The following is a 144,179-nucleotide window of genomic DNA, read 5'->3' as shown; positions in this document are numbered from 1 at the left end:
TTCTCGGGTTCTAACCAGATTGTAGGCTCCCCTTAAATCCAACTTGTAGAATACCTTAGCTCCCACAATCTGGCTGAACAAATCTGGAATCAGAAGAAGAGGGTATGGATCTCGGATGGTAATTTGATTAAATTCCGGGAAATCTAAACAGGGATGTAGACTGCCATCTTTCTTCTTCACGAAGAAGAACTCTGTCGCCACAGGCAAAGATGAGGGTCTGATATGTCCCTTTTCCAGACTTTCCACAATGAAATTCTTCATGGCTTTTCTCTCAGTGCCAGAAAGGTTATACAGTCTGGACTTAGGTAGTTTAGCTCCAGGGGTCAGGTTAATAGGACATTCATATGCATGATGAGGAGGCAAATCCTGACACCCCCACTCAAAAAAAGTCTCTGTAGAGACTGTAGAAGTAACATGTTTAAACAGTTCTCATGGCAGTAATCTCCCCACTCAATGATCTCTCTGAATTGCTAATCCACCAATGGATTATGTTTCACCAACCAGGGTAGACCCAATACAATTGGAATGGGAAGAATCAGTCTTACATTATGTACAATCTGAGTCAGAGATTTCTGTGCAAGTGGCACTGAGTCGATGGCAAAGATAGGAATGGGCTTAGCTAAAGTACAGCAAGCAAGACCATGAGTTCTCAAAAACTCAGCATCAACTATGCTGACTCCAGCTCCACTGTCAACAAACACAGAAATTTTCTCAATCTTGCTCTCTAGCACCACCTCTGCTGTCAGGACAAACCGAGAACTGCAGGTTGACTATAAACACACCCCTTGATTATCCAACTCCAGACTACCAAGGGTTAATCAAGTTTCATTTTGCTTAGGAATCGAGGGACAGACCCCAATAAAATGTCCTTTTTTCCACAAAAAAACACACGCCCTTTTTATTGCGTATCTCAGGGGAAACGTACGATGCAGAGGCACCCCCTAACTGCATGGGTTCTTTCACCTCCCCAGTACTGGTTCACCCCCAGACCACTTCCCCAGCAAAGGAGAATTACCCCGAAATGAGGGCTCCGGAGAAGGTGGTCTCACCCAACTATCCCAGAGGCATCTATCAACACTTATAGCCAAAGACATGGCAGCCTCCAAAGACTCTGGGGTTTCAAACACTGCCAAAGTATCTTTCAACCTTTCAGTAAGGCCCTGACGAAATTGGCTTCTAAGAACCGGGTCATTCCATTTTGTATCAGTTGCCCATCTGCGGAATTCGGAGGTCGCCACTGGATTCTAAAGGAAGAAAGATTAAGAAGACATCTGCAATGTCAAGCACAGTGACCTTCTACAGCCAGATCCAGAACAACTGTCTGTTACACCTGACACACCCATGACAGAATCCAACCATTCCAACCAGAGATATGAGTGTTCATTCGATATGACATTTTTCATTGATTTCAGCCATTGGGAGCCAGTTCACACATATCAGAAATGTTTTGAGCTATCTCGTAAAGTAAAGGAGATTTCAACTCACCAGTTCAAATCTTGTCCAGCATGGTAAAAAGAGCAGAAAAACGAAAAAAAATTCAGAATCCGATTATTGCAACCAGAGATATTTTTGGTTCAATATGATTTTCCCATTCATTTTTGGGATTGGGATCCAGTTTCACACATATCAGAAATGTTTCGAGCTATCTCTGCTGAACTAAAAGCTTTCAAGTCATCCAGTTCAAATATTGTCCAGCATTGTGAAAGAAGCAAAAAACCGCAAAAAATTCAGAATCCGACCATTCGAACCAGAGATATGAGTGTTCGTTCATTATGAATTTCCCATTCATTTTTGTCATTGGGAGCCAGTTTCACACATCAGAAATGTTTTCAGCTCTCTCCTGAACTAAAAGAGATCTCAACTCATCCAGTTCAAATCTTGCCCAGCAGGGTGAAAGGAGAAGAACAACGCAAAAAAAAAAATCAGAATCCGACCATTCCAACCAGAGATATGAGTGTTCTTTTGATAAGACATTTTTCATTGATTTCAGCCATTGGGAGCCAGTTTCACGTATATCAGAAATGTTTTGAGCTATGTGCTGAACTAAAAGAGATTTATATTCATTTTCTTGAAATCTTGTCCAGCATGGTGAAAGGAGCAGAAAAACGCAAAAAAAAATAAATCAGAATCTGACCATTCCATCCAGAGATATCAGAGTTCATTGAATATGAATTTCCCATTCGTTTTTGCCATTGGGAGCCATTTTTACACGTATCAGCAATGTTGTGAGCTATCTGCTGAACTAAAAAGAGCTTTCAACTCCTCCAGTTCAATTATTGTCCGACATGGTGAAAGGAGCAGAAAAAAGCAAAAAAAAACAGAATCCGACCATTCATACCAGAGATGATTGTTCATTCAATACGAATTTCCCATTAATTTTTGCAATTGTGAGCCAGATTCACACATATCAGAAATGGTTTGAGCTAACTCCTGAACTAAAAGAGACTTCAACTCATCCACTTCAAATCTTGTCCGGCATGGTGAAAGGAGCAGAAAAACGCAAAAAAATTCAGAATCCGACTATTCCAACCAGAGATATGAGTGTTCCTTCAATATGAATTTCCCATTCATTTTTGCCTTTGGGAGCCAGTTTCACACATCAGAAATGTTTTGAGCTCTCTCCTGAACTAAAATAGATCTCAACTCATCCACTTCAAATCTTGTCCGGCATGGTGAAAGGAGCAGAAAAAGGCCAAAAAAAATCAGAATCTGACTATTTTAACCAGAGATATCAGTGTTTGTTCGATATGACATTTTTCATTGATTTCAGCCATTGGGAGCCAGTTTCACACATATCAGAAATGTTTTCTCATGTCAAATCGGCATGAGAAAATAATCGCTGATCTGTACTGAAAAAAAATCTTCTTTTAAGCAGAATATAATTTACAGTTATATCTGGGACATGATTACATTTAGAAATATGGTGCATATCCAGCCTTAAGGCTCGCTCTCACTGGAGTGTAACACGGCTCCGATGTTTTATCGTATAGCATTCAGCCCCATGTTATACTATGGGGCAGTACAGATCAGCAATTATTTTCTCATGCCAATTTGACATGAGAAAAAATGGCAGCATGTTGCAAGTTCCACATAGAAATCTATGGGTGCGTGTAAAACATCGGTCTGCAGTCGGATGTCAGCCTTTTTCGTGATTTTTGTTTTTACACATGTACTCATTTGTCTGATTGCTGCGACTGTAACGTGAACAACCCCTAGGCCGGGGTCCAATGGCCCAATGTTCTCTCAAGTGAGAGAATCAAGTTGATTATGCTAATGACACTCCGCTCAAACTCTGTTAGAGTCTGATCAGAGTACCAAAACTGTTTTCAATGTTCTATTGAGAAAGGTGTTAGAGACTCTAGTTGGATGTGAACGCAACTATGCAAATTGTATATTTGCATTCACTACATTGGGAATAGAGGGGAATCACGACAGTGTGTGTATACACAAGAGGAACGGAACAACGCTGGATACTGGAGAAGACGGTGGAAGGTGAGTATATCAAAGAAGATGTTCACTACTTTTTATTACCTCACCACCCAATGTATCCCCCCCCCCCCCCCCATGGGGCCCCTAAGGGTTTTTGTAATTACTTTGTGTTGCAGTTACTGCCTGTGAGTGACGCTATCCTTGACCGCTCACAGGCATCATGTGACCCGCCGCTGATGTCACTCAAGTGAGGTGTGACATCAGTGATGCGGTCCCCGCGGTGTATGCTGGGTTGTGAACGGGGTTGTCCCCTGCGTCACACCCAGCATCCACCGCGCACTTTCTCAATGAATGAAGAAAGGGAGAGCGTGCGGTGTGACGTGTGGGGTAACCTGCCCACAGCCCAGCATCCACCTGTGGAAAGCAGAAGAGAGAGACCCCCGGCTGCATCCGGAACCATGACGTGACATCAGCGGATGTCAGAGCCGGCTGCTGCCGGGGGTCACGTGATGCCTGTGAGCGGCCAAGGATAGCGCCACTCACAGGAAGTAACAGGAACACAAGGTATGTACAAAAACCCTTAGGGGTCCCAGGAGAATACATTGGGAGGGTAATAAAAAGTAGTGGACAACCCCTTTAACACACTGACACTAAAGTATATACACATTTAGGGAAAAAAAAAGTTATTTTTAAAGCAGAATATAATTGACATACAGTTATATCCTTTATGTATAGTGGACCTGATTACATTTATAAATATGGTGCATGGGGTGTGTGGCCTGGCTGGACACCTAGAGGGAAGCATGCAATAACAGTTCCTGCAAGATCCTTGTTAAAATCCTGTTTTCCTGAGAAGTGAAGGCCCTTTGAAGAGCTGGAGGGAGAGTCTGTGCTGACCGAATCCTCAGGTACTGACAGATACTCCTCTTGTCATGACAAAGCAGGAAAAAAGACTTACACTACTCCACAGGCAGAGAGCACTGGCAAGATGGCAGCAACTGATAAGGACCAGGGGAAGTGCGCAAAAATTGCAGCTCGCCTGGAACAATATGCTAGGACCCCCAGGAGCAGGGGGGTTTCACAGTAGCCAAGTCCTTCAGCTAGCTCTGATTGTGTGTCACAGAGGGGGGGTGATGGAGCAGGGAGATAAGCCAGCAATAAACACTCCTCTGACTACTGCCACCCCCATCATTCACCTCACTATTAAGAATGTAGTGCCTGACAATAATGAAAGTGAGGAAGCAGAGCCAACAATGAAAGATATACAGTACAGACCAAAAGTTTGGACACACCTTCTCATTTAAAGATTTTTCTGTATTTTCATGACTATGAAAATTGTACATTCACACTGAAGGCATCAAAACTATGAATTAACACATGTGGAATTATATACTTAACAAAAAAGTGTGAAACAACTGAAAATATGTCTTATATTCTAGGTTCTTCAAAGTAGCCACCTTTTGCTTTGATGGCTGCTCTGCACACTCTTGGCATTCTCTTGATGAGCTTCAAGAGGTAGTCACCGGAAATGGTCTTCCAACAATCTTGAAGGAGTTCCCAGAGATGCTTAGCACTTGTTCGCCCTTTTGCCTTCACTCTGCGGTCCAGCTCACCCCAAACCATCTCGATATGGTTCAGGTCTGGTGACTGTGGAGGCCAGGTCATCTGGCGTAGCACCCCATCACTCTCCCTCTTGGTCAAATAGCCTTTACACAGCCTGGAGGTGTGTTTGAGGTCATTGTCCTGTTGAAAAATAAATGATGGTCCAACTAAACGCAAACCGGATGGAATAGCATGCCGCTGCAAGATGCTGTGGTAGCCATGCTGGTTCAGTATGCCTTCAATTTTGAATAAATCCCCAACAGTGTCACCAGCAAAGCACCCCCACACCATCACACCTCCTCCTCCATGCCTCATGGGGGGAACCAGGCATGTAGAGTCCATCCGTTCACCTTTTCTGCGTCGCACAAAGACACGGTGGTTGGAACCAAAGATCTCAAATTTGGATTCATCAGACCAAAGTACAGATTTCCACTGGTCTAATTTCCATTCCTTGTGTTCTTTAGCCCAAACAAGTCTCTTCTGCTTGTTGCCTGTCCTTAGCAGTGGTTTCCTAGCAGCTATTTTACCATGAAGGCCTGATGCACAAAGTCTCCTCTTAACAGTTGTTGTAGAGATGTGTCTGCTACTAGAACTCTGTGTGGCATTGACCTGGTCTCTAATCTAAGCTGCTGTTAACCTGCGATTTCTGAGGCTGGTGACTCAGATAAACTTATCCTCAGAAGCAAAGTTGACTCTTGGTCTTCCTTTCCTCATGTGAGTCAGTTTCTTTGTAGCACTTGATAGTGTTTGTAACTGCACTTGGGGACACTTTCCAAGTTTGCCCAATTTTTCGGACTGACTGACCTTCATTTCTTAAAGTAATGATGGACACTCGTTTTTCTTTACTTAGCTGCTTTTTTCTTGCCATAATACAAATTCTAACAGTCTATTCAGTAGGACTATCAGCTGTGTATCCACCTGACTTCTGCACAACACAGCTGATGGTCCCAACCCCTTTTATAAGGCAAGAAATCCCACTTATTAAACCTGACAGGGCACACCTGTGAAGTGAAAACCATTTCCGGTGACTACCTCTTGAAGCTCATCAAGAGAATGCCAAGAGTGTGCAAAGCAGTCATCAAAGCAAAAGGTGGCTACTTTGAAGAACCTGGAATATAAGACATATTTTCAGTTGTATCACACTTTTTTGTTAAGTATATAATTCCACATGTGTTAATTCATAGTTTTGATGCCTTCAATGTCAATGTACAATTTTCATAGTCATGAAAATACAGAAAAATCTTTAAATGGGAAGGTGTGTCCAAACTTTTGGTCTGTACTGTATATGGAGTACTAACATCTTTAAATGGACATATGGGCTCTCTACAGATGGATGCCTCCATAATCAGACGGGACATGCGGGACATGCTGAAAATGAGAGAACGCATTACTGCTTGTAGCGCCGGCGTCCCTGCCCTCTGCTAGGCAGGGACGCTGTTCCCCTCACCCCTCTGCTCCGAGCCCGGCGTCCTCCTCCCGCTCTGCTGGCAGCGCGCGCTCCTTCCCGGCCACTGTGCTTAGGGCGCGCGCGCTCCCTCCCTCTTAAAGGGGCCGTGCGCGCCGTCCTAAGGAGTCCCCGGCCAATGGCCGGAGGACTTCACCATATATAAGGCACCTCCTCCAAAATGGAGGTGCCCGAGCAATGTTGTTGCACTGTTCACTACTCTGCTTCAGCCCTCAGGTCCCGTTGCCAGTTACCTGCCAGTTACCTGCCAGAAACCTGCCAGTTTGCTGTCTGTTTCCTGCCTGACATTCCTCCTACCTGCTTGCTAGCCTGAGGTCCGACGGTCTGCCTTCCTACTCCTGTCAGTCTGTCTATGGACCAGCTTGCCCGCTCACCTGGGAGCGCACATCTGCTACCTGCCTGCTAGCCTACCTGGAGGCTCCGCCGTCACGTGCTGTGACCACCTGCCATTCCAGAGACTCCTGCCCGCTCACCTGGGAGCGCTCATCTGCTGCCTGTCTGTTGGCCTACCTGGAGGCTCCGCCGTCACATGCTGTGACCACCCGTTTATCCAGAGACTCTAGCTTGCTCACCTGGGAGCACACATCTACCATCTGCCTGCTAGCCTACCTGGAGGCTCAGCCATCACAGGTCGTACCTACCCTTTACCCAGAGACTGCCCCGGTCACTTGCCGTGACCTCCTGCCCGTTCATCCAGAGACTGCCCCGGTCACTTGCCGTGACCTCCTGCCCATTCATCCAGAGACTACCCCGGTCACTTGCCGTGACCTCCAGCCCGTTCACCCAGAGACTGTCCCGGTCACCTGCTGTGACTGCCTGCCCGTCTTCCCTGGTCGCCACCCGCTCCCTTACAAGGACTGCCCCCTTGTATAGTAGCTCAGAGGTTCCGCCTCCCAGACCCGTTACAGTTTGCTCGGGCCATGGAACCCGGTGGCACCCAAGCTCCCTCACTCTCGGACCTGTGTCATGAACTGTCCCGTCAGAGGTCCCAACAGGAGTCCATCCTGGGTCACCTGCGGAATGTCAATTCTCGCCTGGACACTCTGACTGCTCCACCAGCAACCACCGCCAGTGCCATGACTCGCAATCCGGCAGCTCCGCTGCCCACCAATACTATGGTATCCTACCCCGGACCCCGGCTTTCTGCACCTCCTCGCTTCGGAGGCGACTCCGCTCAGGCTCGGGGCTTTATAAATCAGTGCACCCTGCACTTTGAACTCCTGTCCCACCAGTTTAACTCTGACCGGGCCAAAATTGCCTTCATCATGTCCCATCTCACCGGGGAGGCCCTGGCCTGGCTAAATCCTCTATGGGAGAGAGGAGACCCCCTGGTGTCCAACTTGCCTGCCTTTCTCACGGCTTTCCGGAAAGTCTTCGACGAACCCGGACGGAAGATCTCATCCGCATCATCTCTGCTACGCCTCCGTCAGGGAAGTCTCACCGTGGGCCAATATGCCATACGGTTCCGTACCCTTGCCTCGGAGCTGGCCTGGGATAACGACGCTCTGGTATCTGTCTTCTGGGAGGGTCTGTCCGGCCGTATTAAAGATGAACTCGCCGGTCGAGACATTCCTACCACTCTCGATGACCTAATAACTCTTGCCACCCGGATTGACCTACGGTTCCAGGAGCGTGCCAAAGAAGTCACCCATGAGAGGAGGTTCCCACGTCTAGCTCCTACTTTTCAGAAACCCGTCACTCCCTCCGTTTCTCCCCAGGTACACTCTCCTGAGCCTATGCAGGTCGACCAGACCAAGATGGTCAAAACCCGTCAGGACTTACGCCGTGCCGAGGGGAGCTGCTTCTACTGTGGCAGTAAGGAGCACCGGATCCGTACCTGCCCGGAGAGGTCGGGAAACGCCTGTGTCTAGGTTCGCTCAGAGAGGTCGACCTAGACAAGAATAAATCCTCTCCATCTCTGCTGCTGTCAGTCTCAATTATCTGCGGGGAGAATCGTTATTTCGAACTAGCCCAACTTGACTCTGGAGCGGCCGGGAATCTTATTTCACAGGCCCTGGTAGAAAAATACCGCATTCCCACCAAACCTCTGGCTATACCATTATCTGTCGCTGCTGTGGATGGGGGCCTCTTACCACGTCCCATCCAACTCATCACCGAATCCATAACTCTGCAGGTGGGAATGCTGCATTCTGAGAGCATCTCTTTTCACGTTCTGCCTGGACTCTCTCACGCCCTCTTACTAGGTCTACCTTGGCTCCAGAGACATGCACCCGTGCTTGACTGGCAGACCGGAGAAGTCCTTCGCTGGGGACAGGACTGTCATAAGACTTGTTTGGTTCCTGTTCACCCCGCCCGTCCTTCTCCTACGCCAACTAATCTACCTGGACTTCCGATTTCCTATTGGTCATTTGCTGATGTCTTTAATAAAAAGGAGGCAGAGACATTACCCCCTCATAGACCATACGACTGTCCTATCGACCTGTTACCCGGTACTACGCCTCCCCGTGGGCGTATTTACCCATTGTCTGCTGCTGAGACCCGGTCGATGTCCGAATATATTGAGGAGAATTTGGCCAGGGGATTCATCCGGAAATCTACCTCCCCGGCGGGAGCAGGCTTCTTTTTCGTAAAAAAGAAGGACGGCTCTCTCCGTCCCTGTATAGACTATAGAGGCCTTAACCAGATCACGGTGAAGAATAAGTACCTCCTTCCGCTCATTCCAGAATTATTTGATCGTCTGAGGGGGGCTAGAATCTTCACCAAACTGGACCTCCGTGGGGCGTACAATCTGGTCCGTATCCGTCAAGGGGATGAATGGAAGACTGCATTCAACACCCGGGACGGCCACTATGAATATCTGGTAATGCCCTTTGGTCTCTGTAACGCTCCTGCCGTCTTTCAAGAGTTGGTCAATGACATCTTCCGGGACCTTCTCTACTCCTGCGTAGTGGTGTACCTGGACGACATCTTGGTCTTCTCTCCGGATCTCCAGACTCACCGGAGAGACGTTTGTCAGGTCCTGCTCAGGCTCAGGCAGAATCATCTCTTCGCTAAATATGAGAAGTGCCTCTTTGAGCAGACCTCGCTTCCGTTTTTGGGCTACATTATTTCTCAGACCGGCCTACGAATGGATCCAGAGAAACTGTCTGCCATCGAGAAATGGCCCCGACCGGAGGGGTTGAAGGCCATTCAGCGGTTCCTGGGCTTCGCCAACTACTACCGCCTCTTCATACCGCACTTCTCTTCCCGGACTGCCCCAATTTCCGCGCTCACCCGTAAGGGCACTAATCCCAGAGAGTGGCCGCCCGAAGCAGAGGAGGCCTTTCTTTCCTTAAAACAGGCCTTCTCTTCCGCCCCGGTGCTGCATCGCCCAGATGGCAACAAGCAGTTCTTCCTGGAGGTTGACGCCTCCTCCTCTGGAGCCGGAGCGGTACTTACCCAAAAATCATCTTCCGGGAGAATGGTAACTTGTGGCTTCTTCTCCAAACTCTTCTCCTCTTCTGAGCGCAACTATTCCATAGGAGATCGAGAGTTATTGGCCATCAAGCTGGCATTGGAGGAGTGGCGTTACCTGCTCGAAGGGGCTCTTCACCCGGTAATAATTTACACTGACCACAAGAACTTGGCTTACCTCCAGCATGCCCAGAGACTTAACCCGCGCCAAGCTCGGTGGTCCTTGTTTTTTGCTCGCTTTGATTTTATTGTTCATTTTCGTCCGGCTGACAAAAACATCAAGGCGGACGCCTTGTCCCGATCCTTTCTGGTGTCTGATCTCGAGGAAGAACCGAAACACATCATCGATCCCGCCAGAGTAATGCAGGTGGCTCCCGTGAGTCTAAATCGTCTCCCTCCCGGTAAGACATTCGTATCAGTACCTGATCGGGAGAAGATCCTACACTGGGGTCACTCGTCTAAACTAGCTGGCCACGCCGGTCAGAAAAAGACCCTCCAGCTTATTACTCGGCACTACTGGTGGCCTACCCTGCACAAGGACGTAATAGACTTTGTTTCTGCCTGTGTGTCCTGCGCTCGCAACAAGGTTCCGAGACATCTGCCAGCCGGTCGCCTCCTTCCGCTCCCAGTACCTGCTGCCCCCTGGCAGCATATAGCAATGGACTTTATAACTGATCTCCCCATCTCTACCGGTTGTACGGTCATTTGGGTGGTCGCTGACCGCTTTTCCAAGATGGCTCATTTTGTTCCCCTGCCAGGCCTCCCGTCTGCACCTGAGCTGGCTAAAGACTTTATCCGCCACATCTTCCGTCTTCATGGACTGCCCCTCCACATAGTGTCGGATCGTGGGGTACAGTTCACCTCACGCTTCTGGAGAGCCACTTGTAAACTGCTAGACGTCACCCTGGACTTCTCCTCCGCTTACCACCCACAGTCTAATGGTCAAGTGGAGCGGATCAATCAGAACCTGACCAGTTACCTCCGGCACTTCGTTAATGCCCACCATTCAGACTGGGTGGATCTCCTGCCATGGGCCGAATTTTCTTACAACAATCACGAGAGCGAATCTTCCTCCAAATCCCCGTTTTTTGTTGTCTTCGGTCAGCATCCTCGGATCCCATTTCCCGTCTCCACCTCGGTGGACAATCCGGCTGCGGAATCTCTTGTTAACAAATTTTCCTCCATATGGGAGAGTACCCGGTCCGCACTCCTTCTGTCATCCGAGCGTATGAAAAGACATGCTGACAAAAAACGTCTGGATCCTCCTCAATTCCGTCCAGGGGATAAGGTCTGGCTCTCGTCCAAGTATGTCCGGCTCAAGATTCCTTCCTATAAGTTAGGGCCTCGGTTCATCGGTCCTCTGGAGGTCATCAGTCAGATCAACCCGGTGGCCTATAAATTGAAACTCCCGGCCAACTTGCGGATCCCTAACTCCTTCCATGTATCTCTCCTCAAACCTGTGGTACTTAACTCTTTTTCCAAGTCTACAGGTACGCCTCCTGCTCCGGTTTCTGCTGAAAACGAATTTGAGGTAGAGAACATTCTGGCCACCAAAAGGGTAAGAGGGAAGACCTTTTTTCTAGTAGATTGGAAGGGGTTTGGTCCTAAAGAGAGAACGTGGGAGCCCCGGGAGAACATCCATGCCCCTCTCATCCTAGCTAAATTTCTCTCTGGCCTAAAAAAGGGGGGGCCTAAAGGGGGGGGGGTACTGTAGCGCCGGCGTCCCTGCCCTCTGCTAGGCAGGGACGCTGTTCCCCTCACCCCTCTGCTCCGAGCCCGGCGTCCTCCTCCCGCTCTGCTGGCAGCGCGCGCTCCTTCCCGGCCAGTGTGCTTAGGGCGCGCGCGCTCCCTCCCTCTTAAAGGGGCCGTGCGCGCCGTCCAAAGGAGTCCCCGGCCAATGGCCGGAGGACTTCACCATATATAAGACACCTCCTCCAAAATGGAGGTGCCCGAGCAATGTTGTTGCACTGTTCACTACTCTGCTTCAGCCCTCAGGTCCCGTTGCCAGTTACCTGCCAGAAACCTGCCAGTTTGCTGTCTGTTTCCTGCCTGACATTCCTCCTACCTGCTTGCTAGCCTGAGGTCCGACGGTCTGCCTTCCTACTCCTGTCAGTCTGTCTATGGACCAGCTTGCCCGCTCACCTGGGAGCGCACATCTGCTACCTGCCTGCTAGCCTACCTGGAGGCTCCGCCGTCACGTGCTGTGACCACCTGCCATTCCAGAGACTCCTGCCCGCTCACCTGGGAGCGCTCATCTGCTGCCTGTCTGTTGGCCTACCTGGAGGCTCCGCCGTCACATGCTGTGACCACCCGTTTATCCAGAGACTCTCGCTTGCTCACCTGGGAGCACACATCTACCATCTGCCTGCTAGCCTACCTGGAGGCTCAGCCATCACAGGTCGTACGTACCCTTTACCCAGAGACTGCCCCGGTCACTTGCCGTGACCTCCTGCCCGTTCATCCAGAGACTGCCCCGGTCACTTGCCGTGACCTCCTGCCCGTTCATCCAGAGACTACCCTGGTCACTTGCCGTGACCTCCAGCCCGTTCACCCAGAGACTGTCCCGGTCACCTGCTGTGACTGCCTGCCCGTCTTCCCTGGTCGCCACCCGCTCCCTTACAAGGACCGCCCCCTTGTATAGTAGCTCAGAGGTTCCGCCTCCCAGACCCGTTACACTGCTGCATTGGGCAAAATCGGAGTAGTGGAAGACGTTCTGCCATTAACCAAGGAAGTTAAAAAAAGCCTCTCAAAATATTGAGGCATTGCTGAGTAAAACTGATGACTTGGAAAATAGGCTTCGGCGTAATAATATTCGCCTTGCTGGAATCCCAGAAAAAGCGGAGGGAAATTGTTATGATCTGCAACATGAACTAAGGAAAGATAGGGGAAAGCTGTCCCTACAGTAAGGCTAAGCTGAATCCCTACGATGTAGCGGGCTGCCTGTTCCTGGCGAACAGACCCGCCTTAGTCCTCGGCTAGTCTGAACAAAGACCTATAGCATAAGGGGAGGGGTCCCTAAAAGAACTAAGGACTGGGACAAAAAATGGGACACCTCCTAAACAGAGAAGTAGTTGCAGAACACAAAAAGCAAACTGACAAAAAGGTACTAGAAGTCCCAGAAGGGCCAAGCGAACTGACAGAGAAAGGCACCGAAGCACCTGGCTAGAGAAACAGTCAAACACTGAAGTCCAGCACAGCCAAAAGGGCGGAGCTGGAATATAAAGGCAGATGGTCACGTGACCGCAAAACACAAAATGGAAAAAACAAACAGGAGGGTTCTAACAGAAATAATTTGGTGGACTTCTTTGAGAACTGGTTAATTACTACATTTGGCAAAAGTGAGTTTTCCAACATGTTTGCAATAGAATGGGCTCATAGAGTCCCTCAAGACCCCTACCACCAGGAGCTCCGCCGAGGTCAGTTTTGATCAAACTGCTCCACTTTAAATACAGAGACAAAATCCTAAAGCTGGTACGGATGTCTCAAGACTTGTGCATTGCAGGCTCTAAAGTTTCCATTTTTCCAGACTTTTCTGTGGAGATTCAAAGAAGAAGACACAGTTTCAAGACATAAAGAAAAGACTCCGTCTGCTCAAGCTAAGAGTATCAGCTCTTGGGGCAACACACTTTTTTGACAACCCCAAGGAAGCCCTGCGATGGTTGAATATTCATGAACGCCAACTAAGAAACCGTTGAGATATATAAAAATGTCTTATCCTGGTCTAGAGGTTTCTGGATGTGCCTCGTGCATATGGCAAAATGTTTGAGTATATGGGGTTATATATATGCTCTCAATGCATATGGCAAGATACATGTTATAACCGTTCATAGAAATGTTATGGTTCTGCTATCTTTATCTTTATATCCTGTTACAATAGAAAGTGTTAAAAGAAAAATAAGGAGAGAAAAAAGGGAGATATTCCTGCATGGCATATAAAATATTTGTCTACAGCGCCTCCCCAGGTAAACTGAAATAATACAAAATATAGGAGAACTCCTTGTGTCCCTGTATATAGGAGTTGTTCCTTTGTGTGAGATCTACATGGGGTATAAACAAGGGCTGGTTCTTGATACTCTTTGGCCACTGTTTAGAGTCCAGTGGCTACATGTCCTAGTCTTAGGTATTTTTTTGGCTCAAGTTGTTGGGTGGGGGAGGGTAGGGAGGGAGGGGAAGGGATGTTTTGTTTTATTCAAGTTGTGTCTAGACCTTATGATAAAGGAGTACAGAATAATCTAAGTGATAAGATGCAAGGGGCAATGTATACCAAGTAGTGATGATCGAGCATGCTCGTTGCTCGAGATTTACATGCATGCTCTGGCGACTACCTATTATCTTCAGCGTGCTCGGGGGGTTAATTTTCCGTCGCTCCGTGAAAATGATTTGCGACTGTTTGACAGCTTTAATACATGTGAGGAATGCCTGTTTTTCCAGCATTCCTCACATGTATTAAAGCAGTTGCAAATCATGTTCACAGAGCGATGAAACCTTAACCCCCGAGCACGCTGAAGATAATAGGTACTCGCCCGAGCATGCTCGTAAATCTCGAGCAACGAGCATGCTCGATCATCACTAATACCAAGTCTAACAAAAATGGCAGGTCAGGCTAATTTTATTTCATTGAAAGTGCGAGGACTAGGGGAACCTAACAAAAGACATGCCATCCATAAAAACCTCAAAGGGTTCAATCACACTGTGGTGTGCTTACAAAAAACACTTTTGACACCAGAAAGTGCTCAATCCTTAACAAAATGCTGGAGGAGCCCTGCCTTCCACTCCACATTCAGCTCATATGCCAGAGGAGTTAGCATATTAATATATCAAAACTTAGCATTCACCTGTGAAAAATCTTTGATAGACCCAGAAGGAAGATTTATCGGTTTAGTATGTCTTTTGTATGGGGTACGGATATGTATAGTGGCAGTGTACATTCCGCCCCCTTTTTCAATGAAAGTTATACAAATGATACTTCCTTTCATATCTGAATATCCATCTACCCCATTGGTTGTTATTGGAGATTTTAATACTTACCTTAATGCTACTCTAGACAAATATCGTGGGGTACAGATAAGGAGCAGAGGAGACAAAACAACACTGGCCCGTGTGATACGGGAACTGCAATGGGTTGATGTTTGGAGCAACAAATTTCCGCTGGTGCGACAATACTCTTGTTTTTCGGCCTCACATTGGTCTTTGTCAAGAATAGATCTTGCCCTGGGAAATAAATTTCTGCTACCTTGGATTGCTAAAGTAAAAATATCTCACAAAGCAATTATCTGATCATTCCCCATTATTAGTAGTTCTTAATATTCTCGCGTTAATTGGCAGGGTGAGGTGTGGAAGTTTAATATTGGCTGGCTTTATTTGAGAAATGTGAGGAGATACCTAAAAAATTGCTTTTCTTGTTCCAAGATAATGTAGGTTCAGCATCATCTTTAATAATATGGGATGCAATGAAAGCCTGAGGGGTATGTTAATCAAAGAGATTTCCCATATCAAATCTAAAAGCTGTTCCCTCACTCAAACTCTGCAGCGCAGTTTGGATGAAATGGAACAATGTTATGTGGGTACACCCTCTTTGATCCATAAAGATAAATGGGTGGTGGCACAAAAACGTCTAAATACTCATCTCCTTGAGCAAGCAGAATACAAGAGATTTTTCACTAAATAAATCATCCTCTAACCACAATAGCGGGAGCACAGCAGGGTTCCTCAGCAATTTCTGCAATCAAAACTTCTAATGGATACATGGTTACCGACCCAGAAGCCATTTTAATAGAATTCTTTAGTTTTTTTCAAGCAGTTATATTCTTCAAAACTTTGTAAAACACCTGAAGAAATTGATAATTACATTATTGGTCTGCAACTGGCTCAGTTATCGGTTGAGCAGAGGGAGGCCTTGGATGCGCCCATCTTGGTGGAGGAGCTAGAAGTAGAATTGAGCACTCTCCAAAACAATAAGGCCCCGGGTACAGACGGGATACCATCTGAATTATACAAAGAAATGGGTTCAGTTATACTGTCTAAGCTACTGGAGGTGTTTCAAGAGGCATTCAGAGTGGGGACATTACCAGATTCCATGTGTGAAGCAGCAATAGTTCTAATCCCTAAAGCAGGGAAAGATCCAACACGTACTCATATAGGCCCATTTCATTGTCAGTGGATATAAAAATTCTAGCCAAGGCACTGGCTTTCAGACTTCTTAAAGTCATCACACATTTGGTACATGGAGACCAGACGGGATTCAAGCCCACGAAATCGACCTCAATAAACCGGAGACATCTATACATTAACCTCCAGATGCAGCCCCTAAATGTGGGAGAGAGGGCTGTGCTCTCACTCGATGCAGCGAAGGCTTTCGACAGCGTCGAGTGGGAGTACCTTTGGTCGGTAATGAGGGCTATGGGCTTTGGAACATCCTTCCTCTCATGGATTAAACTGTTAAACTGTTATCCTAGAGCTAAAATCAGAGCTAATGGCTCCTTGTCAAACTCCCTTAAATTGTGTAGGGGGACTAGACAGGGGTGTCCTCTCTCTCCCTTGCTATTTGCCTTGGCTATAGAGACAATTGCTGTTAAATTATGAGATAGTAGAGAGGTGAAAGGCTTTATCTACAATACAGTAGAGGAAAAAGTTGCATTAAATGCAGATGACCTTCTGATGTTCCTTGGAGATACTGATAGTTCCCTGGTAAACACTATTGCAATTGTAAATGAATTTGGAGATCATTCGGGACTTCGAATCAATTGGGGTAAGTCTATATTAATGCAGGTAGATGAATTAGCTCAAAACTGTAAAGTACACCAAACACGCTTGACAGCGGGACGGGAATTTAAATATCTAGGAATTCATATATCTGTTAATATTAGAGCCTTTGTCTATTTGAACCTGCTCCCCTTATACGCCAAGTTTCAACAAAAAATCAATACCTGGTGCAAAACGAATGAGCGAATCTGGTTAAGATGATACTGATGCCCCAACTGCTTCCAACTGATGATACTGATGCTCCAATCCACAATGATGATACTGAAGCCCCAATTCCAACTGATGATACTGATGCCCCAATCCACAACACCCCGGTATGGCTTCCTCTGAAACACTTTTACAAATTTCAGGCTGTGTTTATGGAACTGATTTGGAGGAAGGGGAGTGCTCGCATTAAATATGACACGTTGCAGAGGCAAAAAGAGGAAGGGGGTCTAGATGCACCAAATCCATGGCTGTATTTCTTAGCTATTCAACTTCAACAGTTCAAACTACTGCAGGGTAATATTGTGACCGTGCTGCAAGATCATACAGATGGTATCCCGATTATCCCCTTTTTGGACGTTGGCTACCAGGGGAGGCAGCAAAAGAAGCTTCCAACAGTGCTCCTTATGATAAAGACATGGGAAAAAGCTAAGCAGTTGTTAGATATAGATGGATATACACAGTTTACCCCTATATGACAAAACCCTAGACATCCAGAGATGTTTAGATTAGAGGGCTTTAGCCTCTGGAGAAAAGCTGGTCTGGCTACTATTGCCCAACTCCAGATAAGTGGGATATTTAAAAGTTTCCAACAGCTAAAAGAGGAATTTATTCTCCCAAATCAATATTTCTTCCAATATCTCCAAATACGACATGCTTGACTTAAACAAGACAAAATCAAAACACTTAAAATAGATAATCATTTATTATTTTCTATGGTTACAAACCAGTCATATAAAAGGAGCCATCTCTAGATTCTACAGAATACTAGTAGAACACTTTATTTCCAAACATCCATTAAGCCTTAAAGAAAAATGGGAGAAGGATATTGGTATAATTGATCCTGATTAGGGTTGAGCGAGTATGTTCTGTCCGAGTATGCCCGGGCCGAGCTCCGAGTATTTATAGCTGCTCGGTGATAAGGTTAAATCACTACCTGTGCATGATTTGCGACTGTTTGACAGCTTTATTACATGTGAGGAATGTGTAAGAAATAGACATTCCTCCCATGTAATAAAACTGTCAAACAGTCGCAACTCATGCACACGGGAGCGATTCAACCATGTCACCGAGCAGCTATAAATACTCGGAGCTCGGCCCGAGCGTACTCGCCGAAAGGGTTAATAGAACATACTCGCTCAACACTAATCCTGATCATTGGGACATAATAATGTCCTCAGTTTCACAGCTGTCCACTAGTGAATCCCAGAGATTGTCACCGTTATACCTATTACACTGGGTGTATAGAGCTCCTAAATTTCTCCATAAAATAGGTGGGGGAGCAGATGATGTATGTCCAAGGTGCGGGATGGGTCCCGCTGATATTTTACACATGTTTTGGGTTTGTAGCTCTCTTGAAATTTTTTGTAAACGCACTGTTGGTTACTTAAATGGTGTATTTGATGTAAATATCCCAATGCAACCTATAGTTTGTGTGCTGGAGTATGTAGACAGAGTAATTGAAGACGAAAATGAAAGATTGGCGATTAAAAGGGCACTTTACCAAATAAGAAAAATTATAGCAGCACCCGGGTTAAGTAATTCTCCCCCAAAATTTAGAGAATTTAGTGAAAAGATGCATTTATTTATTATAAGATATGGGGAAGATGAAAAGCCTATCATGATGCGTCAATTTTGTCATTACTAGGTTCTATATTTAGGTAAATTTCTCACTTTTAAATATGCTATATGTTAGAATGTTACATTAAATATATAACAACCTAAGTTACACAGGATGAATATGGGTCTATGGAAAATGGATGTGAGCACACCAAAAGAAGTGGATCTTCAGCTTCCATTTCAAGGTTTCCACGGTAGGCGAGAGTCTGATGTGTTGGGGTACAGAGTTACACAGTAGGGGAGATGCACAGGCTTAGAGCCTTAATGAAGGTAAGCTTCCAGGAGCTCACAACTGAGCATATTAACCCCTGCACTGCTAAAAGAAACCTGCAACGATTAATATAAAAGTGAAGGGTTTCTAATGAGTGCAGGAGTGGGAGGAATCAGACGCTGCGGTCTTCAGGCTCCTCTCTGTCACGGGTTTACCGTGACACCTTGCAAGCTTCAATACAATGTTCACAAGGTAGACAGCAGTGGTGGTCGGTCTCTTAGACAACGAGCTAACTCCTTCATGATGATAGAGGCCACCATCGCATTAGCTTGCTGCTGGTACTTTTCTGTGGGAATGAGCTTGGCTCCAACCAGCCAGGAATATTTCAAGTGAATTATGGCACGCCATGGTATTAGCAGAAACAAAGCCATCCACCATTTCCTTTTATTTTGTAGACGGAGTGGCTGCCCAAACATTAGTTTCTCACAAAGGAGCTGAAGACACAGAGTGGCAGTAGGTGCAAGTTTCTCCAGCATGTTATATATCAGAGCCAGGAGAACAGAAAGGGCAGCATGGTGGCTCAGTGGTTAGCACTGCAGCCTTGAAGCTGGGGTTCTGGGTTCAATTCCCATCAAAGACACAATCTGCAAGGAGTTTGTATGCTTTCCCTGTGTTTGGGGGGGGGGGGGGGAGGTTCTCTGGTTTCCTCCTCAGTAAAAAAGCAGCCATACAGTGTCTGGGAACCTTCACACAGACTTTTCTTAGCCAGGGCTGCTTCTTAGCAGGGTTGGACGGGCCCACCCAAGAACCGAGAATACTCCGGTGGGCCCTGGCTTCTCCTTCATGAGAGTTCATAGCGCAAACCTGGCAGCTGCTATGGGGCTCTTGAGCGGGGGAGAAAGGTGGGCCCTTAGAATCAAATCCTCTGGTGGACCCAATGTTCTTCAGTCTGAGTCTGCTTCTCAGTGACAGTTGTATTTCACCTCAGCCATATTCTTTAGGTTGGTGAAAGGACTGGCATAGAGGGAAACCATATCTACTCCGGCTGTCATTTCTCCCAGGAAGTCTTCTAATGCAGCTTGTTCCATAAGCAATGGCAGCCCGTCCAACATCAGCTCACACTTCTCGGTGGTGCTTCGACACACAGATCTTTCTTTACGCCTTGAATTTCATGAGTACAGAGTTGGGAAATGGCCTGATCTGCAATGCCTTTTGAGAAAAAAACGTGCATAAGCAAAGCCACGGTTTAGGCTGCTGAAGGTCATCATTAAGCGAAACTCATACAGCTTTCCCACAGGCTGAAAGACTACTGCCTGTGCCCTGCTCCTCCGCTGCCGCCGCAACCCGCCCCCAACAACCTTCAACAGCCAGAATGTAAGTATACACTCGAGTGTAAGCCGAGGGGGGCTTTTTCAGCATAAAAAATGTCCTGAAAAGTCAGCGTATACACGAGTATATACGGTAGTTAAAAATTATATACATTTCTCTTCATGTTTTGAATTCGAAAACAGTGTGCAATGTTCCCAATGCATGGAAATAAAAACGAATATAAAGATTTTGAACACACTGCTATTATTTTGAACACTACTATATTCAGGGGGAGTTAGGAGATGAAGGACACATGGAGTACCGGCGCTCAAAAAGGTGTTAGCATTGGTTCACACACTAAAAAACTGGTGACAGGTTCCCTTTAAGGGGAATCAGTCACCAGAAACAACCCCAGGAGGCAGAGACTTGGAAAATGGTCTTTCACACTCAGATCACTTAAAAGGGCTGTCCAATTTAAAATGACAAGTCTGCAGACACTCTTTGTGACTGTAGACTTGTGAATCCTTACAGCGCACTCAATACACACTGTCAGTGCTAGGAACGATGGTCATGTAACTGCAAGTAGGCAATATGCATACTCTCTGCCAGAATTCGATTAGGCCATTTCCAGCCTTGAACAAGTATACTTGCATTGAGCGGGTTCACATTTCCATAGGAGTTAAAACACTTAATTCATATGGAAATGAGTTGTTGCTGCATTCTCAAGAATGCAGCAACAGGTAGGTGGTATAAAGATGTTGATTAGGTTTCAAAGGCCAGGATGTCTATTTATTCCCTTTTAAAGGGGTTGCCCAAGACCAAACAATTGATGCCACTCCCAGGTTCTGCACCTTTTCGCTTATTACTTGTATAGTAATACTTGGCATCGTCTACGAAATAATGCACGGGGCCACTGTATTCCGCCAATTCAACGCTTATATCCAGCAACCAATGAAGCAGTTGTTAGCTGATTTGTTGGCGGTGTTGGACCCCACAGATCTCATATTGATGACCCATCCTACTTACAGGTCATAAATTGTTAATTTCTGGACAACCTCTTTACATGACCCCAGCTATCACTTTTCCTAAAGTCACCCTCATTATGCTTTATCTGTCCCTTATTTATATCACAGAGGCAATATGGATTTGTCTAGCTATACATAGTTACTGCGACAATTTGTAGATTTGATTACAGAGGGTTGGTATTCTGTGACTTAGAAGAAATACAGAAGGAAATACTGTGTACTGGATACTGGAAAAGGTGCCAATTGTTTATAGAGAATGCACTTGAATGGGAGGCGGATGTGCAGTTACAAGCGGCGGCCACTACAACTTGACGGCCAGCAGCTGACGTTGGAGTTAATGTGACTGGGGGCGCATGGCAGTGATGTCATGCGTTCCTGTCGCTAGCATGCAGAAGTCAGCTACTGGCTTCAGAAGAGGATACTGCGGGGTGGGGGAGCGGAGGGAAGGTGAAAATGTATTTTTAAATCAGTGAGTATACAGTGGCCATACAACTACATGGATGACTATGGGATGTGCATTATACTACATGGATGACTATGGGCTGTGCATTATACTACGTGGATGACTATGGGCTGTGCATTATACTACGTGGATGACTATGGGCTGTGCATTATACTACGTGGATGACTATGGACTGTGCATTATACTACGTGGATGACTATGTGCTGTGCATTATACTAAGTGGATGATTATGGGCTGTGCATTATACTACATGGATGACTATGGGCTGTGCATTATACTACGTGGATGACTATGGGCTGTGCATTATACTACGTGGATGACTATGGGCTGTGCATTATACTACGTGGATGACTATGGACTGTGCATTATACTACGTGGATGACTATGTGCTGTGCATTATACTAAGTGGATGATTATGGGCTGTGCATTATACTACGTGGATGACTATGAGCTGTGCATTATACTACGTGGATGACTATGTGCTGTGCATTATACTACGTGGATGACTATGGACTGTGCATTATACTACGTGGATGACTATGAGCTGTGCATTATACTACGTGGATAACTATGGGCTGTGTATTATACTATATGGAGGACTGTGGGGGGCGCATTATACTATATGAAGGATATGGGCTGTGTATTATACTAATATGGAGGTGCATTATACTATATGGAGAACTATGGATTGTGCGCATTATACTATATGGAGGACTATGGGCTGTGAAGTATATTAAATGGAGGACTATGGGATGCATTATATTATGTGGAGGACTATGGGGGGGTGCATTATACTATAGGAAGGACTATGGGTTGTGCATTATACTATATGGAGCACTATGAGGAGTGCATTATACTTCTGCTATGTGCAATGCCTATCCCGTACATAGCCCTGCGCTGTGCTTCAGCAAAATGGCCGCCGGAGCATGTGCAGATTGAGATCTCGGGAGACTTAGATTGCACACAGGTGGACTTCCTTTCACTAAGCATGTGACTTATGAAGGTAATTGCTTGCACCAGAACTTTTTAGGGGCTTTATAGCAAAAAGGGTGAATACAAATGCGCATTACAATTTGTTAGTTATTTGATCCCATAAATTTAATTTATGCCTATATTTTTCTCACTTCTCCAACTCAGATTATTTAGTGCTGATGCATCACACACAAATCGGATTACAAAAATATTTAAACACGTTGTGATGGAACAAAATACACTGCTCAAAAAAATAAAGGGAACACTCAAATAACACATCCTAGATCTGAATGAATGAAATATTCTCATTGAATACTTTGTTCTGTACAAAGTTGAATGTGCTGACAACAAAATCACACAAAAATCATCAATGGAAATCAAATTTATTAACCAACTGAGGCCTGGATTTGGAGTCACCCCCAAAATTAAAGTGGAAAAACACACTACAGGCTGATCCAACTTTGATGTAATATCCTTAAAAAAACAAGTCAAAATGAGGCTCAGTATTGTGTGTGGCCTCCACGTGCCTGTATGACCTCCCTACAACGCCTGGGCATGCTCCTGATGAGGTTGCGGATGGTCTCCTGTGGGATCTGCTCCCAGACCTGGACTAAAGCATCCGACAACTCCTGGACAGTCTGTGGTGCAATGTGACGTTGGTGGATGGAGCGAGACATGATGTCCCAGATGTGCTCAATCAGATTCAGGTCTGGGGAACGGGCGGGTCAGTCCATAGCTTCAATGCCTTCATTTAGCAGGAACTGCTGACACACTCCAGCCACAGGAGGTCTGGCATTGTCCTGCATTAGGAGGAACCCAGGGCCAACCACACCAGCATATGGTCTCACAAGGGGTCTGAGGATCTCACCTCGGTATCTAATGGCAGTCAGGCTACCTCTGGCGAGCACATGAAGGGCTGTGCGGCCCTCCAAAGAAATGCCACCCCACACCATTACTGACCCACTGCCAAAGCGGTCATGCTGAAGGATGTTGCAGGCAGCAGATTGCTCTCCACGGCGTCTCCAGACTCTGTCATGTCTGTCACATGTGCTCAGTGTGAACCTGCTTTCATCTGTGAAGAGCACAGGGAACCAGTGGTGACTTTGCCAATCCTGGTGTTCTGTGGCAAATGCAAAGCGTCCTGCACGGTGTTGGGCTGTGAGCACAACCCCCATCTGTGGACGTCGGGCCCTCATACCACCCTCATGGAGTCTGTTTCTAACCGTTTGTGCAGACACATGCATATTTGTGGCCTGCTGGAGGTCATTTTGCAGGGGTCTGGCAGTGCTCCTCCTGTTCCTCCTTGCACAAAGGAGCAGGTAGCGGTCCTGCTGCTGGGTTGTTGCCCTCCTACGGCCCCCTCCACGTCTCCTGGTGTACTGGGCTGTCTCCTGGTAGCGCCTCCAGACTCTGGACACTACTCTGACAGACACAGAAAACCCTCTTGCCACAGCTCGCATTGATGTGCCATCCTGGATGAGCTGCACTACCTGAGCAACTTCTGTGGGTTGTAGAGTCCGTCTCATGCTATCACGAGTGTGAAAGCACAACCAACATTCAAAAATGACCAAAACATCAGCCAGAAAGCATTGGTACTGAGATGTGGTCTGTGGTCCCCACCTGCAGAACCACTCCTTTATTGAGGGTGTCTTGATAATTGCCAATAATTTCCATCTATTGTCTATTCCATTAGCACAACAGCATGTGAAATTGATTGTCAATCAGTGTTGCTTCCTAAGTGGACAGTTTGATTTCACAGATGTTTGATTCACTTGGAGCTATATTCTGTTGTTTAAGTGTTCCCTTTATTTTTTGAGCAGTGTAGATAAAAAGCCAAGGGGGGGTGAACACTTTGGCAAGCCACTGTAGATCATAGAAAGCTTAATAAACTGATACCTTGATATCTGAGATCCGATGTCTTATTCCAGAGCAATCCACGTCGTTCTTCTATATGAAAATGAGCTGCTGAGATCAATGGGTGGGATACTGATCTGCATGAGAACCTACCTCCAGAGCTTATTGCAAATGAAAGGGGGCATTACCTGTTTGAGACAAGTAACTGATACAGAACAGTAGAACTAAACTTTGTCTTATTACAAACAGCTCTCACAGCTTTGCTGTGTTGCAACACTGCCTGCCTGTGGGATGGAAGCGGAAGCTGAAGCTGAGAGGAGCCAGCAGATGTGTCACTTATAATCACGCACAACTCTGCAGTGAGATCAAGAAAGCAGGCCATCAGCCATTACACAACACACTGTTAACTCCCCATTTAATTTAAAATAGGCACTAGAGGCAAATTCTCATGGAGAACTATGTCTGGCCCATAGATCTTAACAGATCCATTACATATAAGAAAAATGTGGATTTCTCAGGACGAAGACATCGGATTAGACATAGCAAATTATCATTTTATTCAGATTCCTATGACCTACACGCCCATATAGATGGATTAGGAGGTTTGATCCTACTGACAGATTCCCTTTAAGGAGTCAGCATAATAGAGAAAGTGTGTAAATTCAAGTTCATGAAGAAAACAACCATTCTTAATAGCATATGCCAAAAATATATAATTATTTTACTCGCAGATGCCCTTATAAGAATTCTACATTTCCCACATTGAAAACTAAAAAATTGCTCAACATCTCTAAATTTACTAATGTTTATTCACATCTTATTTAGGGTAAACATTTTTTCCACATTACGAGCAAGAAAATGGTTTCTCTCCTTTTTGTATTCTCTGGTTAACAAAGTCTGATTTATGAGTAAAACATTTTCCATAATCTGAACATGAAAATGGTTTCTCTCCTGCATGAGTTCGCTCATGTCTGATAAGATCTGATTTATGGGTAAAACATTTTCCACATTCTGAACATGAAAACGGTTTGTGTCCTGTGTGACTTCTTTGATGTTTAACCAGAGAAGATTTCTGTGTAAAACATTTCCCACATTCCAGACATGGATATGGCTTTTCTCCTGTATGTGTTCTCTGATGTTTAACAAGAGCGGATCTTTGGGCAAAGCATCTCCCGCATTCCATACATGAAAACGGTTTCTCCCCCGTGTGAATTCTTGCATGTTCAACAAGAACTGATTTTTGGGTAAAACATTTCCCACATTCAGAACATGAATATGGCCGCTCATCATTGTGCGTTCTCTTGTGTATAGAAAGGCTTGAGTTGTGCTTAAAAAGTTTACCACAATCAGAACATGGAAATAGTTTTCCTCTGTTGAGACCTACATTTTGATCAAAGGAGGGTTTGTTGCGATCACAATGATCAGATAATGGTTCTCTGCTTTGAAGAAGTAAAGCTATATTTGGATCAATGGTAAGTTTTCCAGATTTATCATAGTCACTATTGTCTTCTACTCCATAATTTGAAGGTAAAAGGAGATGTCTCTTCATGTCTATGGTGAAGTCATCTGCTGGGGAGAAAACAATTTTATTATTTTGTGTTTTTCTAAAACATATAGTCAATCTATAACATTCATACTGAAAAGCTTTGACAAGACATTCTAGGATGTTGTGCTAAGTACCACAATATTTATTTACTAATGAAACAAATTGAAATCACAACAATCTGTCTTCAAAGTACGTTCTGTAGAATCCTCACTTATTTATGTAGTGATCACCGAAAACCTTGTACATGCAATAATAAAAATTAATTAAAGACTTTAATAGCAATTCAGAAAACTGTATAAAGGCTTGTTCACACACTGCGTTATTTCCACAGGAATAAAACGCAGTGTTTTACAGTACCAGCAAAGTTATGGAGATTTCTGAAATCTCATGCACACACTGCTTAGTTTTTCCTTACAGATATGAACAAAAGCATTTTATTAAATCTGCAGCATGTCAACAAGACTATTTTGCGCAGTGCTTTCCTGCCAACACACTGGTTTTTGCTCAATGTGTGCACATACCCTAGGGATGAATATTGCGCTAGCCTGCGCTTTAACGGGTGCAGGTAATCTGAAGCGCAGGCTAGCGGGAAACGGCCGTCATCCTCCAGATATGCTCTCCCCCTCTCTGCAGCCCATTTTATTGTGTCGTTAAATAAAGACTTTGGATTTTAAAAGATCCGGTAAGTGCCGCTATTTTCTCTATTTTATTCTATTCATCTATCTATTTTGGTGAGCACCTGTTACCACCAGGTTGAATTGCTCAAGTCCAGGATTGGAATGATTCAATACACATTGGCATTTGTTGGCAGCTAGTTTCTCTATTCCAGAAGCATACCCTAGGGATGATTTCACAGTCTTTGGCATTAGTTCAGGTCAGTAGACCCATGACCAGTTCAGAGATTGCAGTCTGAAAACCAAAGTCCGTACTCAGACTGTGAAAGGCGGACATGTGCAGCTGTTCATATACAGTGAAGCAATGGCTGGATTACACCAGAACATGCTGGTGGCACCACCACCTTACTCAGGACATGTTGGTTGGGAGCACATCAAAGATGATGTACTGTTGGCATCCCATGTTTACCACTGGACTGTGCATCCAGCCAATGCCAAGCAGAGACAACTTTAAAAACATCAGCTCTACTACAACACAAGAAAGATTAATGCTTTCAGCACCATGGTGCAGCTAGATACCAGGCCAAAAACTGTAGAATACAGTGAAAGTGAAAATGCAAGTGCAGTGCTGAAGAGGTGCACATATATTCTCATTTTCTAAATTCTCCTGGGCATTTGTGAAAAAATAAGTTATGCCTAATGTAACAAAGCATCTTCAAATGCTCGCCTTGCTAACTTGCGAGTGGTGTAGCCATTCCAGAGGGTTGGCTATGGTCTCTAGTTAATATTAGTTATTGCATTTCTATAACACAATTTCTAAAAAAAATGCAATGTCTACGGTCAGTCTTGCAGGTCGGCCCAATAGACTCCCACATGGTAATTTTACCAACCGCTCCCATTTTTTCCATTTCAAAGTGATGAGATAATTATATAAACTAGTTAATTAGCACCCGTCCAATCAGAAAAACCCTTCTGTTGGCATGTACAAAAAGCCAGTAAATTAAGTTGCTACAATTCATATGGAATACAATGTTATAAAAATATAAACTCTCACAAATATAAAAATATCTTTATTTTAGAATATTAAATTGATTTCTACAAAAGATACAACAACCATACTTGAAGCACTCCAGCATTATTGGCATATATAATGCTCACCATTAATATTGTAATTTATTTAATCCCACCTCAGTTACCTCTATCCATCTCCTCTCCCTTCGTTATGGGAAGTTGGGTCATGTGACCCCAGCACGCTAATCAGTCCAGTACATGCGCTAGAGTGTAGACAGGAAGTCAGTCTCTGATTGAGAACTACAAGATGTCAATCACTCATCAGTTCCTTCCTGACAGCTCAGATTCTCCCCCTCCCTGTCCGTCTGTATGTCCTCCCATGCAGCTAAAAGTATAGGTGAAGGCTTATGAAACGGTCTAAAAAAACCCAACCAGTCTTTGCTGCCCATAGTAACCAATCATAGAGCAGCTTTCAAGAAAAAAAAAAGCTGTGCTGTGACTAGTCAAGGGCAGAAAAGAACCATAGACTATAAAGTGAAAGCCGCTCTATCGTAAAATGAAAGCTACGCTGTGATTGGTTGCTAAGAGCAACAACGTTTTTGTATTAGTTTAATAAACCTGGTGTATTATTTCTGCTTTATATCATACTCCAAGACTGCTGTATACATCAAATAGGATACACTGAAATGCTGCTATATACAGCACATAGGATAGATACACTGAGGCTCTGTAGCATATATCATATAGGATACACAGACTGCTGTATACATCTCATAAAATACACTGAGGCTCTGCTGTATATATTAAATATGGTACACATATACTTTGCTGTATACATCACATAGGATACACAGAGTGCTGTATACATCTCATAAAATACACAGATTCTGCTGTATACACATCGGAGACACAGATGTATACATGAGCAGCTTTATTAATGGCTGCCAGTAGACAGGAACAAGAGCAATGTGAGGATACTTTGGCATCATGGGAAATGCAGTCCATATTAGGGGAACCATATCCGAGGTGAAGAAGGGTTCAAGATGTCAGACACCCCTGATATGAGAGATCAAGTAACATGAGGCATACACAAAAAACATTCTGCATTATTAAGTATTCTTTAAGAATAGCCTAAGTAGCACATTTTACATGCATTTTTTGCTGGAATATTTCTTTAATAAATAAATGCTCTAAAAAGGAATATGTATGACAACTGGTTTAATGCATAAACATTTCAGACACTATAAATAGATGAACGAATTCTCCACTTTGTGGATACGTTGGTGTTTATTAAAAGAGGATTTATGGGTAAAACCGGACCCACATTGCAAACATGAATATGGCTTCTCCCCAGTGTGGATTCTCTGATGCTCAATTAAAACAGATTTCCGTGAAAAAAGTCTCCCACATTCTGAGCATGAAAATGGCTTCTCTTTTGTGTGAATTCTCTGATGGGTAACAAGAATTGATTTGTGGGCAAACTTTTTCCCACATTCCAAACATGAAAATGGTTTCCCCAGTATATGTATTCTATGATGTTCAACAAGAGTTGCTTTCCGAGTAAACCGTTTCCCACATTCCACGCATGAAAATGGTTTCTCTCCTGTGTGAGTTCTCTGATGTTCAACAAGGACGGACTTCTGAGCAAATTTTTTTCCACATTCTGAACATGAAAATGGTTTCTCTCCTGTGTGAATTTTCTCATGTTCATTAAGAACTGACTTCTGTGCAAAACTTCTACCACACTCTAAACATGAATATGGCTTTTCCCCTGTATGAATTCTCTGATGTGTTTCAAGATGATGTTTGCGTGTAAAACATTTTCCACAATGTTCACATGAAAATGGTTTCTCCCCTGTGTGAATTAACTGATGTCTCTCTAGGTGATGCTTACGTGAAAAATATTTCCCACACTCTAAACATAAAAATAGCTTCTCGTCTGTGTGATTGTCAACATCAGTAGATTTTTGGATTAAACAGTTCCCACATTGTGAACATGAATACGATGGCTCATCACTAGAAGTTCTCTTGTCCAGAGAAAGATTCAAGTTCTTTGTAAAATTTCTCCGGCACTCAGAACAGGGGACTATTTCCCACGACTCTCTGCTGCGAAGAGCAGGGGGTAATTTGGGGGCAGTATGGCGTTCTCTAGATTTATCTTGATTGATATAAGGATCTTCTGTTTTATTACCTGGAAATAAAATAAAATGTCCTTCTGGGTTCCTGGCGCAGTCATCTGCTGGAAAAAAAAATACTTTTAAAATGTTATTGTGAATCTTTTTATTAACATTCTTATTGAAAGTTTTTCACACAAGATATTTGTTCTTGTGTAACAAGATAAAGTAGCTATTACCTCAATAAAAGAGGAAATGTTTTCCTGTCATAACCAAAAGAAAATAACAGATCATTATATAACTAAAAACCTTAAAAGAAATTTTTAACACTATGGATACTATCATTAGAATAGGTCATGAATATCAGATCAGTGAGGGTATAACATCCATCACCCCCATGGATCATCTGCTACGAGCTCCAGCAGCAGCAGGATGTAAACTGTATGTAGCGGCACAACAGCGCTCTGTCACACTATTTTGTAACGGCTACAGGCAGCAACAGAGTGCCAGAGTGGTGGTGTTCTTCACGGAGCATCTTTTCTCATAATTGCACCATTCCTCTGTTACGGCTTATGGATATTTATGGATTGAAAATTAAGTGTTACTTTCCCCTTATCAATGAAAAATGCAACCTGAGAAATAAAATAGCAGAATATAATGTGACGGCAGTTCCACGTCCAACTGTGAGTTCAATCATCTTAAAAGGGGTTGGCCACTACTTTTTTATTGATGGCCTACCCTTAGCATAGGCCATCAGGATCTAAATCGGTGGGGTGTGACACAGAGCACTCTCACTGGTCAGCTGTTACCGGCGGCCGCAGGAAGTTCTCGGATGCTGCCGGAACACAGCAGCTCTGACAACCCCTTTATCCAAAAGTTGTATAGATGTCTTTGAAGCCCTAGGATCTGAGGTCTTCATACCTATGCAAAAAATGTGACTGCATTATGCTCGTATTACCATTTACACACATTTATCAAAAAATGCATGAATGCATTAGACCTCATTGGGGCATTTTACATCAGTTATCCTGATATACCAGGGTTATTTGGCTTTCAGGTGAGATTTATGGAAAACGAAAGAAGTTCACGCTACAGTGATATTTTATCATGAAAGTAGGGCATTTTATTGAAACAAAAACCAACAAGCGTGGTGGATATACCCATCTAAAAATGTCAATGTCTGAATAACTTGTCATGTGGCGTTGAGCATCAATTACAGCTTGAAAACAATGTCTCATGCTGTTCACAAGTTGAGTTTATTGTCTGCTGAGGCATGGCATCCCACTCTTCTTGAAGGGCAGCCCTAAAGTCATTGCGGTTCTGGGGTACAGCGTTACGAGTCTCTACACGGTGACTCAGCTGATCCCATTGGTTTTCTATGGGATTCAGTTCTGGAGAAAGTGCAGGCCACTCTATTTGAGGTACCCCAGTCTCCAGCAGCCGTTCCTGGTGGTGTAGTGCCTGGTGGTGTAGTCAGGTACCGTTGCAGGTCATCTAGCTCACAGGCCACGTTGATATAAACAGAATTGAATGGTCTGACATGACACTTGGGTGCTTCTCACCTCACTTTACCCCCGAAAGGTGGTTTGCAAGTTAATGACCAGGCCAATTTTTACAATTCTGACCACTGTCACTTTATGAGGTAATAACTGTGGAACGCTTTAACGGATCCACCTAATTCTGAGACTGTTTTTTTGTGACATATTGTACTTCATGATGGTGATAAAATTTCTTCGATATGACTTGCGTTACTTAGTGAAAAGGTCGGAGATTTGGCGAAAATGTCGAAATTTTCAAACTTTGAATTTTCATGCCCTTAAATCAGAGATACAGGTGCATCTCACAAAATTAGAATATCATCAAAAAGTTAATTTATTTCAGTTCTTCAATTCAAAAAGTGAAAGTCATAAATTATATATTCATTACAAACAGTGTGATCTATTTCAAGTGTTTATTTCTGTGAATGTTGATGATTATGGCTTACAGCCAATGAAAACACAAAAGTCATTATCTCAGTAAATTAAAATAATTAACAAAAAACACCTGCAAAGGCTTCTTACACATTTAAAAAGATCCCTTAGTCTGTTTCAGCATGCTCCACAATCATGGGCAAGACTGCTAACTTGACAGATGTCCAGAAGGCGGTCATTGACACACATCACAAGGTCCCAGAGTTCCAATTTTCATTTGGAAATCAAGGTCCCAGAGTCTGGAGGAAGAGTGGAGAGGCCACAATCCAAGCTGCTTGAGGTCTAGTGTGAAGTTACCACAATCAGTGATGGTTTGGGGAGCCATGTCATCTGCTGGTGTAGGTCCACTGTGTTTTATCAAGGCCAAAGTCAGCGCAGCCGTCTACCAGGAAATTTTAGAGCACTTCATGCTTCCCTCTGCCGACAAGCTTTTTGGAAATGGAAATTTCATTGTCCAGCAGGACTTGGCACCTGTTCACACTGCCAAAAGTACCAATACCTGGTTTAAAAACAATACTGTGCTTGATTGGCCAGCAAACTCGCCTGACCTTAACCCCATAGAGAATCAATGCGGTATTGTCCAGAGGAAGATGAGACACCAGACCCAACAATGCAGACGAGCTGAAGGCTGCTATCAAAACAACCTGGGCTTCCATAACGCCTCAGTAATGCTACAGGCTGATCGCCTCCATGCCATGCCGTATTGATGCAGTAATTGATGCAAATGGAGCCCCGACCAAGTATTGAGTGCATTTACTGAACATACATTTCAGAAGGCCAACATTTTGGATTTTAAAATAATTTTTCAAGCTGGTGTTCTAAAGTTCTAAAATATTCTAATTTACTGAGATAATGACTTTTGTGTTTTCATTGGCTGTAAGCCATAATCATTAACATTAACAGAAATAAACACTTGAAATAGATCACTCTGTTTGTAATGACTCTATATAATATAGGAGTTTCACTTTTTGAACTGAAGAACTGAAATAAACTAGCTTTTTGATGATATTCTAATTTGTGATATGCACCTGTATGTCACACAAGATAGTTAAGAAATAACATTTTCCACATGTCTACTTTACATCAGCCCTATTTTGTAACCAAAATATTTTTTTGTTAGGAAGTTATAAGGATTAAAAGTTGATCAGCGATTTCAAATTTTTCCAACAAAATTTACAAAACTATTTTTTTTTTTTTTTAGGGACCACATCACATTTGAAGTCACTTTGAGGGGTCTACATGATAGAATATACCCAAAAGTGACACCATTCTAAAAACTGCACCCCTCAAGGGGCTCAAAACCACATTAAAGAAGTTTATTAACCCTTCACGTGCTTCACAGGAATTTTTGAAATGTGGAAGAAAACAATGAACATTTAACTTTTTTTCACAAAAAAGTTACTTTAGACCCATTTTTTTTTATTTTCGCAAGGGTAAGAGGAGAAAATGGACCACAAAATTTGTTGCGCAATTTCTCCCGAGTACGCAGATACCCCATATGTGGGGAAAATACACTGTTTGGGTGCACAGCAGGGTTCAGAAGGGAAGGAGCAAAATTGTCTGGAATCGAGAGCGGACGCCATGTTGCGTTTGGAGAGCCCCTGATGAGCATAAACAGTGGAAACTCCCCACAAGTGACCCCATTTTGGAAACTAGACCCCTCAAGGATTTTATCAAGAGGTATAGTGAACAGTTTGAACCCAGAGGTACGACACACAATTTGATATCAGGCCATCATATTGAATATGTTGTCATTAGCCTTGAGTGCAAGTGCTCGCTACTTGAGTTTGCATCGGGTACGAACCATGTATCGTGGGTGCTCGCGTGACATGCTCGAGTCCCCGCCCCGCATGTTTCACGGTTGTTAGACACCCAAAGAAAAAAACATGCGGGGATCGCTTGTGCATGGCAGGCAATCCCCGCGTGTTTTTTTGGGCTGTGTAACAGCCGCAAAACATATGGGGCGGAGACTCGAGCATGTCACTTGAGCACCCGCGATATTCGGTGCATACCCGAACACCCGATGTAAACTCAAGTAGCAAGCACTTACGCTCAACACTAGTTTCCATATCGTCATCATTTTTTTCTCTTTACTGTTGAAAAAATTCCAACCCCAACCCTAGCGTTTATTTTTTACGCCGTTCCTCGTGCGGTATAAGTGATTAGACGACTTTATTCTGAGGATCGGTGCGACTACAGCGATACCAGATTCATATTGGGTTTTTACGTTTGGCAGCTGTCACACACTAAAAGACACTTTTTTTTTTTGCAAAGACTAATTTTTGCAATCATTTTTCCATATTTTGGCCGACAGTCACGTAAGGGCTTGCTTTTTGCGGGACAAGTTGACATTTTTATTGGTACCATTTTCGGGCAAATGACATTTTTTGATCGCTTTCTATTCTGATTTTTGGGAGCCAGAATAAACAAAAACCAACAATTCAGGAATTGCTTTTTTTATGCCGTTCCGTATGTGGTAAAATTGATAAGGCAGCTTTATTCTTTGGGTCCGTACGTTTACAGAGATACATTTTTTTTATGTTTTGGAGCTTTTACACAAAAACTATTTTATATAAAAAAAATTTTTAGCATCACTATTTTGTGAACTATAACTTTATTTTTCGGCTGATGGAGCTGTATGGCGGCTTGTTTTTTGCGGGACAAGATGACGTTTTCATCGGTACCATTTTTATTTACATTCGGCTTTTTGATCGTGTTTTATTACATTTTTTGATTGGCGTTATGATGATAAAGCATTGTTTTTTGCTTCGTTTTTTTAAATTTTTTTTACCGTGTTTAATAAAGGGGTTAACTAGTGGGACAGTTCCGGAAGCGGCGATACCAAATGTGTGTACTTTGGTTTTGTTTTTTCAGAATAATATTTATTTATGGGTACAGTATATTTTTATTTTTTTTGGGATTATTTTTTCATTTATTTTTTTTTCTTCACTTTCTTTTAGTTTTATACTTTGTCCCACTATGGGACTTTCATTTTTTGCAGACTGATCGCTTGTATAGCATAGGGATGCAGCAGCATCGTTGTGCTATGCAGGCTGTCAGCTCTGCATTGGCACAAGTTAGATAGATCGTGCACGATCTATCTAACTTCCTGATGCCTGGTGACCCGGATGTTGTTATGACAATATCGGGTCACCATGGCAACGATCGGGACCCCGCGCACACAGTGCGGGGTCTCCGATCCAAGGTAAGAGGGGCTCTCTTACCTCTGCCTGCTCCCGCAATGCTGCGATCACTTTATATAACACCACAACAGCTGCAGCTCTCAATTCAGTCACCCCCTCACACATACCATAGCTCGCCCACTCAACAGGCAACCCTGGCACACCAACCTGACTTAAGAAGTGTGAAGGGCCTCCAGGGTTGCTGAGCGGAAAGGGAAAAGGTCCCACTCCAACGAGCACTTCATCGCATTCAAACAGTCCCTCACTACCTTCAAGTCCACACTCACCACAGCAAAACAAACCTACTTCTCATCTCTCATATCCTCCCTGTCTCACAACCCTAAACAGCTATTCAAAACATTCAATTCTCTTTTCCGTCCCCCAGCACCTCCTCCCTCTCCTCTCATGTCAGCCAAAGACTTTTCCTCATTCTTCAAGCAAAAGATTGATACCATCAGACAAAGCTTTTGCCTAAAGTCCCCACAAACCCTCCTCATAACTACTCAACCATCCTCCTCCAAAACCAGCTTCTCCACCATTATGGACGATCAACTCTCCTCTTTACTTTCCAAATCACACCTCAATATCTGCAAACTTGACCCAATCCTGTCCCACCTCATCCCTAACCTCACCACAGTCTGCATCCCAACCCTAACCCACCTTTTCAACCTGTCACTAACAACTGGTGTCTTTCCTCATGCTTCAAGCATGCCTCGATCACACCCATCCTCAAAAAGCCATTCCTTGACCCATCCTCTCTGTCTAGTTATCGCCCCATATCACTCCGCCCTTAAGCCTCCAAACTACTGGAACAACATGTCCATTCTGAACTGTCCTCCCACCTCTCCTTCTGCTCCCTCTTTGACCGCCTCCAATGTGGCTTCCGACCGCATCACTCCACTGAAACTGCCCTGACTAAAGTCAGCAATGACCTATTAACTGCCAAATCCAAGCGACACTACTCTGTCCTTCTCCTCCTGGACCTGTTACCTGCCTCTGACACAGTAGACCATTCCCTCTTACTACAGACTCTGTCTTCTCTTGGCATCAAAGACTTGGCCCTATCTTGGATCTCCTCATATTTAACAGACAGACGTTCAGTGTCTCCCACTCACACACCACCTCCTATCTGTCGGTGTCCCCCAAGGTTCAGTCCTAGGACCCCTGCTCTTCTCCATCTATACCTTCGGCCTGGGACAGCTCATAGAGTCCCATGGCTTTGAGTATCACCTCTATGCTGATGACACACAGATCTACCTCTCTGGACCCAATATCTCCTCCCTACTAACCAAAATCCCACAATGTCTGTCCGCTATCTCAAACTTCTTCGCTGACAGATTTCTAAAACTTAACATGGACAAAACAGAATTCATCATCTTTCCATCGTCTCACTCAACCCCCCCAACTGACCTATCCATCAAAGTCAATGGCTGCCCACTCTCCCCAGTCCTGCAAGCTCGCTGAATCGGGGTAACCATGAACTCTTAACCTCTCCTTTAAACCACATATCCAAGCCCTTTCCACTTTCTGCAGACTTCAACTCAAAAATATCTCCTGGATCCGCAAATTCCTCAACCACGAATCTGGAAAAACACTAGTGCACGCCCTCATCATCTCCCTCCTCGACTACTGCAACCTCTAGCTCTTTGGCCTCCCTTCTACCACTCTCGCACCCCTCCAATCTATCCTAAACTCTGCTGCCCGACTAATCCACCTTTCCCCCCGGAATTCCCCGGCCTCTCCTCTCAGGTCAATCCCTTCCCTGGCTCCCCATTGCCTAGAGACTCCAGTTCAAAACCCTAACCATGGCATATAAATCCATCCACAACCTGTCTCCTCCATATATCTTTGACCTAGTCTCCCAGTACTTACCTGAACGCAACCTCTGATCCTCACAAGATCTCCTTCACTACTCTCCTTATCTCCTCTTCCCACAACCGTATACAAGATTTCTCCCGTTCATCCCCCCTACTCTGGAACTCTCTACCTCAACACACCAGACTCTTGCCTACCGTGAAACCTTCAAAAGGAAGGAACCTGAAGATCCCACCTCTTCTGACAAGCCTACAACCGGCAGTAACCTTTGCTCACCATTCGCTGCACGACCAGCTCTACCCTCACCTACTTTATCCTCACCCATCCCCTGTAGATTGTGAACCCTCGCGGGCAGGGTCCTCGTTCCTCCTGTATCAGTCGCCGACTTGTATTGTTCAAAACTAATTGTAATTGTTTGTGCTATGTATATCCCTTTTACATGTAAAGCAACATGGAATAAATGGCGCTAGAATAATAAATAATAATATGTACCTATTAAGGCCCAGGTCACAGGTACATATTATTACGCCCCTCGTCAAAAAGGGGTTAAATGTGCACCGGGAGTTGTGTAGCATTCATCATCCGGTTCCAAAGGGCATTGTTCACAATGAACCAGTCATCATTGTGGGATATGTCCATAGGATATCCACTTCTCTGCCATATTTCTGTGACTCTTCCAGTCTGTCTGTATCTCTGTTGCAACCTGCTGATGACACTCTGACACTCTAAGCTCAGTGGCCACTTCCGTCTGAGAACAACCTGTTTGAAGCCTCTTAATGGCGAGGTACTGTTGATCAATTGTTAGGTATCGTCTTGGTCTCATGATGTCAAAATATGAACAGGATGATGAGGGGGGACTGTTTAAATACCAATTCTAATTAAACCCCGAAATGTATTGCCCGATTAAATCAAACACCTGTTGTGAATTTTGCCATTAAGTTCCTTGTTGTAGAATATCAAGTTGAGTAAAACGTACTGAAACACTGAAAAGTTGGATATGTGCATTCAAAAGTTTATAGACGGTCACATTAAGTTCACCTGAAAAGGTTAGAGTGCATTTTAGGATCATCCTGAAAGTTTCACCCGAAAGACAAAGATCCCTAACTTTTTGTGAGCAGTGTACATATACAGTACAGACCAAAAGTTTGGACACACCTTCTCATTTAAAGATTTTTCTGTATTTTCATGACTATGAAAATTGTACATTCACACTGAAGGCATCAAAACTATGAATTACCACATGTGGAATTATATACTTAACAAAAAAGTGTGAAACAACTGAAAATATGTCTTATATTCTAGGTTCTTCAAAGTAGCCACCTTTTGCTTTGATGACTGCTTTGCACACTCTTGGCATTCTCTTGATGAGCTTCAAGAGGGAGTCACCGGAAATGGTCTTCCAACAATCTTGAAGGAGTTCCCAGAGATGCTTAGCACTTTTTGGCCCTTTTGCCTTCACTCTGCGGTCCAGCTCACCCCAAACCATCTCGATCGGGTTCAGGTCTGGTGACTGTGGAGGCCAGGTCATCTGGCATAGCACCCCATCACTCTCCTTCTTGGTCAAATAGCCCTTACACAGCCTGGAGGTGTGTTTGGGGTCATTGTCCTGTTGAAAAATAAATGATTGTCCAACTAAACGCAAACCGGATGGAATAGCATGCCGCTGCAAGATGCCGTGGTAGCCATGCTGGTTCAGTATGCCTTCAATTTTGAATAAATTCCCAACAGTGTCACCAGCAAAGCACCCCACACCATCACACCTCTTCCTCCATGCTTCACGGATGGAACCAGGCATGTAGAGTCCATCCGTTCACCTTTTCTGCGTCGCACAAAGACACGGTGGTTGGAACCAAAGATCTCAAATTTGGACTCCTCAGACCAAAGCACAGATTTCCACTGGTCTAATGTCCATTCCTTGTGTTCTTTAGCCCAAACAAGTCTCTTCTGCTTGTTGCCTGTCCTTAGCAGTGGTTTCCTAGCAGCTATTTTACCATGAAGGCCGGCTGCACAAAGTCTCCTCTTAACTGTTGTTGAAGAGATGTGTCTGCTGCTAGAACTCTGTGTGGTGTTGACCTGGTCTCTAATCTGAGCTGCTGTTAACCTGTGATTTCTGAGGCTGGTGACTCGGATAAACTTATCCTCAGAAGCAGAGGTGACTCTTGGTCTTCCTTTCCCCTGGGGCGGTCCTCATGTGAGCCAGTTTCTTTGTAGCGCTTGATGGTTTTTGCAACTGCACTTGGGGACACATTCGATGTTTTCCCAATTTTTCGCACTGACTGACCTTCATTTCTTAAAGTAATGATGGCCACTCGTTTTTCTTTACTTAGCTTTTTTTTTCTTGCCATAATACAAATTCTAGCAGTCTGTTCAGTAGGACTATCAGCTGTGCATCCACCAGACTTCTGCACAACACAACTGATGGTCCCAACCCCATTTATAAGGCAAGAAATCCCACTTATTAAACCTGACAGGGCACACCTGTGAATTGAAAACCATTTCCGGTGACTACCTCTTGAAGCTCATCAAGAGAATGCCAAGAGTGTGCAAAGCAGTCAACAAAGCAAAAGGTGGCTACTTTGAAGAACCTAGAATATAAGACATATTTTCAGTTGTTTCACACTTTTTTGTTAAGTATATAATTCCACATGTGTTAATTCATAGTTTTGATGCCTTCAGTGTGAATGTACAATTTTCATAGTCATGAAAATATAGAAAAATCTTTAAATGAGAAGGTGTGTCCAAACTTTTGGTCTGAACTGTACACATTTGCAATTACACTAGCATTTTGATTATAATGCCGTGTCATTGTGGCACAAATAACATATGCTTTCCTCTTGCTGATTTTTGCACTTGCATTTGCACCTTGTTTATTATGCTTTGGATATGTCTGCATATAGAAATCCTATTTCACTTCTGGGATCTGTAATATATTGTCTGTACCCCCCTTTTTGGAGGCCTATTGCCCTATGTTTTTAAATATTTCTTGTTTTTATGCATGAATATTAATAAAATTATATTTTAATTTATCAAGCTGGAATCTTTTTTTATCTGACCGCACTTCAATTTGCTGTAACAGATACAGGTTGTGAATCTATGGGGAAGATGTTATCTAGAAGATAACTCCGCCTCCAGAGCCTATTTTAAATAAAAGGGGGAGTTACCAGTGTGAGACATGTAACTAATGCAGAACAGGAGAAACGAAATTTGTCTTTTTGCAAACACATTTTTTGCAGCTCTCCGAGCTCTGCTTTCTATAACAATATTGCAACCCTGTCTGCCTGTGAGAGGGAGGCTGAAGCTGCAGATATGTTAGATATAATCACACACAGCTCTGCAGTGAGATAAGGAGAGCAGAGAGGGGCCATTACACATCATACTGGTAACTCCCCCTTCATGTAAAATTAGCTCTGCAGGCGGAGTTATCTTCCAGGCAATGTCCCCCCCATAGCCTGGAAGAGGTCATTTACATAAAGTGATAAGAGATGATTTATCAAAAAGGCATCTGATATGAGGCATACAAGTATAACTTTTTTGTTCAGCAGTCTATAACCTGTATGCACATATTAATAGTTTAGGTAGGTCAACTGTAGTGAAAGATTTCCTTTGAGGCTAACTAAGGCAGCTAAGTGCTGCTTGAGTATTCAGGAAAAAACCCACTCGGCTACCACATGCTTTTCCAGAAGTCAACCCCATCTGGCTGTCTAATTATCTTCCCAGCAATTCCTGACTGCAATCCTGCTACCTGCTACTACGGCCATGCTCATTCCAGTTAATCCTGATGCTATTGCACTCTCAGCTCTGCTGTGTCAATGACATGGTAACAAACTAGTCACGGCTTTCAAGGTACCAAATTATCAACTCTTCTCAGCTACTCCTGACTGTAACCAGCAACTACTATTAAGCTCAGTCTAGTTTCTTCTGGTACTCTCAGCTCTGTTGTGCTAAGTTACAGGTTAACAAACTTGTCAATGCTATTAATGTACCTGATAATTTTTTCTGTTATTCCGGTGCTATTGCACACTACAACTCTGCTATTTCTGTGTGTAACTGCACTACTGCTAGCAATATCCCAGTTTGCCAACACATCTCTGCTGTTCTTGTACTACATACACATTTGGCTCAGCTACATATAGAGCTTTGAGCTATGTTTGCCCATCTGCTGTCCTCCATACCCTGCTGTACTAGCCCTCATTGGTCCACATGCTATTACACAAGTCCAGCTCCGCTGCATCATTGCCTCCTGTCCGTGGTGCTCAACCTGAGCTACGGCTTAGAGGATCCACCTTACCTGGTGAGCCAACTACAAGAATTCTTGGGACAGTTCACCCATCTCTACCAGAGTTCTACACAGGGCCTTATCCAGGTTTTTTTTTTTAAATAGCAGGCAGCTAATCCAGTTGCCAAATTATTTTAGCCATCCATGAACTCCACTTGTTTTAAATTTGAGGAGCAAAAACCTCCAACGTGTGAAAGTAGGTTCCCCTGTTAGTAACTGGTTATGTTTTATGCTGCAGAAACTAAGATGTTTATACAGACAAGATTCTGGGCCCTAAAGTTTGCTAGAATTTGGCTTAGGGCAAACTGGAATGCAGGGTCAAAAAAAGTTGTTTCCCTTTAAAGGGTTTTTCCACGAATAACAGTTATCACCCATCCACAGATCACCTATCCATCAAATTCCTGGCGGTCCCACTGCTGAGACCCACAATATCATTAAATGGAGGGTCCCAGCCTCATTTCATCGACATGAGTGATGTTGCTCATCAATGACTACAGAACTGACGGACAGAGTTGTACTCACCTGTCTATTTGCATCAGTCTCAATAACATCGAATAAGTCAACACTGCATAAACTCATCACTGACATATTCGGCTGCTGGAACCCATAAAAAAAAACCCTACCATGCAAAAATACCATGCAGTTTGCAACAACTGTGATTTTCACCTCTTTTGTTTTCCTGGACTTTGAAATAGGTCAAGATAATATCAACAGACTGTCTACCCAATACACTTCCCAGCTGACACCCAGCAGCAGAGCCAAATCCAATACTGGTCATTTAAACCCTTAAACTTTTATGGTCATGGTCCATGGAGACAAAAACATTTTGTGTGTGTGTGTGTGTGTGTGTGTGTGTGTGTGTGTGTGTGTGTGTGTGTGTGTGTGTGTGGGGGGGGGGGGGGGTTAAAATCTAAAATGCTACATATTTAATATCACAGTAATTGTGACAAACTGCTGAATAAAGTTAACATAGTTACACTGCAATGAATGCTGAAGAAATGGTAGATTTGGTGTAGATAGCACCACTTCAAACCATGGGCAGTATGCATCACAGCCATGTATGTCTGACTCTGAACCACTGCAGGATTTAAGAGAAAAACATTTAACTTTTACTAACCGGCGAGGATCAGCTATTAAACGTGCGTGTATAGGCACAGACCTACCAATCGCGATCAGCAGGCGGGGAGAAGCCGCCAAGGACCAACCTGTTCCGACTAGTTTGCAGTGCAGCTCGGTCCCCGCTGGCTATGAAACTATGTTTTTCTCTGAAGATCTGCAACTTTTCAGAACCAAAACATATCTGACTGAGATTGTTGCCCATTGATTGGGCAGCATGCATCGGATGTCAGGTTCACTTTAAAGGCTATGGACACCTTTGACATGAAAAAAAAAAAAAAATTTAGATTGCCCTAAGTTTCAGTTTGCAATCTTCATTCCTCGACTCATTTTCCAAGCACCGATATGCAAGTTGCAGCAGCTCCTAGTCTCAGACCATTACATTACATACTGCATGTTGTCTTCACGAGGTGTCGTGTATCAGTAGTGATTCCCATACAATTCCTTCATGCTCTTTACTCCTTAGAGCACATTTTCTCTGCTGTCCGAGAACAGACATTTTTTATCCTCTTCATACTCTAACCTGCGGTGTTCAACCCCCCCATGGGCAGCAGGTTGGCCATCACCGCTCTGAAGTGTATCAATTCTTCTATTGGTTTTCTTATAATTATTGAAATAATTAATTTGTAAAAAACGACAATATGCAAGCTGATATATTTTTCCTTTAACTGACAAGGACATTAGTTATTACATTACTGAAAAAGTTATTCTAATTTTTATTTATGCAAAGTCAAACAATTTTCTAATACAAAACAAAGAACCTCCTAAAAAAATAAAATTAAATAAAATCACATTTAACTAATACTTAAAGGGGTTTTCTGGTTTCATAAAAAAATTGAAAAAAAAACTGAGCCAAGGGTGCTCATTAGTGATGAGCGAACATGCTCCGATACGGTGTTATTTGAGCATGCTCGGGTGTTATCCAAGTATCTTGGGCGTGCTCTGATAATATGTATGTTTGCTAGGCAATCCCCGCATGTGATGTGGCTGTCTACCGCCACAAAACATGCAGCCGCAGGGACTCGAACATATTATTTGGGCACTACAAGATACTTGGATAACATCAGAGCATGCTCAGATAACACAATGTCCGAGCACGTTCACTCATCACTAGTGCTTATGCTTTAAAAGGGGTTATCCAGGATTTTATTTTTTTTTGCTATGGGGCTAACTATCTGCTTCTTCTGCTACCTTTGACCTCATATCAACAGAACAGCTCTTTTTCTTCCTTTCTACTCTGTTGATGGGGTGTCACTGCAGACTTCATGCTGATTGACAACAGGCTCCCCCACTGTCTTAGGCCCCGTGCACATGTTGAGTATTTGGTTAGGTTTTTACTTTAGTATGTGTAAGCCAAAATCAGGAGTGGGTAACGTGTTTCTATTATACTTTTTCTCTGATTGTTCCACTCTTGGTTTTGGCTTACAAATATGGAGGTAAAATACTAACCAAATACTGAACATCCTGGTTTCCTTAAATGTTTCCTATGCTTCCCTCGTTTAGGGATTGTTACTGATTGTGCTTTCAGAATCTCATTTCTCAAAATTTCCCATTATTCCTGGACATTTCTGTCCAATGGATCCCTCATATCCTCTTTCTGAGTCCCTTAAAATCTCTGTCTTTCTGAATCCAACCTTGAAGTCTAGTTTTATAAAATTCTATGATAGCATGATTGCGGCCTCCTAGGGTCCCAGCCACCCTTACCCCCCTCAACCATTTTTCCCTGGAACATTTTTTCAGGCTGCGTGCCCACTATGCGTTTTTCAAGCGTTTTTGCTGCGGACTTTCCGCAGCGAAAACGCTTAAAAAAAGCTTGGTAATACATGCCCCATGGTCCCCAATGATGATCCGCATGTGCTGTGCACATCCTGCAGAAATTTCCGCTGCGGATTATCATTGCAGAAAAATCCACAGCATGTCCATTAATTTTGCGGACACGCAGCGTAATTGCCGCCATTAACTTGTATTGAAATGCTTGATATCCGCATGACTACATGTGCACAAGCGGATATCGCACTGTTCAATGTGCAGATGGTACCCGGGTCTGGAGAAGAGGAGACACATGCTAAAAAGGAAGAAAGAAATGTTTATCAAATGGAAAGAGGAAGGCATATCTAAAGAAGAATTTAATGCTGTCTGCAGGGCATGCAGGGCACGCATCAGATTAGCTAAAGCGGATAATGAATTAAGGCTTGCAAGAGATGTCAAAAGCAATAAGAAAGGATTTTGGGGGGTATGTTTAAAGTAAAAGAAAAGTCAAAAGATGCTATAGGATTTTTATAGGATAAAAATGGTAAAGTGGTAAAAAATGATGCTGAAAAGACCACACTTAAATTCCTATTTTGCATCTGTTTTCTCTTAGGAAGTAAAAGATAGTGAGGGAACACTTAGCTAACATAAATTAATTCAAGTCTCCAGGTCCTGATGAATTACATCCTAGGGTACTGAAGGAGATAGCAGAGGAAATTATTGAACAACTCTCCATAATCTTTGAAAATTCTTGGAGAACAGGAGAAGTCCCAGAAGACTGGATAATAGAGAATGTTGTCCATATCTTCAAAAAGGGAAAGAAGGTGGACCCAAGGAACTATAGGCCAGTGAGCCTTACTTCTATACCAGGAAAGATCTTTGAACAAATTATTAAACAACATGTATGCAAGTAACTTTATGAGAACTGAGTGATTAACCAGAGCCAGCATGGGTTTGTAACTAATAAGTCATGTCAGACTAACAATTTCCTTCTATGACAGAATCATTGACTGGGTGGATCAAGAAAAAGCAGTAGATATAGTATATCTTGACTTCACCAAAGCATTTGACAAAGTATCTCAAACCATCCTTATTGAAAAAATTATCAACTATGGAATGGACAAGGCAACTGTTAGGTGAATTCATAACTGGCTTAGAGACCAAACCCAAAGAGTCGTCATAAATGGCTGCACATCCAGTTGGAGAAATGTCTCAAGTGGGGTACCACAAGGCACTGTCCTGGGCCCTGTGTTGTTAAAAATCTTTATCAATGGTTTAGATTTAGGAATTGAGTGTAAACTGATTACATTTGCTGATAACACAAAGCTAAGAGGGATAGCTAATACTAGAGAAGAGAGAGAGGATTCAAAAAGATCTAAACAAACTTGAACTGTGGGCAGCAACTAACAGTATGGTTTTTTAACCGGTTCAGGACCGCCCACTGTACATAAACGTTGGCGCTGCCTGGGCTCTGTGCAGCGCCGACGTTTAAAAACGGTGGGTGGTCCCGCAGCGCTCAGGACCCCCAGGGTCCTGCTAGCGCTGCGGTACCGGTTCAGAGCGATAGCTCTGACATGTGGCATCATGGGGACCTGATTGGATCAGGTCCCCATGATGTTAACCTGTTCCTATCTTCTAGATGCCGCGATCCATAGCGATCGCGGCATTTAAAAGATAGGGACAGCCGGTGGTCGGCGATCGGGACCCCCCACATACCTGTCAGCGGCGGGGATCCCGGTGCTGTGACCTCTGACATCATCGAGACCTGATTGGCTCAGGTCTCGATGATGTCAGCGTCACACCAGCCAATCAGAGAGATCACCAGGGAAGTTTGTTTTAGCAACAAACTTTCCCGGGCGATCTGCCTGATAAATGCAGTTTCTCCTCCGATCTCAGTGAGAGAGCAGAGGAGAAACAGTGTGACAAGAGCTGTCAGCCTTGCCACTGTGAAAGTAAAAAAAAAAATAAATAAAAAAGAAAGTAAGAGTTAGGGTTAGTGAGTCTGTCAGATCAGTCCAGTCAGATCTGTCAGTCAGATCAGTCCAGTCAGATCTGTCAGTCAGTCAGTCCGTCCTGTCAGATCTGTCAGTCAGTCAGTCCTGTCAGATCTGTCAGTCAGTCAGTCCTGTCAGATCTGTCAGTCAGTCAGTCCTGTCAAATCTGTCAGTCCTGTCAGTCAGTCAGTCCTGTCAGTCAGTCAGTCCTGTCAGTCAGTCAGTCAGTCCTGTCAGTCAGTCAGTCCTGTCAGTCAGTCAGTCAGTCCTGTCAGTCAGTCAGTCCTGTCAGTCAGTCAGTCAGTCCTGTCAGTCAGTCAGTCCTGTCAGTCAGTCAGTCAGTCCTGTCAGTCAGTCAGTCCTGTCAGTCAGTCAGTCCTGTCAGTCAGTCAGTCCTGTCAGTCAGTCAGTCCTGTCAGTCAGTCAGTCCTGTCAGTCCTGTCAGTCAGTCAGTCCTGTCAGATCTGTCAGTAAGTCAGTCCTGTCACATCAGTCGGTCAGTCCGGTCACATCAGTCGGTCAGTCCTGTCACATCAGTCCGGTCAGTCCTGTCACATCAGTCCGGTCAGTCCTGTCACATCAGTCCGGTCAGTCCTGTCACATCAGTCCGGTCAGTCCTGTCACATCAGTCCGGTCAGTCCTGTCACATCAGTCCGGTCAGTCCTGTCACATCAGTCCGGTCAGTCCTGTCACATCAGTCCGGTCAGTCCTGTCACATCAGTCCGGTCAGTCCTGTCACATCAGTCCGGTCAGTCCTGTCACATCAGTCCGGTCAGTCCTGTCACATCAGTCCGGTCAGTCCTGTCACATCAGTCCGGTCAGTCCAGTCCGGTCCCGTCCTTTCAGTCCGGTCCGTTCAGTCCAGTCAAAAAATATAAAAATAAAATGGCCCGTCAGACTTATACCGCAGAGGAGGTGTATGCCCTGCTGTGTTCTGACACTGATGACAGCGCAATCTCAGATGGAGATATGGATTTTGAGGGCTTTAGTAGCGGCGACACTGAGAGCCCAGAAATGAGCAGTGATTCTGTTCCATCCTCAAGCCCAAGGACCAGTACAGCAATAGGGGCAAATAGCGCTACTGGAGAAACGTCTCCAAATTAGGGAACACTGCCCAGTACAAGCGCTGTCCCTGCTACTAGTGAATTGGCGCACCCCAGTGTACAAGGGGCGTTGCCACATGATCTAGCATTTCCCAGATGGGAGGCTTCAGATTCGGCTGCTCCATTCAGCCCTGATTTCAACGCCATTCCTGGTATAAATGTGGAGGTGGAAGATTTTGGACCAATTCATTTTTTTAATTTGTTTTTTACAGACAGCTTGCTAGAGCATATTGTCGTGCAAACAAATTTATACGCGTCCCAATTCATAAGCCAGAATCCCCGATCTTACTATGCTAGGGCAAATTTATGGACACCAACTAATGTCCCGGAAATAAAAAAATTTTTAGGACTTACATTTGCCATGGGGCTTGTTAAAAAACCGAGCATTCGATCCTACTGGTCCAACCACCCTGTTCAAGCCATCCCTATGTTTTCAGTCATTCTGCCTAGGACCCGTTATGAAATGCTCATGCGGTTTTGGCATTTTAACGACAATAGTCAATGCCTGCCCAGAAATGCCCCAGAACATGACAGGTTATATAAAATTAGACCCATCATTGAAAATTTGTCAGAAAAATTCTTAAGCCTCTACACCCCAACACAAAATATTTCTATAGACGAGTCCCTTGTAAAATTCAAAGGAAGACTGCACCTCAAGCAATTTATCCCATCTAAAAGGGCAAGGTTTGGAATAAAGCTCTATAAAATGTGCGAAAGTTCAACCGGATACACATCCGCTTTTCGCATATATGAGGGGAAAGAGCCAACTAAACCCACCAGGATGCCCTACTTATCTGGGGACATCTGGAAAAATTGTTTGGGAGCTGATAAGTCCATTTTTTCAAAAAGGCTACAATCTATATGTGGACAATTATTACACCAGCATACCCCTATTTAAAAGTCTGGTTGAACACAACATCGGGGCTTGTGGGACCATCCGTAAAAACCGTCAGGGGTTTCCACAACCATTGGTCAACCAAAAGTTTCAAAAGGGGCAGTCAGGGGCTGTACGCAACGGAGAGCTGCTTGCCCTGAAATATAGGGATAAGAGGGATATTTTTGTCCTCAGCTCGATCCACACAGATGCCACAAGGGCCACTGTAGAACTAGGATCCACCACTCCGAAGCAAAAACCTGTGTCAGTCATTGACTACAACAAACACATGGGGGGTGTGGACCTTGCAGACCAGGTTCTACAGCCATACCAGGTATCAAGAAAGTCCTATACCTGGTATAAAAAGTTGGTTATTTATTTGTTTCAGGTGGCCACATACAATTCTTTTGTGTTGTACAAAAAAGCAGGAAATTCAGATCCTTTTCTTGATTATCAAGAAAAGGTAATTGAAAATCTTGTCTTTCAAAGTGTTAGCCCCGCTCATCCATTAGAATCTGAGGATGTGAAAAGACTCACTGAGCGACATTTTATTGCACTTATTCCAGCAACGGAAGCAAGAAGGAACCCCCAGAAAAGATGTCGTGTATGTACTAAGAGAGGAATGAGGCGTGATAACCGCTACTATTGCCCACAATGCCCATCATTGCCAGCCTTATGCGTCACTGACTGCTTTAAAATCTTCCACACAGAACCACGTTTTTAAACTGTAAAAATGTATCCCAATTTGTCATTCAAACATTTGGTTCATTTAGTGAATGACACATTCGAGTAGAGCTCACTTAATTTCCAGGGGGGGTTCTCCAGAATCTAAACCTTCCATTGCGTGCTTGTTTCTGGAAATCATCCATTGAGTTAAAATGGTCACTAAACCCATAGATGAATTCCCAGAGGGGTTTCATTTCCAAAATGGGGTCACTTCAGGGGGGATTCTTTAGCTCTGGTACTCTGAAAAGTGCCAGAACAGCATAATCCCCCCTGAAGTGACCCCATTATAGGAATGACACCTCTGTGGGAATTCATCTATGGGTTTAGTGACCATTTACCTATCTACTTATTTTCCCACCACTAGATTAATTTATACAGAGGAGTAGATTGTAAAATTCGGTCACTTGTTGTGGGTTTCCTCTGTTTAGGCACCTCAGGGGCTCTCCAAATGCAACATGGCGTCCGCTATCCATTCCAGTCAAATTTCCATTCCAAAAGTCAAATGGCGCTCCTTACCTTCCAAGCCATGCCGTGCGCCCAAACAGTGGCTTTGCACCACATATGGGGTATCAGCGTGCTCAGGAGAAATTGCACAACACATTTTGGGGTCCATTTTTTCTGGCTGCCCTTGTGAAAATTAAAAATTTGAGGCTAAAGTAGCAGTTTTGTGTTAAAAATGTGTTTTTTTATTTTCACACTTCAACATTATAAAATTCTGTGAAGCCCCTGGGGGTTCAAGGTGCTCACCACACATCTAGATAAGTTCCTTGAGGGGTCTAGTTTCCAAAATGGGGTCACTTGTTGGGGGTTTCCTCTGTTTAGGCACCTCAGGGGCTCTCCAAATGCAACATGGCGTCCGCTATCCATTCCAGTCAAATTTCCATTCCAAAAGTCAAATGGCGCTCCTTACCTTCCAAGCCATGCCGTGCGCCCAAACAGTGGCTTTGCACCACATATGGGGTATCAGCGTGCTCAGGAGAAATTGCACAACACATTTTGGGGTCCATTTTTTCTGGCTGCCCTTGTGAAAATTTAAAATTTGAGGCTAAAGTAGCAGTTTTGTGTTAAAAATGTGTTTTTTTATTTTCACACTTCAACATTATAAAATTCTGTGAAGCCCCTGGGGGTTCAAGGTGCTCACCACACATCTAGATAAGTTCCTTGAGGGGTCTAGTTTCCAAAATGGGGTCACTTGTTGGGGGTTTCCTTTGTTTAGACACCTCTGGGGCTCTCCAAATGCAACATGGCGTCCGCTATCCATTCCAGTCAAATTTCCATTCCAAAAGTCAAATGGCGCTCCTTACCTTCCAAGCCATGCCGTGCACCCAAACAGTGGCTTTGCACCACATATGGGGTATCAGCGTGCTCAGGAGAAATTACACAACACATTTTGGGGTCCATTTTTTCTGGCTGCCCTTGTGAAAATTTAAAATTTGAGGTTAAAGTAGCAGTTTTGTGAAAAAAAGTTAAATGTTCATTGTTTTCTTCCACATTCCAAAAATTCCTGTGAAGCACCTGAAGGGTTAATAAACTTCTTGAATGTGGTTTTGAGCACCTTGAGGGGTGCAGTTTTTAGAATGGCATCACTTTTGGGTATTTTCTGTCATAAAGGCTCCTCAAAGTCACTTCAAATAAGATGTGGTCCCTAAAAAAAATGTTTTTGTAAATTTTGTTGTAAAAATGAGAAATCGCTGGTCAACTTTTAACCCTTACAGCTTCCTAACAAAAAAACATTTTGGTTCCAAAATTGTGCTGATGTGAAGTAGACATGTGGGCAATGTTATTTATTAACTATTTTGTGTGACATATCTCTCTGATTAAAGGGCATGAAAATTCAAAGTTTGAAAATTGCAAAATTTTCGCCAAATTTCTGATTTTTTCACAATCAAACGCAAGTGATATCAAAGAAATTTTACCACTATCATGAAGTACAATATGTCACAAAAAAACAATCTCAGAATCAGGGGGATCCGTTGAAGCGTTCCAGAGTAATTACCTCATAAAGTGACAGTGGTCAGAATTGAAAAAATTGGCCCGGTCACGAAGGCAAAAACAGGCTCTGGCGCGAAGTGATTAACAGGGAGAAATGCAAAGTCCTAGATCTGGGCAAGAAAAATGAAAAATGTATATACAGAATGGGTGGAATAGGGCTAAGCAACAGCACATGTGAAAATGACTTGGGTAAACTAATAGATCACAGACTGAATATGAGTCAACAGTGTGATGCAGCAGCAAAAAAGGCAACACAGTTCTGGGATGTATTAACAGAAGCATACAGTCTAGATCACGTGAAGTCATTACCGGTCTTTACTCCTCTTTGGTCAGACCTCATCTAGAAAACTGTGTCCAGTTCTGGGCACCACATTTTAAAAAAGACATGAAGAAACTGGAGCAAGTTCAGAGAAAAGCGACCAGAATGGTGACTGGTTTGCAAACAATGTCCTATGAGGAACGGTTAGAGGATTTAGGAATGTTTAGCTTGCAAAAGAGAAGATTGAGAGGAGACTTAATAGCAGTCTACAAATATCTCAAGGGTTATCACGCTGTAGCGGGATCAGCTTTATTCTCATTTGCACAAGGAAAGACTAGAAGCAATGGGATTAAACTGAAAGGGAGAAGATACAGATTAGTTATTAAAAAAAAGTTTTAAAAGTGAGCGTGATCAATGAGTGGACAGACTGCCACGAGACGTGGTGAGTTCTCCTTCAATGGAAGTCTTCAAACACTGGCTGGACAGACATCGGTCTGAGATGGTTTAGTGAATCCTGCATTGAGAAGGGGGCTGGACACCATGACCCTGAAGGTCCCTGCCAACTCTACCATTCTATGTTTCCTGTGCTGAGATAATCTTATAAATGTGCCCCTGCTGTGTACTGTATAATGGCCGTGTCTGACCGTGCAGGAACATGGTCTGATCATACCAAAGCTCCTGGGCAGGGAAGGAAGCAAAAGAGTATACAGACATTACAGCATGGATCACAGCTGATTCTTTCTTTGAGGTAAAATATTGTCTAAAAACAGGCAGGGAAACGTTTTTTACTTAAAACAAGAATCAGCTGTGATCCCCTGCTGTAATACTTCTATACTCTTGCTTCCTCCCCTGGCCAGGAGATGTGGTATGATGAGACACTGTCAGACACAGCCATTACACAGTACACAGCAGGGGAACATGTATAAGAATCTCAGCACAGGAACATTTTATTTAACACATCCAATTGTGGAATTTATTTGTATTCCAAGATCTGTTGATTAAAATGTACTTTTGTTTGTGGCACAACCCCTTTAAGCCTGATAAGTGGTTGTGTGCACACAAACCATCCAGGTGAGCGCAATCGTGCATATCCTTCTATATTGTTACCCAGATAAGACCCTATTTGCACTTTGTCTTCTCTCCAGTTTCTCACTCTTGGATCTTTACTACAGGCAAACACATTTCAGAAGATGTCAAACAAGGTTGTGGAGCAGCCTGAACATGGAAAATAGGCAGCAGTTACCACTCACCTGCAATGACATCTACGCGAACATCCTCCTCTTTACACGGACAATCACCCATCACATACGTCTCTTCATCACTCGCTGAAGACTCTACTTTAATGTCAAACAGCTCTTCAGCCTAATGTCATGTGAACAAATAGTGCAAAATTCAGAAAATGAAGTCGTATACTGGCAATATAGTGTCACCTACTAAGACTGCAACAAGAACATTTGGAAACCGGTAACAAACATAACAGCACAAAGTTGAGTAAATTATGAATGACAATTCCCTGCAATAACTCTAATGTAGATAAAGGGAATGCAGAACTTACAATTATTTTTTTTTTTCACTAATTAGAACCATATACTGACATTTTTTTTATAACCCATATACAGTACAGACCAAAAGTTTGGACACACCTTCTCATTTAAAGACTTTTCTGTATTTTAATGACTATGAAAATTGTACATTCACACTGAAGGCATCAAAACTATGAATTACCACATGTGGAATTATATACTTAACAAAAAAGTGTGAAACAACTGAAAATATGTCTTATATTCTAGGTTCTTTAAAGTAGCCACCTTTTGCTTTGATGACTGCTTTGCACACTCTTGGCATTCTCTTGATGAGCTTCAAGAGGTAGTCACCGGAAATGGTTTTCACTTCACAGGTGTGCCCTGTCACGTTTAATAAGTGGGATTTATTGCCTTATAAATGGGGTTGGGACCATCAGTTGTGTTGTGCAGAAGTCTGGTGGATACACAGCTGATAGTCCTACTGAATAGACTGTTAGAATTTGTATTATGGCAAGAAAAAAGCAGCTAAGTAAAGAAAAACGAGTGGCCATCATTACTTTAAGAAATGAAGGTCAGTCAGTGCGAAAAATTGGGAAAACTTTGAAAGTGTCCCCAAGTGCAGTTGCAAAAACCATCAAGCGCTACAAAGAAACTGGCTCACATGAGGACCGCCCCAGGAAAGGAAGACCAAGAGTCACCTCTGCTTCTGAGGATAAGTTTATCTGAGTCACCACCCTCAGAAATCGCAGGTTACCAGCAGCTCAGATTAGAGACCAGGTCAATGCCACACAGAGTTCTAGCAGCAGACACATCTCTTCAACAACTGTTAAGAGGAGACTTTGTGCAGCAGGCCTTCATGGTAAAATAGCTGCTAGGAAACCACTGCTAAGGACAGGCAACAAGCAGAAGAGACTTGTTTGGGCTAAAGAACACAAGGAATGGACATTAGACCAGTGGAAATCTGTGCTTTGGTCTGAGGAGTCCAAATTTGAGATCTTTGGTTCCAACCACCGTGTCTTTGTGCGACGCAGAAAAGGTGAACGGATGGACTCTACATGCCTGGTTCCCACCGTGAAGCATGGAGGAGGAGGTGTGATGGTGTGGGGGTGCTTTGCTGGTGACACTGTTGGGGATTTATTCAAAATTTAAGGCATACTGAACCAGCATGGCTACCACAGCATCTTGCAGCGGTATGCTATTCCATCCGGTTTGCGTTTAGTTGGACCATCATTTATTTTTCAACAGGACAATGACCCCAAACACACCTCCAGGCTGTGTAAGGGCTATTTGACCAAGAAGGAGAGTAATGGGGTGCTACGCCAGATGACCTGGCCTCCACAGTCACCAGACCTGAACCCAATTGAGATGGTTTGGGGTGAGATGGACCGCAGAGTGAAGGCAAAAGGGCCAACAAGTGGTAAGCATCTCTGGGAACTCCTTCAAGAATGTTGGAAGACCATTTCCGGTGACTACCTCTTGAAGCTCATCAAGAGAATGCCAAGAGTGTGCAAAGCAGTCATCAAAGCAAAAGGTGGTTACTTTGAAGAACCTAGAATATAAGACATATTTTCAGTTGTTTCACACTTTTTTGTTAAGTATATAATTCCACATGTGTTAATTCATAGTTTTGATGCCTTCAGTGTGAATGTACAATTTTCAGTCATGAAAATACAGAAAAATCTTTAAATGAGAAGGTGTGTCCAAACTTTTGGTCTGTACTGCATATTTTTTAATCGTTTCCCTGATGAAGGACCAGTTCCGAAGCATGCGTCGGAGTGGGCGCCGCACTTGACTAGCTTGACACAGAAAGAGGCTCGGATATACTTACAGATAAGCCACGTTCACATTTTCAGTATTTGGTCAGCATTTTACATCAGTATTTGTGAGTCAAAATCAAGAGTGGAACAATCAGAGGAAAAGTATAATAGAAACACATGCACCACTTCTGCATTTTTTTGGGGGTTTACAAGTGCTGATGTGAAATACTGACCATGTGAATGTGGTCTAAGAGAGATAGTAACAGTTTTTAGCAGTGACTTCAGGTTACAAGATGGCGGAGAGGAACTGGTGCTGGAAACAGTAGAAGGCGGCCACAGGTAAGTATTTTACTACACACAGGGAACATACATTACTGATACCTATTTGGTGGTGAAATAAAAAAAAAACATCCCAAGCGATACGCTAAGTTTATTAAGGCAAACACTGAAGGTGTTTCAAGAATCTTTGAAACATGAGAAAGTTTATACTTCCTTTAAAATTCCAGGATTTTTCACCTACTACCACCACTGTAAAGCACTATATAGAACAATTTTGTAATATGCAAAGACAATCTTTTATTGCATGCCCTGGAATTGCCCAAAGCTTTGTATGATTATAGAGTCTCATCAGAGAGATCTACCAATTCTTAAACCGGCCACACAAATTAGATGGCTGTCAGCTGAACAATGCTTCGGCCGATCGTTCGGCCAACAGCCATCTTAGCTGACTGTTCCATACGCAGGAGCATTTGTTCAGCTGAACACGCTTGTATTCTCAATAAGAAAGCCGCCAAATGGCAAGTCGGCTGGTGGATTACCTCCAAGAGATCAATGCGATTGGCACTCTGATATCAAACATGAGCAATTGACAATTCACCTGACCTCAGTCAGCTGGCGCCCCCATACGCAGTAGACAGTCAGCCAAACCAGTCGATATCAGTCTAATGCGTATGGGGGCATTTAGTCCTTGCTATCTACAGATAAAAATTCACCTCTCAATACAAAGACCATATCACATGTTATTGCTGCACACTGCCCTAGTTTTCCACATCCTCATAAAATGGTTGAATTCATGTGAGTCGTACTATATGCAAATAGAGAAAAGAAGAATTTCATCACAAACTGCTGGACTGTAACTAAAACATAAATATATACAGTACAGACCAAAAGTTTGGACACACCTTCTCGTTTAAAGATTTTTCTGTATTTTCATGACTATGAAAATTGTACATTCACACTGAAGGCATCAAAACTATGATTTAACACATGTGGAATTATATACTTAACAAAAAAGTGTGAAACAACTGAAAATATGTCTTATATTCTAGGTTCTTTAAAGTAGCCACCTTTTGCTTTGATGACTGCTTTGCGCACTCTTGGCATTCTCTTGATGAGCTTCAAGAGGTAGTCACCGGAAATGGTTTTCACTTCACTGCTGTGCCCTGTCAGGTTTAATAAGTGGGATTTATTGCCTTATAAATGGGGTTGGGACCATCAGTTGTGTTGTGCAGAAGTCTGGTGGATATGCAGCTGACAGTCCTACTGAATAGACTGTTAGAATTTGCATTATGGCAAGAAAAAAGCAGCTAAGTAAAGAAAAACGAGCGGCCATCATTACTTTAAGAAATGAAGGTCAGTCAGTCCGAAAAATTGGGAAAACTTTGAAAGTGTCCCCAAGTGCAGTTGCAAAAACCATCAAGCGCTACAAAGAAACTGGCTCACATGAGAACCGCCCCAGGAAAGGAAGACCAAGAGTCACCTCTGCTTCTGAGGATAAGTTTATCCAAGTCACCAGCCTCAGAAATTGCAGGTTAACAGCAGCTCAGATTAGCGACCAGGTCAATGCCACACAGAGTTCCAGCAGCAGACACATCTCTTTAACAACTGTTAAGAGGAGACTTTGTGCAGCAGGCCTTCATGGTAAAATAGCTGCTATGAAACCACTGCTAAGGACAGGCAACAAGCAGAAGAGACTTGTTTGGGCTAAAGAACACAAGCAATAGACATTAGACCAGTGGAAATCTTTGCTTTGGTCTGATGAGTCCAAATTTGAGATCTTTGGTTCCAACCACCGTGTCTTTGTGCGATGCAGAAAAGGTGAACGGATGGACTCTACATGCCTGGTTCCCACCCTGAAGCATGGAGGAGGAGGTGTGATGGTGTGGGGGTGCTTTGCTGGTGACACTGTTGGGGATTTATTCAAAATTGAAGGCATACTGAACCAGCATGGCTATCCCAGCATCTTGCAGCGGCATGCTATTCCATCCAGTTTGCGTTTAGTTTGACTATCATTTATTTTTCAACATGAGAATGACCCCAAACACACCTCCAAGCTGCGTAAGGGCTATTTGACCAAGAAGGAGAGTGATGGGGTGCTACGCCAGATGACCTGGCCTCCACAGTCACCAGACCTGAACACAATCGAGATGGTTTGGGATGAACTGGACCGCAGAGTGAAGGCAAAAGGGCCAACAAATGCTAAGCATCTCTGGGAACTCCTTCAAGATTGTTGGAAGACCATTTCCGGTGACTACCTCTTGAAGCTCATCAAGAGTGTGCAAAGCAGTCATCAAAGCAAAAGGTGGGTACTTTGAAGAACCTAGAATATAAGACATATTTTCAGTTGTTTCACACTTTTTTGTTAAGTATATAATTCCACATGTGTTAATTCATAGTTTTGATGCCTTCAGTGTGAATGTACAATTTTCATAGTCATGAAAATATAGAAAAATCTTTAAACGAGAAGGTGTGTCTAAACTTTTGGTCTGTACTGTATATACACATCTATATAGGGGGTGGGACCATAAAAATGCTGCACGTCTTGCCATACATGTACAGTTGAGAAACACACCCCAAGTGTAATATTCTTCATTTTTCATGTATATGGACACAATATATGACTTTCATGCAAACCACAGATAAAGTGATTAAAGAGGACCACATTTTTCACGTTGAACTGGACACAAGATGGAATAGTAACTGCATATAAGTGGAATAAAACTTTTTTTTTCTTCAATTTCGCCTTTCCATTGCAGAGATATTAGCAATCAAAGTATTTGGCACATAATGAATTTACTTTATGCAAAGGGGTTTGTCTCACGAACAAGTACACTTTAATGAATAGATCTTGAAGTAAAAATATATTCTACAAATGTGTTAATAAAATGTTCCTGTGCTGAGATAATCTTATAAAATGTGCCTCTGCTGTGTACTGTGTAATGGCTGTATCTGACTGTGCAGGAACATGGTCTGATCATACCACATCTCCTGGACAGGGGAGGAAACAAAAGAGTATACAGACAGAACAGCATAGGATCACAGTTGTTGGTTTCTGTGAGGTAAAACATTTCACTGCCTGTTTAAAAAGTTGTTTTACCTCACAGAAAGAATCAGCTGTGACCCCCTGCTGTAATGTCTGTATACTCTTTTTTTCCTCCCCTGCCGAGGAGCTGTAGTATGATCAGACACAGCCATTACACAGTACACAGCAGGAGCACATGTATACGATTATCTCAGCACAGGAACATTTCTCTAACACATCCAATTGTGGAACTTGTTATTATTCTAAGATATAATAATGAAATGTACTTTGTTCATGGGAAAACCCCTTTAAGTCCAAGTGAGTGTTATTAGATACTAATCACTGGGGGCATGCAGTACTCCCTATACGAGTTGCTGTCTGATAACACCAACTTAAACTTCACAAAAGTTACCTCATTAGGCAGCAAATACTTTGATTGATAATATCTCCATCAGCCAGAAGTAAATGTTTATAAAGAGGCCCATCAATTTCTAAACCAAAACAGAAAAAAACCCTATAAAAATATCAATTTTATTATACACTCCCTGACAGAAGTTATGTCGCTTCTCCATGTTATGTAAATAAAAGCTTATAACCTGACGTTAAATTCATCCATTGGTTTTATAAATTACCCTTTTGAAAGCTGAAACCCTCCCAAATTTGGTTTAGGTTAAGAAAATAAATTGGCATCAGTGCTGAAATATTGATCATTTAATGAACACAGAATGGTCAGATTTTGGCAAGACAAAAGTTTTGTCGCCTGGTCATATAATGCACCCAATCCTAGTTTACATCCTCACCAGTGCTCAGTAAATGATCGATTAATGAGTGGGTGTGTATAAAAAGAAACCCAGCACCCCAGACCTTCACTTGAACTGCAACTTGAGCTCTGACAACAAGCCAAACATCCACCCTGCGACCAAAGCCTTCATTATCAAGAGGCTGAAGACCAGATCCACTGCAGAGGTGGCTGGCACCTTTAATGTGTCTCAGCGTCAAGTACAAAGAATTAAAAAGATATTTCAAGAGATTGGGGATGTGTTTGACAAGCCCAGGTCCGGCAGACCCCGCAAGACAACTGCTCAGGAGGAACGTTTGTTGGTTAGAAAATCCAAAGCAAGCCCCTCTTCCACTGCAGCAGAGCTCCAACAGGCCTGGTCACCTCAAGTCCCTGTGTCAACTACAACAGTTTGTAGGATTCTGTCTCGAAATGGCCTCCATGGTCGAATCAGTGCCCAGAAGCCAGCACTAAACAAAAGGCAAATAAAAAACTGTGTGGCATTTGCAAAGTCCCACAGCCTGCTAAACAGATGGACGCTGGAAAAGTGGCAGAAGGTGGATTTCTCTGATGAATCTTCAGTAGAATTACACCACAGCCGCCGCAAATACTGCAGGAGACCTACTGGAGCCCGTATGGATCCAAAATACACCCAGAAAACAGTTAAATTTGGTGGTGGAAAGATCATGGTCTGGGGTTACATTCAGTATGGGGGTGTGTGAAACATTTGCAAGGTGGAAGCCAATATCGATAGCCTAAAATATCAAGAAGTATTAGCTACCCATTACATTCCAAATCATAAAAGGGGTCAGATTCTGCAGCAGGATGGTGCTCCATCTCATACATCCATCTCTACAACAAAGTTCCTCCAGGCAAAAAAGATCAAGGTGCTCAAGGACTGGCCAGCCCAGTCACCAGACATGAACATCATTGAGCATGTTTGAGGTAGTATGAAAGAGGAAGCTTGGAAGACAAAACCAAAGAATCTAGATGAACTCTGGGAGGCATGTAAGACTGCATTCTCTGCTATTCCTGATGACTTCATTAATAAATTGTATGAATCATTGTTGAACCGCATGGATGCAGTCCTTCAAGCTCATGGAAGTCACACAAAATATTAAATATGACTCTAATAGCACCACAACTCCATTCACCAATGTTATGCAACATATATTTGTATTTTAAGATAATTATTTGTTTGAATATCACATTACTTTCTGTGGGCGACAAAACTTTTGTCTTGCCAAAATCTGACCATTCTGTGTTCAGTAAATGAACAATATTTCAGCATTGATGCCAATTTATTTTCTTAACCTAAAACAAATGTGGGAGGGTTTCAGCTTTCAAAAGAGTAATGTATAAAACCAATGGATGAATTTAATGTCAGGTTATAAGCTTTTATTTACATAACTTCTGTCAGGGAGTGTATATCTTTTTACCCTGTCGTTCCATTTGGTGACCTGCACGCTATCCGAGTGCATGGTGGTACACTCCATATCCTCCTACTTTGATCCCCTGATGAACCCCATATCCTAGAGGAGGGAAACGCGTCGGGTCTTGAAACTGTGGAGAAAGAGCAAGATGAGTATAGTCTATTTTGCTGTCTTATATTAATGTTGGAGATGTTTTATGACAATCTATTTGATATTGCAAGTCTGATTTAGGAGATGCAATAGGATATTGTTTGTCCTATTAAGGAGAGCTGTTTTGTGCATACTGGACTAATGGTATGTGTCAACTAGTGTCTCTGATGTATATACCCCCACTATAGTATACGTGTGTGTGTGGGGAGACGTGGTGTCACTTAGAGAAAAGGATTCATCTTCCTCTCTGGTAGTCCCTAGTCCCATGAGCACGGCAGGGTCCAACAGGGACTTATAGGGGAAGTCGACGATGAGCGGGGCTTCCTCTTTACATTAGGGTTCACATCCACTGTCAGGTAAGGATTTTGGTGGGGCCAGATCTAGGTCCCCAGGTTTCTCTAAAACTACATGCTTGTCTAGGATATTTGAGAATACTGAATCAGTTAAGTGACACCACAATTTGTACTATATTGTATGGGCAGACACTATTTATAGGGCATACCAGGGACCAATAGGGTAAGCCTACGCTGAGCGGGGGCGCCTATCTCGTACATCAACTAGGGCACCAACCCCCGCTGTCAGGTAGGGACAAATAGGACCCTGATTGGGACCTGACAGCTCACTTGTCCCTACTGACCCTTGGTAACCTATTTGTGGGATATTTCTATTTATAATCTATTTATGTGGTGGTACACCTATATCTTTTTTAAAAAAAGATAAATAATAAAATTAATATTTTTATAGGGTTTTTTTCTGTTTTGGTGGCTAATGTCTCCACAATGGAGAGGCGAAATAAAAAAAAACAAACAAAACTGTTTTATTCCTCTCTGCAGCCACATTACATTATGTCTCCAGTTCGACATGAAAAATTTGGTGAAAGGTCACATAGCCAAAACCTTGTGATTCAAGGTAAAATTGAGTGGTGCTTTGCTACACGACACACTACAAGTATGGGAATGACATTATGCTAAACTGAATAACTAGGTGACTGCTGCCCAGGTGTGGCCTGGTGGGGAGCTTTTTTTTCCAAGATGTATTCTCAGGGTCAGCCTCCAGGTGGCATCATATTAACCCATGGTTCCCGTGTCTCCCAAAGAAGCGATCGAGAAAAGCAGATTTCTCTCAAAAGATATATTAAAAAGTTTATTTTATTTGCTTGTAGAATTGATTTATGCAAAGTTTGTTGAAAGTATAATTCCCATTTAAATAAGGAAATCTCCATATATTTCCTACAAATTACTTGAAGGGCATTGGTAAGACATTGGCTCCATCTACCTCATGATCTTGTCCTGTCCAATCCTGAGAATACATAGAGCATCTCTCTTGGGGATTCGTGACTTTTGGATCATCTGGTGGAGATAAACACAAATAGAATACTGAGTACATTGTTAATGTCAGATCTTGTGATTTGGCACACAAGACCCTGAAAAACTGCTGCTTTCTCTCTACACCCCACATATGAGGTGATCTTCTACAGCTCTTGGGTATCACTCCAGTCAAACTTATTATTATGCAGTCTTCATATGTTTCTGCTCCCAGTGATAGCTGGAAAGTTCTTTTGTCCTACTGGTATTGCTTTTCAAAGAAAATGTGACTGGACATAGCTTGGCTAATTATGGTACTTCCAAAATGAGCTGCCTAATCCAGTAACAATCTCACTTTGTAATACTTGGGCTCTGTTCAGACATGTGAATTCAAGTTTTCATCAGAGGTTTTGATATTTTGGCAGAAAGAATAGCCCAACATTCTCTGTTATTTTCTAAACCAAATAGGATTTTTTTTCTATATTACTACTTTCACCCTATAACATTAACATACTTACACACAATCATTTTGGGGTACATATAAATCATTGATTAACTTTTATTATTTATTTATTTTTGGAAGAGGTGGGGAGAAGTAAAGGAAATGGAGAAAAAAGCAATTCCACCTTTTCAGCCTCTCTCTGACATTGTCTAGGCCTCTGACGTAGGCGTTGGATGCACCAAAAAGTTAGATGCTTTACTTGCTAAAAATCTCACAACCGGTATCATTTCACAATGTTAAATTAAAAAAAATAAAGATTTTTCTTTTCTGTTGAATTGTAAATGCTTTAATCACCCCGCCATCGCAATGTGGGGATGTGAAAGGGGAAAGGAGAGAGCCCTCTTACATCAGCCACTATTGACCATGGCATATTGCAGGCTAAGCACCTGGATCAGTTCGCTCTGATCCTAGCAGTTGCAGTGAGATGTCAGCTGTATATTACAGCCAGTATCTGCTGCTGATGCTGTACTCTATAGAATAACTCTGTGGTGCAGGATGCAGCACAACATCTTTCCCTTCTGCATGCTTTCACAATGCAACATGCTATGATGAATATGGTGAATGTGTGATATTTCTGTATCTAGTAGGCATTACTTACCTGGGCTAATAGTCACAGGAACTTGCTCCTCTTTACACTGGTGATCAGTCTTCACATATGTGTCCTCTGGTATAATCTCAACTTTTACATTTGTCACATCTTCATTCTAAATCGATATGTGAACAAAGCATAATATTGGAGAAGCAAAGCCTTTAGGCTGTGTGCCCACGTAGCGTTTTACAAGCGTTTTTGATGCGGAATTTCCGCAGCGGAAACGCTTGTAAAATGCTTGGTAACCCGCACCCCATGATCCCCAATGGGTTTCCGCAACTTCTATGCACATGCTGCGGATTTTTCCGCAGCGTTTATGCCGCGTTCAAAAATCCGCAGCATGTCATTTAATTTTGCGTTTCCGCAAGCGGAATTGCCTGTGTCCAATGCATAAAAAACGCAAGGCAATTCCGCATGTGGAAAACGCGTGATAAACGCGCGAAAAAAGCGCGATAAACGCGTGCGGAATTCCGCATGCGTTTTTCCGGGAGAGGACTTGCATTTATGCAGCAGAAATTTTCTGCTTCATAAATGCAACGTGGGCACATAGCCTTAAAAAGTGAAATACATCCAAAAATGATGGTGAAATAAGACAGAAGAGGAGATCTGTAAAATCTGTGAGTCTGACCCACCATCATTTCCCAAAGACAAACCAAATAACTATTCAAATCAATGGGAAACACTTTTGGTCGGAGCCGATTCAATTTCACGTTACTTTACAGTTAACCACTGAACAGAAGGTGGGTATCTGTCTAATCTAGTGCCTGGTCTATGAAGCTGTATGAGGGCTTGTTTTTTTTTTTGTGGGAAGTGTTGTAACTTAATTTCACCAGATGTTGGGCTGTAAATAAGGAAAAAAAATGCAAAGTGAGGCAAAATGGTAAAAAAACAGATGTAAAAAAAAAAAAAAATCAGAACTTTCTAAAAAAAAACAAAAAAAAACACCACTTTGAATTGCCATTTTCTGAGACCCATAACTTTATTTATCTGCTGATGGAGTTGTGTGGGGGCTTAATGCTGTTGCATTGCTGTATACTGCACAATCGATCAGGCAATCGCAGGTTAAAGTCTCGTAAGGGGACTAAGGGTATGTGCACACGATCCGGACAGGCAGCGCTTTGGATGCAGTATACTTTATGCTGCGTCCAAAGCGCTGCGCTATATGAACGCAGGTGAATCCACATGTGTCACTGAACCATGCGGATTCACCGCATTCAATACATTGTACTGATCTAATTTCTCTTGCGGTGACTAGCGACTCCACAAGAGAAATTGACATGCTGCGGTCTGGAAAGACGCTCCGCATGTCAGTTTCCACAGGTGATCCGCAGGTGCAGATGCACGGAGACGCATAGTGGGCATGGGATTGCCACAAATCCCATCCACTATGCTGTACCATCTGGCCACTGCATGTTTGACGAGGCATAAGCACGCAGCATCAAACCCACAGCAGCTCCGGATCGTGTACACATGCCCTAACAAGTACAAATGTACAGTAAAAAAAAAAAAAAAAGTTCAAATCACCTCACCTTTCCACCATTAAAAATAAGAATAAAAAAAAATGTAAAAAATGTGTGGTATTGCTGCGTTCATAAAAGTTCAATCAAAATATAAAAATAATTAACCCGATCGGTAAACACTGTTAGGGTATGTACACACAGTGTGTTTTTGATGCTGTAAATAAGCGCGGAATTGGCCCCAAAAACGCATTGCAGACCTTATCCCAGCATTTTCTCAGAGAATTTGGAAGATCTGTGCACATGATCAGGAATTTTCCTGACAGGATTTCATGTGCATTTAAATAAGCAGCGTGTCCATTCTTTGTGCGGATTTGCCAGCGTTTTTCCGATACAATGCATTGGAAAAAAAAAAGCCAAATCCACAGACAAAAGACGCATGAAAACACGTGGAATTTCCACAGCGTTTTTGTTGCCAAGAGATGCAGAAATTTCTGCAAGCAAATACTGATTGTGTGCACATACCCTATACCAAAAAAATGTAAGAATGCCAAAATTATGTTTTTTTTTTCTTCACTGAAATACCACAAAAAATGCTGTAAGAAGCGATCAAAAAGTCACATCTATTCCAAAATGATATTTTCAATAAAATCGTTGTCTTACCTTGCAAAAAAATAAGCCATCACACAGTTTCATCAACCGAAAAATGAAAACGTTAAGGGTCTTGGTAAATGGCGACACAACCCTCAATTTTTTTTTTTTTTTTTTTTTAACTTCTGATTTTTTTTTTCCACCAATAAATACAAAAAAACTTGACATGTTTGGTACTACCGTAATCGTACTGATGAGCAGAATCATACTGCATGGTAATTTTCACCACAAAATGTACACTGTAAAAACAATTCTATAAAAAACAATGTCAGAATTGCATAATTTTCACAATTTCATTGCACTTGGATTTTTTTGCAGTATACTGTGTGGTAAAATGAGTGGTGTCATTTAAAAGTACAACTTGTTCCGCAAAAAGCAAGTATATATAATACTCATATAATGTCTATGTGGACAGAAAAATAAAAAGCTATGGTTCTGGGAAGAGGGGGAGGAAAAAACAAAAAAAGAAAATTGGCCCAATCAGGAAGGGATTAGGGCCCATTCAGGCCTGATCACTGATAGGTTAAGAAAATGACTGACACTGCAGGAGTCAGGGCAACCATCTGGGCATTACTGCCCTTACTGCTGTCTGGGGCCAGGTGAACAGCAGTTAAGAGCAGGGGCAAGGTCAGGTGCTTCTGCTCACCAGGCCGCGGGTATCGTGTGCCGCCGCCGTCTTTGCCGTGGAGGGAGACTTGGAGCTGCACGGCTGCCAAAACTGAACGGCCGCACAGCTCCAGGGGAGTCCCTCCTCCCCTTCAGTGACGCGTTGGAGACAGCTGTACGCGTAGTTGCCGGCATCCAGCACAAGGATTATGCCAGGTCAGAAGTGGAGCTTCAGGGATCGTGTAAGAGGGAGTGGGGGTGGGGGGGGGGGGGGAGAGCTAATGGTGAACTGGGAGTAGGGTGGGAGAGCTAATGATGAACTGGGAGTAGGAGGGAGCTAATGATGAATTGGGAGTAGGGGGGAGAGCTAATGATTAACTGGGAGTAGGGGGAGAGAGCTAATCATGAACTGGGAGTAGGGGGAGAGAGCTAATCATGAACTGGGAGTAGGGGGAGAGAGCCAATAATGAACTGGGAGTGGGGGGTGGGGAGTGCACATGATGAACTGGGAGTGGGGGGTGGGGAGTGCACATTATGAACTGGGAGTGGGGAGAACACATGATGAACTGGGAGTGGGGAGAGCAAATGATGAACTGGGAGTGGGGAGAGCACATGATGAACTGGGAGTGGGGGTAGGGAGAGCTAATGATGAACTAGGAGTGGGGGGTGGGGAGAGCACATGATGAACTGGGAGTGGAGGGTGGGGAGAGCACATGATGAACTGGGAGTGGGGAGAGCACATGATGAACTGGGAGTGGGGGGTGGGGAGAGAACATGATGAACTGGGAGTGGGGGAGGGGAGAGCAAATGATGAATTGAAGGTGGGGGTGAGAAGAGCAAATGATGACTTGACGGTGGAGGGGGAGAGAAAATGATAATGAATTGAGGGTGGGTGACAACAAATGATAATGAATTGGGGGTGGGACAAAGAGGACATGACAAAATGAATTGGGGCGGAGGGGGGCATGTAAATATAATGAATCGGGAGAATGTGGGTCGTTGAGGATGACGGAGTGTGACTGGTCATGAATTGAGGGAAAGAATACAGGTTCTAATTAATTCATATATTTATTAGGTGGGGAAAGTGGCTTTTTACAGTTAGTGGGGCACTGCGGTGGATTACAATTTATATTTGGAATGGTGTGTTGTATAATAACTAATTATATATTAATGGTGGGTGCACGTCTGTATTCAGCTGCATAATGTAGAAGTTGGGAAATGTGCTCTAGATAACTTATTTTATGCAGAGACGAGTCCTGGCTGGAAGAAGTGATGGCGGTCTGTGCTGTATGAAGGAGAAAAGCGAAGATGAAGGACTTCACCTAGAGACATCACCGGTGAGTCAGTGTATTACATGTACACTGACACTATACACTGTATACTATGTACAGGGCTCCTGTGTATAATGTCACTGGTGATCCCTGTACACTGACACCATATACAGGGCTCCTGTGTATATCACTGGTGATCCCTGTATTACCTGTACACTGACACTATATACAGAGCTCCTGTGTATAATGTCACTGGTGATCACTGTATTACCTGTACACTGACACCATATACAGGGCTCCTGTGTATAATATCACTGGTGATCCCTGTATTACCTGTACACTGACACTATATACAGAGCTCCTGTGTATAATGTCACTGATGATCACTGTATTACCTGCACACTGACACTATATACAGAGCTCCTGTGTATAATGTCACTGGTGATCACTGTATTACCTGTACACTGACACGATATACAGAGCTCCTGTGTATAATGTCACTGGTGATCACAGGAGGGTGCCGGCGGTCCTGACTGGGGTGGTCACGCGGAGGCTCTGAGGATCGCTTGGGGTTCGGCTCCCTCCTGCCGCAAAGGACAAGAGACGGTGACCGGAGAGAAGCGCTGCGACTGCTGAGTCGCTGTCTGGTAAGATCCGGAGCCGCATCTGCCAACTGAGGGGGTTTCTCCCCACAGAAGCTCTCGCCATCTTGGGGAGAGTGAGACCCAAGGAGAAGCTGATTATTAGCAGCACAGACTCTGACAGAGACCACAATAAATCCAATAGAACCAGGTCCTATATGTGGCATCACCCTTCCACTATAAAACCTCTATAGACACATAGCTACTGCTCTATTGGTGGAATAAAAAAAAGCCTGTGCACATGAAAATCCTGCAGTGGGCTCCTTTTCTCCATTTCCTAATATACAGAAGCTCTCTAATATCACCATCGCAGAGTCTCTGGCGGCATCTTGTGGATATATGCAAAATAACACCATAACCAGTCTTAACCAGTTACTACATCTAAGATTTATTACTGCTACCTTCTAATACCCAGCCACGGTGTGGCACAAAATCTATAAATGGACAATAGGCAGTTTGCTCTGATGACCATGAAATAAGAACAACCTGTAAAATATGAATCTCTAAGTCTTCCGGTTCAGGCGCCGACCATGTGAATTCTAATTAACTGCTTATGTTCTCCCCTATGGTTTCCCCATTTAACCATCTGATCCCCACATTCAGAACCCTCAAGATCTTTGTTATCGTCACATAGCTGAAGGATATCTTTAAATACCAACTTTTGTGCTTATGGACCGCTACCTCCTTCGTAGTGGGCAAAAGCAGCCCCCCTCTTCTCGCCATATTGACATTTCGAATCATACCAAGATGGCCTCAATTCTTGATCAAGAGAATCAACTCTCCCAAATACATGGTGGCGAGGAGGCATGCCACTCCCTTAGACCACCCCGTACCTCTTCGGTAAGGAAAGGGGACACACAAATGGACCCATCAGACCTGGCAGCTGAGGTCACGGCTAAATTGCTACCGGAAATTAAATCTATCATTCAATCTACACTTAATTCTGCCCTGATGGTCTTACAGGTTAGGCAAGATGAACAAGCCGAACAGCTGACTGATTTAGAATAGCGGGTACTGACCATTGAGGATGACTCAAAGGAGGACCAAGCAAAAGTGAAAGCATGATCCTGAGAGACCGTATTGATGACCTGGAGAATCGCTCTTGGCGGAGCAACTTGCGTCTGGTGGGACTACCGTAATCATATCCCCAAAGTGTACTGAAACCACTATGTGAAAACGATATCCCAAATGCTCTAAAATTACCTGAGGGCAGAAAGGTGGAAAGAGTACACAGGATTGGCCCCCCACCCTCAACATCCACGAACCGGGACACATCCAGACCTAGACAGGTCATCATGAAATTCCTGGATTTTAACGATAAAGCAGACATTATAAGAGCTTATAAACAACTCAATCACCCATTGGTCATTCAGGGTCATGCAATTTTGCTCTTTGAGGAGAACTCCATTGAGGTGACCAGAAAACGCAAAGCATTTAGCTCCATCTGCACTAGACTCCATAAAGAAAAGGTCCGCTTTCAACTCCGCTACCCAGCTATTCTACGATTGAAAGACTCAAATGACTCTTTTCGTGAATTCATATCTCCGGACAAAGCCGAAACTTTTGTCAATAACCTGCTGTGCCCAGGGGTCAGCCCGGATCGGACCCCTCAAGATGACAATGAGGCTTCATGTCCAAGAACCTCAGAGAGATTCGGAAGCCGAACAGGTAAAGGAGAAAGGAGACCTAACAAAAACGTGACAAAAAAAAAAGTTAATTATTCAGGAAATTATCCTCTCTACACATGGGACGCCTCGATCTGAGTGGCCAATTGAAAATTGCTGCTCCCGTCCTTCCCTCTCTTTCTTTGGACTCCTAATACAGTAAATGACAAGTTTTACTATTTGGGGGAGGAGGGATAGAGCTGGGAGCAAATGAGGGGAAAAAGCAAAAAAAATGAAAATAACAAAACAGGGGAGATTTTATTTGAAAATCTTATACACATGGTCGGGCAGAAGTGAAGCCCAGGGGAAAGGTTCTCCTAGCGAGCTGGGACGAAATGCCTCAGCTCATGCTAGGACTAATATGTTCTACTGTTTTGAATGTTTGTTGTTAAATTTTGGCATATAATGTTGAGAATGATTTCCGTTTCTTTATTCCAGTTGAATGCCATCACTGCCATCATTATTTTACAAATACCCTACCAATTCGATTTAACCATATTACTTCTATTTATGTATATTGTGTCATGGAACGTTAAGGGTTTGAGATCTCCCCAAAAAAGTATGAAAATCCTCATACATCTAAAACGCCTAAAACCCGACATAGCCCTCCTTCAGGAAAGACATCTTCCAGAGACAGATTTCCCTCGGATGAAGTAGTTATGGGTGGGCGCCGTTTATGGTTCCTCTTCAGTGAATAGGAAGGCTGGGGTCCTAATTCTTATCAACACTTCTCACACCAGATTATCAGCCAACAAATAGATAGTGAGGGTAGATTGGTTCACTTAATATCTATGCCCTGCGGGGTTTTATCCATTTATAATGTATATGCACCTAATGTAGGAAATAAATCCTTTTTCAAACAGTTGGAAACTAGACTTTTGCTAGACCCCAACTCCAATAAAATAGTAGAGGGTGACTTCAATTCAGTAGTGTCAGTACATGAAGACAGGAAAAATACTGCAGGCATCATACAGTCAACAACTACACATGACAAGATGCTGTCACCTCTCATGTCCACATGTCACTTAGTCTACTCATGGAGGTTCCTTAATCCTAGCAATAGAGAATTTACGCATTTCTCACACGCCAATGATTCATGGTCTCGAATCGATTATATGTTTATCTCCTCTTCCCTGTTGGCCAAATTGATCTCTGTACACAGACAATATCGCTATTTCGGACCATGCTCCAGTAATTCTGGAACTATCACAGACTTTTCCCCGAGGCACAGATTTTCTATGGAGATTTCCCAATTACTTCTGTAAAGATGACTCTTACCTTCTCCCTCAAATTATGGTGGAAAGAATTTATTTCAGACAATGCGGAACACCAAAACGACCCAATATTACTGTGGGAGTCGGCCAAGGCGGTGTTCTGGGGGAAAATTTTGGCGTATACATTTTTCCCACAAAAAAAAAGTTCTAAAGAGATATGGGGAACTCTCTACTGACTTAAAACAAGCCTACACCAAATTCTTGCTTGACCCATCCATCATAAACAAAAACCACTGGTCGCTAAAAGAAATGGAATTCAATCAATACGCAGACTTGAGGGAAAAATTGCACTTATTCAAATCTGAAGCTTATTTTTATAGATTCGGAAATAAATCCACACCAACCCTAAAACAATAAATGAGATATTAGGTTCTTTTTATAAAGACCTCTACAAAAATTCAAATCAAACCCCTTCCTCCTTAATTACACTTTTAGATAAAGTTAAGCTACTTATCTTCTCAGAGGAACAAAAAGATATTTTAAACAAACTAACTATCTCTTTGAGAGAGGTCACGAATACAATTAAGAACCTAAAACCGAACAAAGCACCAGGCCCAGATGGTTACACAAATGAATTTTTCAAATCTCTGAGACAGGAAATTTCCCCATTATTGGAATCAATTTTTAATAAACTATCTCAAGGCAACCCCATTTTTCCTTCTGTAAACACAGTGTATATTAAATTACTACTTAAACCAGATAAAGACCCACTATTCCCTAGCTCATACAGACCAATCTCTCTCATTAATACTGATATTAAGATCATATCTAAAATAATGGCTGACAAACTGGCCTCCATCTTACCCCATCTCATTTCTCCTGCCCAGGCAGGCTTTGTAAAAGGTCGCTCGGCCACACTAAATATCAGAAAAGTACTACTGGTACTAGATAAAATTCACTCCTCACCAGATTTAAAGGGCTCCCCAGCGATTTTTTCCTTGGATGCGGAAAAAACTTTTGATAATATAAATTGGGAGTGGCTATATATGGTCTTAACAAAAATGTCACTAGCAGGCCCCTTCTTTAACTACATTAGTAATCTATATTCATCTCCAAAGGCTCAGGTTTACACTACGGGTTTCTTGTCCACTCCATTCCCCCTTGACAAAGGAACGAGGCAGGGTTGTCCGTTGTCCCCCCTCCTCTTCAACTTAGCTCTGGAGCCCTTAGTCCGCATTTTGTCTGATCCAAGCACTTTCACAGGCATTCAGTTTACTAAGAAATCAATTCAGGCGGCTTTCTTTGCCGACGATGTTATTTTATTTTTGTCTGACCCTACCCAACATCTACCTATAGTATTAGACTTACTTAAAAATTTTGGCTCTTACTCAGGGTTTATCAATGTTAAAAAATGTGAAATAATCCCATTAACCGAAAAGGGAACAAAACTCAGCCCAGATGGTATATCCCTAGCACCCTCACATATCACCTACCTGGGAATTAAAATAGACCATTTGCCTTCATCTATAAACACCTTAAACTACCCCCGTCTTATAAAAAAAAATCGTCAATCAATTAAAGTCATGGCAAGATTTGCCTCTATCTTTTATGGGTAGGGCACATTTGGTAAAAATGATCAGTACAGCCAGGATTATGTATCAACTACAAACCTTACCATTACCCCTGAAACACAAGGACAAAACTATACTCAATAGGGCCTTCAGTCACTTTATTTGGAAAGGAAAAAGTCCCAGGATTAGTATGAGCAAACTTATGGCTTCCAAAGACGACGGAGGCATTAATTTCCCAAGCATCAGAAATGACAATCTTGCTTGCCTTTTTCCGGTATATAATAGACTGGTTCCATAAGAGACGTACATATTCTGACTACACGCTGGAAGCAGATTATGCATACCCCCTTGACCTGGTTTCCCTCCTTCATTCTCGATTTACCTCCCTTCCCTTGGCAGTTAAAAAGTCAATAATCCTTAGGGACACTATTTCAGCATAGAAGGCAGTCAGGAAAAAATACAGTCTTTCTTTCAGGATTTCAAAGCAACTCCCGATATGGCAAAACCCAGAATTCCCCCAGGGTAATGAAAATAAACTATTTCTGAAATGGCAACAAGCAGGTGTAGACAAAGCATCCCATCTTCTCCATCCAACTGAGCAAAGATGGATGACATGTACCGAGTGTTTAGACAGACACAATCTACCTCCCCAACATTATTTCCAATATGAACAAATCAAACTATCCACTATGGCCAATTTAAAAGATGTGACCTTTGAGGTCTCCCAAAAAGTCTTGGATGTCATTCTGTTGTCTCCAATGGGTACCCCTTCAATTTCTGTCCTTTATTCTGTAATAAGATCCAATCAACTAGGAGTTCACCCAGATACTTTCTTCAAATATTGGAGACAACAGTTGGAGGTTGTGGAAATCTCTGACAAGATCAGGTCAGGCTGGAATTTAATAAGAAAACACATTATAAATGAAGCATGGAGAGAAACGCAATATAAAATCATGCATTGCGCCATCTATGCATTTAACATACCTAAAAAAAGACCCGCTTTCAAACAGGCTAACAACGTGCCCTAATATCCGACCTCATGCATAGACTATGGTCATGCCCGGCTTCAGTTTTATATTGGGGACAAGCATCAGCTATGATCAACACCATATGGGGTCCGGATTATACTCTCTACCCTTATCTAGCCTTGTTACATTTTTGGAACAACACAGAAAACCCTGAGAGGAAGAGGGGAAACCCTCCGAAATTGCTCCACACCCTACTTATCCTGGCAAAAAAACAATTACCGTATATTCCGGCGTATAAGACGACCTGGTGTATAAGACGACCCCCCTACTTTCCTGTTAAAATATAGAGTTTAGGATATATTCACCGTATAAGACTACCCCTTTTCCAACGCATACCAAACACCGGTAAAAAAAAAAACAAAACAGATTTGAATTTAACATGGTCCTTTTTTTAATTTAAATTCTTATGACATGCAGGTATATAGCAGGAAAACTGTCACTCATAAACATATTAAAATAGGGGGGACCCCACGTCATTTTTTGGGGGGGTCCCCCATTCTAATAGCTAGTAAAGGCTAGGTATTCAGCTGGGGGCTGATATTAGTAGCCTGGGAAGCTCCGTGGGTATTACCCTCTTCCCAGACTTCAAACATCTGCCCCAGCCGTCTGCTTAACCTCCGCTAGAGACTATAATGATGGTGGATCCCACGCCAATTTTCTTTTTAAAAAATCCTTTATTTTAACACTAAATGACAATTGAGGGGTTAATAAAGATGCAGTCCCTAAATTATTATTAATTTTGTAATTAATTTTTCCCAAAAATGTTGACTTGGGCTTCGCCATATTTTTGTGTCCAGCCAGGTACAGCAGGCAGGAACGGGCTGCCCCCAACCACCAGCTGCCTATTTGTACCTGGCCGGACACAACAATATAGGGAAGCCCTTTTTTTTTTTAAATTATTTCATGAAATAATTAAAAAAAAAAAGACGTGGGGCTTCGCCCTATTTTTGTGTCCAGCCAGGTACAACTAGGCAGCTGGGGGCTGGAATCTGCAGCGCAGGGAGACCCAAGCTTTCTGGGCCACCCCCCCCCCCCCCGCTGCAAATTGCAGTCCGCAGCCACCCCGGAAAATGGCGCGTTCATAGAAGCGCCATCTTCTGGCGCTGTACCCAACTCATCCAGGGCCCTGGTGCGGTGGCTCACTGGGTAATAAAGGGGTTAAGGCCAGCTTGGTATTATCAGCTGGCCCTAAGCCCGAAATTCATGGGGTCACGCCAATATTAGACATGACTGCCATGAATTTCTAGTAAAGTAATTAAAAAAAACACAACACCCAGAATAAAGTCCTTTAATTGAAATAAAGACACAATCCTTTATTGTTCTAAATTAAACCATACTTACCATCACGCCCATTCCAGCTGAAGCCAACGATCTCCTGCAATAAAAGTAAAATAATAAAGCAACCTCATCCTTACCTTTCCATGGTTCCCAGGACCGGTCCAGCTCTGCTACATTCACATGACAGGCTGCACCGCAGCAGAACGCTGCCGTTCAGCTTGCCATGCGGCAGACACTGAGAAGCGCAGGCATGCTTGTGCTCCTCAGTGTCTGACTGTGACGGCATCCAGATGAGCCGAGATCATGTCCAATGAACTCGGCTCACCTCATGCACGTCACTGACAGCGTGGGAAAATTCTCCTGCTCCCCGCATGCGCAGTAGAAGTTTCCCACGCTGTCAGTGACGGACGTCCAGGAGGTGAGCTGAGTTCATTATCGGCTCATCTGGATGCCGTCACAGCGAGACAGTGAGGAGCGCAAGCATGCCTGCGCTTCTCAGTGTCTGCGGGATGACAGGCTGGATGGCGGCGTTCTGCTGCGGTCCAGCCTGTCATCTCGATGTAGCAGAGCTGAAGCTGTCCTGGGAACCATGGAAAGGTAAGGATGAGGTTGCTTTATTATTTTTCTTTTATTGCAGGAGATCGTTGGCTTCAGCTGGAATGGGCGTGATGGTAAGTATGGTTTAATTTAGAACAATAAAGAATTGTGTGTTTATTTCAATTAAAGGACTTTATTCTGGGTGTTTGTGTTTTTTTTGTAACTTTGACTATGGGGTTAGTAATGGGGGTGTCTTATAGACGCCTCTCCATTACTAACCTGGGCTTGATGTCAGCTGGCATTATAAGCTGACATCAACCCCAGCCCTATTACCCCACTGCCACCGCTACAGGGCAGTGGGAAGAGCGAGGCTAAGTGCCAGAATTGGCGCATCCTATGAATGCGCCATTTCTGGGGCGGCTGACGGCTGGTGTTTCTAGCCTGGGAGGGGGCCAATATTCATGGCTCCCTTCCTGGGCTATTAATATCAGCCCCCAGCTGTCTGCCTAGCCTTTGCTAGCTATTAAATTAGGGGGGACCCCACGTCATTTTTTTTGGGGGGTCCCCCATTTTAATAGCTAGTAAAGGCTATGTATTCAGCTGGGGGCTGATATTAGTAGCCTGGGAAGCTCCGTGGGTATTACCCCCTTCCCAGGCTTCAAACATCTGCCCCAGCCGTCTGCTTAACCTCCGCTAGAGACTAAAATTAAGGGGAACCCCACGCCAATTTTTTTTTAAATAAATCCGTTATTTTAACACTAGATGACAAGTACATTAACCAGCACTGTCACTGTACTTCATATATATGTGACTGACATGTTTCTATCTATTTAATCTATGTGTGATGCTCTATCTTTCTGTTATAAATTGTCGGGTACAGATGCTGAATTGCCGGCCGGCTTTTTTAAAGAGACGGTGCATGAAAACACTATTATTTGTTTTAATAAATCCTTTACACTAAATGACAAGTACAGTAACCAACACTGTCACTGTACTTCATATATATGTGACTGACATGTTTCTATCTATCTAATCTATGTGTGAAGCTCTATTCTTTCTATTCTAAATTGTCGGGTGCCGGCTTATGCCGCTGCTGAATTGCCGGCTTTTCATATATTGTCACAGAAGCGATGCGAACTTCCCTGCTCCGGACACAGCGCAGCGCTTCTGTGACAAGTGAAAGCTGTCGGCACAGAAGCCCTGCGCTGTGTCCGGAGCTGGGAATACGCAGCGATGTGTCCGTTTCAGCACAGAAGCGCTGACCGTCTGGACCTACCGCCACCGTATTTTAACTCCCTCCACTTTATATTAACTCCGACATGGCAGGGATACGGCCACGGCAGCTTATTAACACCCCCAGAGTATCCCCGCATGTCAATTTCTGAAAGTTCAAAAGCATTACCGGCGTATAAGACGACCCCAGACTAGACAGAAGATTTTTCAGTCTTCAAAAGTCGTCTTATACGCCGGAATATACGGTACTTAAAATATTGGCTAGAACCCAACACCCCCCCATTGAAGAGTTAACAGCTCAAATGAAACAAGACGCCCTTAGCAATAAGGAAACACAAGCTGGCAAATTTCTTCCGAAATGGAAACAGTTTATTGTAAATTGCTGCTCATTAAATGAAAAAAAGAAAATGGTGGAACCTTTCACTTCCACAGCGTCGTACATTCTGTAAGATCTTGGGGATAGCCTACGTCCATTACGCCTGGATTGAGGGGGGGAGGGGGAGAGAGTGGGATGGAGGGATCATTTGGCGAAGGTCTATAATACTAACATAGGTGGTCTAATCTAACAAGATGGCTTCAATAAATCAGAGTATCAACTGGATTGCAAGTTAATTAAACTGATGTAAGTTACATTGTTATTAAGTTCTTTTATTATATTGTTTTGCTTTACCAATCAAATATGTAAGAACTATCTATTTATACCCTGTCTGCGAACAGGTATCTGATTATCACCTTAATCTGGTATGTTTTGTTTCTTTTTGAAAAAGTTAATAAAAATTATATATTAAAAAAAAAAAACAAATGTATGTGACACATTCCCTTAAAGAAAAATAAATAAAAAGAGTACTGCATATTTTAAGAAAGGTTTAATAGGTTAGAGCAGGGCCCGGCCAGAAGAGTCTACCTTGTCGTGGTAGCGGCTTAAAAGAGCTTTTAGCCAAAACAAAAGCTGCTGGTTATGTATGTGATCTGGTGTTCAATGGGAACTGTTAATGTGTGATTAGTGAGGACGTGGTGCAGAAGTGTCATTTTCCATAAGTGTGCGGTGGGACTGTGAAAGGTTTGAGGGGTGGGGACCAGAAAATTTTGCCAGTATGGGGCCCTGAAATTTCTAGTGGCAGCCCTGTCAGGAGTCACTACTTTATACCACTTTAGAAGGTATTTTCTTTAGAAAAGTATGACATTTGAGGTAATAGGCTAAACACATTTAGGGTTGAACTTTATGTGCACACTGTCATATATTGTTGTTCTTGAGAGAAGCAGGTTAGCATTATCAGAAAGACACATCCATAGAAACCCTCATCTTTGGGAATAAAGTAGGATTTCATTCTTCAGCATTCATCCTTTCTCTGCCAGACATGTTTCCTGGACATGTAATTTGTGCTCTGCACCATGAAGTGAGCCCGATGATGCTGTACCAGTGTATATCTGCAGTAATACAGCCTCCCCTGTAACAGCTTCAGTAGTCATGTAATGCAAATGGTGCGGTCAGAGCCAGACTGTAGACTGCAGGAGCAGCTACAGCAGATAGAAAAATAGAGGGAGCACCTAAAAAGTCATTTTTAGTAGAAAAAAGGTAAATATATTCTTCACCCATGCTACATTTTAGCTCCTCTCCACGGAGCCTTTCCAAAAGGGTTATCCCGGCTTCCTTCAATTCCATATGAGGGCCTGTCAGGACTCCTGCATAAGAGGAAGTGAGTGGAGCTAGAGTAACGCTATAACCCCCAGAGAGCAGGGCTAAAAAAAAAAAGAAGGGGCATATTCTAAACACACCATCCAAGTGTCCCAGTAATTAAAAAAAAAGAATAAAAAAGAGGCAGAGCTCCAAGACACAAAGCTGCTCGGTTCTCATACTCCCTTTATTTCACTCCCTGAAGCTGGTCAACACATTAGATGACAACAGCTGAATCTAGAAACACAACCCCTATTTCCCGTTCTACTGGGAACACATGCATAAGGAGGAGTTGAGAGACATACTGTAGCTGCTGGACAGCTACCTAACATCTAAGAACCTTACAGACCTTTCTTAGCGTTACAGTATAATGTCCTAGTACTCCCAGCAGCGCTCACCTCATCAGTCAGCAGCTCAATGATCTTGTTGGTGAGGTCTAGGATCTTCTGATCATTGCTCTTCATGTGTTTCAGTGAATAAGGTGGAGGCTCCTTAATGGGGCTCTGAGTCTTGTTCCATCCTCCTGACATGCCAGAGGTCTTCCTCACTACTATGTAATCCTGAGCAGAGAGAGAGAGAGAGAGAAACTAAAACACTTACTATACATCCCCCAATTAAGTTACCTCTGCAATCAACCCCCGAAGTCATTTATACAGATGTTTTACTGTCATAATCCTCAGAATCCCTCACCTCGCCTGTCAGCAGGTAGATGATCTCCAGGGAAAGTTTTAATATCCTTTCAGCCATCTCTTTGTCTTTACCCATCCTAGTTGGGCTTGTCAAGAAAAGGACCATTGTGGCGACTTCAACACAATGGATTCCTAAGTGAAGGCACTTAAACAGAAGCAAATGAAACATGAATTATAGCACCCCAAACAGTTTCAGAGCTATGGACCTGTTTAATTAGTGTTCATTTTTAGGGTCTTTGCCAAGGGGGCGTGGCTCAGGCTTCTCTTGGGGGCGTGTTTTTAGGCTGCTCTGTATTATTACCATGCGAGCCATGCCCTGTTAGTAAAGAAAGTAACAACTTGCAATAAATAAAAAGACCCATATCTCTAGAGATGTATGGCAGATTTAAAAGAATATATATACGAAAAACTAAGGAGCAGCAAAAATAAAATAAAAGCAAAAACTGGCCACTGGGTCCTCTTTATATTAAGTTTTTATATTAAAGGGAACCTGTCATGAGATTCATGCTGCCTGAACCATGAGGCCCCTTGAGAAAGCTAGAAGCAAAATGAGTGTCAGGGTAAGAAAGGAGTCACAGCACTTACTGCTAATGTGGGTAAGCACCGCACTTCACATTGATTTATACTTTTAGATTTATTGTGCACTTGTACATCATTAGATGCTCGTTTCTGTTAGAGTACAGACTTATCCTATATTATCAAGGGTATATACCGCACCTTATTTTTGATATAGATATACTCTACCCTTGAGTAATTGTCGTTTAACAGGGTCACAGTAATTGCACCTTATTTTTCATATACTAATATTTTTTTTCTTCTGCATATTTTTTATTGCCATTTATTTGGGATATAACATTATGTAACAATCTAATTTTAGGCATGCATCAAATCGTGTATTTTCGGATTACTTAAACATTATCGCTGTCATATGTTTATAGAATAATTTACCTATTTACTCATTAATGCAATTCAAACTTTTTGACATGACATCAGTCTCTATTTCTTTAATCTTGATCCCCTCCTTATTGACCTCTTATTATTTTACAAAATGCATTTTTAATTATATTCTACTAAAAATTATATTACACAAATTGATGGGTGTTCTCTATTACTCCATATTGGCCCTTTTGCGTGAACCATAAGTAGCATGAATCAGACTCTTATTATTGCGAAGTATGTTTTACTCTGAAGCGCAGCAGTATTATAGAGAAGACAAACATTGAATATTCGGCCAAGAACTACGTTTCTCAGCAGCTTCTTCATCCCTGCTCTCCTAGGTATTTCCCTAGACACACACACATAAAGAAACCTTTCATTCAGTCTTGATTCGGACAGCATGAATTTCATGACAGGTTCCCTTACACGTTTTTAAATAAACTGATTTAACTTTCAATGTCACGATTCAAGACCAAAATATCCTTAAAATCTTCCCCATTTACCTCCGGCCTCTAAGGGTCCATTTACACTAAAAGATTATCGTTAACTAGCATTCCTAGAAACGCTGGCTTCATATTAATCATTAAGTGTAAACAGGCAGAACACTCAATTGTCCCATTAAATTATTTTCCTACTGCACAGAAGATTATCATCCATCATCCAGAATACAAGGACAGGTAATACGTATATAGGGATAACAAAGTCCACCATTCACAATAGGTGCTGATCACAGCTCACCTCCTCTCCCTCGCCACAGTGACTTTTGCACAGATCACATCTCTAAAGAACTACAGTCTATTGCTATGACACATGTAGCTGCTGTAAAGCATAGCTTTAAATGGTATCAAAAGGAAACTGTATGGAGGATTACCCCCCCCCCAAAAAAAAACAACTATTTATATGTGCATGTAGCTCTTCCAAAGACAAGTGTAGCAATACTTCTACATACCCAGTCCGTTCTTCCATAAAACCGCGTTCACAGCTTAAGTATTTGGTCAGTATTTTCCATCAGTGTTTTTAAGTCAAATCCAGGAGAGGGTGATAAATACAGAAGTGGTGACGTGTTTCTATTGTACTTTTCCTCTGATTGTTCCACTCCTGGGTTTGGCTCCAACTCCTGAGACAAAATACTGAAAGTGGCCTTACTGAGAAAACAGCATTTGAATTGATATGCAAATGAGGCTGAAGAACTATGGTAGATCAGAAGCCTCTGTCACTCCAGCTTCATTCCCTGCCCTGCCTCCTCCTACTTGAATAAAGGGCTTCTTTGCATGAGATCACACAGTATAGAGGCTGTCAGTCAAGCAGGCAGAAGGCAGCACTGGGTGTGGAATAGAGCTGGAGCAACAAAGGCTTCAGATGTATAAATAGTTCTTCAGCCTCATTTGTTTATAAATTCCATCTCTGATTTCTAAGTAACTGAAGAACAGACGGGCCATGTAAAGATATTGCCGGACTTGTCTTTGAAAGCTATATGCACATATAGTTTGGGGAGTGAAATCCTACTGACAGATTCCCTTTAACAGCAACTCATACATGATGCCATCTCCAATAATGATGTACATGTAATCAAGTACAAATCTACAATCAGAAAAATAAGAAAGTTTTATTATCTGTTTTAATAAAAACTAACAAAAAGATAGGTTCCCTTTAAAGGAAATGTGTCAGCTGATTCATTTGCAGTTAGGCATATTTTTCTCTGAAACGCTCCAGTGTTTCAAAGATCCATCCAGGGACCATAGGTAGAGATGAGACTAGATGGTGCCACCCCTGGTTGGTTTCCCCCCTCGCATTCCCTTAGGTGACTGACCGGTCTCTCTTATGTGTGGACCTGTCAATTATCTGGAGCAGTGCTGGAAGAAGCCAGTCAAAATAATTTCATCTCCCCGTATGGTTCCGGCCAGATCGTCAAGTCATGTTTTCTGGAGTGATTTAGACAAAAATACATCTACAACCAAGCAAGCAGGATCTGATTCATGCTGGCCAGGGATTGGGCAGCATGAATCAGCCAACAGGTTCCCTTTAAGCTATGAATACACTATCTAAAGACAGCTGATGTGCTAGATAAAGGGGCAATGATGAAGGTATGGGGTCTACTCCTTATTTACACACTGGCATATCCCCCTGCTGTCATTACCAGGCTATGGAGGCACCTTGCACACTGCTGCCTCCTGCGTATTCCTGCTCCTCCTACTTCACGGGCAGCAGAGATGCCCTGCTCACACCTGCCCGGCCCATAGCTGTCCTGCTCACACCTGCCCGGCCCATAGGTGTCCTGCCACATCTGCTCTGCCCACAGCTGTCCTGCTCACACCTGCCCGGCCCACAGCTGTCCTGCTCACACCTGCCCGGCCCACAGCTGTCCTGCTCACACCTGCCCGGCCCACAGCTGTCCTGCTCACACCTGCCCGGCCCACAGCTGTCCTGCTCACACCTGCCCGGCCCACAGCTGTCCTGCTCACACCTGCCCGGCCCACAGCTGTCCTGCTCACACCTGCCCGGCCCACAGCTGTCCTGCTCACACCTGCCCGGCCCACAGCTGTCCTGCTCACACCTGTCCGGCCCATAGCTGTCCTGCTCACACCTGCCCGGCCCATAGCTGTCCTGCTCACACCTGCCCGGCCCATAGCTGTCCTGCTCACACCTGCCCGGCCCATAGCTGTCCTGCTCACACCTGCCCTGCCCATAGCTGTCCTGCTCACACCTGCCCTGCCCATAGTTGTCCTGCTCACACCTGCCCGGCCCATAGCTGTCCTGCTCACACCTGCCCGGCCCATAGCTGTCCTGCTCACACCTGCCCGGCCCATAGCTGTCCTGCTCACACCTGCCCGGCCCATAGCTGTCCTGCCACACCTGCCCTGCCCATAGCTGTCCTGCTCACACCTGCCCTGCCCACACTTGCCCGGCCCATAGCTGTCCTGCTCACACCTGCCCTGCCCATAGCTGTCCTGCTCACACCTGCCCTGCCCATAGCTGTCCTGCTCACACCTGCCCTGCCCATAGCTGTCCTGCTCACACCTGCCCTGCCCATAGCTGTCCTGCTCACACCTGCCCTGCTCATAGCTGTCCTGCTCACACCTGCCCTGCCCATAGCTGTCCTGCTCACACCTGCCCTGCCCATAGCTGTCCTGCCCATAGCTGTCCTGCTCACACCTGCCCGGCCCATAGCTGTCCTGTCACAACTGCCCTGCCCATAGCTGTCCTGCTCACACCTGCCCGGCCCATAGCTGTCCTGCTCACACCTGCCCTGCCCATAGCTGTCCTGCTCACACCTGCCCTGCCCATAGCTGTCCTGCTCACACCTGCCCGGCCCATAGCTGTCCTGCTCACACCTGCCCGGCCCATAGCTGTCCTGTCACAACTGCCCTACCCATAGCTGTCCTGTCACACCTGTCCTGTCACAACTGCCCTACCCATAGCTGTCCTGCTCACACCTGCCCTGCCCATAGCTGTCCTGTCACACCTGTCCTGTCACAACTGCCCTACCCATAGCTGTCCTGCTCACACCTGTCCTGCCCATAGCTGTCCTGTCACACCTGTCCTGTCACAACTGCCCTACCCATAGCTGTCCTGCTCACACCTGCCCTGCCCATAGCTGTCCTGCTCACACCTGCCCTGCCCATAGTTGTCCTGCTCACACCTGCCCTGCCCATAGTTGTCCTGCTCACACCTGCCCGGCCCATAGCTGTCCTGCTCACACCTGCCCGGCCCATAGCTGTCCTGCTCACACCTGCCCTGCCCATAGCTGTCCTGCTCACACCTGCCCTGCCCACACTTGCCCGGCCCATAGCTGTCCTGCCACACCTGCCCTGCCCATAGCTGTCCTGCTCACACCTGCCCTGCCCATAGCTGTCCTGCTCACACCTGCCCTGCCCATAGCTGTCCTGCTCACACCTGCCCTGCCCATAGCTGTCCTGCTCACACCTGCCCTGCCCATAGCTGTCCTGCTCACACCTGCCCTGCCCATAGCTGTCCTGCTCACACCTGCCCTGCCCATAGCTGTCCTGCTCACACCTGCCCTGCCCATAGCTGTCCTGCCCATAGCTGTCCTGCTCACACCTGCCCGGCCCATAGCTGTCCTGTCACAACTGCCCTGCCCATAGCTGTCCTGCTCACACCTGCCCGGCCCATAGCTGTCCTGCTCACACCTGCCCTGCCCATAGCTGTCCTGCTCACACCTGCCCTGCCCATAGCTGTCCTGCTCACACCTGCCCGGCCCATAGCTGTCCTGCTCACACCTGCCCGGCCCATAGCTGTCCTGTCACAACTGCCCTACCCATAGCTGTCCTGTCACACCTGTCCTGTCACAACTGCCCTACCCATAGCTGTCCTGCTCACACCTGCCCTGCCCATAGCTGTCCTGTCACACCTGTCCTGTCACAACTGCCCTACCCATAGCTGTCCTGCTCACACCTGTCCTGCCCATAGCTGTCCTGTCACACCTGTCCTGTCACAACTGCCCTACCCATAGCTGTCCTGCTCACACCTGCCCTGCCCATAGCTGTCCTGTCACACCTGTCCTGTCACAACTGCCCTACCCATAGCTGTCCTGCTCACACCTGTCCTGCCCATAGCTGTCCTGCTCACACCTGTCCTGCCCATAGCTGTCCTGTCACACCTGCCCGGCCCATAGCTGTCCTGTCACACCTGCCCTACACATAGCTGTCCTGCTCACACCTGCCCTGCCCATAGCTGTCCTGTCACACCTGTCCTGTCACAACTGCCCTACCCATAGCTGTCCTGCTCACACCTGCCCTGCCCATAGTTGTCCTGTCACACCTGTCCTGTCACAACTGCCCTACCCATAGCTGTCCTGCTCACACCTGTCCTGCCCATAGCTGTCCTGCTCACACCTGCCCGGCCCATAGCTGTCCTGTCACAACTGCCCTACCCATAGCTGTCCTGCTCACACCTGCCCTGCCCATAGCTGTCCTGTCACACCTGCCCGGCCCATAGCTGTCCTGTCACACCTGCCCGGCCCATAGCTGTCCTGCTCACACCTGTCCTGCTCACAGCGGTCCTGCCCATAGCTGTCCTGCTCACACCTGCCCGGCCCATAGCTGTCCTGTCACAACTGCCCTACCCATAGCTGTCCTGCCCATAGCTGTCCTGCTCACACCTGCCCGGCCCATAGCTGTCCTGTCACAACTGCCCTACCCATAGCTGTCCTGCTCACACCTGCCCTGCCCATAGCTGTCCTGCTCACACCTGCCCGGCCCATAGCTGTCCTGTCACACCTGCCCGGCCCATAGCTGTCCTGCTCACACCTGTCCTGCTCACAGCGGTCCTGCCCATAGCTGTCCTGCTCACACCTGCCCTGCCCATAGCTGTCCTGCTCACACCTGCCCTGCCCATAGCTGTCCTGCTCACACCTGCCCTGCCCATAGCTGTCCTGCTCACACCTGCCCGGCCCATAGCTGTCCTGCTCACACCTGCCCGGCCCATAGCTGTCCTGCTCACACCTGCCCGGCCCATAGCTGTCCTGCTCACACCTGCCCTGCCCATAGCTGTCCTGCTCACACCTGCCCGGCCCATAGCTGTCCTGCTCACACCTGCCCGGCCCATAGCTGTCCTGTCACATCTGCTCTGCCCATAGCTGTCCTGCTCACACCTGCCCGGCCCATAGCTGTCCTGTCACACCTGCCCGGCCCATAGCTGTCCTGTCACACCTGCCCGGCCCATAGCTGTCCTGTCACACCTGCCCGGCCCATAGCTGTCCTGTCACACCTGCCCGGCCCATAGCTGTCCTGTCACACCTGCCCGGCCCATAGCTGTCCTGTCACACCTGCCCGGCCCATAGCTGTCCTGCTCACACCTGCCCGGCCCATAGCTGTCCTGTCACACCTGCCCGGCCCATAGCTGTCCTGTCACACCTGCCCGGCCCATAGCTGTCCTGTCACACCTGTCCTGCCCATAGCTGTCCTGCTCACACCTGTCCTGCCCATAGCTGTCCTGCTCACACCTGTCCTGCCCATAGCTGTCCTGCTCACACCTGTCCTGCCCATAGCTGTCCTGCTCACACCTGCCCGGCCCATAGCTGTCCTGTCACACCTGCCCGGCCCATAGCTGTCCTGCTCACAGCGGTCCTGCCCATAGCTGTCCTGCTCACACCTGCCCTACCCATAGCTGTCCTGCATACTCAGAACATACAGAGCTGTATTCTCATATAGCAGAAACCAGGTACCTGGCATACCCCGCAACCAAGGCGGGAGGGGATGTTATGAAGGATTTCTATGGAGAAGCAGCCTCCCACAGCACACAAATCACAATACACACTGAGCACTCACTGAGCCGCTGCAGGAAGTAATCCATTTGTGCGAGGTATCATTTCCGGTCTACTCTATAACTCCCCGCTCGGTGTTCTGAACCTCACGTGACTTATTGTGTAGTAGTGATTGGTTCACCATGTTATAGCACAGCGGCGCGACATTGCGCAAAACTAATATGACTGCTATAAAACTCAGCGCATGAATACGCATGCGCAGAATAGTCCTACTGCACTGTTACTGCCCTGCGGAAAACTCAATCCTTGGTAGAGGGAAGCCCGGGAGCGTGGATATTTACTGGTGTGTATGGGCTCCTAGGAGGTCCTCACTGCTGGTTATACACCTAGCCAGTACAGAAGTCCCTACAGTGTATGGGCTCCCAGGAGGTTCTCACTGCTGGTTATGCACCTAGCCAGTACAGAAGTCCCTACAGTGTATGGGCTCCTAGGAGGTCCTCACTGCTGGTTATACACCTAGCCAGTACAGAAGTCCCTACAGTGTATGGGCTCCTAGGAGGTCCTCACTGCTGGTTATACACCTAGCCAGTACAGAAGTCCCTACAGTGTATGGGTTCCTAAGAGGTCCTCACTGCTGGTTATACACCTAGCCAGTACAGAAGTCCCTACAGTGTATGGGCTCCCAGGAGGTTCTCACTGCTGGTTATGCACCTAGCCAGTACAGAAGTCCCTACAGTGTATGGGCTCCTAGGAGGTCCTCACTGCTGGTTATACACCTAGCCAGTACAGAAGTCCCTACAGTGTATGGGTTCCTAGGAGGTCCTCACTGCTGGTTATACACCTAGCCAGTACAGAAGTCCCTACAGTGTATGGGCTCCCAGGAGGTTCTCACTGCTGGTTATGCACCTAGCCAGTACAGAAGTCCCTACAGTGTATGGGCTCCCAGGAGGTTCTCACTGCTGGTTATGCACCTAGCCAGTACAGAAGTCCCTACAGTGTATGGGCTCCCAGGAGGTTCTCACTGCTGGTTATGCACCTAGCCAGTACAGTAGTCCCTACAGTGTATGGGCTCCCAGGAGGTCCTCACTACAGGCTTTACACCTAGCAAGTACAGAAGTCCCTACAGTGTATGGGCTCCCAGGAGGTCCTCACTGCAGGTTATACCACTAGCCAGTACAGAAGTCCCTACAGTGTATGGGCTCCCAGGAGGTCCTCACTACAGGCTTTACACTTAGCCAATACAGAAGTCCCTACAGTGTATGGGCTCCCAGGAGGTTGTCACTGTAGGCTATACACCTAGCCAGTACAGAAGTCCCTACAGTGTATGGGCTCCTTGGAGGTCCTCACTGCTGGTTATACACCTAGCCAGTACTGAAGTCCCTACAGTGTATGGGCTCCCAGGAGGTCCTCACTACAGGCTTTACACCTAGCCAGTACAGAAGTCCCTACAGTGTATGGGCTCCCAGGAGGTTGTCACTGTAGGCTATTGACGCGCCCCTGGGCCTGGGTCGCGCTGCGTTGCGCATGCGGGAGCTTACCCGGAGCCGGATCTCTTGAGGGTTGTAGTCTCGTGGCGGTGATCCGGTCCGTGCCCAGGGAGTCAGACTAAGTGGCGCTGTATTAGCGGTAGATGTTGGACGACTACGCCACCCGTTGAGTACAGCTAAGGAGCTGCTGCTGCAGGGCAGACCGCTGAGGCCGGTGGTAGGATTGTGCAGCGTGATAGTATAACCCCCAACGGGAGGGGTATGGCCTCAGGGCAGCCGACGTGGATGATGGGGGTAGCAGGAACCACTCAGAGACGGTACGGTGTAGTTCAGGGTCTTTACTGGTGACAACGATAGACCCTCCCGGAGTACTGGCTAGCGATTGGGGCCTGGTCAGTCCTTGAGCAGATGGGATCTCCCCTGGCCAGGCGGAGTTGTAGGCCTCCCAAAACTAACGATACTCTTCTGGCTACCTTGCTAGAAGCGGGTATAAGTAGCCCACGTCCCTGAGTGTACCGTGTGGTGCTCACCCGTATGGCCGGTGACTCGGGGCCTTCTAGTAGCTTCCGCTCCACGACGGCGGTGCTGGTCCCACGCGTGTGACCGTGCCTTCGGGTTTCTGGGCCAGAGGACCTGCAATCCCCTGCCGGTCGGTTTCTGCTGCTGGATAGGAGTTAGTCCCCACAGCCTCGGACTCCGGGTCCGGTGATAACTTCTCAGTCAGGGCGAGCTCTGCAGCTGCCAGCCCCTGACTCCTTGTAGCACTGCTCCCACAGAGCTCCTGATGTTCTTTCCTATATCTGCTTCTCTTCTCTGTCTCTACTTCTTCTCTACTCACTAACCCTGCCTCAGCCCTAGGTTTATATAGGGGAAGTTCTTCCCCTCCCAGGACTGGGCAGGAGGTGTGGCATGCACAGGATCCCTGACCAAGAGACCTCCCACCTGCTCTCAGACATAACATTGCCGTTACTGTGGAAACCAGACCCCTGGGGTGCCACATTCCCCCCTAGTGAAATTTAGTACTCCGGGACTAAACATATTTTTAGAAAAACATAACAAGGTATAAACAATAATAATACAATAAGAAAAACACATAAAGATGGTTATGGCGTGTCCGCAACCGGGTGCAGTCTTTGAAGAAAAGCAAGGTGTCCATTTCACCAAAACAGGGAGACGTAACCGGGTAGGGGTCTGTCCTGCCCCGAGTCCTTAACAGTCTTTAGTCCGTCCTGGGTTACGCTCCAACTATACACAAAGGATTCCCGGTAAATCCACCAAGGACTCCTATAAATAACTAGAAACACATAATTATACACAAGCAACAAGAAAAACAGGTAACCACAAATAAAACAATTTATACACTTCAAATCCTCCAACGTGCGGGTAACTGGCCTCTAGTGGCCCTAGTGGACCTACGGAGCTGACTGTCTAGCCCTGAACTACAGGGTGTAGGAGCTGTCAAGGGTTAACTGGGCAGCTGTCTACCGGCTCTTTGACTCACTAGGGGTACGGCAGGCTCACTATAAGCAGAGGGTTGATCCTCCTGTTCTGCTTGTGTGGAGTCTTCTGCCTCCTGGACCGGCTGCTCTTCCAGCTCTTCCTGTTGCTCCGTAGGCACTTGGGATGCTGGTTGGAGGAACGTGAGGACGGGTACCACAACTGCACCATTGACTTGAGTCCAGGACCGAGGGAAGTCTCCGAGCACAGTACTAACCATATCTTCCCTTTCCTCTGCGGGTCGATGGTCTTCTTGTTCCTCTTCAGGGTTCCGTAGCTGTTCAGGACACTTCTTCAGGTGATCCCGGGATACAATGGCTATGGTCTCCCCTCCGTCTTTACTGATGGTACAGACTTTCGGGTTCTCGTGGCTTGAGGGCAGTACGGTGTACGGGTCCTTCTCCCACTGGTCGTCCAACTTGTGGAGCCGTCTTTTCCTCTTCAAGACCTGCTCTCCGGGTACCAGGGGAACAGCGGGAGCATACTGGTTGTAAGTTTTCTCTTGTCTTTCCCTAGCCTGACAGAGACTTCGCTCCACGCTCTCCTGTACTTTCCGGTACTGCTGCTGCCTCTCTGTGTCCCAGTCTGCTTCTGGTGAAGTGTCCTCGGGTGTCAGGACTCCCATTTCCAGGTCAACAGGTAACTTACCAGGTCTCGCCCTCATTAGGTAAGCCGGGGTACAGTTGGTGGAACCTACCGGGATGTGGTTGTATAGGTCCACTAGATCGGGCAGCTTCTCAGGCCACAGACTGCGTTCTTCCAGGGGCAACGTTTTCAGGAGATCCATTACCACCTGGTTCATTTTCTCACAAAGTCCATTAGTTTGCGGATGATAGGGTGTCGTCCTTATCTTCCGGCAGCCATACAGATTGCAGAATTCCCGGAAGACCTCCGCTTCAAAGGCAGGTGTAACGGGTCCGGGAGGCGGAACCTCTGAGCTACTATACAAGGGGGCGGCCCTTGTAAGGGAGCGGGTGGCAGTCTCTGGGTGAACGGACAGGGAGTTACGGCAAGTGATCAGGGCAGTCTCTGGGTAAGGGGTAGGTACGACCTGTGATGGCAGAGCCTCCGGGTAGGCTAGCAGGCAGATGGTAGATGTGTGCTCCCAGGTGAGCAAGCGAGAGTCTCTGGAATAGCAGGTGGTCACGGCACGTGACGGCGGAACCTCCGGGCTGGCAGGCAGGTAGGTAACGGAGAAGCGCTCCCAGGTGAGCGGGCAAGAGTCTCTGGAATAGCTGGTGGTCACCGCACGTGACAACGGGACCTCCGGGCTGGCAAGTAGGCAGGTAACGGAGGTGCGCTCCCAGGTGAGCGGGCAAGAGTCTCTGAGATAGCTGGTGGTCACAGCACGTGACAACGGAGCCTCCGGGCTGGCAAGCAGGCAGATAACGGAGAAGCGCTCCCAGGTGAGCGGGCAAGCTGGTCCATAGACAGACTGACCGGAGTAGTAAGGCAGACCGTCGGACCTCAGGCAAGCAGGCAGGTAGCTGATATGCGCTCCCAGGTGAGCGGGCAGGCTGGTCCTTTAGACAGACTGACAGGAGTAGTAAGGCAGACCGTCGGACCTCAGACTGGCAGACAGGTAACAAGTATTCAGGCAGGAATCAGGCAGGTAACTAGCAGGAAACTGGCAGGTAACTGGCAGGTAACTGGCAGGTAACTGGCAACGGGACCTGAGGGCTGAAGCACAGGTGAGACACAGGTGCAAACAACATTGCTCGGGCACCTCCATTTTGGAGGAGGTGCCTTATATATGATGAAGTCCTCCGGCCATTGGCCGGGGACTCCTTAGGACGGCGCGCGCGGCCCCTTTAAGAGGAGGGGAGCGCGCGCGCGCGCGCCCTAAGCACAGGGGCCGGGAAGGAGCGCGCGCTGAGAACAGAGCGGGAGGAGGACGCCGGGAAGGAGCGCGCGCTGACAGCAGAGCGGGGAGAGGACGCCGGGCACGGAGCAGAGCGGTGAGGGGAGCAGCGTCCCTGCCTAGCAGAGGGCAGGGACGCCAGCGCTACAGTACCCCCCCCTTTAGGCCCCCCCTTTTTTAGGCCAGACAGAAATTTAGCTAGGATGAGAGGGGCATGGATGTTCTCCCGGGGCTCCCACGTTCTCTCCTCAGGACCAAACCCCTTCCAATCTACCAGAAAAAAGGTCTTTCCTCTTACCCTTTTGGTGGCAAGAATGTTCTCTACCTCAAACTCGTCCTCAGCAGAAACCGGAGCAGGAGGCGTACCTGTAGACTTGGAAAAAGAGTTAAGCACTACAGGTTTGAGGAGAGACACATGGAAGGAGTTAGGGATCCGTAAGTTGGCCGGGAGTTTCAATTTATAGGCCACCGGGTTGATCTGACTGATGACCTCCAGTGGGCCGATGAACCGAGGCCCTAACTTATAGGAAGGGATCTTGAGCCGGACATATTTGGACGAGAGCCAGACTTTATCCCCAGGGCGGAATTGAGGAGGGTCCAGACGTTTTTTGTCAGCGTGTCTTTTCATACGCTCGGATGACAGAAGGAGTGCGGACCGGGTACTCTCCCATATGGAGGAAAATTTGTTAACAAGAGATTCCGCAGCCGGATTGTCCGCCGAGGTGGAGACGGGAAACGGGATCCGAGGATGCTGACCGTAGACTACAAAAAACGGGGATTTGGAGGAAGACTCGCTCTCGTGATTGTTGTACGAGAATTCGGCCCATGGCAGGAGATCCACCCAGTCAGAATGGTGGGCATTAACGAAGTGCCGAAGGTAACTGGTCAGGTTCTGATTGATCCGCTCCACTTGACCATTAGACTGTGGGTGGTAAGCGGAGGAGAAGTCCAGGGTGACGTCCAGCAATTTACAAGTGGCTCTCCAGAAACGGGAAGTGAACTGTACCCCACGATCCGACACGATGTGACGGGGCAGGCCATGAAGACGGAAGATGTGGCGGATAAAGTCTTTAGCCAGCTCGGGTGCAGACGGAAGACCTGGCAGTGGAATGAAGTGAGCCATCTTGGAGAAGCGGTCAGCGACCACCCAAATGACCGTACAACCGGCAGAGACGGGTAGATCAGTAATGAAGTCCATCGCTATATGCTGCCAGGGGGCAGCAGGTACTGGCAGAGGTAGGAGGCGGCCGGCCGGCAGGTGTCTCGGAACTTTGTTGCGGGCGCAGGACACACAGGCAGAAACAAAGTCTATTACATCCTTGTGCAGGTTAGGCCACCAGTAGTGCCGGGTAATAAGCTGGAGGGTCTTTTTCTGACCGGCGTGGCCAGCTAGTTTAGACGAATGACCCCAGTGTAGGATCTTCTCCCGATCAGGTACTGGTACGAACGTCTTACCAGGAGGAAGACGATTTAGACTCACGGGAGCCACCTGCATTACTCTGGCGGGATCGATGATATGTTTCGGATCCTCCTCGAGATCAGACACCAGAAAGGACCGAGACAAGGCGTCCGCCTTGACGTTTTTGTCAGCCGGGCGAAAATGAAGGACAAAATCAAAACGAGCAAAAAACAAGGACCACCGGGCTTGGCGCGGGTTAAGTCTCTGGGCATGCTGGAGGTAAGCCAAGTTCTTGTGGTCAGTGTAAATTATTACCGGGTGAAGAGCCCCCTCGAGCAGGTAACGCCACTCCTCCAATGCCAGTTTGATGGCCAATAACTCTCGGTCTCCTATGGAATAGTTGCGCTCAGAGGAGGAGAAGAGTTTAGAGAAGAAGCCACAAGTTACCATCCTCCCGGAAGATGATTTTTGAGTAAGTACCGCTCCGGCTCCAGAGGAGGAGGCGTCAACTTCCAGGAAGAACTGTTTGTTGCCATCTGGGCGATGCAGCACCGGGGCGGAAGAGAAGGCCTGTTTAAGGGAAAGAAAGGCCTCCTCTGCTTCGGGTGGCCACTCTTTGGGATTAGTACCTTTACGGGTGAGCGCAGAAATTGGGGCCGTCCGGGAAGAGAAGTGTGGTATGAAGAGGCGGTAGTAGTTGGCGAAGCCCAGGAATCGCTGAATGGCCTTCAACCCCTCCGGTCGGGGCCATTTCTCGATGGCAGACAGTTTCTCAGGATCCATTTGTAGGCCGGTCTGAGAGATAATGTAGCCCAGAAACGGAAGCGAGGTCTGCTCAAAGAGGCACTTCTCAAATTTAGCGTAGAGATGGTTCTGCCTTAGCCTGAGCAGGACCTGACGAACGTCCCTCCGGTGAGTCTGGAGATCCGGAGAGAAGACCAAGATGTCGTCCAGGTACACCACTACGCAGGAGTAGAGAAGGTCCCGGAAGATGTCATTGACCAACTCTTGAAAGACGGCAGGAGCGTTACAGAGACCAAAGGGCATTACCAGGTATTCATAGTGGCCGTCCCGGGTGTTGAATGCCGTCTTCCATTCATCCCCCCGACGAATACGAACCAGGTTGTACGCCCCACGAAGGTCCAGTTTGGTGAAGATCCTAGCCCCCCTCAGGCGATCAAATAATTCTGGAATGAGCGGAAGGGGGTACTTATTCTTCACCGTGATCAGGTTTAGGCCTCTATAGTCTATACAGGGACGGAGAGAGCCGTCCTTCTTTTTGACGAAAAAGAAGCCTGCTCCCGCCGGGGAGGTAGATTTCCGGATGAATCCTCTGGCCAGATTCTCCTCAATATATTCGGACATTGACCGGGTCTCAGCAGCGGATAAAGGATAGATACGCCCACGGGGAGGAGTAGTACCGGGTAGCAGATCGATGGGACAGTCGTATGGTCTATGTGGTGGTAATGTCTCTGCCTCCTTTTTATTAAAGACATCTGCATAAGACCAATAAGGAATCGGAAGTCCAGGTAGATTAGCTGGGGTAGGAGAGGGACGGACGGGATGGACGGGAACCAGGCAGGTTTTATGACAGTCTTGTCCCCAGCGAAGGACCTCTCCGGTTTGCCAGTCTAGCACGGGTGCATGTCTCTGGAGCCAGGGCAGACCTAGCAAGAGGGCGTGAGAGAGTCCAGGCAGAACATGAAAGGAGATACTTTCAGAATGCAGCATTCCCACCTGCAGGGTAATGGATTCGGTGATGAGTTGAATGGGGCGAGGTAAGAGGCCCCCATCCACGGCAGCGACAGACAAGGGTACAGCCAGAGGTTTGGTAGGGATGCGGTATTTCTCAACCAGGGACTGTGAAATAAGGTTCCCGGCTGCTCCAGAGTCAAGTTGGGCTAGTTCGAAATAACGGTTCTCCCCGTAGATGATCGAAACTGACAACAGCAGGGATGGAGAGGATTTATTCTTGTCTAGGTGGACCTCTCTGAGCGAACCTAGACACAGGCGTTTCCCGACCTCTCCGGGCAGGCACGGATCCGGTGCTCCTTACTGCCACAGTAGAAGCAGCTCCCCTCGGCACGGCGTGAGTCCTGACGGGTTTTGACCATCTTGGTCTGGTCGACCTGCATAGGCTCAGGAGAGTGTACCTGGGGAGAGATGGAGGGAATGACGGGTTTCTGGAAAGTAGGAGCTAAACGTGGAATCCTTCTCTCACGGGTGACCTCTTTGGCACGCTCCTGGAACCGTAGGTCAATCCGGGTGGCAAGGGTTATTAGATCATCGAGAGAGGTAGGAATGTCCCGACCAGCAAGTTCATCTTTAATACGACCGGACAGACCCTCCCAGAAGACGGATACCAGAGCGTCGTTATCCCAGGCCAGCTCCGAGGCAAGGGTGCGGAACCGTATGGCATATTGGCCCACGGTGAGACCCTCCTGACGGAGGCGTAGCAGAGAGGATGCGGATGAGGTCTTCCGTCCGGGTTCGTCGAAGACTTTCCGGAAAGCTGAGAGAAAAGCAGGCAAGTTGGACACCAGGGGGTCTCCTCTCTCCCATAGAGGATTTAGCCAGGCCAGGGCCTCCCCGGTGAGATGGGACATGATAAAGGCAATTTTGGCCCGGTCGGAATTAAACTGATGGGACAAAAGTTCAAAGTGCAGGGTGCACTGATTTATGAAGCCCCGAGCCTGGACGGGGTCGCCTCCGAAGCGAGGAGGTGCAGAAAGCCGGGGTCCGGGGTAGGATACCATAGTATTAGTGGGCAGCGGAGCTGCCGGATTGCAAGATATGGCACTGGCGGAGGTTGTTGGTGGATCAGACAGAGTGTTCAGGCGAGTATTAACATTCCGCAGGTGACCCAGGATGGCCTCCTGTTGGGACCTCTGACGGGACAGTTCAAGACAGAGGTCCGAGAGCGAGGGAGCTTGGGTGCCACCGGGTTCCATGGCCCGAGCAAACTGTAACGGGTCCGGGAGGCGGAACCTCTGAGCTACTATACAAGGGGGCGGCCCTTGTAAGGGAGCGGGTGGCAGTCTCTGGGTGAACGGACAGGGAGTTACGGCAAGTGATCAGGGCAGTCTCTGGGTAAGGGGTAGGTACGACCTGTGATGGCAGAGCCTCCGGGTAGGCTAGCAGGCAGATGGTAGATGTGTGCTCCCAGGTGAGCAAGCGAGAGTCTCTGGAATAGCAGGTGGTCACGGCACGTGACGGCGGAACCTCCGGGCTGGCAGGCAGGTAGGTAACGGAGAAGCGCTCCCAGGTGAGCGGGCAAGAGTCTCTGGAATAGCTGGTGGTCACCGCACGTGACAACGGGACCTCCGGGCTGGCAAGTAGGCAGGTAACGGAGGTGCGCTCCCAGGTGAGCGGGCAAGAGTCTCTGAGATAGCTGGTGGTCACAGCACGTGACAACGGAGCCTCCGGGCTGGCAAGCAGGCAGATAACGGAGAAGCGCTCCCAGGTGAGCGGGCAAGCTGGTCCATAGACAGACTGACCGGAGTAGTAAGGCAGACCGTCGGACCTCAGGCAAGCAGGCAGGTAGCTGATATGCGCTCCCAGGTGAGCGAGCAGGCTGGTCCTTTAGACAGACTGACAGGAGTAGTAAGGCAGACCGTCGGACCTCAGACTGGCAGACAGGTAACAAGTATTCAGGCAGGAATCAGGCAGGTAACTAGCAGGAAACTGGCAGGAAACTGGCAGGTAACTGGCAGGTAACTGGCAACGGGACCTGAGGGCTGAAGCACAGGTGAGACACAGGTGCAAACAACATTGCTCGGGCACCTCCATTTTGGAGGAGGTGCCTTATATATGATGAAGTCCTCCGGCCATTGGCCGGGGACTCCTTAGGACGGCGCGCGCGGCCCCTTTAAGAGTAGGGGAGCGCGCGCGCGCGCGCCCTAAGCACAGGAGCCGGGAAGGAGCGCGCGCTGAGAACAGAGCGGGAGGAGGACGCCGGGAAGGAGCGCGCGCTGACAGCAGAGCGGGGAGAGGACGCCGGGCACGGAGCAGAGCGGTGAGGGGAGCAGCGTCCCTGCCTAGCAGAGGGCAGGGACGCCAGCGCTACAGCAGGTCCCTGGTCCGTCAGCACTTGGTCCGGGTACCCGTGTGGATGGCAGAAGTGCTGCTGGAAGGCTCTAGCTGCTGTTTGAGCTGTTAAGTCCTTAACGGGGACGACAACCAAGAACCGGGAGTAATGATCCACAATGGTTAACGCGTAGACGTAGCCACTTCTGCTTGGGGTCAGTTTTACATGATCCAAGGCTACCAGTTCCAACGGCTGCCGGGTGACGATGGACTGCAGGGGAGTCTTCTGGCTGGCACGGTCCTTCCTTCTTAGGTTGCACGGGCCACAGTCTCTGCACCAACTCTCGATGGTTCCTCTCATGCCTACCCAGTGGAACCGCCCACGCAGCAGGAACTCCAGCTTCTTCCATCCGAAGTGTCCAGCCCCGTCGTGGTATGCTTCCATCACCATGGCTGCGTCTCTCCGTGGCACCACTACTTGCCAGATTAGTTCATGCGTCCGGGAGTTAACCATTCTGCGGCACAACTTCCCCTTGTAAAGGAACAGTCGACTCTTCTCAGCCCACAGTTGCTTGGCTTCCTCCGGAGCATCTGGGTCAAGGCGAGCCTCTGGCCGAGTCAGCATCTCCTTCACCAGCCGGACGGCAGGGTCACTGTCTTGCGTTTCCTCCCAGTTGTAGTGAGGCAAGGGGTTAAACGTAGCGGCTTGCTTACTCCTTACCCGATGGGAATACTGGATAGTCCCATGACGGTGGAACGCGGGGAGTTCGACTTCTTCCAGTCCCTCTGGATCTTCTCCTACGTCCGGTAGGTTTGGCATCCTGGACAGGGCGTCCGCGTTGGTATTGGAGCGTCCTGCCCGGTATTTGATTGTGAACTCGCAGTTGGACAGACGGGCCATCCATCTCTGCTCTAGGGCACCGAGTCTTGCAGTGTCCAGGTGTGTCAACGGGTTGTTATCCGTGTACACGGTGAACCGGGAAGAAGCGAGGTAGTGCTTAAAGCGTTCGGTGACTGCCCACACCACTGCCAGGAACTCTAGCTTAAATGAGCTATAATTCTCAGGGTTTCTTTCGGTGGGTCGCAGTTTTCGGCTGGCGTAAGCGATTACTCGTTCTTTCCCCTGCTGGATCTGGGACAGCACGGCTCCTAGCCCGATGTTACTTGCGTCGGTGTAGAGGATAAAGGGCTGGCTGTAATCAGGGTACGCCAGGATTTCATCCCCCGTGAGGGCCATCTTCAGCTGGCGGAAGGACTCTTCTTCTAACTTCTCCCATCTGAAGGGTGGCTTCTGGTTCTTGGCCTTCCGGGACTGGCCTATCAGGAGGTCCTGCATAGGAGCTGCCTTTTTGGTGAAACCGGGGATGAATCTGCGGTAATAGCCTACCAACCCGAGGAACTGCCGCACTTCCTTTACACTGGAGGGACTTGGCCATTCCTTAATTGCGGTGATCTTATCAGGGTCGGGAGCCACTCCATCAGCGCTCACCACGTGTCCCAGGTACTGCACCTTTGGTTTCAGGAGGTGACACTTGGAGGGTTTCACCTTTAGGCCGTAGCTTGCCAGAGCTTCGAACACTTCCGCCAGGTGTTTCAGGTGGTCCTCATACGTCTTGGAATATACGATGACATCGTCCAGGTACAACAGGACCGTCTCAAAGTTTCTGTGGCCCAGACAACACTCCATTAATCGTTGGAAGGTTCCTGGTGCATTGCAGAGTCCGAACGGCATGCAGGTAAACTCGCTAAGTCCCATCGGGGTGGTGAATGCGGTCTTCTCCCGGTCCGCCTCTGCTACAGGAACCTGCCAGTACCCACTAGTGAGATCCAAGGTAGAGAAGAAGTTAGCAGATCTTAAAGCAGCCAAAGACTCCTCTATCCTTGGTAAGGGGTACGCATCCTTGTGTGTGATACGGTTGATTTTCCGGTAATCTACACACATCCTCATGGTGTTGTCTTTCTTTTTGACTAAGACTGGTGGAGCTGCCCAGGGGCTACAGCTATCCCTGATCACCCCAGCCTCCTTCATGTCTCTAAGCATCCCCTTGGCGTGTTGGTAGTGTGCAGGGGGTACGGGTCGATACCTCTCTTTTATGGGAGGATGGTCTCCCGTGGGGATGTGGTGTTCTACCCCCTTGACTCGCCCGAAGTCTAACGGGTGTTTACTAAACACTCTCTCGTACTCTTGCACCACCCGATAGACTCCCTGTTTCTGGTGTGAGGGAGTGGAGTCAGTACCCAAATGTAGTTGCTGACACCAGTCCTCCATTGTTTTCTGAGAGCCGTTACCTTCCTCCGGGGAAGATGGAGGCAAGGGTTCTACGGACTGTATGGAATCTTGATTGATGGTATACAATTTGGCTAGCGTGGCATACCGGGGCAGGTACACTTCCCTCTTCCCGATATTTATTATGCGAACGGGCACCCTCCCATGGCGTACATTGACCACCCCCCGTGCTGTCAAAATGGTGGGCCTACTGTCTGAGTAAACTGGTTCTACCATTGCCTGATAATCTCTACCTCTCAGACCAATAGCTGCCCGGCACCAAATCATCATTTCACTTTTCGGGGGCATGGCAATAGGGAAAGGGTCACACATTCGCACGCTACCAATCTCACCACCGGAGAGTTCTAGCTGTTGCCGTTGCATCAGTGCCCGGATCTCTTTCTGGAGCACTCGCTGCTGGCCGGAGCTGGCGTTCTTGGCAACCTGCTGTAAAAGGAAAATCACCTCTGCAAGACAATTTTCAATTACATTAGTTCCTAGAGTTATCTTTGGGTGACTCTCGTGTTTGTCAATGTCTACAATGATCAGTCCCTGTGCTGCCAGTTCGACTCTACCGATTTTAATGGTCACCTCTTTAAATCCAATCTGTGGCACGGGCTGACCATTGCTGGCGATGATACTCAAGTCGTCGTCAGGGTAGCGGGTGATATCCGAGTCATTCCAGTACTGCTTGAAGAGCACGTACGGGATGGTGGTGACCTGTGACCCGGTGTCCAGTAGGGCACTCATAGGAATGCCATCCAGTACCACGGGTAAGACTGGACGTCCTCCCACATATTTGTCGCGCCAGTTCGATGGGCCTGGTGATCTTTTTCCTGGGGGTTGGCCCTCTACCCCAGGTTGTGCCAGTTTAAAGGACAGTACCTTGCCATATGTCCGGGTTGATTGCAGCGGCGGCAGATGGGTCGTCCGTCCTCGTTGTATCGGTCGCTGGGTCTTCCTCTGGCCGGTGGGGTCCTCCTTGGTCGACGCCACGGGATGTCCTCCGGTCCGGATGCCAGCTGGATCTTCCCTGGAGTGGAAACCTGTAAAGACTGCACAGTTCGGGTTAGCGCAGCAACGCTTTTAGCTAGCTCTTGGACCTGATGGTGCAGGTCTGGAGCCGCGTCATTGTTCAAAGCCTGCGCATCAGCTCCCACAGGCCCTGCCGACAAGGGCGCCGCCTCCTGGTGGTAAGTGGTAGTGGGGCGTCTGGGGGTCACAACGCCACCTGGTGCTGGTTCTCGGAGCACCCGGATGGCTCTGTCCTTGAACTGTGCAAATCCCAGATGAGGGTCCTGTAAGGCCATTGCCCGCAACTGGGTTCAGTGGGCATTGCAATATAAACCCTCTATAAATTGTTCAGTCAACAGCCTGTCCTCGTCTCCCACGCCGTCAGGGTCGGTCTGCTTAATGGCTCTCAGGGCCTCTTGTAGGTTCAGGGCATAGTCCCTTATACTCTCATGTGCCCGCTGTTTGCACCCGTAGAATCTAAGCTTGATCTCGGCTGAGGTGCGGGTATCAAAGGTGTCCCTCAGCCGGGTTAGTATCCCTGCGACAGTCCTCCCCCCAGGTGGCCAGGACTTTACCTCCCTTTGGGCTGCTCCGGTTAATTGGGCCACCAGGATGCTCACTTTTTGCTCCTCTGTGAGGGGGTACACCTAGAAGAGGCTATCCAGCTTTTCTCTAAAGTCATGCAGGGTATGTGACTCCCCTGAGTACTGGGGTAGCCAGGCTGCCCCCGGGATATAGGGCATGGTGAAAGGCATGACCGCAACAGCGGTGGCGCTGGCGGGGGTTGAAGCGGTGAAGCTCTCCTCCGTATCCGACATCCTTCTCCCCCCTAGTGGACCGTGGCCTACCTTGCGATGATCCTCTTCCGTAGGCCGCGGCTCCGCAGTGGATCGTCAGGGTTGAGGACCTTCCGTCGCGCTCCTGTGACGTCGGCGTCTGCTGGGCTCCTTCCAGGACCTTACGCAACGTCCGGACGTGAGGCGGGGCTTCAGTTCTCGCGCGCTTTCGGAGTCCACGCCCCTCTTCTTCCCGCGCGGCGTCCTCAAGATGGCGTCCAATGGCGGGAAAACTCCACGTATGGCGGGAAGAAGGCCGAAGATGGCGCCGGATGGCGGGAAAACTCCACCGATGGCGGGAAGGAAGCGGAAGATGGCGCCGGATGGCGGGAATCTTCACCACAGGTAAGTTTGAACAGTCTTTTTCAGGCACGCAGTACCCGGTGGTTGCGGGCACGAAATCCTGCCGACTACGCCAAAAGTTGACGCGCCCCTGGGCCTGTGTCGCGCTGCGTTGCGCATGCGGGAGCTTACCCGGAGCCGGATCTCTTGAGGGTTGTAGTCTCGTGGCGGTGATCCGGTCCGTGCCCAGGGAGTCAGACTAAGTGGCGCTGTATTAGCGGTAGATGTTGGACGACTACGCCACCCGTTGAGTACAGCTAAGGAGCTGCTGCTGCAGGGCAGACCGCTGAGGCCGGTGGTAGGATTGTGCAGCGTGATAGTATAACCCCCAACGGGAGGGGTATGGCCTCAGGGCAGCCGACGTGGATGATGGGGGTAGCAGGAACCACTCAGAGACGGTACGGTGTAGTTCAGGGTCTTTACTGGTGACAACGATAGACCCTCCCGGAGTACTGGCTAGCGATTGGGGCCTGGTCAGTCCTTGAGCAGATGGGATCTCCCCTGGCCAGGCGGAGTTGTAGGCCTCCCAAAACTAACGATACTCTTCTGGCTACCTTGCTAGAAGCGGGTATAAGTAGCCCACGTCCCTGAGTGTACCGTGTGGTGCTCACCCGTATGGCCGGTGACTCGGGGCCTTCTAGTAGCTTCCGCTCCACGACGGCGGTGCTGGTCCCACGCGTGTGACCGTGCGTTCGGGTTTCTGGGCCAGAGGACCTGCAATCCCCTGCCGGTCGGTTTCTGCTGCTGGATAGGAGTTAGTCCCCACAGCCTCGGACTCCGGGTCCGGTGATAACTTCTCAGTCAGGGCGAGCTCTGCAGCTGCCAGCCCCTGACTCCTTGTAGCACTGCTCCCACAGAGCTCCTGATGTTCTTTCCTATATCTGCTTCTCTTCTCTGTCTCTACTTCTTCTCTACTCACTAACCCTGCCTCAGCCCTAGGTTTATATAGGGGAAGTTCTTCCCCTCCCAGGACTGGGCAGGAGGTGTGGCATGCACAGGATCCCTGACCAAGAGACCTCCCACCTGCTCTCAGACATAACATTGCCGTTACTGTGGAAACCAGACCCCTGGGGTGCCACACTATACACCTAGCCAGTACAGAAGTCCCTACAGTGTATGGGCTCCAAGGAGGTCCTCACTGCTGGTTATACACCTAGCCAGTACAGAAGTCCCTACAATGTATGGGCGCCCTAGAGGTCCTCACTACAGGCTTTACACCTAGCCAGTACAGAAGTCCCTACAGTGTATGGGCTCCCAGGAGGTTCTCACTGCAGGCTATACACCTAGCGAGTACAGTAGTCCCTACAGTGTATGGGTTCCTAGGAGGTTCTCACTGATGGTCATACACCTAGCCAGTACAGAAGTTCCTACAGTGTATGGGCTCCCAGGAGGTTCTCACTGCAGGTTATACCCCTAGCCAGTACTGAAGTCCCAATAGTGTATGGGCTCCCAGGAGGTTCTCACTGCAGGCTATACACCTAGCGAGTACAGAAGTCCCTACAGTGTATGGGTTCCTAGGAGGTCCTCACTGCTGGTTATACACCTAGCCAGTACAGAAGTCCCTACAGTGTATGGGCTCCCAGGAGTTTCTCACTGCAGGCTATACACCTAGCCAGTACAGAAGTCCCTACAATGTATGGGTTCCTAGGAGGTCCTCACTGCTGGTTATACACCTAGCCAGTACAGAAGTCCCTACAGTGTATGGGCTCCCAGGAGGTTCTCACTGAAGGCTATACACCTAGCCAGTACAGTAGTCCCTACAGTGTATAGGCTCTCAGGAGGTTCTCACTGCAGGCTAGACACCTAGCCAGTACAGAAGTCCCTACAATGTATGGGCTCTTAGAGGTTCTCACTGAAGGCTATACACCTAGCCAGTACAGAAGTCCCTACAGTGTATGGGCTCCCAGGAGGTTCTCACAGCAGGCTATACACCTAGCCAGTACAGAAGTCCTTACAGTGTATGGGCTCCCAGGAGGTTCTCACTGCTGGTTATACACTTAGCCAGTACAGTAGTCCCTACAGTTTATGGGCTTCCAGGAGGTTCTCACTGCAGGCTATACACCTAGCCAGTACAGAAGTCCCTACAGTGTATGGGCTCCCAGGAGGTTCTCACTGCAGGCTATACACCTAGCCAGTACAGTAGTCCCTGCAGTGTATGGGCTACCAGGAGGCGCTCACTGCTGGTTATACACCTAGCCAGTACAGTAGTCCCTACAGTGTATGGGCTCCCAGGAGGTTATCACTGCAGGCTATACACCTAGCCAGTACAGAAGTCCCTACAGTGTATGGGCTCCCAGGAGGTTCTCACTGCAGCCTATACATCTAGCCAGTACACAAGTCCCTACAGTGTATGGGCTCCCAGGAGGTTCTCACAGCAGGCTATACACCTAGCCAGTACAGAAGTCCCTGCAGTGTATGGGCTCCAAGAGGTTCTCACTGAAGTCTATACACCTAGCCAGTACAGAAGTCCCTACATTGTATGGGCTCCCAGGAGGTACTCACTGCAGGCTTTACACCTAGCCAGTACAGAAGTCCCTACAGTGTATGGGCTCCCAGGAGGTTCTCACTGCAGGCTATACACCTAGCCAGTACAGTAGTCCCTGCAGTGTATGGGCTACCAGGAGGCGCTCACTGCTGGTTATACACCTAGCCAGTACAGTAGTCCCTACAGTGTATGGGCTCCCAGGAGGTTATCACTGCAGGCTATACACCTAGCCAGTACAGAAGTCCCTACAGTGTCTGGGCTCCCAGGAAGTTCTCACTGCAGCCTATACATCTAGCCAGTACACAAGTCCCTACAGTGTATGGGCTCCCAGGAGGTTCTCACAGCAGGCTATACACCTAGCCAGTACAGAAGTCCCTGCAGTGTATGGGCTCCAAGAGGTTCTCACTGAAGTCTATACACCTAGCCAGTACAGAAGTCCATACACCTAGCCAGTACAGAAGTCCCTACAGTGTATGGGCTCCCAGGAGGTACTCACTGCAGGCTTTACACCTAGCCAGTACAGAAGTCGCTACAGTGTATGGGCTCCCAGGAGGTTCTCACTGCAGGCTATACACCTAGCCAGTACAGTAGTCCCTGCAGTGTATGGGCTACCAGGAGGCGCTCACTGCTGGTTATACACCTAGCCAGTACAGTAGTCCCTACAGTGTATGGGCTCCCAGGAGGTTATCACTGCAGGCTATACACATAGCCAGTACAGAAGTCCCTACAGTGTATGGGCTCCCAGGAGGTTCTCACTGCAGCCTATACATCTAGCCAGTACACAAGTCCCTACAGTGTATGGGCTCCCAGGAGGTTCTCACTGCTGGTTATACACCTAGCCAGTACAGAAGTCCCTACAGTGTATGGGCTCCCAAGAGTTTCTCACTGCAGGTTATACCCCTAGCCAGTACAGAAGTCCGTACAGTGTATGGGCTCCCTGGAGGTTCTCACTGTAGGCTATATACCTAGCCAGTACAGAAGTCCCTATAGTGTATGGGCTCCCAGGAGTTTCTCACTGCTGGTTATACACCTAGCCAGTACTGAAGTCCCTACAGTGTATGGGCTCCCAGGAGGTCCTCACTACAGGCTTTACACCTAGCCAGTACAGAAGTCCCTACAGTGTATGGGCTCCCAGGAGGTTCTCACTGCAGGCTATACACCTAGCCAGTACATAAGTCCCTACAGTATATGGGCTCCCAGGAGGTTCTCACTGCAGGCTATACACCTAGCCAGTACAGAAGTCCCTACAGTGTATGGGCTCCCAGGAGGTTCTCAATGCAGGCTATACACCTAGCCAGTACAGTAGTCCTTGCAGTGTATGGGCTCCCAGGAGATGCTCACTGCTGGTTATACACCTAGCCAGTACAGTAGTCCCTACAGTGTATGGGCTCCCAGGAGGTTCTCACTGCAGGCTTTACACCTGGCCAGTACAGAAGTCCCTACAGTGTATGGGCTCCCAGGAGGTTCTCACTGCAGGCTATACACCTAGCCAGTACAGAAGTCCCTACCGTTTATGGGCTCCCAGGTGGTTATCACGGCAGGCTATACACCTAGCCAGTACAGTAGTCCCTACAGTGTATGGGCTCCCAGGAGGTGCTCACTGCTAATTATACACCTAGCCAGTACAGTAGTCCCTACAGTGTATGGACTCCCAGGAGGTTCTCACTGCTGGTTATGCACCTAGCCAGTACATTAGTCCCTACAGTGTATGGGCTCCTAGGAGGTCCTCACTGCTGGTTATACACCTAGCCAGTACAGAAGTCCCTGCAGTGTATGGGCTCCAAGAGGTTCTCACTGAAGTCTATACACCTAGCCAGTACAGAAGTCCCTACAGTGTATGGGCTCCCAGGAGGTACTCACTGCAGGCTTTACACCTAGCCAGTACAGAAGTCCCTACAGTGTATGGGCTCCAAGAGGTTCTCACTGAAGTCTATACACCTAGCCAGTACAGAAGTCCCTACAGTTTATGGGCTCCCAGGAGGTTGTCATTGTAGGCTATACACCTAGCCAGTACAGAAGTCCCTACAGTTTATGGGCTCCCAGGAGGTTGTCATTGTAGGCTATACACCTAGCCAGTACAGAAGTCCCTACAGTGTATGGGCTCCCAGGAGGTTGTCATTGTAGGCTATACACCTAGCCAGTACAGAAGTCCCTATAGTGGTGTATGGGCTCCCAGGAGTTGCTCACTGCTGGTTATACACCTAGCAAGTACAGAAGTCCCTACAGTGTATGGGCTCCCAGGAGGTTCTCACTGCTGGTTATACACCTAGTCAGTACAGTAGTCCCTACAGTGTATGGGCTCCCAGGAGGTTCTCACTGCAGGCTATACACCTAGCCAGTACAGAAGTCCATACAGTGTATGGGCTCTTAGAGGTTCTCACTGAAGGCTATATACCTAGCCAGTACAGAAGTCCTTACGGTGTATGGGCTCCCAGGAGGTTCTCACTGCTGGTTATACACCTAGCCAGTACAGTAGTCCCTATAGTGTATGGGCTTCCAGGAGGTTCTCACTGAAGGCTATACACATACTCTGTAGGGACTTCTGTACTGGCTAGGTGTATAGCCTGCAGTGAGAACGTTCTGGGAGCCCATACACTGTAGGGACTTCTATACTGGCTAGGTGTATAGCCTTAAGTGAGAACCTCCTGGGAGCCCATACACTGTAGGGACTTCTGTACTGGCTAGGTGTATAGCATGCAGTGAGGACCTCCTGGGAGCCCATACTCTGTAGGGACTTCTGTACTGGCTATGGGCTCCCAGGAGGTCCTCACTGCATGCTATACACCTAGCCAGTACAGAAGTCCCTACAGTGTATGGGCTCCCAGGAGGTTCTCACTTAAGGCTATACACCTAGCCAGTATAGAAGTCCCTACAGTGTATGGGCTCCCAGAAGGTTCTCACTGCAGGCTATACACCTAGCCAGTACAGTAGTCCCTGCAGTGTATGGGCTCCCAGAAGGTGCTCACTGCTGGTTTTACACCTAGCCAGTACAGTAGTCCCTACAGTGTATGGGCTCCCAGGAGGTTCTCACTGCAGGCTGTACACCTAGCTAGTACTGAAGTCCCTACAGCTTATGGGCTCCCAGGAGGTTCTCACTGCAGGCTATATGTAGCGCCCCGAGAGTTCGGCCGCTACAGGGGTATTGCACCTCTGCCAGAGGTGTGGTATTCCACTCCCAGGTAAGGATGGAGTATGGACCAGGGCTCAGTTAGCTGCATACAGCACACACACCCCATTTCCGAGGGATAGCTCAACGGTGCTCCCACTAGACAGAAGTGCAGGTACGACCGACTATGTCCCTGGCTGGAGTGGGGAGGGGGGTGGAATACCCAGTGCTGTAGGGGCAGATAGTGGTTGGTTCCTGAGCGTAGGAAGGAGCCCATTGGTTGCTGGTCACCTGGGCTCATGGCTAGAGGGAGGTATAAAAGGTGGGCACCATCTTAGATCAGTGGTGAGTTCAGTCTGTTCAGTCAGTGAGAGGAGAAGACCGGGAGTGGAGGCTCTGTAGGAGCTCCACTCAGGAGCAGGCCTAGAGAGAGGCCAAGGAAGAGAGAGAGAGAGAAGGTGAAAGGGAGCTGTGATTACGTCTCATCCCAGCTCCACGAGAAAGGAACAGAAAGGAACAGAAAAGGAGAAGAAGAGACAGAGAAACACAAGGGCTCAGGAACAAGAAGGTGGAAGGGACCCTAAGAACCCACGAGAATACAGGGTGAAGGGTCAGGCAGATTAACGGTGCCGGATCCCAAGTTGGTGGAGGAGAAACTGCCCTCAGCCAAAGACCGGACGTCGTGATCATTTATTGGTGCGACACCTCATCAAACCTGCTAGGAAGGCACCATATAGGACAGCGGAGAACGGGGCCCACGTTTACCCGCACAAGTCCGCGGCAGCTGGACAAAAGTGGGTCCCTGGTGAGGCAGGCCAGAGAAAGGAAAGAAGGGGGTCCTGTGCCATATTCCTGAGCTGCCTGGGAGTTGACCGAGCCCCTCACCTGCTGGACGCAGCACGGCTCGGGCGGTCACTACCTGTACAGAAGTGACCCGGAGTACCTGAACTGTGAGTAAAAGACATTGGACTGCAGTACGTTGTCTGTGTGCTCTTTCGCTCCTCCAGCACTAACGGTACTGGGACTCCCACCACCATCATTCCCACCATCCACTACACTGCCCTGGGGCCGCACTCTTCCCATGGGGAGTCACATCATCCCAGCTGCATACATCATCGGCCCCAGCGGTCTGCCCTGCAGCGGCGGTTCCTAATAACCGCAATCCATGGGTGGCGTAGTCGGACATTATCTAAAACATCTAAAAGACTGCCACTGGTCTGACCACCCTGAGCCACGGAACCGGGTTGCCACTACTACCCCCATCGTTCCCCTATTGCCCGAATCCGAGTGCCCCACGGCCCAGGGGGCGAGTCACTATACACCTAGCCAGTACAGAAGTCCCTACAGTGTATGGGCTCCTAGGTGGTTCTCACTGCAGGCTATACACGTAGCCAGTACAGTAGTCCCTACAGTGTATGGGCTCCCAGGAGGTGCTCACTGCTAATTATACACGTAGCCAGTACAGTAGTCCCTACAGTGTATGGGCTCCCAGGAGGTTCTCACTGCTGGTTATGCACCTAGCCAGTACAGTAGTCCCTACAGTGTATGGGCTCCTAGGAGGTCCTCACTGCTGGTTATACACCTAGCCAGTACAGAAGTCCCTACAGTGTATGGGCTCCAAGAGGTTCTCACTGAAGGCTATACACCTAGCCAGTACTGAAGTCCCTACAGTGTATGTGCTCCAAGGAGGTTCTCACTGCAGGCTATACACCTAGCCAGTACAGAAGTCCCTATAGTGTATGGGCTCCCAGGAGTTGCTCACTGCTGGTTATACACCTAGCCAGTACAGAAGTCCCTATAGTGTATGGGCTCCCAGGAGGTTCTCACTGCTGGTTATACACCTAGCCAGTACAATAGTCCCTACAGTGTATGGGCTCTTAGAGGTTCTCACTGAAGGCTATACACCTAGCCAGTACCGAAGTCCCTACAGTGCATGGGCTCCCAGGAGGCTCTCACTGCTGGTTATACACCTAGCCAGTACAGAAGTCCCTACAGTGTATGGGCTCCCAGGAGGTTCTCACTGCAGGCTATATACCTAGCTAGTACAGAAGTCCCTACAGTGTATGGGCACGCAGGAGGTTCTCACTGCTGGTTATACACCTAGCCAGTATAGTAGTCACAACAGTGTATGGGCTTCCAGGAGGTTCTCACTGAAGGCTATACACCTAGCCAATGCAGAAGTCCCTACAGTGTATGGGCTCCCAGGAGGTTCTCACTGCAGGATATACACCTTGCCAGTACAGAAGTCCATACAGTGTATGGGCTCCCAGGAGGTTCTCACTGAAGGCTGTACACCTAGCCAGTACAGAAGTCTCTACAGTGTATGGGCTCCCAGGAGGTTCTCACTGAAGGCTATACACCTAGCCAGTACAGAAGTCCCTACAGTGTATGGGCTCCCAGGAGGTTCTCACAGCAGGCTATACACCTAGCCAGTACAGAAGTCCCTACAGTGTATGGGCTCCCAGGAGGTTCTCACTGCAGGCTATACACCTAGCCAGTACAGAGGTCCCTACAGTGTATGGGTTCCCAGGAGATCCTCTCTGCTGGTTATACACCTAGCCAATACAGAAGGCCCTACAGTGTATGGGCTCCTAGGAGGTCCTCACTGCTGGTTATACACCTAGCCAGTACAGTAGTCCCCACAGTGTATGGGCTCCAAGAGGGTCTCAGTGAAGGCTATACATCTAGCCAGTATAGTAGTCCCTACAGTGTATGGGCTCCAAGAGGTTCTCACTGAAGGCTATACATCTAGCCAGTACAGTAGTCCCTACAGTGTATGGGCTCCAAGAGGTTCTCACTGAAGGCTATTGACGCGCCCCCTGGGCCATGTTTGGGGAATACCCGGAGCCGGATCCGTTGGGGGTGGTAGTCCTCGTGGCGGTGACCCGGTCCGTGCCCAGGGTGTCAAACTAAGTGGCGATGTTTTTAGTGGCAGATGTGATATTGTTCGACTACGCCACCCGTTGAATGCGGTTATGAAACCGCCGCTGCAGGGCAGACCGCTGAGGCCGGTGGTACGGTTGTGCAGCGTGGATAGTATAACCCCCAACGGGAGGGGTATGGCCTCAGGGCAGCGGACGTGGATGATGGGGATGGTAGAATTGCACGCAGGCACCAGGAACCACTCAGAGACGGTGCGGTGTAGTTCAGGGTCTTTACTGGTGACAAAGACAGACCCTCCCGGGAGTACTGGCTAGCGGTCGGGGTCTGGTCAGTCCGTGAGCAGACAGGATCTCCCCTGGCCAGGCGGAGTTGTAGGCCTCCCCAACTAACTGTACTCTTCTTGGCTACCTTGCTAGAAGCGGGTAAAAGTAGCCCACGTCCCTGAGTGTACCGTGTGGTGCTCACCCGTATGGCCGGTGACTCGGGGCCTTCTGGTAGCCTCCGCTCCACGACGGCGGTGCTGGTCCCTTGCGTGTGACCGTGCCTTCGGGTTTCTTGGCCAGAGGACCTGAAATCCCCTGCCGGTCGGTTTCTGCTGCTGGGTATGGAACAGTCCCCACAGCCTCGGACTCCGTGTCCGGTGAGATCTCTTCAGCCAAGGCGAGCTATCTAGCTTCCAGCCTCTGGCACTCACTCCTGCTCCTGCAGAGCTCCTGTTGTCACTTTCCCTGCAACTGCTCCACACCAGACCAGACTGTGTCTCTGTCTGGGACTCCTCTTCTTCCCCCTAACCCCACCTCAGCCCCAGTTTATATAGGGGAAGTTCTTCCCCTCCCAGGACTGGGCAGGAGGTGTGGCATGCTTAGGATTCCTGACCAGGAGACCTCCCACCTGCTCACAGACGTAATATTGCTATTACTGTGGTAACCAGACCCCTGGGGTTCCACATTCCCCCCTAGTAAAATTTAGTACTCCGGGACTAAACATATTTTTGAAAACATAACAGGGTATAAACAGGAACAATACAATAAAGAAAAACACGTTAGGGTGGTTACGGAGTATCCGCAACCGGGTGCAATTTTTGAAGCAAAAGGGTGTCCGTTTCACCAAAGAACAGGGAGCCGTAACCAGGTAGGGGTCTGTCCTGCCCCGAGTCTTTAACAGTCTTTAGTCCGTTCCTGGGTTACGCTCCAAACATATTTACAACAGAGTTCTGGTTAATCCACAAAAACACCTATAAAATAACTGGAAAAACATAATTATTTACAAGCAACAGTAAACAGGTAAATACCAATAAAACAGTCTGAACACTTTAGATCCTCCAACGTACGGGCAACTGGCCTCTAGTGGCTCTAGTGGACCTACGGAGCTCACTAACTGGTCCTGCACTACAGGGTGTAGGAGCTGTTAAAGGTAAGCTGGGCAGCTGTCTACGGACTCTTTGGCTCACTAGGGGCACGGCAGGCTCACTATAAGCAGAAGGTCAATTCTCCTGGTCTGCTTGTGTGGGGTCTTCTGCCTCCTGGACCGGCTGCTCTTCCAGCTCTACCTGTTTTTCCGTAGGCACTTGGGATGCTGGCTGGAGGAAGGTGAGGACGGGTACCACAACAGCGCCATTTACTTCTGTCCAAGACCGAGGGAAGTCTCCGAGTACAGTACTGACCATCTCTTCCCTTTTCTCTGCGGGTCGAGGGTTTTCGTGATCTTCTTCAGGGTTTCGTAGTTGCTCGGGACACTTCTTCAGGTGATCTCGGGAGACAATGGCTGTGGTTTCTCCTCCATCCTTACTGATTGTGCAGATTTTTGGGTTTTCATGGCTTGATGGCAGTACGGTGTACGGGTCCTTCTCCCACTGGTCGTCCAACTTGTGGAGCCGTCTTTTCCTCTTCAAGACCTGCTCTCTAGGTACCAGGGGAACAGCGGGAGCATACTGGTTGTAAGTCTTCTCCTGTCTTTCTCTTGCTTGACGGAGACTTCGCTCAACGCTCTCCTGTACTTTCCGGTACTGCTGCTGCCTCTCTGTGTCCCAGTCTGCTTCTGGTGAAGTGTCCTCGGGTGTCAGGACTCCCATATCCAGATCAACAGGCAGCTTACCAGGTCTTGCTCTCATTAGGTAAGCCGGGGTACAGTTGGTAGAACCTACAGGGATGTGGTTGTATAGGTCCACCAGATCAGGCAGTTTCTCAGGCCACAGACTGCGTTCTTCCAGGGGCAATGTTTTCAGAAGGTCTATCACCACCTGGTTCATCTTCTCGCAGAGTCCATTGGTTTGCGGATGATACGGTGTTATTCTTATCTTCCGGCAGCCATACAGAGTGCAGAACTCCTGGAAGACTTCCGCTTCAAAGGCAGGTCCTTGGTCCGTCAGCACCTGCTCTGGGTATCCGTGTGGACGACAGAAGTGCTGCTGGAAGGCTCTAGCTGCTGTTTGAGCCGTTAAGTCCTTGACGGGGACTACAACCAAGAACCGGGAGTAGTGATCCACGATGGTCAACGCATAGACGTAGCCACTTCTGCTGGGGGTCAGTTTTACATGGTCCAAGGCTACCAGTTCCAACGGCTGCCTGGTGACGATGGACTGCAGGGGAGTCTTCTGGCTGGCACGGTCCTTCCTTCTTAGGTTGCATGGGCCACAGTCTCTGCACCACCTCTCGATGGTTCCTCTCATGCCTACCCAGTGGAACCGCCCGCGCAGCAGGAACTCCAGCTTCTTCCATCCGAAGTGCCCAGCTCCGTCGTGGTATGCCTCCAGTACCATAGCCGCGTCTTTTCTTGGCACCACTACTTGCCAGATCAGTTCATGCGTCCGGGAGTTAACCATTCTGCGGCACAACTTCCCCTTGTAAAGGAACAGTCGACTCTTCTCAGCCCACAGTTGCTTGGATTCCTCCGGAGCGTCTGGGTCAAGGCGGGCATCTGGCTGAGTCAGCATCTCCTTCACCAGTCGGACGGCGGGGTCACTGTCTTGCGTTTCCGCCCAGTTGTAATGAGGTAAGGGGTTGAACGTAGTGGATTGCTTACCCCTTACACGGTGGGAATACTGGGTAGTCCCATGACGGTGGAACGCAGGGAGTTCAACCTCTTCCAGTTCCTCTGGATCTTCCCCTACGTCCGGTAGGTTTGGCATTCTGGACAAGGCATCCGCGTTGGTATTGGAGCGTCCTGCCCGGTATTTAATCGTGAACTCATAGTTGGACAGGCGGGCCATCCATCTCTGCTCCAGGGCACCGAGTCTTGCAGTGTCCAGGTGTGTCAATGGGTTGTTATCCGTGTACACGGTGAACCGCGAAGAGGCGAGGTAGTGCTTAAAGCGTTCGGTGACTGCCCACACCACTGCCAGGAACTCTAGCTTGAATGAGCTGTAATTCTCAGGGTTTCTTTCGGTGGGTCGCAGTTTTCGGCTGGCGTAAGCAATTACCCGTTCTCTCCCCTGCTGGATCTGGGACAGTACGGCTCCTAGCCCGATGTTACTTGCGTCTGTGTAGAGGATAAAGGGCTGGCTGTAATCCGGGTACGCCAGGATTTCATCCCCCGTGAGGGCCATCTTCAGCTGGCGGAAGGACTCTTCTTCCAGCTTCTCCCATCTGAAGGGCGGCTTCTGGTTCTTGACCTTCTTGGACTGGCCTATCAGGAGGTCCTGCATAGGAGCTGCCTTTTTGGTGAAACCGGGAATGAATCTTCGGTAGTAGCCTACCAACCCGAGGAACTGCCGCACTTCCTTTACGCTGGAGGGTCTTGGCCATTCCTTAATCGCGGTGATCTTATCAGGGTCGGGAGCCACTCCGTCAGCACTCACCACGTGTCCTAGGTACTGCACTTTTGGTTTTAGCAGGTGACACTTCGACGGTTTCACCTTCAGACCGTAGTTTGCCAGGGCTTCAAACACTTCCGCCAGATGTTTCAGGTGGTCCTCGTAGGTTTTGGAATAAACTATAACATCGTCCAGGTACAGCAGGACCGTCTCAAAGTTCCGGTGTCCCAGACAGCATTCCATCAATCGTTGGAAGGTTCCTGGTGCGTTGCAGAGTCCGAACGGCATGCAGGTAAACTCGCTATGTCCCATCGGGGTGGTGAATGCGGTCTTCTCCTGGTCCGCCTCTGCTACAGGAACCTGCCAGTACCCGCTAGTGAGATCCAAAGTGGAGAAGAAGTTAGCAGATTTTAAAGCAGCCAAAGACTCCTCTATCCTTGGTAAGGGGTACGCATCTTTGTGTGTGATACGGTTGATTTTCTGGTAATCTACACACATTCTCATGGTGTTGTCTTTCTTTTTAACCAAGACTAGTGGAGCTGCCCAGGGGCTACAGCTATCCCTGATTACCCCAGCCTCCTTCATGTCTCTAAGCATCCCCTTGGCGTGTTGGTAGTGTGCAGGGGGTACGGGACGATACCTCTCCTTTATGGGAGGATGGTCTCCCGTGGGGATGTGATGTTCCACTCCCTTCACTCGCCCGAAGTCTAGCGGGTGTTTACTGAACACTCTCTCGTATTCCTGGAGCACCCGGTAGACTCCCTGCTTTTGGTGAGCGGGTGTGGAGTCAGTACCCAAATGCAGTTGCTGACACCAGTCCTCCATTTGTTGCTTAGAGCCGTTACCTTCCTCTGGATGAGATGGAGGCAAGGGTTCCACGGACTGTACAGAATTTTGGTTGATGGTATACAATTTGGCTAGCGTAGCATACCGGGGCAGGTACACTTCCCTCTTCCCGATATTTATTATGCGAACGGGCACCCTCCCATGGCGTACATCAACCACCCCCCGTGCCGTCAAAATGGTGGGCCTACTATCTGAGTAGACTGGTTCTACCATTGCCTGGTAATCTCTACCTCTCAGACCAATAGCTGCCCGGCACCAAATCATCATTTCACTTTTCGGGGGCATGGCAATAGGGAAAGGGTCACACATTCTCACGCTACCAATCTCACCACCGGAGAGTTCCACCTGTTGCCGTCGCATCAGTGCCAGGATCTCTTTTTGGAGCACTCGCTGCTGGCCGGAGCTGGCGTTCTTGGCAACCTGCTGTAAAATAAAAATCACCTCTGCAAGACAATTTTCAATCACATTAGTTCCTAGAGTTATCTTTGGGTGACTCTCGCGCTTGTCAATGTCCACAATGATCAGTCCCTGTGCTGCCAGTTCGACTTTACCGATTTTAATGGTCATCTCTTTAAATCCGATCTGTGGCACGGGCTGACCATTGCTGGCGATGATACTCAAGTCGTCGTCTGGGTAGCGGGTTATATCCGAGTCATTCCAGTACTGCTTGAAGAGCACGTACGGGATGGTGGTGACCTGTGACCCGGTGTCAAGTAGGGCACTCATAGGAATGCCATCCAGTACTACAGTCAAGACTGGACGTCCTCCCACGTATTTGTCACGCCAGTTCGATGGGCCTGGTGATCTTATTCCTAGCGGTTGGCCCTCTACCCCAGGTTGTGCCGGTTTAAAAGGACAGTACCTTGCCATATGTCCGGGTTGATTGCAGCGGAGGCATGATGGGTTGTCCGTCCTCGTTGTATCGGTCGCTGGGTCTTCCTCTGGCCGGTGGGGTCCTCCTTGGTCGGCGCCACGGGATATCCTCCGGTCCGGATGCCAGCTGGATCTTCCCTGGAGTAGAAACCTGTAAAGACTGCACAGTTCGGGTTAGCGCGGCAACGCTTTTAGTTAGCTCTTGGACCTGATGGTGCAGGTCTGTAGCCGGGTCATTGTTTAAAGCCTGCGCATCAGCTCCCACAGGCCCTGCCGACAAGGGCGCCGTCTCCTAGTGGTAAGTGGTAGCAGGGCGTTTGTGGGTCACAGCGCCACCTGGTGCCGGTTCTCGGAGCACCCGGATTGCTCTGTCCTTGAACTGTGCAAAGTCCAGATGAGGGTCCTGTAAGGCCATGGCCCGCAACTGGGTTCGGTGGGCATTACAATGTATACCCTCTATAAATTGTTCAGTCAACAGTTTGTCTTCGTTTCCCACGCCGTCAGGGTCGGCCTGCTTAATGGCTCTCAGGGCCTCTTGTAGGTTTAGCGCATAGTCCCTTATATTCTCATGTGCTCGCTGCTTGCACCCGTAGAATCTAAGCTTGATCTCGGCTGAGGTACGGGTATCAAAGGTGTCCTTCAGCCGGGCTAGTATCTCTGCGACAGTCCTCCTCCTCCCAAGTGGCCAGGACTTTACCTCCCTTTGGGCTGCCCCTGTTAATTGAGCCACCAGGATGCTCACTTTTTGCTCTTCTGTGAGGGGGTACACCTGGAAGAGGCTATCCAGCCTTTCTCTGAAGTCATTTAGGGTATGTGACTCCCCTGAGTACTGGGGTAGCCAGGCTGCCCCCGGGATGTAGGGCATGGTGAAAGGCATGACCGCAGCAGCGGTGGTGCTGGCGGTGGCTGTGGCAGTGAAGCTCTCCTCCGTATCCGACATCCTCCTCCCCCCTAGTGGACCGTGGCCTACCTTGCGATGATCCTCTTCCGTAGGCCGCGGCTCCGCAGTGGATCATCAGGGTTGAGGACCTTCCGTCGCGCTCCTGTGACGTCGGCGTGTGCTGGGCTCCTTCCAGGACCTTACGCAACGTCCGGACGTGAGGCGGGGCTTCAGTTCTCGCGCGCTTTCGGAGTCCACGCCCCTCTTCTTCCCGCGCGGCGTCCTCGAGATGGCGTCCAATGGCGGGAAAACTCCACGGATGGCGGGAAGAAGGCAAAAGATGGCGTCGGATGGCGGGAAAACTCCACGGATGGCGGGAAGAAGGCAAAAGATGGCGTCGGATGGCGGGAATCTTCACCACAGGTAAGTTTAACAGTCTTTTTCAGGCACGCAGTACCCGGTGGTTGCGGGCACGAGATCCTGCCGACTACGCCAAAAGTTGACGCGCCCCCTGGGCCATGTTTGGGGAATACCCGGAGCCGGATCCGTTGGGGGTGGTAGTCCTCGTGGCGGTGACCCGGTCCGTGCCCAGGGTGTCAAACTAAGTGGCGATGTTTTTAGTGGCAGATGTGATATTGTTCGACTACGCCACCCGTTGAATGCGGTTATGAAACCGCCGCTGCAGGGCAGACCGCTGAGGCCGGTGGTACGGTTGTGCAGCGTGGATAGTATAACCCCCAACGGGAGGGGTATGGCCTCAGGGCAGCGGACGTGGATGATGGGGATGGTAGAATTGCACGCAGGCACCAGGAACCACTCAGAGACGGTGCGGTGTAGTTCAGGGTCTTTACTGGTGACAAAGACAGACCCTCCCGGGAGTACTGGCTAGCGGTCGGGGTCTGGTCAGTCCGTGAGCAGACAGGATCTCCCCTGGCCAGGCGGAGTTGTAGGCCTCCCCAACTAACTGTACTCTTCTTGGCTACCTTGCTAGAAGCGGGTAAAAGTAGCCCACGTCCCTGAGTGTACCGTGTGGTGCTCACCCGTATGGCCGGTGACTCGGGGCCTTCTGGTAGCCTCCGCTCCACGACGGCGGTGCTGGTCCCTTGCGTGTGACCGTGCCTTCGGGTTTCTTGGCCAGAGGACCTGAAATCCCCTGCCGGTCGGTTTCTGCTGCTGGGTATGGAACAGTCCCCACAGCCTCGGACTCCGTGTCCGGTGAGATCTCTTCAGCCAAGGCGAGCTATCTAGCTTCCAGCCTCTGGCACTCACTCCTGCTCCTGCAGAGCTCCTGTTGTCACTTTCCCTGCAACTGCTCCACACCAGACCAGACTGTGTCTCTGTCTGGGACTCCTCTTCTTCCCCCTAACCCCACCTCAGCCCCAGTTTATATAGGGGAAGTTCTTCCCCTCCCAGGACTGGGCAGGAGGTGTGGCATGCTTAGGATTCCTGACCAGGAGACCTCCCACCTGCTCACAGACGTAATATTGCTATTACTGTGGTAACCAGACCCCTGGGGTTCCACACTATACATCTAGCCAGTACAGAAGTCCCTACAGTATATGGGCTCCCAGGAGGTCCTCACTGCAGGCTATACATCTAGCCAGTACAGAAGTCCCTACAGTGTATGGGCTCCAAGAGGTTCTCACTGAAGGCTATACACCTAGCGAGTACAGTAGTCCCTACAGTGTATGGGCTCCCTGGAGGTTCTCACTAGAAGCTATACACTTAGCCAATACACTAGTCCGTACAGTGTATGGGCTCCCAGGAGGTTCTCACTGAAGGCTATACACCTAGCCAGTACAATAGTCCCTACAGTGTATGGGCTCCCATGAGGTTCTCACTGCAGGCTATACACCTAGCCAGTACAGAAGTCCCTAGAGTGTATGGGCTCCCAGGAGGTTCTCACTGCAGGCTATACACCTAGCCAGTACAGAAGTCCCTGCAGTATATGGGCTCCCAAGAGGTTCTCACTGCAGGCTATACACCTTGCCAGTACAGAAGTCCCTACAGTGTATGGGCTCCCAGGAGGTTCTCACTACAGGCTTTACATCTAGCCAGTACAGATTTCCCTACAGTGTATGGGCTCCTAGGAGGTCCTCACTGCTGGTTATACACATAGCCAGTATAGTAGTCTGTACAGTGTGTTACGGGTCCGGGAGGTGGAACCTCTGTGCTACGGTGCAAGTAGGGACCCAGAGGGGCGTAACTAAGTATCAACCCGGACCGACCCTGGTCGTACTGCGGCTAACGACTCCGTGACCAGGGATGGACCGAACTAAGGGACCAGGCTCTACTCTGGGGAGGACCCCACGGTACAGATGGCAGGGACTGACCGGAATAGCAGGTAGGCACAGCAGGCAGGCTGGCGAGCAGAAGCCTCCAGGTAGGCTATCAGGTAGACACGGCAAGTGACGGCAGGAGTCTCTAGGTGGGCTGGCAGGTGGTCACGGCAAGTGACAGCAGGAGTATCTAGGTGGGCTGACAGGTGGTCATGGCAAGTGACGGCAGGAGCCTCCGGGTAGGCACAGCAGGTAACAAGCGGGTAACAGGCAGGTCACAGGCAAGTGCTCCCAGGTGAGCAGGCAGGCAGGCACGGCAGGTAACAGGCAGGCAACAGGCAAGTGCTCCCAGGTGAGCGGGCAGGCAGGCACGGCAGGTAACAGGCAGGCAACAGGCAAGTGCTCCCAGGTGAGCGTGCTGGCAGGCACGGCAGGTAACAGGCAGGCATCAGGCAAGTGCTCCCAGGTGAGCGGGCTAGCAGGCACGGCAGGTAACAGGCTGGCGGGCAGGACTGGTAGTCATGCTAGCAGCGGGACCTGAGGGCTGAAGCAGAGGTCAGAAACACTGTGCAACAACTTTTGCTCGGGCACCTCCATTTTGGAGGAGGTGCCTTATACATGGGATGACCCTTGGCTATTGGCCGGGGACTCCTTAGGACGGCGCGCGCGGCCCCTTTAAGAGTGAGGGAGTACGCGCGCCCTAAGCACAGTGCCCGGGGAGCTGCGCGCGCCAGCAGCAGGAAGAAGAGCGCTGGAGAACGCAGAGCAGGGAGCGAGGAGGTGAGTGGGATGACGTCTCTGCCTGGCAGGGGGCAGAGACGCCGATGCTACACAGTGTATGGGCTCCCAGGAGGTCCTTACTGCTGGTTATAAACCTAGCCAGTACAGTAGTCCCTACAGTGTATGGGCTCCCAGGAGGTTCTCACTGCAGGCTATACACCTAGCCAGTACAGTAGTCCCTACAGTGTATGGGCTCCAAGAGGTTCTCACTGCAGGCTATACACCTAGCCAGTACAGAAGTCCCTACAGTGTATGGGCTCCCAGGAGGTTCTCACTGCAGGCTATACACCTAACCAGTACAGAAGTCCCTACAGTGTATGATCTCCTAGGAGGTCCTCACTGCTGGTTATACACCTAGCCAGTGAATGACTCTTTCCATTGAGCGGGTTCCTGCTCTGTGCTGAGCTCAGTGAGTGACAGGACACCGCTCGCTGAGCGCAGTTTCAGGGCCCAGTCGCTGGAGCGAGTCATTCTCCCCAGCTCCTCAGCATGAGCGGTCAGATGGGTTACAGCGGGGGACAGGTGAGTATAACGATTTTTTTTTTCATCTTTACACCAGGATACAGCGGGAGCAAAATACTACTCTCAACATTGTCCTTTGCTCGCGGTGATTGCAGTTCCAGCAGCGAACAATGATGAGGGCATCTTTCAGCACCTGGCACTTAGGAACAGTGCTAACTGTACACTGATTCCCAGGCGCCGGTATGTGTGCTCCTGATGCGGCACATGGTTGCCACACAGGTGCACACGGACACGGATATCTCCAATACTGTTTTTTCCGGTACCAGAAATATCAGGATGTGTGAAACCGGCCTTACTCTGGCCTGTGCTTAACAGTGTCCTGTTTTTCAGAGGCTCACAAAACTGTAGCCAACAGCACTTTTATGCACACCTAATAAAAAGACGGACACCATGGGATCACAGGCCTGGTGGCGTCCACGGTGCCTCCATCTGTCTCATCTTCTGCTAGGGGTTCCGTCTGAATCTCGTATTTCAGAGATTTACACGGAAAGCCCGGTGTAAGCGCTTAGCGCAGAGTATAGGATAAATGTGAGCCAAGCCTTTCTTGCGATCTTTGGGACGCAGCATGAACAAATCAGCAGCAGGTGAAGAATTGGTATTATTTATTTTTTGCGCCGTTCCTCTTTCGGTATAAGTGATTAGATGACTTTATTCTTCGGGTCGGTGCGATTACAGCGATACCAGATTTATATTGGGTTTTTATTTTTGGCTGATGTCACACACTAAAAACTTTTTTTTTTCTGTTGCAAAGACTTGTTTTCGCATCGCCATATTTTGAGAGCTATAATTTTCCCATATTTCAGCAGACAGAGTCATGTAAGGGCTTGTTTTTTGCGGGACAAGTTGACGTTTTATTGGTACCATTTTTAGGCATGTGACATTTTTTGATCGCTTTCTATTCCGATTTTTGGGAGGCAGAATAAATTAAAACCAACAATTCATGATTTGTTTTTTGTTGTTTTTTTCATGCCGTTCTGCATGTGGTAAAATTGATAAGGCAGCTTTACTGTTTGGGTCAATACATTTACAGCGATACTACATTTATATCGTTTTTATGTTTTGGTGCTTTTACACAATAAAAACTAGTTTATAGAAAAAATATTTTTTTGCATCACTTTACTCTGAGAGCTATAACTTTTTAATTTTTTGGCTGATGGAGCTGTATGGTGGCTTGTTTTTTTGCAGGACAAGATGACGTTTTCAGCAGTGCCATTTTTATTTACATTCGTCTTTTTGATCACGTGTTATTCCACTTTTTTTCAGTGATGATGATGATGATAAAGCACCGTTTTTTGCTTCATTTTTTATTTATTTTTTTACCGTGTTCACTAAAGGGGTTAACTAGTGGGAAAGTTTTGTAGGTCATGTCGTTCCGGACACGGCAAAACCAAATATGTGTACTTTTATTATTTTTTTTGTTTTCTTTTCATAATAATATTTATTTTTATTTTTTAAATATTTTTACAACTTTTTTGTTTACTTTTTTTTCACTTTTTTTTACTTAGTTCCATTATGGGACTTTCACTTTCTGCTGTCTGATTGCAGTTATAAGGTATAGCAATGAAGGATCACTGCTATACCTTATAACCTGTATGCCCTGTCATGCACTGTGCATGATCAAGCTACCCCGCTAGTCCCTGGTAACCCGGAAGTCATCATGACGACATTGGATCACCATGGAAACAATCGGGACCCCACAATGACATCGCGGGGTCTCGGATCCAAGAGCAGAGGGGCTTTTGTCCACCTGCTCTCTCGCTAAATGCTGCGAGCATTTAAGGGGTTAAAGTGTTGGAAGCAGTGCGGGCACTGCTCCTGGCACTGAGCGCCGAGTGTCAGCTGTCAGAATCAGCTGACACCCGACGGCGATCGCGTCTGCACAGCCTCTGTTCGGGCGCAATCCGTGAGACGTAATAATACGTACCTGGTCATTAAGGCACAGGGATGTATTATTACGGCTCACATGAGAAAGGGGTTAAAAGCACCAACTGTCATCTATAGAGTGGGAAGGAGAAGGAGCTAGAGACAGAGACATTCTGCTGCAAGTTCTCCTGAATCGACAGTTACAATTCTCCATAGAACTTTATAAGCACGAACTGTCATCTCCTATGGAGTGAAAAGGAGGGAGGAACTAGAAGCAGAGATACATTCTGCTGTAAGCTTTCCTGAAACAACAGTTACAGTTATCCATAGAACTTTATAAGTACCAACTGTCATCTCCTATCTCAGTATTAGGCTCTGACAAAATTCTAGCGGCATGGCAGGCCAGGACCTCCAAGGTGTAGAGAGACAGTTCATGTCATGTTTCTAGCTTGGATACCCTATAGTTGTAAGGCACAGAGGAATCACGGAGGATGCTGGTACGATCGCCAAGGTACTGCTTCAGCATCTTCCAAAACTTTTCCCTCCTTGTCAGAGTACCCCATGCATCTGGGCCTGGGTGCTGGGAGGGTCTGAGAAAACTGTCTTAAACCTTTGATAGTGTTCCCCTGCCTCTGCTGCATCTGGTGTGTGCGTCCCTCGTCTCTACTCCTTGGTTGTCCAAGATACTGTGAACTCTACCGCCAGCGTTGTCAGATGGGAATTTTTTAAATAAATCTTTAACTAGGGATTTCTGGTACTGCAACATTTTATTAGACCTCTCCGCCACGGGAAGGAAAGATGGAGAGTTCTCCTTGTAGCGTGGGTCTAGAAGGGTGACTAACCAGTAATTAGTGCTGGCCAAAATGCGTACAAAGTGAGGGTCACGGGAAAGGCAGCGGAACATAAAGTCAGCCATATGTGCCAGACTGCCAACAGCCAAGACTTCCCTGTCCCCACCAAGAGGATGTCTGTCCATTTTCTCCTCATCCTCCCTTTCATCCTCTTCAGGCCATCAACGCTGAACAGACGTGATGAAGGTGGTGTGGATAGTACCGCCTGTAGCGCTGGCAACCAGCTCCTGTTCCTCCTGCTCCTTCTCATTATCACCCAATCCATGTTAAGAAGATGAGATGAGGCTATGCTGTGTAGCATCACCCTGTATAGTTTTTTGCTCCATCTCAACTTGCTCCGCCTGCAAAGCCGCCTCTTTAATTGTGAGCAGCCAGTGTCTCAGTAGACAGAGAAGCGGGATGGTTACGCTGATTATGGCGTCATCGCTGCTCACCATCTTAGTGGAGTCCTCAAAGTTTTGGAGAACCGCACAGATGTCAGACATCCATGCCAACTCATCAGCTCATATGTGCAGAGGCTGACCGGAATACCAACGGGTATGTTGGAGCTGTTATTGAACTACTACCTTGTGCTGCTCACAAAGCCTTGCCAACATACAGTATGTAATGGTGAGTTCCAATGCATGGTGACATCGCACACTAATCTGTGAGCTAGAAGTTGCAAACGCTGCTGCAGCACTTCCAGGTCAGCGGCAGCTGTCGCTCACTTGCAGAAATAGGCACACACTCGCAATACTTTCACAAGTATGTCAGGCCGATCTGGGTAGGTTTTGAGAAACCGCTGAAGCACTAAGTTGTGCACGTGGGCTAGACATGGTACATGTGCTAGGTTGCCAAGCTTCAGAGCTGCCACCAGGTTACAGCCATTGTCACACATGACCATGCCTGGTTGTAGGTTCAGGGGTGAGAGCCACAGCTCAGTCTGGTCTGTTAGATCCTTCAACGACTCTCCGGCGATGTGTGGTTTGTCACATAAAGAGATTAGCTTCAGCAGTGCCTGTTGCCGCTTGGCCGAGGCAGTGCTGCAATGCTTCCAGCATGTGACTGATTTTGACGTTTCGGAGATAGAAGGTGAAGAGAAGGAGGAGGTGCAGGAGCTGCTGTGGAATGTGGGGGCAACCCTGATTGAACTAGTGCCCGCAATCCTCGGCGTCGGCAGCACGTGTCCCGTCTCAGGATCCGACTGGTTCCCGGCTTCCACAATATTCATCCAGTGTGCCATCAGGGAAATGTAGCATCCATGGTCACAAGCACTTGTTCACGTGTCCGTGGTTAAGTGGACCTTCCGAGTAACAGCGTTGGTCAGGGCACGTGCTGGTGTAATGTGGGGACGGCACACCGGGAGAAATAGTGGCGGCTGGGGACCGAATATCGAGATATGGCCGCTGCCATGAGGTTGCTGAAACCTATCTCCACAAGTTTAAAAATTTCCAGGGCAATCAGTTTGGAAATGTGACTTTTTAGTATTGTGGTCAGTGGGTGGGTGGCTGCGTATTTACGCTTGCCTTCCAAGGACTGGGGGAGGGACAACTGAACGCTGCGCTGGGAGAAGGACGTGGACGTGGTTGCTGATGGTGATTGCAAGTGTGCAACGACAGGTGCAGGGTGGGAGGCATCTTTGCCTTCGTCATGGAAAGAGGATTGGCGTGCACGTAGAACAGGAGAAGAGACAGTGGTGTCACCTGCAGACACTGTTTCTGGACCCTGGCTTTCAGCCTAACTAGTTGGGTGCTCTGCTGTCATGTGCCTGAGCATGCTGGTGGTGGTCAGGCTGGTAGTTGTGCTGCATCTGCTGATGCTGGCATGGCAAATGTTGCAAATGGCCTTTTTTGGGTTAACTGGACAGTCTTTAAAAAAGCGCCAGACTCGGGAACACCTGAACCTTGGTCTTGCAAGGCCCGTGTTGGTGCTCTGGGGAACAGTTGCCCGCCTTTTGTCTCTGGCCACCCCATTGCCTCTTCCTGCCTGTTTTGGAGCTGCAGATTCCTTCCCCTCTGCGCTGCTGTCCTCGCTCTGCATGTCACCTTCCCAGATTGTGTTAGTGACTTCATCGTCCACCACCTCATTTTCCACTTCCTCACTCTGGGCTTCCTCCTGGCTAGCTGACTTAACAACATCACTTGTTGGCAATTGTGTCTTATCATCATCCACCTCTTGTGACAGTAATTGCAGTTTCCCACCGTCGCCTTCTTGTGACCGTGGCTGTTCAAATATTTGGGCATTGCTACCTGCGATCTCCTCATGTTCCGCTTGAAACGGGCAGGGTGAGAGGCCAGAATCTATAAATGTAAATGTAAACAGCTGTTTGGCATGTCCAAGTGTGGGATCACTTGTCTCCATGCGCTGGGCATGGTGAGAGGAAGGAAGATCAGGGTGAGGATTATGTGGTCCAGAATCACGGCTACTGGGAGTAGACTGTGTGGAAGACAGGGTGATTCTGGCAAACTGACTGGAAGCATTATCTGCTATCCATCCACCAATCTTTTCACGCTGGTTTGGCTTCAGGAGTGGTGTTCCGCTCTCCCCCACAAAGTGGGACAGGAAACTAAGTCGACATGTTGTGTGTGTTTTTTTGTGCTCCCGCAACACGCACGGTTTCACCTTGCCCACGGCCTTGGCCTCTGCGCTCACCATCAGCATCACATTCACTTCCCCGTCCCTTACCACATGCCTTGCCAATTTTAAATTGCGTATGATATATCCTGCGAAGACCTGGGGTCTTCTGTGGGCGTAACACTACTCAGATAACACAGGGTGAGGGAAAAACACAGTGGCAATACTTTATTGAACCACAAAGTGGACAATAAACACATAGAACAGTCCCAGCATATACCCAAGATGGTGCAACATTACACAGTCCTCACCCTTCTGTTCCGCCCGCCAGGGATAGAACAGCTGCGACTTTGGGACTTCCAGGGCCAACTACCTCAACCAGTGGTCCCCCGCGTCTGGCGGGCCCCCAAAGAGAGAAGGTATCGGCAAGTTTAGAAAGCTAACAGTCCATCAAGCTACAAGGCCAGGAGACCCGGGAGTCTCACCCAGGCCTCGCCGAGAGTTTCCATGGGGCCAGATGACCGGCGGGTCCTAATCTGGCTTCTCCGAATGTCTCCATGAGTTCCAGGTGACCGGTGGGGTCCTCCTGGCAACCCCAAACATTATTTCCATGAGGCCAGGTGACTTCATCGTCCCAACCTGGCCTCCCCAAATATATTCATGGTCTCTCTGATGGTCAATGGAGCAGTTACGTATCTTTCCAGTCAGGGCCGATACCCTTAGGTCGGAATCATGTCAACAAGGATGTCTCTCATTCCTTTGTAAAGTCTTTCTGATGTTCCTTGATTCTGCTTGCAGCACTACAGACATCCCTGTTTATATTTACATTTGTGTAAGGTCATCAGTCACAGGTTGGGGGAAAGGGCAGCGCTCAGATCTCATTGTTTGAGCTAATCAATTTACATAGTTGGTATACAGTGAGCTCTTTAAATCAACACTCATCTGGCTTTTAGTACAATATGTAATTAGCATATTAGCAAACAACATTGTTTCACAGACCCAAGAGGAGATAACAATCAGGGTTATAGCAATACTGGTCTGTTCTTCCCCAGCCACAGAAATGCACATGCATTCACAAGTCAACATAAAGATAATAGTGTATTTCTCTTGGATTAACAAATCTAAACGTCTGGCTAATTAAGATTATAAACTGTATCGTCACATATCTCTGTTGAGAAAACTTTGAAGGATTATTATCGCAGGAAAATTTGCCCACCTCACATGGACTTGTTACACTGCAGTAGCAATATAGCAATGCTATTGCTAACCAACCAAGTCTGGCTGTGTGCTTTTAACGCACAACTGGTACAGTGTAAATGGCGTATAATATTTCACTGCTGAAAAAACTTTGCAGGATTACTATAGCAGAAAATTTGCACACCTCAAATGGACTTGTTTCACTGCAGTAGCAATATAGCGATGCTATTGCAACCAACCAAGTCTGGCTGTATGCTTTTAACGCACAACTGGTGCAGTTTAAATGGCGTATAATATTTCACTGCTCAGAAGAATTTGCTGGATTAAGAGCAAAAAGAATATGAAATATGAGTTGCAGCAGAGAGGACGTGCAATTAACCCTATCCTGTCCTGCAATATCCCTTCAGCGCAATCTCTCCCTAAGTGCTGCTAACAGCAGTATTAATATTGATTATAATTAACCCTAATAAGGACTGTTGCATAAAATGAAAGTGGTGTCTAATCGCTGCCTATTCACAGCTAAAACTCTGTCCCTAGTTCAGCAGCACTGTGCCGAGCATAAAGTCTCGGGTCTTATATAGATCTGATGATGCTGTGCAGCCAGTCAATCACAGTAATACCACTACCAACATGGCTACGGCATTACAGTGAATGGCAGTCAATCCCCGCAGGTTTATTGGCTGTCTAACAAGCACTAAACATGCGGGGCGGGGACTCAAGCATGTGCTCGAGCATTAAAAAATACTCGCAGAGTAACGAGCATTGCGAGCACCCTGATGCTCGAGCAAGTAGCGAGTGCATGGAGGCTCATGCGACTCATCAGAAGCTGAAGATCATGAAGAGTCCTTTCCATGAATCAGGATCGTCTGATTTCACCAGCAGGACCCATCATCAAGACCAGTGGTATTGATGAATCGGGCCAAATGAGTTTTTCAAGTGAAAACCGCTTCAGGAAATGTGCCTTCTTTGAGAGCTTTTGTAGGAGTTTTTTTTAAGTATATTGTTTAACTGTTTTTTTTTCAGAAGCACTATTTGCAGCCTTTTCACAGGAGCAGTTTCAAAGAAGTCACATGCACTTTTTTTTCACAAGGCATTTTTAAAAACCTGAACTAGAAAAAAATGCTTTATAAACTACTTATATGACCAGAAAAGAGGATTAACATTGAATTGAATAGTCATTCAAGCGTATTTTTAGGCAATTTTTTGGGGTGTGTGGATCTGCTCCAAAAAACCCTCAGCCTTCACATAGACTTATAGGACATCCAATAATCCCTTGGGAAATAAAATATTCAAATAGCCGCTTTGCAGAGGAAGACAAGACCTGCATGAGGTATAGAGGTGGGCTGTTTGGGGGGCAGAAGTGGCAGATGCATCCCAGGCGAGTCACCCAGTAACTGTTCAGGGCTTCCTGGACTCCGGGTGCTTCAGCAGCATATACCTTTGAATCACTTGCAGCTGCCTCACAATGTGTAGCAAGCGTGGCACATCTTGCAGATTGAGAAGTGACCACAGGTGATTTAAAGAAGTTGTGCACTACTTTATTTTATTCCCCCGATGTATCCCCCCCAGGGCCCCTAAGACTTGTTGTAAATCCCTTACGTTGCAGATACTGCCAGTGAGCGGCGCCATCGGTGGCCGCTCACAGGCATCATGTGACCCCGCGCTGAAGTCACGACATGTGAGGCGTGACTCAGCGCTGGGGTCCCCGCGGTGGTTGCTGAGTTGTGGGCGGGGATACCCCCCGCGTCACATCCAGCATCCACCGCGTGCATTCCTAATGAATGGGGAGAGGGAGAGCGCGCGGTGGATGCCGGGTGTGACGCGGGGGGTAACCCCGCCCACAGCCTGGCATCCACCATGGAACCAGGAAGAAAATGACCCCCGGCTGCTGCCAGCACTGGTCGTGACATCAGCAGATGTCAGAGCCGGCAGCAGCAGGGGGTCACGTGATGCCTGTGAGCGGCCAGTGATAGCGCCGCTCACAGGCATTATCTGCAACTGAAGGTGTGACACCCCAGGGGTCTGGTTGCCACAGTGATAGAGATATTACGTCTGAGAGCAGGTGGGAGGTCCTTTGGTCAGGGATCCTGTGCATGCCACACCTCCTGCCCAGTCTTGGGAGGGGAAGGACTTCCCCTATATAAACCCGGGGCTGAGGCAGGGTGAGTGAGAAAGAAGACAGAACAAGAGTAGAGAAGAGAAGCAGCATAGCAAGAAACATCAGGAGCTCTGTGGGGAGCAGTGTTACAACGAGTCAGGGGCTGGCAGCTGCAGAGCTCGCCCTGACTGAGAAGATTTCTAACCGGACCCGGAGTCCGAGGCTGTGGGGACTAACTCCTACCCAGCAGCAGAAACCGTCCGGCAGAGGATTTCAGGTCCTCTGGCCCAGAACCCCGAAGGCACGGTCACACGCGTGGGACCAGCACCGCCATCGTGGAGCGGAAGCCATTAGAAGGCCCCGAGTCACCGGCCATACGGGTGAGCACCACACGGTACACTCAGGGACGTTGGCTACTTATTCCCGCCTCTAGCAAGGTAGCCAGAAGAGTACAGTTAGTTGGGAAGGCCTACAACTCCGCCTGGCCAGGGGAAAATCCCATCTGCTCAAGGACTGACCAGGCCCCTATCACTAGCAAGTACTCCGGGAGGGTCTTTCTTTGTCACCAGTAAAGACCCTGAACTACACCGCACCGTCTCTGAGTGGTTCCTGCTACCCCCATCATCCACGTCGGCTGCCCTGAGGCCATACCCCTCCCGTTGGGGGTTATACCATCCACGCTGCACCATCCTTCCACCGGCCTCAGCGGTCTGCCCTGCAGCGGCAGCTCCATAGCTGCATTCAACGGGTGGCGTAGTCACCAACCATCTACTGCTAGTACATCGCCGCTCAGTTTGACTCCCTGGGCACGGACCGGGTCGCCGCCACGAGACTACAACCCTCAAGAGATCCGGCTCCGGGTAAGCTCCCGCGTGCGCATCGCAGCGCGACACAGGCCCAGGGGCGCGTCAACTTTGGCGTAGTCGGCAGGATTTAGTGCCCGCAACCACCGGGTACTGCGTGCCTGAAAAGCAAAGACTGTTCAAACTTACCAGTGGTGAAGATTCCCGCTATCCGTGGAGGTTTCCCGCCATCCGGCGCCATCTTCTACCTTCTTCCCGCCATCCGCGAAGTTTTCCCGCCATCCGGCGCCATCTTCGACCTTCTTCCCGCCATCCGTGGAGTTTTCCCGCCATTGGACGCCATCTTGAGGACGCCGCGCGGGAAGAAGAGGGGCGTGGACTCCGAAAGCGCGCGAGAACTGAAGCCCCGCCTCACGTCCGGACGTTGCGTAAGGTCCTGGAAGGAGCCCAGCAGACGCCGACGTCACCGGAGCGCGACGAAAGGTCCTCAACCCTGACGATCCACTGCGGAGCCGCGGCCTACGGAACAGGATCATCGCAAGGTAGGCCACGGTCCACTAGGGGGGAGGAAGATGTCGGATACGGAGGAGAGCTTCACTGCCTCAACCCCCGCCAGCGCCACCGCTGCTGCAGTTATGCCCTTCACCATGCCCTATATCCCGGGAGCAGCTTGGCTACCCCAGTACTCAGGGGAGTCACATACCCTGCATGACTTTAGAGAAAAGCTGGATAGCCTCTTCCAGGTGTACCCCCTCACAGAAGAGCAAAAAGTGAGCATCCTGGTGGCCCAACTAACCGGGGCAGCCAAAAGGGAAGTAAAATCCTGGCCACCTGGGAGGAAGACTGTCGCAGGGATACTAACCCGGCTGAAGGACACCTTTGATACCCGCACCTCAGCCGAGATTAAGCTTAGATTCTACGGGTGCAAGCAGCGAGCGCATGAGAGTATAAGGGACTATGCACTAAACCTACAAGAGGCCCTGAGGGCCATAAAGCAGACCGACCCTGATGGGGTGGGAAACGAGGACAGGCTGTTGACTGAACAATTTATAGAGGGTTTATATTGCAATGCCCACCGAACCCAGTTGCGGGCAATGGCCTTACAGGATCCCCATCTGGACTTTGCACAGTTCAAGGACAGAGCCATCCGGGTGCTCCGAGAACCGGCACCGGGTGGCGTTGTGACCCACAGGCGCCCAGCTATCACTTACCACCAGGAGGCGGCGCCCTTGTCGGCAGGGCCTGTGGGAGCTGATGCGCAGGCTTTGGACAATGACCCGGCTCCAGACCTACGCCATCAGGTCCAAGAGCTAGCTAAGAGCGTTGCTGCGCTAACCCGAACTGTGCAGTCTTTACAGGTTTCCACCCCAGGGAAGATCCAGCTGGCATCCGGACCGGAGGACATCCCGTGGCGCCGACCAAGGAGGACCCCACCGGCCAGAGGAAGACCCAGTGACCGATACAGCGAGGACGGACGACCCATCTGCCGCCGCTGCAATCAACCCGGACATATGGAAAGGTACTGTTCTTTAAACGGGCACAACCTGGGGTAGAGGGCCAACCCCCAGGAAAAAGATCACCAGGCCCATCGAACTGGCGCGACAGATATGTGGGAGGACGTCCAGTCTTGCCTGTGGTACTGGATGGCATTCCCATGAGTGCCCTACTGGACACCGGGTCACAGGTCACCACTATCCCGTACGTGCTCTTTAAGCAGTACCGGAATGACTCGGATATTACCCGCTACCCTGACGACGACTTGAGTATCATCGCCAGCAATGGCCAGCCCGTGCCACAGATCGGATTTAAAGAGGTGACCATCAAAATCGGTAGAGTCGAACTGGCAGCACAGGGACTGATCATTGTAGACATTGACAAACATGAGAGCCACCCAAAAATAACTCTAGGAACTAATGTAATTGAGAATTGTCTTGCAGAGGTGATTTTCCTTCTACAGCAGGTTGCCAAGAACGCCAGCTCCGGCGAGCAGCGAGTGCTCCAGAAAGAGATCCGGGCACTGATGCGACGGCAACAGGTGGAACTCTCCGGCGGTGAGATTGGTAGCGTAAGAATGTGTGACCCTTTCCCTATTGCCATGCCCCCAAAAAGCGAAATGATGATTTGGTGCCGGGCAGCTATTGGTCTGAGAGGTAGAGATTACCAGGCAATGGTAGAACCAGTTTACTCAGACAGTAGGCCCACCATTTTGACAGCACGGGGGGTGGTCAATGTACGCCATGGGAGGGTGCCCGTTCGCATAATCAATATCGGGGAGAGGGAAGTGTACCTGCCCCGGTATGCCACGCTAGCAAAATTATATACCATCAACCAAAACTCTATACAGTCTGTGGAACCCTTGCCTCCATCTCACCCGGAGGAAGGTAACGGCTCTAAGAAAGTAATGGAGGATTGGTGTCAGCAACTACACTTGGGAACTGACTCCACTCCCTCTCACCAGAAACAGGGAGTCTACCGGGTGGTTCAAGAGTATGAGAGAGTGTTTAGTAAACACCCGTTAGACTTCGGGCGAGTCAAGGGGGTAGAACACCGCATCCCCACGGGAGATCATCCTCCCATAAAAGAGAGGTATCGACCCGTACCCCCTGCACATTACCAACACGCCAAGGGGATGCTTAGAGACATGAAGGAGGCTGGGGTAATCCGGGATAGCTGTAGCCCCTGGGCAGCCCCGCTAGTTTTAGTCAAAAAGAAAGACAACACCATGAGGATGTGTGTAGATTACCGGAAAATCAACCGTATCACACACAAGGATGCGTACCCCTTACCAAGGATAGAGGAGTCATTGGCTGCTTTAAGATCTGCTAACTTCTTCTCTACCTTGGATCTCACTAGCGGGTACTGGCAGGTTCCTGTAGCAGAGGCGGACCGGGAGAAGACCGCATTCACCACCCCGATGGGACTTAGTGAGTTCACCTGCATGCCGTTCGGACTCTGCAACGCCCCAGGAACCTTCCAACGATTAATGGAGTGCTGTCTGGGCCACAGAAACTTCGAGACGGTCCTGTTGTACCTGGACGATGTCATCGTATACTCCAAAACTTATGAGGACCACCTGAAACACCTGGCGGAGATGTTCGAAGCTCTGGCGAGTTACGGCCTAAAGGTGAAACCCTCCAAGTGTCACCTCCTGAAACCAAAGGTGCAGTACCTGGGACACGTGGTGAGCGCTGACGGAGTGGCTCCCGACCCCGATAAGATCACTGCAATTAAGGGATGGCCAAGCCCCTCCAGCGTAAAAGAAGTGCGCCAGTTCCTCGGGTTGGTAGGCTACTACCGAAGGTTTATTCCCGGTTTCACCAAAAAGGCAGCGCCTATGCAGGACCTCCTGATAGGCCAGTCCCGGAAGGCCAAGAACCAGAAGCCGCCCTTCAAATGGGAAGAGCTAGAAGAAGAGTCCTTCCGCCAGCTGAAGATGGCCCTCACGGGGGATGAAATCTTGGCATACCCAGATTATAGCCAGCCCTTCATCCTCTACACCGACGCCAGTAACATCGGGCTAGGAGCCGTACTGTCCCAGAACCAGCAGGGGAAAGAACGAGTAATCGCCTACGCCAGCCGAAAACTGCGACCCACCGAAAGGAACCCCGAGAATTATAGCTCATTTAAGCTAGAGTTCCTGGCCGTGGTATGGGCAGTCACTGAGCGCTTTAAGCATTACCTTGCTTCTTCCCGGTTCACCGTGTACACGGATAACAACCCGTTGACACACCTGGACACGGCAAGACTCGGTGCCCTGGAGCAGAGGTGGATGGCCCGTCTGTCCAACTACGAGTTCATAATCAAATACCGGGCAGGGCGCTCCAATACTAACGCGGACGCCCTGTCCAGGATGCCCAACCTGCCGGACGAAGGAGAAGATCCGGAGGGACTGGAAGAAATTGAACTCCCTGCGTTCCACCGTCATGGGACTATCCAGTATTCCCACCGGGTAAGGAGTAAGCAGGCTGCTACGTTGAACCCCTTACCTCACTACAACTGGGCGGAAACGCAAGACAGCGACCCTGCCGTCCGACTGGTGAAGGAGATGCTGACTCGGCCGGAGGCTCGCCTTGAACCAGACGCTCCGGAGGAAGCCAAACAACTATGGGCAGAGAAGAGTCGACTGTTCCTTTACAAAGGGAAGTTGTGCCGCAGAATGGTTAACTCCCGGACGCATGAATTACTCTGGCAAGTAGTGGTGCCACGAAGAGACGCAGCCATGGTGATGGAGGCATACCACGACGGAGCTGGACACTTCGGGTGGAAGAAGCTGGAGTTCCTGCTGCGCGAGCGATTCCACTGGGTAGGCATGAGGGGAACCATTGAGAAGTGGTGCAGAGACTGTGGCCCGTGCAACCTGAGAAGGAAGGACCGTGCCAGCCAGAAGACTCCCCTGCAGTCCATCGTCACCCGGCAACCGTTGGAACTGGTAGCCTTGGATCATGTAAAACTGACCCCAAGCAGAAGTGGCTACGTCTACGCGTTAACCATCGTGGATCATTACTCCCGGTTTCTGGTTGTCGTCCCCGTCAAGGACTTAACGGCTCAAACAGCAGCTAGAGCCTTCCAGCAGCACTTTTGCCGTCCACACGGGTACCCGGACCAAGTGCTGACGGACCAGGGACCTGCCTTTGAAGCGGAGGTCTTCCAGGAATTCTGCAATCTGTATGGCTGCCGGAAGATAAGCACGACACCCTACCATCCGCAGACTAATGGACTTTGTGAAAAAATGAACCAGGTGGTAATGGATCTTCTAAAAACATTGCCCCTGGAAGAACGCAGTCTGTGGCCTGAAAAGTTGCCCGATCTGGTGGACCTATACAACCACATCCCGGTAGGTTCCACCAACTGTACCCCGGCTTACCTAATAAGGGCAAGACCTGGTAAGTTACCTGTTGACCTGGAAATGGGAGTCCTGACACCCGAGGACACTTCACCAGAAACAGACTGGGACACAGAGAGGCAGCAGCAGTACCGGAGAGTACAGGAGAGCGTGGAGCGAAGTCTCTGTCAGGCTAGGGAAAGACAAGAGAAAACTTACAACCAGTATGCTCCCGCTGTTCCCCTGGTACCCGGAGAGCAGGTCTTGAAGTGGAAGAGACGGCTCCACAAGTTGGACGACCAGTGGGAGAAGGACCCGTACACCGTACTGCCCTCAAGCCACGAAAACCCGAAGGTCTGTACCATCAGTAAAGACGGAGGGGAAACCACAGCCATTGTATCCCGGGACCACCTGAAGAAGTGTCCCGAACAACTGAGGAACCCTGAAGAGGAACAAGAAGACCATCGACCCGTAGAGGAAAGGGAAGATATGGTTAGTACCGTGCTCGGGGACTTCCCTCGGTCTTGGACTCAAGTCAATGGTGCAGTTGTGGTACCCGTACTCACCTTCCTCCAACCATCATCCCAAGAACCTACGGAGCAATCGGTAGAGCTGGAAGAACAGCCGGTCCAGGAGGCAGAAGACTCTACACAAGCAGACCCGGAAAATCAACCCTCTGCTTATAGTGAGCCTGCCATACCCCTAGTGAGCCAGAGGGCCCATGGACAGCTGCCCAGTTTACCCTTGGCAGCTCCTACACCCTGTAGTTCAGGGCCAGACAGTCAGCTCCGTAGGTCCACTAGGGCCACTAGAGGCCAGCTACCCGCACGTTGGAGGATCTAAATGTTTAAGCTATCTTATAATGTTTACTTGTTTATAGTTGCTTGTGTATAATTTTGTGTTTCTAGTTCTTTTTAGGAGTCCTTGGTGGATTTACCGGGAATCCTTGTACATAGTTGGAGCGTAACCCAGGATGGACTAAAGACTGTTAAGGACTCGGGGCAGGACAGGCCCCTACCTGGTTACGTCTCCCTGTTTTGGTGAAATGGACACCTTGCTTTTCAAAACTGCACCCGGTTGCGGACACGCCGTAACCATCTTATGTGTTTTTCTTATTGTATTGTTATTGTTATACCTTGTTATGTTTTTCTAAAAAAAAAAATATGTTTAGTCCCGGAGTACTAAATTTCACTAGGGGGGAATGTGACACCCCAGGGGTCTGGTTGCCACAGTGATAGAGATATTACGTCTGAGAGCAGGTGGGAGGTCCTTTGGTCAGGGATCCTGTGCATGCCACACCTCCTGCCCAGTCTTGGGAGGGGAAGGACTTCCCCTATATAAACCCGGGGCTGAGGCAGGGTGAGTGAGAAAGAAGACAGAACAAGAGTAGAGAAGAGAAGCAGCATAGCAAGAAACATCAGGAGCTCTGTGGGGAGCAGTGTTACAACGAGTCAGGGGCTGGCAGCTGCAGAGCTCGCCCTGACTGAGAAGATTTCTAACCGGACCCGGAGTCCGAGGCTGTGGGGACTAACTCCTACCCAGCAGCAGAAACCGTCCGGCAGAGGATTTCAGGTCCTCTGGCCCAGAACCCCGAAGGCACGGTCACACGCGTGGGACCAGCACCGCCATCGTGGAGCGGAAGCCATTAGAAGGCCCCGAGTCACCGGCCATACGGGTGAGCACCACACGGTACACTCAGGGACGTGGGCTACTTATTCCCGCCTCTAGCAAGGTAGCCAGAAGAGTACAGTTAGTTTTGGAAGGCCTACAACTCCGCCTGGCCAGGGGAAAATCCCATCTGCTCAAGGACTGACCAGGCCCCTATCACTAGCAAGTACTCCGGGAGGGTCTTTCTTTGTCACCAGTAAAGACCCTGAACTACACCGCACCGTCTCTGAGTGGTTCCTGCTACCCCCATCATCCACGTCGGCTGCCCTGAGGCCATACCCCTCCCGTTGGGGGTTATACCATCCACGCTGCACCATCCTTCCACCGGCCTCAGCGGTCTGCCCTGCAGCGGCAGCTCCATAGCTGCATTCAACGGGTGGCGTAGTCACCAACCATCTACTGCTAGTACATCGCCGCTCAGTTTGACTCCCTGGGCACGGACCGGGTCGCCGCCACGAGACTACAACCCTCAAGAGATCCGGCTCCGGGTAAGCTCCCGCGTGCGCATCGCAGCGCGACACAGGCCCAGGGGCGCGTCAAAGGTATTTACAAAAAGTCTTAGGGGCCCCGGGGGGATACATTGGGGGGGTAATCTAAAGTAGCGGACAACCCCTTTAATGCAGGGTACAGTGACCCAACTCCTTAGGGCCACACCAGCCGACACGTGTTTTAGTGGGTCTGTACCTATAAATCAGCAGCTGCGACAGAATTTGTAGTATGTGCGTACGTAACAGCCTGCTGTGCTGGTCTGAAGACATGCCTTTTATTACCCAACAGTGAGGAGCAAAGGTCTGGCGGAGCGATGTACTACATATGGAGGCTATGTATAAAAGTGCTTAGGAGTGATGTACTGCAAAGGAGGCAGCGTATAGAGAGGCTGAGGACTGATGTACTGAAGATTTAGTCTGTGTATAGAGTGGATGAATAATGATGTACTGCAGGCGTCCTCTGTGATTCCTCTGTGCCGCACAACTATTAAGTATCAAAGCTGGACACATGGCATAAACTGTCCCTCTATGCCTTGGAGGTGCTGGCCACCCCTGCCACTAGTGTTATGTTAGAGCGGGTTTTTAATACTGCTGGGGGCATAATAACTGATAGGCGCAGCCACCTGTTACACGCACGCTGCAAGGTTCAGATAGGGCGAGACGGGTTTCATGGATTCGTTGGAATCCTGGGGGAACCGTTACTCAGGGCGACCATAGGATGCAGCTTCTCTCAGTCACACAATAGATTCAATTGCTGACCAGACACATCTGTCACATCATAAACAGTTGAACAGTGGAGTTTAATTGAGTTCGGCCAGTACCATTTAACTCTTTGTAGCAACAGGCTTCACCACAGTACAGTCTATTAAAGCAGGCACAGTAGCGTCAGTCTCTTCAGTAGCATAATTCAGCACAGATTAAATCTCTTTGCAGCACACTTCTATGCATACACAAACACAGGTTTTTCCTTCACAAGGACACAGTAGTGCAAAGCATTCTTTATCCTGCACGGAGATGGAGGGGGGGGGGGGTTGATGAGGGAGATGATCCCTGTGACATGATTCCTTCCAGTCCTTATCTTTCTGCCCGATAATACTCCGCACTGTTATTTCAGGGTGTAACATCCCTGGCGGCGTGCTGGCATGGCTTACCATCTCCCACTATGCAAGACCGCCAACTTACCTACCAGTCCAAGCTGTGCACTATGCTCCTCTACTTTCTATGTGCATGTCTCTTGTCTGCTAGCTTAAGGCGGCGGCGGCTCTGGAACTTGCTGATTCTTAAAGTTACAGTGTGCGCAGTCCTAATGCGTCCCCAGCCTATTGCTGTGAGTCACTGGATACTTAAACCTCCTCCACCCAGTAGGAGGTGCCTGAGCAACACTTTCTTACAGTGTGTTCTGTGCAACTGTGAGTTGCCAGGTCCTATCCTGAATCTTGCTTGTTTCCGCCACCCTGGGGGCTGAGTACCAAGGCCCGTTACCTGTATCTGTGACTTCTAGTCTATTTCTGCCACCTTGGGGGCTGAGCACCCAGGCCCGTTACCTGTATCTGTGACTTCTAGTCTATTTCTGCCACCCTGGGGGCAGAATGCCCAGGCTCATTCCTGTATCTCGTTCCTGTGTCAGTTCCTGTCTGAACTGTGTCCTAGCCCGATACCTGTTTGTCTCTATGTCTGATCCTTCCCTTTTCCTGAAGTGTCTGAACCAGTACCTAACTCCTACTCATTGTCTCTGTACTACTGTTTGTGAGTTTTGTGTCCACTCGCTACTTCTTAGCAAGTACCTTGTGTGTATCTGGTTCTGCTTGTCCCGTTTCCCTGCCTCCGTATCTACCTCCTGTGTTCTAGCTATCTTCCTGTGTTTCCCTGTCCCTGTCTGTTCCATGTGAACAGAGTCCTGCTCTGTTTCCCCTCTGCACCTGCGGCTCTGCTCTGCCCTGCTCCGCTTCCACTCTGCACCTGCAGCTCTGCTCTGCCCTGCTCCACTTCCCCTCCACACCTGCGGCTCTGCTCTGCCCTGCTCCGCTTCCCCTCCGCACCTGCGGCTCTGCTCTGCTTCCCCTCCGCACCTGCGGCTTTGCTCTGCCCTTCTCCGCTTCCCCTCCGCACCTGTGACTCTGCTCTGCTCTGCCCTGCTCCGCTTCCCCTCCGCACCTGCGGCTCTGCTCTGCTCCGCTTCCCCTCCGCACCTGCTGTTAGAACCCTCCTGTTTGTTTTTTTCCATCTTGTGTTTTGCGGTCACTTGACTATCTGCCTTTATATTCCATCTCTGCCCGTTTGGCTGTGCTGGACTTCAGTGTTTGACTGTTTCTCTAGCCAGGTGCTTCGGTGCCTTTCTCTGTCAGTTCACTTGGTCCTTCTGGGACCTCTAGTACCTTTTTGTCAGTTTGTCTTTTTGTGTTCTGCAACTACTTCTTTGTTTAGGAGGTGTCCCCTTTTTGTCCCAGTCCTTAGTTCTTTTAGGGACCCCTCCCCTTATCCTATAGGTCTTCGTTCAGACTAGCCGAGGACTAAGGCGTGTCTGTTCGCTAGGAACAGGCAGCCCGCTACATCATAGGGATTCAGCTTAGTCTTACTGTAGGGACAGCTTTCCCCTATCTTTCCTTAGTACATGTTGCAGATCATAACAGTAAGTTCAGCCCAAAAAACTAAAAGGAAAGAAATTCGGGGATCAGTATGGTTTCCGTACAGGATTTGGCTCAACGCTTGCAGGGATTGTCTCTGGAGGTGGCCGAGCTACAGCAACACGTGAGAAGCTGTTGTGGAACCCAAGGTAGGACTGCCTGATGTTTTTTATGGTAAACAGCAAGATTTTTTTCCCTTTAAAAATGCTTGTTTGTTATATTTTCGTTTGAGACAAAGGTCCTCTGGGAATGAATCCCAGCGCATTGGTTTTATTATGTCACTTTTGCGCAATGAACCACATGGGTCAGCCTTTTCTCTCCAACCTAATGATTTATGCTTAAGGTCGGTAGAAGAATTTTTTTCTGCTATGGGGCTATTATATGACGATCCTGGTAGAATCTCATCTGCTGAGGCAGAACTCAGGTGTTTGAATCAGGGGTCAGGTGATGTTGAAAATTATTGCACACACTTCAGAAGATGGGCTTCAGAAGTCAAATGGAATGATCCTGCTCTGAAATGTTTATTTCTTTCTGGTCTGAGTGAAAGGGTTAAGGACCTGCTAAGTGCATTCCCTGCACCTGAGACTCTGCAGGATGCCATGCAATTAGCTGTTCGTGTGGACAGGAGGCTGAGGTTCAGGATGAATGAGGTAAAGACTCCTGTAATGTCAGGTCCTAGTCCCCAGAAAATCTGCTCAGACGGCGGAGAACCAATGGAGGTTGGGGCGATGTCACTCCACTCTCAGGAAAGAGACCGGAGGTTTGCTGAGGGATTGTGTCTTTATTGTGGTAAAGCTGATCATTTGATTAAGTATTGTGAGCTTCGTTTAAGTAAAGAAAAAAAAAAGGTCAGGTACGCCCGTATTGCTTGTTTACGCTCTGCAGGAGTATTTCTTTCAGGGAGTACTACTTTGTAGGAAGATTTGATTGAATTTCAGGTATTTGTGGATTGTGGTTCAATACTTAATGTGATTGATAAAGGGGTTTTGGAAAAACTTAACTTGAAATCCAAACCTTTGTCATCACCTATTTCTGTGATTGCAATTGATAACACTCCCTTGAAATATATTACTCACAAGGTTGCTGCATTTCCCCTCACTATCAATGGTGTTCACCAAGAAATTTTGGACTTGGTTGTATTGTATAATTTACCCTCTCCGGTCTTTCTAGGCTTGCCTTGGTTAAAACTGCACAATCCTTTACTGGACTGGTCTACTAATGTGATTAAGTCTTGGAGTCCGAAGTGCTATGATAAATGTTGCAATGGTCGCATTGCGGCTGTGGAAAAAGGGAATTACCTGTACCTATTCAAGATTTTTGGAGGGTTTTTTCGGAGGAGGAGTCGCAAGTTTTACCTCCTCATAGGGGTTATGATTGCGCCATTGAGTTTGTTCCAGGAGCTACTCTTCCCAAGAGTCGCTTGTTTAATCTGACTATCCCTGAAAGAAAGGCCTTGGAGGAATACATACAGACTAGCCTGGCTGCTGGTCACATTAGACCTTCTAAGTCGCTTGTGGCAGTTGGATTTTTGTTTGTTGAAAAAAAGGACAGGGGTTTACGTCCATGTCTGGATTTTCGTGAAATTAATAAAATTACCGTATGCAATTCCTACCCAATTGCCGTTAATTCATGACTTGTTTAACCAGTTAGTGGGGGCCAAGTGGTTTTCTAAAATTGATCTCCGGGGGGCATACAATTTGTTACAAGTGAAGGAGGGTGATGAATGGAAAACTGCTTTTAACACTCCGGTAGGTCATTTTGAGAATCTGGTGATGCCTTTTGGTCTTACCAATGCACCTGCATTTTTTCAGAACCTTATTAATGACATCCTGAGACCTTTGATTGGTAAGAATGTGGTTGTGTATTTGGATGACATTTTGATTTATTCACCAGATCTAGAGTCCCATTGGCAAAGTGTACGTGAAGTTTTGCAGTTATTGAGTGATAATTCACTCTTTGCTAAGCTGGAGAAATGTGAGTTCGCTCTGCAGAAAATTTGTTTTTTGGGCTACATTGTCTCCAGTGAGGGTTTTGAGATGGACCCTGTGAATGTTCAGGCTGTGCAGGATTGGCCTAGTCCTATTGGTTTGAAATCTATACAGAGATTTTTGGGTTTTGCCAATTATTACAGGAAATTCATTAAGAATTTTTCTGTAATTGTTAAGCCTCTAACCGATCTCACCAGGAAAGGTGCGAATACGGTCCAGTGGACTACTGAGGCCATTGAAGCGTTTAAGTATCTCAAAGAGAGGTTCAGTTCTGCCCCTATCCTTATGCAGCCTGATGAGACCAAGCCTTTTTTGGTTGAGGTCGATGCTTCATCGGTGGGGGTCAGAGCAGTTTTGTCTCAGGAGAACAGGGATGGAGTACATCCTTGTGCCTTCTTTTCGAAAAAATTTTCGGAAACCGAACTGAATTATGATGTTGGAAATTGGGAGTTGCTGGCTAATAAACTCGCGTTTGAACATTGGCGTCATTTTTTGGAAGGCGCTAGATTTCCTATTCAGGTTTTCACAGATCATAAGAATTTGATCTATCTGGATGCTGCCAAGCGCTTGAATGCCCGTCAAGTTAGGTGGGCACTTTTTTTTTCTTGGTTTAATTTTTCTGTTACCTATATCCCTGGTACTAAGAATGTTAAAGCTGATGCTTTATCTCGCAGCTTCTCTCCTACGGTCGGTGCCGGGGAGGAGGAGAGCATTTTACAGAAAGGAGTTGTGGTGGTGGCATTGGACTCCGTTTTGGAGGATGGGATTCTGAAAGCTCAAGATAATGCCCCATCTAACACTCCCCATGCGAGGTTGTTCGTGCCCAGAACCTTTAGGAGAGATTTGTTTGTGGAGTGTCATGAGTCTCGGTTGGCCGGTCATCCAGTAATTTCTGAGACTAAGAGACTTATCAGTTGCAGTTTTTGGTGGCCTGGATGGCAGAAAGAAGTCATCAAGTGGATGCGTCAATGTACTGTGTGTGCTAGGTCAAAGGCTTCACATACTCCTGCTGCGGGGTTGCTTTGCCCTCTGGAGGTTCCTAGTGTGCCTTGTACCATCTCACAATGGATTTTATTACTGATCTTCCTGTGTCCGAGGGTTTTACTGTCATCTGGGTGGTCGTGGACCATTTTAGTAAGATGTGTCATTTGGTTCAATTCATTAAGTAGCCCTGCGCCAAGACACTCGCTAAGGCGTTTGTTAAGGAGATTGTCAAGCTTCATGGCGTTCCCGCGGATATTGTTTCTGATAGAGGACCTCCGTTTATGGCTCGCTTTTGGCGTGCTTTTTGTGACAGGTTGGGAGTCCATTTGTCATTTTCGTCTGGGTATAATCCTGAGTCTAATGGACAGACTGAAAGAAAGAACCAGGATGTAGAACAGTTTTTGCATTGTTTTGTGCCGGACAATCAAGAGGTGTGGTCTGAGTTTCTGCCTCTCGCGGAATTTGCTCTTAACAATCATACATCCTCCTCTGCTGGGTATTCTCCTTTTTTTTTGTTGTACTGGGAGACATCCGTCTTTTGGTTCGTTCTCCAAATTGGGGTCGGCGGTGCCGGAGGAGGAGAATTTTTCCGGTGATTTGGAGAGCGTTTGGACTAATGTACTTTGCAACCTTCAAGAGGCTAACAAGAAATCCAAGAAGTATTTTGACAGGAAACGTAAGGAGGTTTTGTTTACTGTGGGTGACATGGTTTGGTTGTCCTCAAAAAACCTGCGGTTGAGGATTCCCTCTAAAAAACTGGGTCCTATGTTTGTGGGTCCATTTAAAGTGCTTCAGGTTGTTAACCTGTCTGCTGTTAGGTTGGATGTCCCTACTTCCTGGTAGATTGATCCTGTGTTTCATGTTTCCTTGTTGAAAAAGGCTGATGTATCAGATAGGGATGCCACTGTCACAGTTCCTACTGTGGTGGAAGACGGCGAATATGAAATTTCTCGTATCTTGAATTCTAGATGGCATAGAGGGAGATTACAGTATCTTGTCTCCTGGAAGGGTTTCTGTCCCGAAGACAACTCCTGGGTAAGGACGGATGATGTCTCTGCTCCTAGGCTTGTTAAAGCTTTCCACAAGAGGTTTCCGGATAGGCCTGGGCCTGGAGGATCCTCATAAAAGAGGGGGTACTGTTAGAACCCTCCTGTTTGTTTTTTTTCATCTTGTGTTTTGCGGTCACGTGACCATCTGCCTTTATATTCCAGTTCCACCCTTTTGGCTGTGCTGGACTTCAGTGTTTGACTGTTTCTCTAGCCAGGTGCTTCTGTGCCTTTCTCTGTCAGTTCGCTTGGTCCTTCTGGGACCTCTAGTACCTTTTTGTCAATTTGCAACTACTTCTCTGTTTAGGAGGTGTCCCATTTTTGTTCCAGTCCTTAGTTCTTTTAGGGACCCCTCCCCTTATGCTATAGGTCTTCGTTCAGACTAGCTGAGGACTAAGGCGGGTCTGTTCGTTAGGAACAGGCAGCCCGCTACATCGCAGGGATTCCGCTTAGTCTTACTGTAGGGACAGGTTTCCCCTATCTTTCCTTAGTACATGTTGCAGATCATAACACCTGCGTCTCTGCTCTGCCCTGCTCCGCTTCCCCTCTGCACCTGTGGCTCTGCTCTGCTATGCCCTGCTCCGCTTCCCCTTCGCTTCCCCTCCGCACCTGCGGCTCTGCTCTGCCCTGCTCCTCTTCCCCTCCGCACCTGCAGCTCTGCTCTGCTTCCCCTCCGCACCTGCGGCTCTGCTCTGCCCTGCTCTGCTTCCCCTCCTCACCTGCAGCTCTCCTCTGCCCTGCTCCGTTTCCCTTCCGCACCTGTGGCTCTTCTCTGCCCTGTTCCGCTTCCCCTCCGCACCTGCGGCTCTGCTCTGCTTCCCCTCCGCACTTGCGGCTCTGCTCTGCCCTGCTCTGCTTCCCCTTCGCTTCCCCTCCGCATCTGTGGCTCTGCTCTGCCCTGCTCCGCTTTCCCTCCGCACCTGTGGCTCTGCCCTGCTCCGCTTCCCCTCCGCACCTGTGGCTCAGTTCCTGTATCCCAGTCTGTACTGGTCACTGTCCAGCCTGTTTACTTATCTGCCAGTACCCCCCTGTCTGTATACCAGCCATGCCTGCCAATACCCGCCTGTCTGTATACCAGCTGTGCCTGCCAGTACCTGCCTGTCTGCATACCAGCCGTACCTGTCAGTACCTGCCTGTCTGCATAGCAGCCAAACCTGCCTGTTCCTGCATTCCCCGGTGTGGGTCAACAGCTGTGTGTCCAGGGTCTGACCTGGAGTAGCACCTGGGCCACCTCCCACTTCCCTCCTCGGACCACGGAGTCGATTAAGCCACCATGCGTCCGTGATGGGATCTGGCGAGGCCCCTAGTCACGCCCCTCCAGGCACTCCTCGGTTCATGGCCCAGTGGGACCACTAACCACGCTCACGCCAAACAGTTCGGGTGTGAGCGTAACAGTTTGCTCAGGCCATGGTCCCCGTTGAGTCCCACGGCCCTTCGCTCTTGGAGACATTTGAATCCTTGTCTGTCGAATACATGCGCCAAGAATTTTTTTTTTCCCCAAGCTGAGGTCCAGGCGATTTACGCACCAGCCCAAATGGAGCTATCAGCACTCGTTCCTGCGGATCCACCACGGTACTATGGGGATCCAAAACAAAGCCGTGCATTTGTTGAGCAATGCATGCTGCATTTCAAATTCTATGCTCACTACTTTCCCACCGATCCGGTTAAAGTAGCATTTCTGATGTCCTACCTAGCGGGTGATGCCTTGAATTGGATCACTCCCCTATGGGAAGCAAGGGATCCTATCATCTCTGACCTACAGGCCTTCCTGGTGGCTTTTCTTATGGTCTTTGATGACCCTGACCCTCCTGCGAATACTTCCTCTTCCAATATCCTAGAGCGGTCTAGATGGGTGACGCGTGAAGTAAGCCCCCTGTTCCCCAGACCAAAAAGGCAGCTATCCACGCAAAATCCACAGAGGATAACCGTGTTCAGCAGACAAAGCAGATGTAACATACATGGCGGCGTCCTTGCATAGTGGTCCATCTCCCACTGTGCAAGAGCGCACACTTGATCTCCAGTCCAGTCTGCTAGCCTGGCTTCCCTCCATGATGTCTGCTTGCCTCTGTTTCTGCTGCTTAAGGGCGGCGCCCGATCACTTCCTGCTTCTTGTAGCTGCTGCAGGCACACCCCTTGTGCGTCACCAGCCTATTGCTGTCTGTGACCTGGTATTTAACCCAGCTCTTTCCTGGAATCCATGCCTGAGCATTGTGTTCTGTCAGTTGGCTTCTGTCACTGATGTGCCAGGTCCTGTCTATGTTTCCTGCCTTGCGGTATCAGTTCCCGTGTCTGAACTGTGTCCTGTCTGAAATATCTTCTAGCCTGTTGTCTTCTGCCTATCCTGGAGGCTGTATTTCCAGGCCAGTGTGAACACGCTCCTAGCCTGTTCTTTCCGCCTTCTAGGGGCCGCATACCTAGACCCATTCCTGTATCTTGCCTGTTCCTGTCTGAACACGCTCCTTGCCTGTTCTTTCCGCCTTCTAGGGGCCGCATTCCTAGACCCGTTCCTGTATCTTGCCTGTTCCTGTCTGAACGAGCTCCTAGCCTGTTCGTTCCGCCTTCTAGGGGCCGCATACCTAGAACCGCTCCTGTATCTTGCTGCTGTGTCTGTTCTTGTCTGAATACTCTCCTAGCCTGTTACCTGTTTTCCTCTAAGTCCGTACCTTCCCTTTTCCTACAGAATCTTATCTCGTACCTACTCCTGCTCGTTGTCACTGTTCTTCCGTTTGTGAGTTTGTGGTCCACTCGCTACTTCACTGCAAGTACCCTGTGGGTATCTGGTTCTGCCTTTCCCTTCCTGTCTGTTCCGTGTGAACAGAGCCCTAACCCTTTGCTCACTGCTCCGGCAGTCTCGCTCTGCTCTGATCCTTTGCTCACTGCTCCGGCAGTCTTGCTCTGCTCTGACCCTTTGCTCACTGCTCCGGCAGTCTCGCTCTGCTCTGACCCTTTGCTCACTGCTCCGGCAGTCTCGTTCTGCTCTGACCCTTTGATCACTGCTCCGGCAGTCTCGCTCTGCTCTGACTCCTTGCTCACTGCTCTGGGAGTCTCGCTCTGCTCTGACCCTTTGCTCACCACTCCAGGCGGCCTTGTCCTGCTCTACTCTCGCTCACCACTACTGGCGGTCTCGTCTTGCTCTGCTCTTGCTCGCCGCTCCGGGCGGTCTCACTCTGCTGTGTTTGTCCACCGCATCTGCGGTTCTGTTCCTGAGTCCCAGTCTGAACTGGGTCCTATCCACTCTGTGCTCCAACCTGTCATACCAGCCAGTACCTCCCTGCCTGCATACCAGTCGTGCTCGCCAGCATCCACCCGTCTGCATTCCAGCCGTGTCTGCCTATACCCACCAGTCTGTGTGCCAACCTAACCTGCCTGTTCCAGTATTC

At 47.7% G+C, this 144,179-nt stretch overlaps 1 protein-coding gene across 1 annotated transcript; it reads right to left on the bottom strand.

The window, feature by feature from the left end:
- Nucleotides 1-25,124: 25,124 nt before the first annotated feature.
- LOC141271558 (uncharacterized) lies at nucleotides 25,125-84,782 on the bottom strand. Its single transcript, XM_073681608.1, has 8 exons — nucleotides 84,643-84,782; nucleotides 77,524-77,667; nucleotides 77,232-77,393; nucleotides 62,017-62,122; nucleotides 60,888-60,961; nucleotides 51,921-52,032; nucleotides 28,758-29,739; nucleotides 25,125-25,933 (listed from the first exon to the last, which is right to left on the bottom strand). Exons 2-8 carry the CDS (start codon nucleotides 77,626-77,628, stop codon nucleotides 25,174-25,176), a joined length of 2,301 nt encoding a protein of 766 aa, XP_073537709.1. The 5' UTR covers nucleotides 77,629-77,667; nucleotides 84,643-84,782; the 3' UTR covers nucleotides 25,125-25,173.
- Nucleotides 84,783-144,179: the final 59,397 nt, after the last annotated feature.

The sequence above is a fragment of the Phyllobates terribilis genome, unplaced genomic scaffold (assembly GCF_046119375.1).
Source record: "Phyllobates terribilis strain yellow unplaced genomic scaffold, ASM4611937v1 Scaffold_5__5_contigs__length_657084704, whole genome shotgun sequence".
Lineage (NCBI taxonomy): Eukaryota > Metazoa > Chordata > Amphibia > Anura > Dendrobatidae > Phyllobates > Phyllobates terribilis.
This window is presented reverse-complemented; position numbering and strand designations above follow the sequence as displayed.

Coding starts and splice junctions, on each gene's coding strand:
- LOC141271558 (XM_073681608.1), bottom strand. CDS start 77,628: ATGGTCCTTTTCTTGACAAGCCCAACTAGGATGGGTAAAGACAAAGAG. Junction 77,394..77,523: donor TCTACCTGCTGACAGGCGAG/GTGAGGGATTCT, acceptor CTCTCTGCTCAG/GATTACATAGTAGTGAGGAA. Junction 25,934..28,757: donor ATCCACAAAGTGGAGAATTC/GTTCATCTATTT, acceptor TATATGTTTTAG/AAAAACACAAAATAATAAAA.